Raw genomic sequence first — 144,179 nt, 5'->3', positions numbered from 1 at the left:
CCCAATATGCGATATAATATGAATGGCAAAGCATATGGTAGTACACCCTCATGAAACTGTCGCATAAGGCAAAGAAACACATAGTGTTAACATATCACACTAAATTACGAACATAATACGCAAATAAAAGTCAAACCATGATACATGCTAGCAGTAATTGCATGAAAACATGGCATTTGATCAATGTCCCACTTGCAACAACTGCATGTACTCGCAACAATGTCAACTATCCCATCGCCTTCCTTTGCATGTTGCACGAGGTATTTGTTTCCTTGTATTATAGGAACTACACGACATCCTCAGTCTAATGTTTTGACATGCACCAAGTTGACATATGCCACTGCAGCGGAAGTCACAATGGTTTCGAGTCTGGCAGCTGCAGCACGCCTATCACTAAACCATTTCTGAAGCATATGTCTCAAAAATTCATGTGCACTTGTTATAGGCAACCGACGTACTTTCATCATGCATTTATTGAGAGACTCGGCAATGTTGGTGGTCATCATGGAATATCTTCTTCTTGGACAATATGCACGTGACCACTTTTCCGGTCTTGCTTCCATCAATGTCAGATGAGTCTGAGAATGCATCGACTATATTTCTGCCAAATATGTATCACACTCTATTGTGGTCTAGCTGTATGCTGCAGGGTAGAATGCAGTCATCATATCTTTTCATTGTCTATAACATTTCTTCAAGTTTTGCTTAAGGTGGAAGAAACAAAAAACATGTGGGACAGAAAGGAAGACATGACTCATCGCATTCGCAATGCTTTGGTGATGATCAGAAACAATGACTAAATCTTCTCACACTCCGATAGCCTCTCTCAATTTCGTCAAAAACCATATCCATGATCTGTCAGACGCACTATCTCCAAATCCAAAAGCGATGGGATAAATCATTTCCTCCCCATCTTTGCAAGTGGCAACGAATATCACCCATTTGTTTTCACCTTTCAAATGTGTGGCATCAACGGTAACAACCGGTCTTATGTAAGATCGGAAACCATGAAGGCAAGCTTCGAGTGCAAAAAATGAATATAAAAAATAATTATTTTCATCTGTCTCTATTGCCGCGATACTATCAGGATTTGTTTCTTTTAACATGTGAAAATATGAGGGTAGTTGTTGATATGATTCATCTGCATTACCATAAGTAAGTCTCTTTGCATGTTGTAAAGACCTCCAAACTTTACTGTACATAATCTGCACATCATGTTGCTCCAGCAACTCCCCCATTAGCATTCTAGGTGTATATTCACTACTCGCCACTCTTTCAGAGAATAAACTTTCAATGACAATAGCTTTCACATTTCGAAAATGTGAATCGTAGACGTCCGAAATACACGTGTGATTCGGCATGAATTTCACCACATGCCAAAACGAACAACCGGGTCTGCATCTTGCACGAAGCATAAATTTGCAGTTCACATCCTTGCAACTAGCCTCAAATCGAATTGTGCATGAACGTCTGACTTGATAGTCCATCTTCACATCAACACAATATTGTCCAAATGCCAAAATTAGTTCCTATTTACTTTTAAAGAGTACACCCATGTATAAAAGATCACCCTGGTATGGAATTGACACTTCGAGTCTTGTTTCCTCAATTGCATAATTTTTTACACCAGGAACGATCCAGTTTCTTTGTAAATGGTTGTCCTCAAATTGTGAACCTGAAAATCTTACTTCTGGGTACTCCGAACTCACTCCTCTTTCATCACCACCACCATCACTATTATCACCATCGTTATCGCCACTATTATCATCAGTTTCATTATCATAATCATCATCCGTGTCTGGAGCGTCATCTGATAAATCACCCATACCATATGTACCAAAATCATCATTTTGCAGTGGACTACGTGCGGGTGTAAATGGAACGGCACCTGAATCTTGATTACCACCACTACGTAGGTTACAAACTCCAACATCTTTACAAATCATATCAACATACATCACTTTATATTTTCTGTCATCGCACATAATAAACTTGACACCATAGTCGTCCTTGATAGGGAACTTGGTAACTGGAAGTTCGCTTGAGTGTTCCGTTACAAAATGAATGGTGATGTTGTACCTTGTTTTATCAATTCCCGTCACCGTGTACATAATCTCAACCAATTGAGTAAAAGTAGTATTTTTGTAGATTCCCGCACAGATCCTATTACCCCCAATATACTTATTATCATTCCATTCCTCGTTCCACACGATGACCATTGCTGCAAGATTGAAAGGAAGAAAAAATTAGTCTCACCATTACCATAGATGCAACGGACCCACACACACCCAAATCGGGTTCATTTCCTCATTAAACCAAGTCATAACTATAAGTAAGTAAGTTTATTTATTTTTTGAGATTTGTATTTTATTTTCTTTTTCTAAAAAGATGATTTGTACAATTAAACATGATTTTTGACTTATAAACCAACAACCAAGTCATGATAATTTTTCATATGTAGTTTAAGAAAAATATTTAAAAAATTTATAAAAGACATTGGAGGATTTTAACATAACACATTTAGGCACAAATGCTCAAGAAGTCAAATTTTGTTAAATAATATGATAAAAATAAATATATTATATTAAATTATATTATTTTACTCATATATAATATTAAATTATTTAACAAAATACTCATATTATTTTAAAAATAATATATATAAAAATCATATCGAATTTGTGGGCAACAAAAATCATAATTGGGCTTAGTGGGGGAACAAAGCCCGATCGGGTTTTGTTCCCCCACAAAGACCTATCGGGCTTTGTTCCCCCACTGAGCCCGATCAACTGTTATCGCCCACAAAACTCGTTAACGATGTGCAGTTTTGAATTTTTTTTTTTTTTTTACCCAAATTAGTGCAAATTTGGAATGATATATATCAAAATATGTTCTACTCACAATTACAATCATTCTACACAACCTTAATAAGCAATGTGAACACAAAAATTATTTTAAAAAAATAAAACAAATACAAATCGAATAGATACCTTAAGATTGGATGAAATTATTTGTTGGAGAGAAAGAAACTTGTTGAATGGGACTTCAATGAGGTCGCTACAATTGATAAAGAAGATTAAATGACCCAACAAGTAAAAAGATTGAATGTATGAAGAATGACTGAGTTTGGATAGTTTGACAATGGAGAGAAAGAAAATAACGTGAATGTGAGAAGAAGAGAGAAAAGAAAGGTTATATGAAAAAGATAAGGGTATTTTAGTAAATGAGACTAAGAATAGTAGGATTTTTTATTTTAAAATCTCATTAAGAGTATTTTTGGTATCTTATATAAAAATAGCTATAGAATGTAATTAGTTTGTTTGAATAGTTACAAATATATTTTTTTATAAAAAATACAAAAAAAAAATTATACATTTATTTGGTCAAATTTGAATTCAGCCCTTACATTGTATGGTCCTATTATGTTGCCTAACGTGAAATGCAAGGGAGTCCCACATCCCCTATGAGGCCTCCACCCCTGCCTTTCATTTTGCTTGTATCAGATAATATAAAAATTATTTGACGTTGACAACCGAACAAAATCGTACATTATATTACACACAATAAAACCAATCCCGATATTTAGTTAAGATGACTGATGAAGATTAATTTTATATTTTTTTCAAACATAGATGCTTATTAAAAGTTCCGGGACATGTGCGATGTGTCCTAGTTTTACATAACTAAATGGTGTGCCTAACGATGGTGTTATTTAGTTACATTAATGTTGAGTCGAATGGGATGAAATTTCCAATTGCGCCTTGCAGTATAGCGTATTAGGTGAAATGGGGTAAAATCCCATTTATCCCCTGCACGATGTGTAAATATGAGGGCCAAATGAGGATTCAGTTCAAAATGCTTGATCCGATTCAAATTAAATATTTATACCTAATTTTGTAATTTACTAACTATAATAAGTTTGTAGGCAGTAAAACAAAAACACAACCGAATCTAATTATACCTCTAACAAGAACAATTTTATTTTAACATTAATAAATATAACACAATACTCAATTAGCAACCACTCCTTTTAGCAACGCTCATTTATCGTCACTACACACACAACAAAGCATAACACGAGGCAGCACAACGAAGGTCAAGCCAAGCCAAGCAAAGCACTTGCCCTAATTATATCCTGTACGTAATTAATCATAACAACAATATAGGAATCAGGCAAACAAAAGAACCACAGCACAATCTAACACACTAATTTGTCCTCAAACGCTGGCGGGGTACAAATAAGCTGAGAAAATAAGGTGAATTTAACCTACCATCGGAAGCAGGCAAGCACCATAGGCGGCATTTTCATGCTTTTAGAGCATATAGATAATAAACATTAAACCATATGCATCATGTACAGAAAATTTACAAGAGAAGATTTTTCGCTGAAATGGGCATAAATTTTTTGCATATATAGGAAAACCGGCTAACTATGAAGACTCTACTAATAGCAAGTTTGGGCAAAAGGCAGGAATCTATGGCTAGCTACAGTCTCTAATGGAAGCAATTAAGAGCATCACCTACGGGTGGGGCGGGGCTTCATAAGCTCCTCCCCAGGCGGAAGCCCCACCAGCACCGGGTACGGTTGAACCACCGGCACCACCAGAAGCAGCTGCTCTGCTGCCACCAGCATATGGGATCATTCCCTCTGATGCAGCCCCAATACCCATCTGACCGTCTTGTCGTCGATAGCGATCGCTATATCCATAGGCACCGCTGTTTTGTATAGAAGGTGGATAAAGAGGACCGCCATGCTTGTATGTCATACCGTAGCGGTTTGGTGCTGCATATCCGGAATACCCATTGACAGCTCAAGTTAAAGGAAACATTTCAGACATGTTACAAATAAGCAAGAAAACTTACAGCGTGCTCTATTCTCAGCATCTGAAATTGCAGCACGCAACATTTCCACCTCTCTTGCCATGCCCACCAGTTTTTTCTCTGCAGCTCGCAGTTCCTCCACTTTCTCCATGTTGATGCGTTTTTCATGCTCAAATGTAGTCCTTTTTGCATGGAGAATAAACAAAAATAAGTTTCATGCAGATGAACTAAAGCATTTCAGGCCATCTGGAAACTGAAGTTCCAGAATATGTGTATATGTAACTACTAGTATACAAATTGTGCAGTAATGCAGAGCGCTCCAGGATTATTGGTATGGAAGGAAGGGGTGAAAGCAGAGCAACTACACTAAAAAGAAAGAGAGGCTTAGTATGGTGTTCAAAAACTACAGACACCAATTATTGTTTGCCACCCTTGAGGTTAGAGTTTCTAATTCAGGAAAGAGTTCCGCTTGCATCAGATGGTTACTTATTTTATATTATATTTTTTATTTTTAACAGCTCTAAGAAACGGAATAGACATATGTATATGGCTTGAGCATTACATCCCACAGTACATAGCATGAACATGACATACCTCAAAATTGTCTACGTCTATAATAAGTTTTTAGGCGGAAAAGGAAAAACACAATCGAGTCTAATTATTACTCAAAAGAAAATGGTTCCTTTTTTATATGTTATATGATGTTTAACTCAGCATTATTAGGATTTCAATGGAATTTTTATATGGGAGTAGTGCTTTTGCACATTATCATTACTGTAGATTGAATGATATCTTCTCACTGAACTAGTTTTACTTTCCCAGTTCTTTTAATGTTCTTTGGTTACTACAATCGTTGAACTAAATAAAGAAAACTACCACATATATATTATGCTCTTTGGTTACTACAATCGTTGACCACATTTCCCCACAACTTGATACAATAACCAGAAGTTGACCGGCTATCCTCACGAGACCCTACCCAATCTACATCAACAAAGCCTTCAATTCCCCTTTTCTTAATTTTCTGGAACATTAAACATTTTCCAGGTGTCCCTTTGAGATATCTTAGAACATGAAACACAGCATTCATATGCCTTTGAGTAGGAGAATGCATATACTGACTAATTACACTTACTGCATGGGCTATGTCTGGCTTAGTAAGTGACAAATAAATCAGCCTCCCAACCAACCTTGGTACCTCTCTTTTTCTACAGGAGTATCATCTTTTTCTTTAAACTTCCAGCCTTTTTCTAAGGGAGTCCTAGCAAGTCTACATCCTAACATTCCTGTATCTTTTAGTAGATTGAGTGTATAATCCCTTTGTCAAATGAATAGGCCTTCTTTGCTCTAAACCACCTCCATTCCTAGGAAGTATCTCATGCTCCCTAGGTCTTTAACTTCAAATTCAGCCTTCAATTGCTTCTTCAAGTTTTCAATTTCCTGCATATCATCCCCTATCACAATAATATCATCAATATAGACAATTAGTACAAATTTCTTTCCATTTGCTGTGGGTTTTATAAACAAGGTATGGTTTGTTTGTCCTTGTTTATACCTTAATCGGTTTAGGGTCATGTTGAATTTCTTGAAACAAACCCTTGGAGACTGCTTTAAACCATATAGAGACCTTTTAAGTTTACAAATATTTCCACCATCAACTTCATGCTCAAACCCTGGGAGGACCTTCATATATATTTCCTCATCCAAATCCCCATTAAGAAAGGCATTTTTAATGTCAAATTGGAATAGGGGGCCACTCTAAATTAATAGCAATAGAAAGTAATACCCGAACGGAATTAAGCTTAGCAACGGAAGCAAAAGTCTCCTCATAGTCAATCCCATAGGTTTGTGTAAACCCTTGGGCCACCAATCTATCCTTATATCTTTCAACACTCTCATCTGCATTATGTTTCACGATAAATACCTACTTACATCCAACTACCTTCTTGTTCGGAGACAATTTCACAATATCCAAAGTATCATTTCCAACTAGGGCAGTCATTTCTTCCATAACAACAGACTTCCATTTAGGATCATTCATAGCACTTCGAATATTTTTCGGAATTTCAATGCTGTCAATTTTTGCAACAAATCCTCTGAATTGAGGAGACAATTTTGTATAAGTCAAATGGTTAGAAATAGAGTACTTGACGCATGATGTTATCCCTTTTCGTAGAGCTATAGGAACAGCCCAATCCATATCATCCCCCCTTTTAGTTTTGTTGTCAGTGTTGTGAACAACAATATCCTTTGATGGACCAGCCTCTGGAAGTGATAGCTATACTAAGGTTCCTGATGGCCTTTAGGTAGAGATGTCAAAAGGGTCGAGCAGCCAGGATGGCCCGACCTGTCACTATTCAAACGGGTCGGGCCAAAGAATTTGGGCCCACGGCCCGGCCCAGCCCGTTGGGACCTTATGGGCCCGGCCGGTTAGGCCCTATGGTTAACGAAAAATCATTTATTAAAACATTTCTATATTTTTCTGTAAATGGACTATCATTTCTATATTTACAAGGCATGTAGAATTTTGAAATATAAAATGATGAAATAATATTTAAAGCTTAAGATAGAAAATTGTTTTAAAAGGAAAAAAAGAAAAAAAATTGGTTTTTATATATGCATTATTTTGATATTTATATATGCATTATTTTTTTAAAAATTATTTAAAAAAGAAAAAAAGGGTTGGGCTCGATGGGCCCAGCTTACCAGGGCCTGTGGGCCAGGCCCACCGAGCCTGGCCCGTTAGGCCCTGTGGGCTAAGGGCCCGACTTGGCCCTCTAGCCCACCGGCTGGCCTGGCCCAGCCCTCCCTCTGGGCCAGGTCGGGCCCTACCCACGACAAAAAAGGTCGGACCAGGCCCGACCAGTCTAAAAAGCCCGTGGGCCAACCCAAGTCGGGCAGACCCTTTTGACATCTCTACCTTTAGGTCGTCTGGAGTAAACAAGCAGAGAATTGTTGCCTACTGAATTTGGGGAATAATGAGGGATAGAAACTGTCATCTTAGGTTTAGAGGTTATAGGAGAATCAAAAGGAGAATTAAGAGCATGAAGATCAGAGGAATTAGAACGAGGAGGGTAAGTCGGTGTGTTGTCAGGAATTGATGCTGAGGATGCTCCCCCTTGAGAACATACTGGCAATGTAGGATCAAGAGGGGGAAGTGAAATGAGAGGATCCCAATTTGGTTCATTACTTACCTCTCGAGAAGCATTAGATTGATAAAATGGAAGATCCTCATAGAATGTGACATCCGTGGACACAAAGAATTTTTTGTTTGTAGGACAATAGCACTTGTATCCTTTTTGGAACAAAGAATACCCAATAATGATACACTTGAGAGCCTTGGGGTCTAATTTGGTCCGAGAGAGACTATCGTTGTGAACGTACACAATGCATTCAAATACCTTAGGATCAATTGAAGAGAGAAAGGAAGCATTTGGATACATATCACAAAGGATGCTGAGAGGGGTTTGGAATTGCAAGGTTTTAATTGGGAGACGATTGATCAAATAGACAATTGTTAGAATAGCTTCCCCCCAATAGAAATGTGGAATATTAGTAGTAAACATCATAGCTCTAACCACCTCTAGGAGTTGTCTATTTTTCTTTTCAACCACCCCATTTTGTTGGGATGTGTATGGATATGATCTTTGATGAAAAATACCATATTCAGACAAGTAGTTAGTGAAGTCATGAGAAAAATACTTTCGGTCATTATCAGTTCAAAAGATATGAATAGAAGTTTGGAACATATTCAAAATGAATTTGTGAAATCTTTTGAAAATGCCACTAGCTTCTAATTTTTCCTCCATTAGGTACACCCAACAAGCTCTGGAATGGTCATCAATGAATGTTAGGGCTTATAGGGCTGAATAGAGTGGTGAGATCTAGGTTGTTTTGCAAGAGTGCACTGTTCACATGAAAAAACTTGTTCTTTATTGATGAAAATTTCATGATACAAGGATTTTAGGTAAGGAAAACTAGGGTATCCTAAACGTTTATGCCATAACAAGACTTTGGCATTAGTTGTTACATTTAGAATAGTTTTATTTGTAGAAGAATTGGGAAGATCCCCTACCATATAGTAAAGACCATCCCTAGACTTAGCACTACCAATCATCCTCCTCGATGCTTAATCTTGAAACAAACAATAGGATGGGAAAAATGTTACACTGCAATTCATATCCTTAGTTACCCTACTAACTGATAGTAGATTGCATTGTTATCTCAGCACATGTAGGACAAATTTTAGCCTTAGTTGTGAAACACATACTGTTCCAAGTCCCAAGGCAGGAGAGGTTGTGCCATCAGCCATAGAGATATCAATAAAGGAGTCACAAGGTGTATATTCAATCATTAGATTTGCAAAACTTGACATATGATCCAATGCACCAGTATCCACTATCCACACATTCTTAGGAAGCCTTTTTGAAATTAGGGAGTAGTATTGAGAATTACCTTGCAAGGCCATGGATGTTATGGGCTGAGGATTAGGAGAACTTGATGGAGTGATACCTTGATTAAGCAACCTATATAAGGCTTGGATCGGCTCTTTGGAGAGGTTCAGGTTTGTGTTATTTTTGGTTTCAGTAGAAACTTCGGCAGCATAGGCTGATCTCAAGATTTCATTTCTAATTCAAGGCTTCCAATTAGCTAGTTTGCAATGAATCTTCCTACATGTCTCTTTTGTACGGTAGGGTTTCTTACAATGCTCACACCACAATTTTTCCTTTCCTTGATTCTTTGATAAGATCTCCCCTGTTTGACAGTAGTAAGAGCCGAATTCTGATGGTTTAGGATAGGATCATTTAGTTGTTGAAGCATTACCTTACATCTACTTTCTTCTCTCCTTACTTTTGCAAATACTTCTCTACGAGATGGTAAGGGCTTTGTACCCAAAATCCTTCCCCAAACTTAATCCAAATCAATGTTGAGGCCATGTAGAAAATCAAAAATATGATCCTTTTCCATCATCTTATTGTATTTGTTACTATTAGCTGGGGATTCCCAACTAACCATATGAAACAGGTCCATTTCAAGCCATAATTCCACCAAAATGTTAAAATATTAGTAACACTGAGATTACCTTGTTTGGTTGTTCTAATGGCTGACCTGATTTCAAAACATTGGGAGGAGTTTTCCAAGTCTGAGTACATCTCTTGGACTGAATCTCATATCTCCTTTTGTTGTCTTATAGAAAAGGTATGTTCTGTCAATTCTTGGCTCCATAGAATTTATTAAACATGCCATGATAGTTGAGTTTTCCGCCTCCCAAATGCCATAAGTGGCTGCAGTTGTTGGTGGAGTGGGGACAGAACCAATTAGGTACCCTGCTTTGCCTTTTCCTTTAATCACCAGCATCACCGATTGAAACCACTCTCTAAAATTACTCCTATTCAACTTGTGTTGAGTAATTTGTTGAGGATGATTATCAATAGAATTTGTGGAAAAATTTGGAGGAGGATGAGGAGGAATGGTGCTCAAAGAACTTGTGGCTAAGGATTTGATTAGGGTTGGATTTTGTTGGGCTTCGGCCATGATCTTGTAAACAGCCAATACTTCAATGCTGTTTAGGATCGGAACAGTGCACTGATACCGTGAAACAAGCTAAGAACCTCAAAAGCTTGATTGATTTCTATTGAACACAAGGGCAGAAATATATACAGCTTACATCCTACTTGTTCTCCTATAAAGTAGGAGAAAATTTAGGTTATTTATCTCTCAGAAACTAGGAAGATTTATCTCCTAAAAAATAGGAACAAGATCTAACTTTAAACTTTTAGAATTATCTATCTAATTTAAACTTCAAATCGTGCACTTCTTCCTTTATCCTTGGCCTCTATCCATCTGTTATGCTCACTTTGAATCTTCTAATCTCATCCGACATTATCATGTCCTATCCTAATTTTTTCCTGAGTTGTCTTATCTTGTGTCCATTTCTGTACCTAGGTCTCCATTGGAGCATCTTAGCCCTTAACACATAGAGAAGGCTAATCTATTCCACTAGGATTTGGAGAGGGACTTCTTGTTTCGATCCTATTAGATGCGTGTTTTTACAAGGCAGGCATATAAGCAGATTGTCTGTACCTATATTTGTTGTTCATCTACATAATTGTTGTGGCAGTTACAAGAATTCTAGAAAAGGGGAAAAAAAAAAAAAACTAAGAGCATGCAGGAAAAAAAAAAAAAAACAATCTAAGAATATAAACACTTTCATTTACTCACCGTAACCTCTGATGCTCTTCCCTACTACGATCAAGTTCAGCCTTCATTTCTGATAGAGTTTTAAGATCTGCATTGGCTTTATCCAATTCATCAGTGGCCTGTCGAATTTGAGCAGTTAAATCTTCTCTAGTTGTCGCTAGGCTCCGCGCCTCCATGTGCGCCTGCTGCAGATCTTTTTTACGACCATCCACAGCTCTCATCTTAGCTTCCATTTTTGCACTCTTTTCAAGCAAAACCCTAATTTGGATATCACTCTCAGTTTCAGTACTTCTTATATGTGCTTTAACTGCTTCAATTTCTTGCTGCACAGCAACAAGCTCTTGCCTCATGGCCGCGTGAGAGGCAGCTAGTATCTCGTTCCCCCTAGCAAGCTGTTCCATTTCTTCCTCCTGAATAGCCATGTCACTCTCCAAATGCTCACGAGGAAAAACTCCCAAAGGGTGATGACCAGCAGGACCCATCCCAGATAATGGACGCCGCATCATTCCTGGGGCCTGGGCATATCGTCTCTCAAATGTCGATGGTAGGTGTCCTCTTCCAGCCATTTGTTTGACAAACCACTAAGTAACTAGAGTTTACAAGCCACTTTAATTGTGCAGATACATGTCTTCCGAAAAATGAAAATCATAAATAAAAAAGCATTCATAGCTTAAAAAGAAAGAAAAAAAGGAATCTACAACCCTTGAATAGATATGCTTGAATAATATCATGACAGGATATATAGTATAAGAAACCATCCAATAAATAACAGTACCATTGGCAATTCAAACATGAGTTTGACTAGTGAAATCTGGAATTAAAAGAAATGAGAGAACCGCCTAAACATAAACTAATGCAATGAACCTCAGAAGTATTATGAGAAAATTACCATGCACATGCGGTCTACCAAACTTCAATTCCCACAAAGTATTGAGTCAATCGCACATACAAGTTCTTGAAACAACATTCTTTTTAATTTTTCTTATTCTACAAGATCAAATTGAACAGTCTCAAAATCCTTAATTGCACATGTAAACCAACACATCCTATTTACTGTTCCCTCAGCGCAGATACTCATGCAAGTAAGATTCATTTACAGATTTGAACATTATATTAACTATAAGCAATTCCATCAGAGTTTTAACTGAAGTCTCTCTTCAGACACAAGGAATCTATTATCAAGTTTTGCTTCCCCTACAAGTCAGAACTAACAGCCAGTTCTATCAAGTTTGACATGGGTACTTAATAATGTTATTGTCATGAAGAATGAAAACTATAGCCATAAAATCCAAACCAAACACAGAACTAAAACATCAAACTAGCAGCGGTGATTCACAGTTGATAACTAGGGGTTCAATCAATATTATATGATTAAAAGTAACATATTTGTATCCAGGTAAAACAAAAGCATAAGGAAAGCTGTAAACCAACAGCAGTAAAAACACTACAGCACACCAGCATAATTGGATCAAGCCTCCATAGAGGGAGCAATTGTTTTTAAAATGTTCAAGTTTGAATTAACAGTCAATATGTAACAATACTGATCTATTGAAGAATTTGACATTTGACAGGTTTTTTTGTTGGAGCATACAGATGATTGAATCAATGGCCAACAGCTAGTTCTCAACATAAACTAGTCCCTTCATATTTTGATTGCAACTTATGAAGATTAAGGTTAGTATTAAGGGTCAAGCTTGAATATAACTGGTTGAACTTCATTTAAACTCAATTTAATCATAAGCTAAAGAATTATGTTTAATTCCTATATATCAAGATAAACATGAGCTGACCCTGTAGTCACTCCATCACTGTCTTTCAAGGTTTGATAAATATTCAGAATGTGGGTAATATTGGTTATACATTGGCTTTCAAAGGTCCCCTTTCATATCATTTAACATTTTCTTTTGTTTAGTTCTATTTTTCTTTTTCCTAACATGCATCATTGTTTTGTCAAACAGTTCCTTTTATCTATAAGGATGCCAAGAAAATGGAACGTGTTGCAGGAAAGGTGACTGAAAAATATCATATGCTTGTGAAGCATTAATACGAGAATCATTAATTAATTTACACACACTATAACACCGCGCTCCTTATAGATCATCAATTTTTTTCATAAGATATTTCGCAAATTGATGCCATGGGTGCCATGTTTTATTTTGAGTTACATGAAATTAATAGGAGTATATATAAATGTGTAACTGTATACTGTTAGGACCCTTACCCAGATAACATGAAGGATGATCTTAATATTGCTAAAATAAGTTGTTAAAATTAAATTAGAACAGTGGTTAGAGTAAGCTAAAGGTGTGGCAGTCCTTGCCTTTGGGAAATAAAAGCAATGCATAAAGAAAAATTAGAAGTTAACTCATAGCCACACGGGTAAGGGTTAAAGAGATCGAGATAGATAGATAAGTATGGAGACAATCTAATAGCTACAGAAAAATAGCATAGCAAGGATGCATGCCATCGGTTGGATGATGTTTACACCATATTCCATTCATGTTTGCCATCTTCATTAGAGCGGCAAGTATGCAAAGCAGAGATGGGAACATATCAAATCACCCCACATGTCAAAGTTAAAGGAAATGCAACCCAAAAACTCTCCACTACAGTAAAGAGAAGATGCATGACTGAAATAATAAAAGGCACCTTTGATTAACTATATATCATCATCATGACTGCTTCTTGTCCTAACCAAGTTAGGGTCAGTGTCATGACATTCATAATGTTAATTGACTTCTAAACACATTGACAATAGTCACAGTTGATATTAGGACTTTCAAACCAGGACCAAACCGAAGAGAACTCCCACTCAAATCCTTACACACTCACGGAATTAGAAACCAATTAAGTAATCAGACAAAATAGAATGAAAAATGAAATTACAAAAAGATAAATCAAACCAACAAGAGACGAGATTTATCCTAGTTCGGAATGCCCTTAAGCAAACCTACATCCAACAATCCAACACCCACACAAAGCAATCTTTATTTAGATTAAACCGATCAGTACATCAGTTTCTAACCCTCATCTATATCCCCGAGTACAAAACATTTCTTCTCTCAAGAATACACGAGACTAAATTCTGATCACTCAGCCTTTCTTTCTTAAGAATGAAATCAATACTTGATCATAGATGAAATAGAAACTCTCTCCTTAGGTTGCCTCTCGACTGCATCCCATGCCCTCTTATTTATAGAAAGGGCAGACACCCAATGTAACCAACTATCATTGGGATATTACAATTAGACCCCCAAAATACTAAGTATATTACACTTGGTATTTTAAGCCTAATGATCTAATCTTCTAGCCGATGCATCTCTAGTATTTACTGATCTTCTATTGAACAAACTCGAGGCAAACACAACAGTCACAATACAAATCCATACAAAAGAACAATATGGAAAAGTTTTACACTTGGATGCCTTTCCCAACGCAACCCTCTAGCAAAGGAATGATGAGATAATGTTCCAACACCATTTTCATAGGGAAAAGTTTCATGTGATGGTCATAAATGAAGATAACTGATTGTCAAGCCTCGAATCTGAGACGGCCAATTCTGGAATTATAGAAGGGATGTAGAATTTGGAGGGAGAATTTGAAAGAGGGAGAGAGACAAAGACAGAGGGAAAAGAAGTTAGAGGGAAAGAATCAATATTCTCATTAATGATTCCCATCCTCTTGCACATGGCCTTTTATAGGCTACTTCCCTCGGTTTGAAATATCAAAACTAAATAGGTACAATCAAGTAAAGTTGTAACCACCTAATACAATAGGCTTATTCACTCCACAGTTACAATAGTACTATCATTACAATAATACTCTCAGGGTCATGACACTGATGTTGTCATGGTCCATGGATGGAGATGATACCAATCCTTTACTGTTTTTATCCTCTCACAAATTTTAAGTTGGGTGGCCCTTACCTCCAAAGCTTGGGGTGGCCATAAACTGCTACATCCACCATATGCAAGGCCTTTCATTTGCATGTCTTGCCATGTAGAAAGAGAGAAAGAATTGTGCACTTAAGTCCCTACCTTGGTTTAGCTTGCACGTGTGTATATATATAGGTGCATATCTACACACGAGTCAAGATGCAGCAGCAAAGACCAGCAGAAAAGTGGTATTTCTAGCAGAGGATGCTGCTGTTCAGGGAGTGATCTTTATTGAAGAGGACCCTTTCAGAAACCAGAACAGCGAGGGAGCCTCTGTTCGTAAACTGAATGTGCAAGATGGCAGTGCTCCGCTGCACTATTAGTTTGTTTGAATTCCATAAAAGTTGGCAAACTAGCTGGACCAGAAGTTTCAGGAAGACCCTATCATTATGAGAAAGGGGAAAAAAATAATAAAACTAGAGGAAACCTTTGAGGGAGCAGGAAGAAAATAGGAAAGAGATGAGCAGTTGAAGTTACTAGATATGGGTTCCAGGGAAGGGGGGGGGGGGAGGGGGGGGGGGGGGGGGCTGCGTGAATTGTTGGTGATGAGAGAGATGAAGGTGCTTGCTGAGAATGGAGGACTGTGGGAATTGGGAAATAATAGCAGGATAGAATCCTAATCACCTGCTACAAAAGGAAATGTTCTGTCCATGGCGTTAGAGAGCTCTATGAAGAAATTTCTCCATTTTCCTGCAGAGGAACTGGGCCATACTATAGAAATGAGCTAATGTGGTGTGATGGATGAAATGGGATGCTGGTAGGCAAAGATTATATATATGTATATATACACAGTGGGCCACTCAATTGAGCAAAATCAAAAACAAAGGAAAGCTAAGGGGTGGGACAAAGCAAGTAGAAGAAAAATCTGAGAAAGTAAGAATTCTCACTCTGTTGGTCAAGAATTTTCTTGAATATTATATTGAATTATGAATTGGTTTAGAATTTCCTTTAATATTATATTGAGTGGGATATTATTTCTTTGGAGTTTCTTTTGGATATTATATTGAATTGAATCACTTCCAATTGCCATCAACACATGATCTTGGATATTATATTGGACTGAGGGATGAAAAGCTCACTTGGAAATTCCATGCATATTATATTTGAATTGAGAGCTGAAGGAGCTAATAATATTATAGGCCACCGGTGTACCGGACCTACCAAAGACGCCACAAACACAGCAGCATGCATGAAGGTTAGAATAGGGAATTAACACATGCAGGTTGTTACAACCAGCATGTGTGCATGGGGGGTAGTTTTGTAATCCACATGCTGAGGGGATAATCTGCATGTATAAGGGAATTCGGTTAGAAAGGGGGCAGAGGAGAGGTATAAATAGCTGAGAAGAAGAGGGAGAGGGTAGCTGGTTTTTGATAGAAGAATTGGGAGAGTAAGGGCCTCTCGAATGCCCTGGATTGTTCTTGTTTTCTTGCTGAAAAGTATTGATAGCTATTGATATTTGATTGTTGTTTGGATTTCTATCAGGGTTCCTATCATAATAGAAATATAAGTGAGTATGCAGTTGCATAGAAAATTAGTCTTTACATCAGCAACAAACCTTTATTATGGTAATTATGTTTCAGTCTTTCGTTATTTGAATGCTAACTATTTTATATATATATATATACATGCACACATATATATATATTTAAACAGAGAATTTAGAAAAGGGCATTAGTGTTAATATTTAGGAGATGTCTTGTGTCAGTTTTCCATTTCAAGGTGAGGAGAGTAATGACGGAGTTGAAGGAAAGAGCTTGATAGAAATTACTTTTGACAAAAAAAAAAATCAGTTGAGACCATGGAATGGGGAAGATAATGCATGTAATGGTTGTTATATGCACGCATTAGATGTTGTCTCATTGCACCACAATTTTATAGTTACACTGTTTATTGCTGTATAAAGATTATATGCTAGCTACTATATTTGTGAAAATGCATGACAGCATTTATGATAGTGTTTCTCACATGCACATGGGTCATATCATATGTTGTGTGTTGCATAACATGCATGTCTTATTGTCCACAGCTCATGTGGTTATCATTACCACACACACGCAGATGGAGCATTAAGAGGCCTGGATTGAAGACTTTAAGACTGTATGTTATCCTAATTTAACATGCTACATTCGAAGCATCATGGTATTTATATAACTTACTTAGCACTAGCAGGCTCGTATGAGTTGAGCAGTTAGTGCTGTTTTTGCATAATCGTTGATGCAAATGATTGTAGGGAGCTAAATCTGTTGCCATATACATATGCAAGGATCTTTAATGGTCTAAAGATTTTTTAGTCTTAGATATATAATACACTTAGGCAAAAGATATTGTACTTCTATTGATATTTGGTTGGTTATGTAAATTTTCTTTTTTGCCAATAGTAGTAGAGATCTGTAAATTAGAGGAAAGCACGATTTATTATAAAATAAGAAAAATAGGTTGACGTGAATTAGCTTAACCATGGGTGGCTCAGATTAACCCAAATTTCATCAAGTTAACCTTGGTTGGGTTAATTAACTTTAGTTAGGTCTACGTGAGGTTAATGACAAGTAAATAAGAATAACCAAGATTATAATTAATTATCATGTGGTTTCAGGTTGATCCTAATTAAGATAAGGTCAAACTCTTGGTGGGTTATACGTGATTCTTAATTTAAAAAAATAAAAGAAAATCACTTAAATAAATAACCCAATAACATTCTAGAGAGGCGAGGCATTGCACACACTATAATGAGAATCACTAGTCAAATGCTAATAGAAAAAAAATGCAAGGACCATGGTCTCAAAGGAACAAATAGGATAAAAGAAAAAGGCTTTTGGTGAAAAGCAAGGAAAAGGTTGTTAACCAAGATAAAGGATTCATACAATCTAAAATTGCGAGATGAAAAGAAAAACTAACATAACATTACAAACTTCAGAAAATTTAGCTACCAGAAAAAACTTAAGGCATGGGTGACCATGGTTGCCAGGGGTTTTGATTCAATGTTCAATTCTAGAGACCAAAAAGCAAAGAAAATGTGATAGGCAAAGATTGCATACATTAAACATCACAACCCTGTGCCTTTTGTTTTTCCACGTAGTTGATACTTAGGACCATAAATAGTTTGATCCTTTTGGGATCTTTCCCTTTCTTTTTGTAGTGCACTATTATTTTTCAAAGCACAGACATGAGTTAAATTTTGCTAAAAGCATAAACGATTAGATCTTTCTTGATGCACATAATAGAATCTCAGTCGACAGCCTATTCTGAATGATACCAACTCACCAATAATGACAACAGCGTAAATGCAACGCATACCACCAATAGCGACAACAATTCAATATCAAGACAAGTTCAACTAACATGTAACAAACACGCAAGATACTGCACCATAAATGCTATCTTTAATCTAGATTTATAAAGCAATACTGATCAGAGCACTCTAACTATGGGAAGCTTAAGTTGAGTATTTTTGAACTTGGCAAAAGAAATTAAGAAGAAAGATTTTTGGATCACCCTTGCATTTTCTTTTCTTCTGAAATGAAAATAGTCATGTTTTAAACATCTGCCAAACGGGTAAAATAAAACCCATAAAATGGACTGATCCAGTTACTTCCAACTAATCAACCATGCAAGACAAATAATATTTCACTCGGACAAACTTATTTTTCTTGCCAAATTGACCACAACAGGACATTTGAAACCAAAATCAAAGCTTGCTTCTATCACCTTCTAACCCTATAATCCCTCCAAGCTAAAACTAGATCCCTACTGTCCTTGGTAATACCCAAACTGCTGAAGCATCAAAGTCAGCACCATAACTTAGGGTTACAAGAAGCGACAGAACATCAGAATCCGCCCACACTGATACAAATTCATATGCCTACCAGCACAACAACACTGGCAAAAACTTCATAAAAACACCGAAATCTATCTAAAGAAACGAAAAAATATATCAAAGTTTTAGGTCCATTGTGATGCTGAAACTGAAATAAATACATACAGAGAGAGAAGCTGGATGGACGCCGCCGGTCGCTAATCGAAGAGCCAACTCAGCCAAGAGTTGCAGTCGCCGGTCGTCACTGTCGAAGCTGGACAGAACGACAGACCGCGGACGAGAATCGGTACAAAAGTTCCAGTTCCATTCGCCGGACGGGGACGAGATCGATATTCGAGAAGAAGGAAGGAAGACGGCGGCGGCGGACTTTCGTTTTAGGGTTTTTGCAAGATGAGGGAAAGAGATTGAATTGAGGTTTAAAAATTTTGAGTTAGAGACGGAAACAATTCCGTCTCTAACCTATCGTGGACGCTTAGGAAACGACCCACAACGTTTTCAAAATTATAGAAATTGCCCAAACAATTTTTTTCTTTTGTGTTCCCTAGCGTTCCGCATGAGAGATAGGAAAATTCTATTTCGCAACCAACTTTTCACTCTTTGCAACTACTTTTTAATATATTTAAAATATTTTTAAAAAAAATTCAATTTTACCCTTATCTTCAATACTCAACCACCCACCTGACATGCCGTCTCTGGCAGCGAAATTCTATAATTTCTTCTTAACACAATAGCTCATATCCCAAGCAAACTTATTTTCTACTCAAATCTCCCATTCTTCTTATTTTAGACTTACACCCATACTAATCCATTTTCTCTCAAATCCATTTTCTCTGAAAATAATATCAGCGACTCAGCCATTTTATGATCGATCATGGATTACTACACTAAAATGTTGACGAAGAACTAGCAAGAGTTTGAGAAAAAACATAACAACTATTTAAAAAAAGAACATGACGCACAGGTAGGTAAATCTGTAAATGTGCATTCGTAAGAGTGTAATATGTGTTTGTGTTTATAACAATATGGTGGTATTGAGAATGGAATCCGTTGGAAAACGAATTAAGAAATTATTTCCCAAAACTTGCGATTCAAGAAAGCTAGTACTTCCCGAATCGCAAGCTTCGAGAAAAGCTAGCCTTCCTGAATGCTGGGGTTCGGGAAAGCTGTGGCTTCTCGAATGTCAGGGTTCGGGAAAAACCCCCAAACCCTCGCCTTCAGGACGTGTGTGTTTTTCTAATTAGGGTTTCGAATCTTAGTTTTATTTTATTAATTTTTTCTTATAGGAATCCAATTGTGCAATTCAGCAATTTGATGTTATTCAACAGTTTACTACTAATCAGGTATCATATATTTTTAATAATTTTTTTGAAATAATTAGTTTAATTAGAGACAAAATATATCTAAATGTTTTGTCTTGTATTAGCTATTTGATACTAGAAAAGCACTCATTGGATGGACTAAGAAAATTGAAAAAGAAAATGGAATTGTGATTGTAATCAAGAGTTTCAGAATGTGGGGGTCCTGAAAAAAAACCTAGAATTCGTCTTGCTTGTGAACGTAGTGGGAAGTATAGACCATCCAAAAGGAAAGAAGAAATAATAGGAGAATTAAAACACAAGTACACAGATTCAAAAAAGTGTGATTGTCCATTTGAATTACTTGATATGAAATTTGAGTAGTGGGAGTTGAAAGTTGTATGTGGACTGCACAACCATGCACCATTAGTTCAACAGAACGGACATTCATATGCACGGAGGCTTACAGAAAAAAGATAAAGTAATTTTAAAAATAATATCTGAGAATCTCGTGAAACCTATAAATATTTTGATGACCCTAAAAGTAGAGGATGAGAATAACGTGACTACTATCAAAACTATATATACTACGTGTCAAAGATACAAACTTATAGATAAAGGTGGTAGATCACAAATGCAACAGTTGATGAATAAATTAAGAGAATGTAATTGTGTGGAATGGCATAGAAGCGATGGATCAACAGATTGTATTGCAGACTTATTTTGGGTCCATTCGATATCTATAGATGTATTAAAAGTATTTCCACATGTCTTAATAATGAACTGTACATACAAAACTAATAGGTATAGGTATCCACTTCTTGAGATTGCTGGTGTGACATCCATTGAGTTAACTTTTCCTGTTGCATTTGCATTTATGAACCATGAATACGAGGATAACTACACATGGGCTATGAAGAGATTAAAGAATGTGATGAGATCTAATACATTTTCAGGAGTAGTTGTCACTGATAGAGAATTAGCATTGATGAATGTAATACATAAAGTATTTCCAATTACGACTACCTTATTGTGTAGGTGGCATATATCAAAAAATGTGTTTGCTAAGTGGAAGAAATTTTTTGATAGAAAGAAGACATGGGATAAGTTTATGTTACATTGGAATCTTCTTGTTTTTGCCTCCACTGAGATTGAATATGAACGCCTGCTTTGTGACTTAATGGTTGAGTATCTTGCATATGAGGACGCACTTGATTATGTGAGAAAGACATGGCTGAATGATTATAAAGAAAAATTTATTGCAGCGTGGACAAATAAAGTATTACATTTTGACAATGTTACTATTAACAGGTATTCTTTAGTAAACTCAAATGTTATTCTTATTATTTTTATTATAATATCTCTAATTAATCTCTTATTAATCTAATACATCAATATGCTTATGCTTTTATTCAAGGGTTGAGAGTGCACATGCGAAGCTGAAGAGATATCTGGGATCATCTCAAGGTGACTTTGAGTCATCATGAAAAATTATCAACTCTCTTATTGAGTTGCAACATACCAAGATTAAGGGGTCTTTTGAGAAAAGTTTAATGTTGGTACAACATAATTTCAAGCCATAAATTTTTAGAGAATTGAGAGGTATTATATCAAGAAATATAATGAATATGGTGTTAAAACAAACACAGATAGCTCAAAAAATTGGGGTGGATAAGGTTACATGTGGATGTGTGATAAGAAGCACACATGGTTTACCTTGTGCACGTGAAATTGCAAAATTAATGATGAAGGGATGACCAATTCCTTTATCATTTGTGCACCTTCATTTGACAAAATTAAATTTGATGCAGATTGTTGATTTGTCATTCGTGCTAACTATTGATCCATAGTTAGAAAATATATATAATATATTTCAGTCAGAACCAGCATGAGGTAAAATCGTACTGAAACAGAAGTTGAGAGAATTAATAGATCTAGCTACGACTTCATTGATGTCACCAAGCGTGAAAGTTCGGACAAAAGGTTAGCCATCATCAAAGAATAAAATTCAGATTGATACATCCACTCGATGCGATCCATCATATTTTGAAATAGTATAGTCTATTCATGACAGTACATCTCCAACAACACAGAGCTCAATTAAGACACCAAATGAATGTAAACTTTATCGTACTAGTGTCAAACACAGATTGCTAGTCTATGATGCTTAATTCCCATCAAATATACAGCATTTTATACATAATATTGTTATGTGGAGTCGGATAGACATTGTGGGTTTTGTGCTATTGTTGCGTTACTTGGAATAAGTGAGCACAACTGGAGGGATATTTGTATGAATCTGATTGGAGAGTTGCATACTTTTCGTGATGAGTATATAGAGTTATACGGATCTGCTATGCATGTAGATGAGTTAATGCACATACTTTCTTGCTTTGAGTGTGTTGCACCTCGCAAACATTTGATGACTTTACCTGACATGGGGCATTTGATTGCTTCAAAATATAATGTTGTCTTGGTTCATTTGTCTCGAATGCAATGTCTTACTTATCTTCCATTGAGATCAGTCACCCCTTCAATTATACAACATAGGATTATTACTATTGGTTTTGTGGATGATTGTCATTTTGTGCATGTATTATTATTTAATAATTTATTTATGTATTCTTATAATTATGTTAATATAAAATTGCAATTAACAATGTTGTCTTATCATTTTGTCAGGTGTTTCATAGATCAGGCTCACAAATTCCTCATGTTGCACGCAACTGGCATAAATATTGATATGATATTACACGTGAATGAGAAACATCATATATAACTCGAATTCAAGCCTTTCTGTCTCTTATTGACAAAAATGTTATTACAAATGATGTTTTTTATTTAACTGATGAATAATTACAATTTATAAATTTGTATGTTTTACATTATTTGTTTGTAATATTTCTTTGTTATATTGCTTTGTTAGAAGTCATAAGATTCCACAAAGTTATATTTCTTTGTTTCATTAATTTATTTCTTTAATTTTCGTGTAAATCGTATTAAAATTATATAAATCATAATAAAATTTAGCAGTAAATATTAAAATAAAATATTATTACAAGTTATACGTAATCCAAAATTATAATTTACGAATTACAACTATAAGCAATTATTAGTACTCAGTGGTATAATTAGTCTTGATGTCGAAGTGAATTTGATCTTGATTATCTTGGGGGAGATGTACTAGATGTCGATGCTCCAACATTATCAACATCAATAGGATTGAAGCCATACTGAGAGCCTAGAATAGTATTTACCCCAAGACATGTCTCTCCCCATGCATCAGCAGATATAGGCTATGTACTTGATATCGTCTAGTCGAGAGCATATAATGCTAATCGATTATGCTGGAAAAAAAAATAATTATATCAATTTTGTTTAATTTAAATAAACTAAATCCAATAATAACTTAAATATAACATAAAAATTTACTGCTTTAGCAAGACTGAGTATATCTTCTCCACCTCTATCAAATCTTGATCGTTGTATAGGATTTTGTACAAATGGATGTGTAATAAGCTATACCACGTTAAATATTCAGGTGTAAAATGCCATGGAAATTTAGAATGTCTACCACGTCGATGTGGTGGCAATAAATACATATCCCACCGATTCCAAGTATCATCAATAAATGTATAAATTACCGATATGATGTCATACCCGCACCCCACCTAGCTTCAACAGGTGATAATGGGGGTGGAGGAATAGTCTGCACATACCCAAATTGTCGTAAAAGCCTCTCAAGATGATATGATTCTATAATACTTTCACATTTTAGACAACCTGAGAAAAATGTAATTTTTGACAATGGGTGATGTGCATGAACCCTCCGGTACGGCGTCCAAATCACCTATAAATATTATTTATTTTGAAATTTAATTTTAAAATATATTAATTAACTTGCAAATGATAGTATATATAATAAATACCTCATCTGGTGATAAAGCATCAATCTGCTCCCTAATAGATTGTAAAGAATCAATATCACGAACATGCATCCAACGGAGAGCCCGTGACTACTTGTCACTATATAACAAGTTACATCTAATTCTAGTAAAAGGAAAATGTTCGTACACCCATGCCTGTAAATTTGATATAAACAATTATGTTAAATATATATAAATATATGATATAAAATTATGAAATTAAAATAATTACCTTTAGTAAGCTAAGATATCCAGCGATACTCTTCACCTCTCGTTTAGTAGCAATGCCGAGTTATCGATATAAATATGCGAGGTAAGAAGCTCCCCATGCATAATTACCAATCATACTTAAATCATCTAATAATGTCAAATACGTCACTGAAACTAATGTACCACTATTATCTACAAATAAAGTACAACATAATAAAAATAATAGATATGCTCTATTGATATGTTCAATATCTTCATTCTAAACCTCATTTGGTAGATGCATAAATGTTCTTTTCAATCAATCTAATTTTACAAATGGTTCTCGATTCTCTCTAATTTGTTGTGTTGCTACATCTAATGAAACCCCAAGTAACCTACATAATAAATCACTATCTTCACTAGCTGTCAAATGATAAGGCACAGATACTGATCTTCTAGTTATTGGAATCTTCAAAATAGCAGCAACATCATATAATGTTATACTTATATCTCCAAATGGTAAATAAATTGTATTAGTCTCAAGCTGTCATTTCTTTGTAAATGTTGAAACTATAGCATGATTTGTATATCGATAAGTACACTCTAGCAATGGTGCCAAACTAGACCCTATAACAATATCACGAACACGAGGCTGATTATCCAATGGCCATTCAGGAATTTTAAGACCATGACTTCTACATTTTAATATACCTATTTCCTGTTAAAAAATTCAAATACGTAATTATTTAAATTATAAAAAAATCAAGTAGGTAATTATTTAAATTATAAAGATAAATTTAAAAAAAATTAATATAACTCCTGCCCATATTGCAAATGTAACATGATTTTTAAAACTTTTTAGAATGGATGTATCACAAGGGCCCCCAGGTAGTGGTTCAGAAATATCATCATGATGAAAGGAAGATGGTTGATCAGTTGGTTGGTCTTGATCAGGGTCGAGATGCTCCTCAATTGGTGGGGCATAATCTGCTTCTACTGGCTCTGAAATAGGTGGTTGACTAGAACTCTCGAGCCTTCTCCTTCTCGTCGACGCAGTAGGATGCTCCCGAGACGAAGAAGGCTGGCGAGATGAAGAAGCTTTACCTTTTCTATCACGTACCACACCTACAGAATAACACAAAAATATTAAACAAAAATTATGAATATTACAATAAAAAAAAATTATTAACAGGAACACCACAACGGCCATTGACCCATCATGCCTCCGAAATCTAGGTTTCGGAGGCGATGCTGCCTCCGGTTCAATGGTGGTGATCGATCCGAACCCAAGGTTTAGAGGCTGCCACCACCGCCTCCGAACCCAGGCGGCCACCACCTTCGCTCATTGAACCTCTCCCCTTCTAGCCTCCAAGTTCAAATTTTCCAACCCAAAAAATGTAAAAATTACCTGTGTTATCACCAAGCGTAAAGCAGAGAAATGCGGTTGTAGGAAAGGCGACGACGGCAAGTGCGACTGTAGGAAAGGCGACTACGGTGAGTGTGGGTTGCAGAGAAGCAACAAATGTGTAGAGAAGGGGACGACACGATGTATGGTATATATGAGGGTAATTTTGGAATATAGGTGGTTGCAATAAGTAATAATAGTGGGTGTGAAGAGTAATTATTAAATTTATTTTAATTATGGCTACGAAGAGTAAAAAACTAGCTGTAAATAGAATTTCCCTAAGAAATAATTCAGGAATACCAAGACGTCACCCCTAAAGTATTTCCGTGCATTATAGTCAACATCCAAAAAAAACACTTACCACAACTATATATGTATGCATGAATTTATCATATTTTATAAAACACAAACACACGTGGGAGGAATGTATATTCACTTATATTCTCTTGAGACAATTTTTATTAAAATAAGATTGTAATGCTTTTCGAACCAAAATATTGAATGGTCAATATAAGGTTATGAATCATTTCAAGCTTTTATCAAACTGTTTGTTAAATTTTTTAGAATGTACTATAATACATATATGTTATTTTTTCTTATTTGTAAAGTCCAATATATGCCTATCTGAAGAGAGTGAAAGATAAAGCATGTCTGAAAAATACTAGATAAGAAGTCATGTGACTTATTTTTTAAGAGTTATCAGATAAATTTAATAAACACATTAGAAATTCATATCTTACATTTTTCGGTCTATATCTTAGTTAACAAATACTAACTGAGTAAACAATTAACCCTTCAAATCAATTGAAATAATTTTGTTGCTTAATGTTTGCTAAAAAAAAATAGACAAATCAGCCAATGCTAGCAATGAAAGGCCTCATTGTTGTGACTGAGCTTGATTTTTGGGAAAAGATAAAATTGAGAGTCTCTGTTTAAAAATAAATCAACTCTCAAGTTTTATATTTTAAGAATATTTATATTTTTAATTAATTATGTTTGTATTATTAATTTAACTCTAAATAATATTTCCTTAAAAAATTAACTAAGTAATATTTTAAATACAATACTTATTTAAATGCTCGTGCATCTCACAATTAATTTTTTATCTTTTAATTCTATAATTTTTAAAAAAAATAAATTGAGAGCCTCGAATATTGAGAGGTAAAAATATAAGTATAAAGTGAGCTTCATGCATCATATAATTCATTTTTATATTATTGGGAGAAAATAATATTGAAAACTCTAAATGCTGAGAGGTAAAAATAAAAGTACGGGGCTTGTTTCACACAATTTTCAAGTATCGAGTCTTATATTCTAATAATATTTATTGTTGTCCAAAAAATATCCAAGAGGGGGTGAATTGGGTTTGTTAAAAATTAATAATTTTTACTCTTTTGAAAACTTTTAAATTTGTGATCGTAATATGTGATGATTGTAGTATGATTGATAACAGTAAATTACACAAACACACAAAACAAGATAAAATTTATAGAGGTTTGGCTCTAAAGAATCTAATTCTCTTTCTTAAGACTTACTTTGAGATTTCACTAGGGAGATCAACACTAGCTTTTAATTGGAGCTAGAACCAATATACAATCTCTTGTCTAAGCAAGAACTATTAGCACACTACTAGCAAATACAATCCCCTCACACAACAAGTGAGTAAAAATAACAAATTTACAACCAGAGACAATTACAAACAAGTCACCAACGGTTGAGAATTCCACCAACCAGCACACTTTCAACACTTTGAACATTTTCACTCTTATTTGAATACTCTATCAAGTTTGTTATACCTTGAGCCTCCATATTTACCCTATATATATACATATTTCAAACACACTAGCCATTAAAGAAAAAGTTAATATGAAATTTGAAATTCAAAAAATGTTGAAGCTTTCTCTAACAATTAGAAAACATGTCTCACATTTAATTGAAAATAAATTTACTTTTTTCTGAATGAGAAATCAAGATTTGAAAATTCAAATATAAGCTTCTGAGACATAAATGATTAAAACAATAAAACATGTCTAAAAACAATTCTCCTTTAATTCAAAATAAAATTACTTTTTGCATAAGTAAGAGAAAATATGTCTAAAACTAATTCTCTTGATAGAAAATTAGAAATGTTTTCTCTTACTTAAAGAACAGACATTATCTCTTGATAGAGCTGGTATATATAAAAATATGAGAGGTCATCCTGCATGTATGCTTGCATCGGGCTTTGCAAGGAGATGTGACTGGATATCTAGCGCCAACGGAGCTCCCTAACTGAATCTGGCGCCGACCAGGCTCCCGCCCCTGTCTGATCCCAATGATGGTAGACAGCACGACAAAAGAGAGAGAATCAAGGCCTCGTGGCCCGTTAGCATAGATAGACTCGACTGCTTGAATACGGATTGACCTCGTTGGTTTGATACCCCGAGCACAACTGAGACCGAGGTGATTTGAGGTCTAGTTGTGCCAAACTAACCCTTGCCCCTGTCTGATCCCAATGATAGTAGACGGCATAACAAAAGAGAAAGGCAATGGCTCATGGTCCGCCCACCGGGATATATCCAGTCGCTTGGGGGCGGACTGACGTTGTCAATCTAATACCCAAAGCACGGCTGGGACTGAGGTGACTCGAGGTTCGACCATGCCGAACTGACCCCCACCCTTATCTGATCCCAACGACGGTAGATGGCATGGCAAAAGAGAAAGGCAAGACCTCATGGTTTGTCCTCCGGGATAGACCCGAGCACGACTGGGACCAAGATGACTTGAGGTCTGCGATGGGCTAGGAGTAGCCGTGTCGTTTCTTGTGATGAAAGATAATTCGAGTTGAATAATTTAAGATAGAAGATAGTCTTCAAGATAAACAATGTCCAAGATGAAAGATGAATCTTCAATATGAAAGATGTTTCAACTGAATGACTTCCAACTTTATTGATGACAAGTAATCACATAACATATAGGCGAAGGCCCGAAGAGAATACCAAGATGCTGGGAAAGCATAAGATGAATTTTGGGCTTTGGACCCATTACGAGGTCATAATAAATAATGAATAAATAGAATTGATTTATTTGACAAAGCAAAGTTAATCAATTGAATGATACAACAAAAATACTTTGAACAGTTATTACTTAGCTATAATATATTTGCAAGCTAGTTGCATTCCCCTTCTTGAAAACTCCAGGGTGTGACCCTTATGTTGTACTTTCAGGTTGCCCTCCGTTAGGCTGTTTACTCCTGAATGTGTGCCATATCTCAATCCACAAGTAGCAGGTCGAGGTCAGTTCTTCATTCTTCTTTGTTGGTATTCTCTTGGGAACGTTGTCTTTGGGGGCTTGGCTTTCCAATTTCCACAAGGATCATGGCCTCAGCTCCGTATGTTGGCTTGGATGGGGTTTTCATTGTTAAAGACTGGGTTGTAATGTGGTAGGACCATAACACCATTGGAAGTTCTTCTGCCCAGGCTCTATTTGCTTGGTCGAGTCGTTTTTGGAGGCCGGATATGATGACTTTGTTGGTGGCCTTGGCTTGCCCATTTGTCTAGGGATGCTCAACCAAAGTGAAAGTTTGATGGAAGTTGAGTTCCTTACAAAATTCTTTCAACTTTTTGTTGGTGAATTGGGTACCGTTGTTTGACATAAGTACCCCGAGTAGGCCATATTGGCAAGCGATATTTTTCCATATAAACTTTTTGAACCTTTTTATAATGATGATGGAAAGGGGCTCAGCTTCAATCCATATGGTGAAGTAGTCGATGGCCACAACAATGTACTTGAGTTGGCTTGGGGCAACAGGGAAGGTCCCGAGCATATCTATTACCCACTTGTAGAAAGGCTATGAGGTGACGAGGCTGTGTAGCTCCTTCAGGGAGGAATGGTGTATACTTGCAAACTTTTTGCATCTTTTTACATGCTTTAGGCAATCGCTCCTTATTGTCGGCCAGTAATGGCCGGTTTTTAAGATTTTTGTTACTAAGGATCGTCCTCCTATGTGACTGTCGCAGACTCTTTCATGTAACTCATGTAATACCCGAAAAACTTTCGGGTAAGAAATATGATGTTTCAAAGGAAATCGATATCAGAATAACCCGAGAAAATGTTCGAATCGACTAGAGGGAATGCCCAGGGGCTCATATACCTAAGGAAATAGGTATATACATATTTAGAATATCAGAAAATAAGTTTTAACATCGAGAGAAATTGGATCAATAATGATTTTCGATACAGTTAAAATATAACTATGATTCTGGCTAAAAAATTGAATTATTGCATGAGACTTTTGAGAGGTCAACGGAACCCCAAGAAAGTTCATATTTAGTATGTAGAACAACCCTTCAGTGGTTTCAGGAATAAACAAAAAGATTTACGACCAAAATGAAGATTCAGGCCTAAGTGTAATTTCTTGAATTTGCCCGAGGGAGGTCAAAATGACATTTTTTTGGAATCTTAGAGGAAGAAATGAAGAGTTCAAAGCTTGAGGGACTCAATGGAAGTTATAGAAAGCTCGGGGCCTTTATGGAAAGGCCAAAATGTAAAGAAGTCAAAATGAAGGGGCAAAAGTGCAATTTTCAAAATTTGGAAGCTGCCATAGCAGACCAAGCTTTGTCCACCCTTCCCATCACAGAATTCGATGGCGGAAGACCCAAGAAAATGGTAAGGGACATCGCGAAAAGGCCCTAGAATCGATCTTGGCCGACAATCAACTATGGCTTGGTTGAAAATGGCTAAATTTTTGGTCGAAAATAACCATAATTTACTTTATGTAAATCGGTTTTTGGGTAATTTTCAGTGCGTTTTGGACCAATCTAAGGCACGAAAAGGCCTTAGTGGCTTTGGGTGAAGCAAGATCCGTCGTTTTGGAGTTCAAATTTGGCTATAAATAGATGATATAGTGACCAAGGATTTTGCAAGATTTGAGCTTCAAATCGACCTCAGTTTTCAGCAAATTGAGGCACCAAACCATAGAATTTTTGTTGCCCATGAGGTGAGGATCATTTTTGAAAATTTTGAGGAATTTTGAAGTTCATTTGAGGGGTGATCGGAGCTTCACCAAAAAAATTGAATTTCGCGCGGAGTCGAATTAATTTTTGCTCGGAGAGGGGTTTTCTAGGTGTTGTTTCAAGCTAAATTTGGCCAGGGTAATCGAATCAAGGTAAGCTATCTTTTGGTATAATCCGTTTAATTTTTCGGTGTGCCGGCGCTGGAGAAGACTATCGGAGGTAATTTTTATTATTTTTAAATATTAAAAATAAAGAAAAATAGAGTAAAAATAGAAATAAGAGGGATAAAATTCTTAAAAAATGTCCAGAAATACAGGAAAAATGAATAGTTTACTTTTATGAATTTTTATTTTGTAAATTTCATGATAAAATAATTATTTTGAATTTTTGAATGGAAACTCAATTAGAAAAAAATAGGAAGAGGTTTTAGAAAATTCCCATAAAATTTATGGAAATTATAAACGTTATTTTAGGAATTTTCATGAAAACAAAATTGAAGAAATTACTTTATTAGGAATTTTGGAAGAATTTATGGCTATGAAAAATAGGAAAATTTTTGGAAAAATTAGATTATTGATTTTAGTTGGAAATCATTGGCCAGGAAGTGATTTGGCCAAGGAGTTTGAGGATTTTCACAATTTTTTAGGTTGACACGTATTTTGAGATAAGTCAAATTTTTGTTCAAGGTGAGTAATTTTATCCTAAACATGGTTTTGTGAGTGGTTTTATTCCAAAAGTTTATACATGTTATGTATTGTCTATGTTGAGTATGATAGTCACGATAATGGCTAAGTTATATGTATTATATGAGCATTTTGTCATATTTATACATGTATTGTTGCATTGATGGAGTATGATTTTTGCATGGCACTATATTATTGGCATATTGATACTCGTGCATGGGATTGGGATGTCACCTTAATAGTGTAGTCGTAATTCCCTAAGAGCAAATGATGGGACAACGTTAGGATTATCCTGAAAGTAGGTCGGGATTCTGCCTAGGGTTCTGTGTCGGGCGAGTGGGCCAGAGAAATTACACTGGGGCATGTATTCATTTACATTATTGCATCATGCATTCATGTAATTGTCATTTTAACCCTCACTTAGAAGATTTATCTTATAATGTTGGACGTATATGTTCCTGGAATATTCCACATTCCAGACGAGTTGAGCAGCTGGAAGGGCAATGGTGTGGTTGAAGCATGATCGTGATAGAAGTTACTGTGGGCACTATGCAGGGCAAAGTCCTAGTTGTATCATTTCATTATGTTATGAGGTTAAAATGGTCACTGTAACAATGTGATAGGCAGACAATATGTACGAAACCATGCGTGTTATGTTTTTTTTAGGTTTCGATCTTATTCCGCTAGTAATTATGAATTTCATTTCCTTATTATTAATTTTGGGAATTGTTATTATCATGCGAATGTGTTGAGAATTTTAGTTTGTTTCATGTATATATAAAAAAAAAAATCATAGCATATGATATAATACCATGAAGAGGCTGAGGTGTTACACCTCGGGCATGATGTATGTGGATTGATTAATGTCAACACATTTAAGGAGCGACATGGTGAAGCCTCGATGGTATAGTTGGTCCTGGATTAGGACGTAAAAGCAAGCCAATCTTCTTAGCTTTGTAGCTTCCTTGGCGTCGGTGGGAAACATTCCCTCTTTGAGAAACTAGATTATGGGGAACCCCTAGAATTCAACACTTGCTCTAATTACTTGGACGTCGATTAAGTCAATAGTGGGCGAGTCCAAAACTTCATGTATTATGAATTAATTATTCCCCGCCCTTTTTGTACTAACTAGTTTTGATAAGATATTGGCCCTCGAGTTTTGCTCTTTGGGGATATATTCAATGCTGGACAATGTTTTAAAAATCGGATCGGACCAGCCGGTTCAATCGGTTAAACCGGGAACTGGTCTGTCATCTGGTCTGGTTATATATATTGTTGACTTTCATTTAAACCAGTAAAAACTGGGATAACCCGGTGAACTGGATCAGAGCCAAAAATTTGGTTGACCCCGATTTTTTAATTGCTACTTGGGCTAGCTAGGGCTTACTTTACCTTTCTCATTTATTTTGCTGCTTTGGCCTTCTGCAATAGTTTTTCTTAATCTTTTTCTTCTTGGTTCCATTGCTTTGGCCTTGGCGAATACGATGACAGCAACTAGAAACAGGACGGTGGAGAGCTCAGAGCATGAGGGGTCAAAAATAGGCAAGAACATCGAGGACGCGCGAGGCGACGTAGATGAGGGAGCCGATCGCAAGAGAGAAAGCTGAATGCGACGGCAATCGAGATGTGGAATTTGAACTTTAAGAGCTTCTCGGAGATGTCCATGGTTAAGTTTGGGGGGAGGACTGACCAGTGTGGATCGCTCTTTCCGGGTTCCTTTCCTTCTTTCTTTTGTTGTTTGGCTGTAGAAGAGAGAGATTATCAAAAGAATTAAAGAATTTTGTCTCACTGTTCTGTTCAGAGATTCTTCGAGGACCATGAAAGTGGAAATTTTCATAGTTTGGTCCATTTTTTTAAATTTTTTATTCTAGTCATACTGTTAATTTCCCAAAATGTCTCTGTCCTTTTTTTAAATGACGAATGCTTTGGTTTCATTTATCTATTGTAGAGTATAAATTATCTTTAATAACAATGAAATTTTATATACGTGTTTATATATATATGACATCATCCGGACAGACTACTCAAGTTTAACCGGTCGGACCAACTGACCTATGACCTAAGTAATAGACTGGTTCACTGTCCGGTTCGATTTTTAAAATATTGATGCTGAAGGATTCGAATGACTTGACTAAGGCTTTGACTTTGTTGAGCTATCGGCCAAGTTGAGGGTCTCTTGCTTGGAAGTCCCCATTTACTTAATTGGTCACTAACTGGGAATCGCTTCTTGCAGCCACTCGAGCTACTCCCATTTCCCTTGTCATACTCAACCCGGCTATGAGGGCCTCGTATTCCGCCTGGTTGTTACTTGCCTTGAAGTTGAAACGGATGTACTACTCGATGATCAGCCTAGTAGGCCATTCTAAAATTATGCAAGCCTTGTTTCCCTTGATGTTGGAAGCTCCGTCAACAAATAATAACTAGGGATTAGATTACGTGCTTTGGTCAGAAGAAGATAATTCAATGCAGAAATCAGACAGTACCTGAGATTTGATGTGTTTGCGGGGCTAGTGCTGTATGCTGAATTCAGAGAGTTCAATTGACCATGCAATCATCCTTCCTGAGAGTTCGGGCTTCTAGAGCACTTGCTAAATTGGTTGATCTGTCTGGGCTGTTTGGAAGTATGACCTGAGTTTTCGAGCGACTGTTACCAACGCAAGTGTTAGCTTTTCGGTCTTTTGGTAATGTAGCTCGAGTCCCTGTAAGACCTTACTGACGAAGTACATTGGCCGTTATGAGTTGCTTTCCTCTCTAACCAGTATCACACTAAGGGCATTTTCAGTGACAGAAAGGTAGAGCAAGAGTTCTTCCCTGGGCTTTGGTCTTGAGATAATGGGATGAGCTGTTAAGAAGCCCTTGAGCTCCTGAAAGGCAGTTTCGCATTGCTCCGTCCATTGGAATTTCGCCAACTTCTTCAGAAATTAGAAGAATGGCAGACCTCGATCTGCCAACCTTGAGAGGAAATGGGTTAGAGCTATTATCCTGCCGGTTAGTCGCCAGACTTCCTTCACATTGATAGGGCTATGCATCTCGAGGATGTCTCTTCATTTATCGGGGTTGGCTTTAATTCCCCAACTAGTCAACATGAAATCGAGGAATTTGTTAGCTTGCACGCCAAACGCGTATTTCTTTGGATTGAGTCTCATGTTATGCCATTGGAGTTAGCTGAAAATCTTAGATAGGTCTGAGCTATGGTGCTAGTTTTTTGGCGTCTTAGCCACCATGTTGTCTATGTAGATTTCGATGTTTCAACCAATTTTGTTTTGCTAACACCTTGTTCATTAATCGCTAATGTGGTGTGTTCGTGTTCTTCAGTCCAAATGGCATAACCTGATAACAGAAGTTAGCATTCTCTATGATCAACGTCGTCTTCTCTTCATTGTCGGGGTGGATTCGGATCTAGTTATAACTGGAATAGGCATCCATGAAGCTCAAATATCTGTAGCTGAAGGTCGCATCTATGAGTCGGTCGATGTTGGTTAGCGGATATGAATCATTTGGGCATATTTTGTTTAGATCGGTGAAGTCGGTGCACATTCTCCACTTGCCCAAAGATTTTTTTACTATGACCACGTTGGCCAGCCATGTGGTATATGACACATCTCTGATGAATTTGGCCTTGAGGTGTTTCGCTGTCTCTTCGGTCATCGCGTGCTGCATTTCTTTTCCTAGCTTCCTCTTCTTCTGGGTAACTGGTCTAGCACTTGGATCTAATGCCAATCTGTGGCAGATGAAGGATTGATCAATTTTGGGCATATCAACAAGTGTCAAGGCAAAGAGGTCGGCATTTTGTTAGAGCAAACTGACTAGTCTTTCTCTCAGCTTGTCTGGCAAGTTGAAGCCAATGTGGGTAACCTGCTCTGAGATAGGACCTATACTTACATGATGAACTTCCTCTGTGAGCTGGGGGCGATTGTTAAAGAGCAACTTCATGGGTCTAGCTAGGTTATGTGCACATTGTGGTGTGGAGCCTGATTGTTGGTGCCCGCAGCTTGACTACTACTTCTAGTAACCTAGTTTCCCTCATTATCTTTGCTAGGTTCGGGGCTGTAAGCCTGAGGTTGTCGTGGTAACACTACTGAGCTTATTTTTTGTCAGCGTGAACGACTTCGACCTCAGTGGCTGATATAGGAACTTTATAGCCAAGTGGGGGGTTGACATAACTACACCCAAAGTGTTGAGATATGGGTTGCCAAGGAGTCCATTATATGGCGTTTGACAATTGACAACCATGTACCAGATGCTGATAGTTTTGACAAGTGGGGTTATCCCAAACGTGGTCAGTAGATCAAGGTGCCCCCTGATGCATACATGTTCTCTTGAAAAGCTGACCAAGTTTCCGTGGAACGGCTTCAACCCCTCTTCTGGGATTCCCATCATTTTCAAAGTTGACATATATAGTAAGTCAGCCAAGCTTCCTTGGTCAAGAAGTACCTTCTTTACCAAGAAATTGATAGTGACGATTGAGACTACTATGGGATCGTCAAGGTTTTGATCAATCCTCTCAAAGTCCTTGTTGGTAAAGGAGATCACTGAGTGTCGGACCATTATTTTTTGCTTCCTCTTATCATTACTTATCGACATTACCGTCAAGAAGTCTCTTTTTCTTGCTGAGCTCGAGTTTCTCTTGCTTGCGAATCCTCTAGAGATAGTGTTGATGACCCCGACTGTCTGATGGTTTTGGGGGCGTTCTAGCATCCTGCCTTTCATCCACTCGTGGTCGTTTCTGGGGGTTGCGACTCCTTTGCGTGTTCGAATTACCTAGTAGGGATCGCCTTTGATCTGTCCTGTAAGTGTACTGGCAAATATGACCTTCCCTGACCAAGTGCTCAATCTGGTCTTTTAAGGCGACACATTCTTTGGTTGTGTGCCTGAACATGTGGTGATAGTCACGTCACTTGTTGGTATCGGTGTTGCCATTGGGAGGTCGTTGCTCACTGGTGTCCGAGAGTGGAATAACCCTTGAGTTGTAAACCTCCTAGAGAATCTGATCTATATTAGTTGTGAGATGAGTGTAAGTATCGTAGCATAACCAATGTGGCTTAAGGATCCAGACCAGTTCCTTTCATTCTCTGTTGCAGTCTCTGTTTTCCTGTCTTCAGTCAGAGTCTTTTTTGAGATTGCACTGGTGTCCAGTAGGAGATCTTGACTAGTGGACTGGTTGTGGGCGAGCTTATGGCTGGGAGTCATTATGTTAGGTAGCTGAATCCTCATTCGTGTTTATGTAACTTGCAGCCCGTATCCTAAGATTATCCAGACTGGTGGGGGGTTTCCGGATTAGCGAGTCGACATAGGAGTTTGGTTTTAGCTCGACCATAATTGCATGTAAGGGAATCGCCGGGTTAATATCTCTAATTTGAGTGGCCTTTTGATTGAATTTGTTTAGGAATGCCCGGAGTGGCTCGTGGTCTCTTCGTTTCAAGTTGATGAGGCTGATCAATGTCTTGCAGTGAGCTTAGCTTGTAGAAAAATGAGTGAGGAAGTGGGGGGCCATCTTAGATAAGTCATGGATGGAGTTTGGCTCCAGGGAGGAGAACCACAACATGGTCTACTTTTTTAACGTGTTAGGAAATGATCAACACATGATCGAGCCTATACCTCCGCTCAATAACATCGTAACATTGAACATAGTGAGATGAGATGCTCATAAGGGTTAGTGGTGCCATCATATGGATCCAAGGTGTTGGGAAGGTGGAAACCATTCGGCAAAGGGACAACCATAATGAACTATTGAAAAGGATGGCTCGAATAGTACAAGGATGTAGAAGGTGGATGAACAGGGGTAAGGGCAGCTTGGTGGTGTTGGTGGCGGCTACCCTCTGTGTCATTGTCAACTCATTCGTTGCGCTGGTCACACTGTTGATTTTGGGTTAACTTAGCAATTTGGTTTTGAAGCTATTGGATGGTTTGGAGGAGAACCTCCATGGTTGTTGGGCTTTTTGGAAGGCAATTAGTGTTTGGGTTTTCTAGGTTAAGGACACTTCTGGTTCTGGTCATGGGAAAACAATTAAGATATATATGGAATGTTTTGGCAAGACTTATGGGGTATGTAAGTTTTATCGGGTCTCATGATGGGCGCCCAAATGTTCATTTCGGCCCGAAAAGAGTGGTTAGACGTGGGTTTGCAGCAGCAAGGAATGGGCTCTGGCAATCGGTCCATCATGGGGTGGTTGGTATCTACAAGCATTCCGATGCTCAAGTAAGTAAGAGAGTAAACTATAAGAGTATTGATACTAGAAAAGAACGTACATTGGCTCTTAATAGAGTTGGTCTATATAGAATGAGGAGAGATTCTCCTGTATGCATGTTTGCATTGGGTATTGCAGGGTGATGAGATTAGATATTTAGCGCTGACGGGACTTTTATTAAATGCGAATGAAATCTGCCATTAATGAGGATCCTGAGAATGAGATCCTCATTAATAATGATGGAATCTAGAGCGGACACAGGGTACCCATTATGTGGCGGTAATGATGTTGCTACAAACTGACACAGAATCAAGATCGGGTTAGAGTCGGGGCGAGGGTCGAGATTGGTCGGTAATCCATTAACTTTTATACTTTTAACATTTGAAAATGTTTTGAATTTTTTTAAGAAAAGTTAAATTAAAAATAGAAAACAAAACAATATTTTACAAGTCTAAATAGCCCTTTAATAAATCTTAAAAATAAAAAAAAGTTATAAATCAGTAAAAAAGAGACTATCAAATAAAAAAAAGGCCGTAAAAAAAAGGGGAATTCTGAGCCAGCGAGCAGCAACCAACCGCCATCTAGCCGTTCATACGTCCGTACACATACTAGTTATTATGTGTGTATATATATTCGTCTGCTCAAAATGGCGGGTCCCTTCATTTTCAGCGCTTCAATTTTTGTTGCCGATATCGCGGCTTCCCCCAGCAGCAAAACCCTAACCCAACGCTCTGAAAACTTTCACCGATGATCGATCCAATGCCGAGCAGCTGAAACCTCTTCGCTCTCTTCCATGGCCCTCCGTCGCAGGCTTCTTCCTCTATGCTCTTCCTTTCTCCTCGTACGTCTCTCCGCCTCTCTCCCTCCCTCTCTAAACACACACATACACATGTACATATGCATATTTACACATTGTCGATATGAGTCCCTCCTTATGGATACGCTCCTGAATATATGTGCATATATAGTTATATGGATACAGTTCAATGTGATATGGTTTAATGGCATTGGTTACAATCATGAGTTTTGTCACAGGGCACGAATTTCCCTACCTCCGCTGTTGGCCAAGGTCACGCACTCTCTCTCTCTCTCTCTCTATTCTTTGTTTTTCTTGGTCGTTCTCGTTATGTTATCGGAGATGAGAGAGCATTGATTAACATTCAGATGCCTGTTTTGGATTTAGGGTTTAGAGTAGGCTTTCGAGGCTACAAAGGGAGCTTTTCGCCTGATGAACGGATATTGAAGTTGGAAGAAGATGACCGGCTGGCTGAAGACCAGATAGTTAAGATTCGAAGCGAATTTGATGCTGCCAAGCAGAGTTTTCTCCACATTCCAGATGCTCTGAAGGGAATGCGTAAAATGAATCCCAAAGGTATTAATGTTTGTTTGTCTATATACACTTATTTGTTTTTTCTGTTAGTGCATTTCTATTGTATTCCTGATTTCTGGATTTATTTTCTCATTTGTTTTGCAATTAGGTATATATGTGAATAAAAATCTGAAATTGGAGAACATAGAAGTTTATGGCTTTGACTACGACTACACATTGGCCCATTATTCTGCCAACTTACAGAGTTTGATATATGATCTTGCAAAGGAACATTTGGTTAATGAGGTCTGGCTTTAGAGTATTGACATATGCTTTTTACTTAATGTTGCTTTATGGGGCACGTGTGTACTTGGACTCATTTTGTATTTTTTTGTGCCATGGTACTTGCAGTTTAGATATCCAGACAGTTGCTTGGAATTCAAATATGACCACACCTTTCCCATTAGAGGTTTGTACTATGACAAGCTAAAAGGATGTCTCTTGAAGTTGGATTTTTTTGGGTCAATTGAGCCCAGTGGGTGCTACTTTGGTCGACGCAAGGTACCCTACAATAAACTTTCTGATATAAATTTTCTGCCTTTTTGTGTTGATGATTTGTGCAACCTATATTGGTCGGTAGCTATAACGATTTTTGTGTGGGAAAGAACTCTGACTTCAAGGAAGTCAAGTGCATACAAATTCTGTACTCTAGATGGATTGAATACTTATTATGAGGCCCCTAATTTAAGCTATAATAGCACAGGTAAGGAGATTTGGAAACTTATCCATCATAGAGTGATTAGGAGGGTTGGAAACTGGGATAAAACTTTTTTGCATGTTTCTAGTTCCAGTGGTGGACCCAGGAAATTAGTTCAATGGGGGCAAAAATATACTGATATATATATATATATTTTTTACAAAAACGAATAGGAAAAGAACAGAAATTAGTATATATCTATAATATTCTTCTACAAGATCTCATGTTTTGGAAGCATTGTATAATAACTTAATTAATTTTTTTTCTTGCTAGATATAACTTCATTTTCAGTGCTATCAAATGTATCTCTTTCTATACGTGTGACTAGGCAATATATAAAACTAAAGGCAAAAATATCTAAAATTTGTCTTAGCACTACAGGATAAAATTTCACTTTGTAAAGGGTAAATATTCAAGATTGAAGCTTGAAAGAGATGAAGAAAATAAGGGGACGAACAGTGAAAAATAAAAAATTGTGACAAAACAACCATAGTTGTTAATAGGGTACTGGACAAGGTACCAGATTTGCTATTGGTATGGTACTAGCAGTACCCTGATATTTCTTGATTTCGGCCTGTACCTCCAGTATTGGTTGGTAACTTGGCTGAGATGGTAATGAGCTCCTAAAATACTGGATTTTGTCTAAAACAGTAAGTATCAACTGAGATGGTACTGTATGACAATGCAAAACACTAACCCCAGAAAGCCATCTCTTGATAGATCAAATATTTTTTATGCAGAACCCCAAATAAGAATGCAAGAACAAAGTGAAAACTCAATCAAAATAAAATAAAATCAACATCAATAATTAGAATCTTCCTTAAATCACATCTTAACAACTATATATAGACAACTAATAGATGTAATCTTACTTTAATTATGATAGACATAATCTCTATCTAATTAGAATTCGAACCTGATAACTAAAGGATTAACAAAGTAAATTAAGAAACAAAAGTATAATACTAATTTCTAATTTTCCAATATAACTTCCTATTTTTCAAAATAATATTGCGTGGGATTCAAACCATGGCATATGAGTTGAAAGACCAAATCTAGCAAACAGCAAGTAGGATTTGAACCCAGGCCATATTAAAGCAAAACCTGAATCTTATACCTTTAGACCACCTGGCCAAATGACCATTGTTTACCAACAACCATATAATATATTTAATAGAAAACATTAATAATTTGTAAGTTAACATTGTCATTAAATTAATTAATTTTTATTTTTCAGTGGGGTGATTGCCCTCTCCTGTCTCTTGGTTGGTGCACCCCTATATAGTTCTCTCTTGGCTCTTGGTTGGTGCACCCCTGTATAGCACAAAATAGTGTATTAAATGCATTATGGAAGTGGAAAAAAATGATTTGTACTAATCAATGTCAAAATAATCAACTGGCCTTTTCTTAGTAGCTTGGGGTCAACTAGGCGGATCGTCCTTTTTCATTGTGCTCCATCAAGGGTCATAATTTCATTGAAGCCATAATATATAATTTATTTTTGTTATATTATCTCAACATTTAAGTTAATTTTTGGCATTCCTCTTCTCCTAACACTACCCCAATGCAAATATTATGAGTTTTGCTAGTTGTAAGCGTATTATCTTTTTTTTTTCCCCTTTGAGCATGCTTGAACGATCTCAATTGATTTTCTCGCATTTTAGTATCTGCCATATTTTATTTCTATCATCTCGTGGATTATTTTTTTTATAACCTCTCCTAGTTTTACCATGTGTTATTAGAAAAAAAAAAGTAATACCATATGGAATTGCAAAAATCGTTCTATACATTCTTTAATGTGTCACACTTTTGTTGTAAAACAATGAATTTAATATTTTTCTTAAATATTTTCTTGTGAGGGGAAAAAATCAAATATGACAATATATTGATTGTAAAGTTTTAGGAGGACAAAAAGCAATCGTTATTCAAGAAATTGCTTTTTTAGGTAACTAATTTGAAGAAATGATATTCTTAATTGTACTATTTCATCAGCCATCTAATTGTTGAAGGGAAATTGACCCTTGAAATGTATGGCATACTATGATCTATGTTCTGTCACGACCCCAAGGGCATATTAGTAATAATAGATTACAAGTATTTTTTCCTCTGTGTACTTGCTGTTTTGTATCTTAACCTAGAAAGCCTATAAATAGGTTGTAACCTAGAGAATTACATATTGTGGAATGATAAACTGAATTTATCTCTCAAATTGTCTCTCTAATTTCCCTCTCAATTCTCTGGTCTCCCTCTTGATCTCCTATGTTCTGCCTCTACTCTTGTTGGTCTTCCTCCATTTCTATCTAATTCTCCCTTAGATTCTTCCAATTTCCCATCCAAACCCTAGGTTGTGACATTTGGTATCAAAGCAAGGCTATCCTTGGAAGCTGATTGAAGGCGATTTTCAAGAACCTACAATAGAGGTGATCAATTGTAGGAGGTCCTATCAGAGTCAAGCCTATTTCAAGAGATTTTTTCTATAAATTTTGGCAGTTTTAGCAAGATAGATCATTTGAGTTAGGAAGCAGATAGTGATTGAGATCATCGACGATGGGTCAAAATAGATCATCAACGATTGCTATTTCTTGGCGAATTCAATTAGTAGGTTCAAATGTGAAGGAAGGCAATGTTCCTCAGCAAGGAATCTAGTGCAATCAATCTTGATCCTAGCTGCAATCTGGAAGCGGGGATAAACTCAAGCCTCTCTGATCGCATTACTAGATTAGATCGATTTCTTTAAAGCAATTGAGGCATAATTAGGTTCGCTGAACTTCAAGTCACTAAGGAGGCGGATTAGGTTTATCGGACCAAATTCAGGTTTCTGAGGAGACCCTTGGAAGCTGATCGAAGCTGTTCAGATAAGTGATTTTTGGAAGTTTAACAGGCTAGTGATTTTTGAAGGCTGGTTTCAAAGTTGCATAGTGGAACTAATTGCACAACAGGTTTCCAAAGCACAAATTAAAATTGTACAGAACAACAACTTCTAGAAGATTGATTTTCTAAGGCTGATCATTTTAAGAGGCAAAATTCTAAAGCTATCTAGATCATGTATCAGGAAGAATTCTCTAGTTCCAACGAAAGTGCAGCTAGATTCGATCAAACTATGTCTAGTTGCAACCACTGGATGAATTTTTGATATTAATCTCCAAACGGTTACAGGTTAGACTTCTGATAGGCTATTGAACAATATTTCTAATTTGAATTGCAGATATTGAAAGGGATTACTGTAGAACATGTGAAGAAGACAATTAAGAATATACTTTGGGAATGAATTTCTCTAATTAATATGCTTAGAAACAGAATGAAATTGAAATGAGTTCGTAACTAATTTGTCTAGGGAATTACAATGCTGAAAATAACGAGATGAATGAAGATAAAATGGACATTCGAGAGGTCCACACTCCTTTAAAACGTTTCCATAATTCTCATGCCTTCAACAAAACTTGTTTCCTCCATTTATAGGTTGTTAGCTCTTCTCATTTTGCTCCTTAACAGAATTTGTTGCTTGCTCATGCACCAATTGACCTCCTCTAAATTCAATTTCCCTATTTTTCCCTTGTTGCTCCTTGTGTCTTTGGTATGTGAAATGTATTGGATGCGTATCAATACTTCCCCCCATGAAACTCACCTTGTCCTCAAGGTGAAAAGCAGGGAACTGTTGTTGTAGCTTGTTGTAGGGTTCCCAGGTGGCTTCCAAAGATGGCATCCCTTTCCACTATATGAGTACATCCATGCCACGAAGGTTATTACTAGTTCCCGATCTTACTCCAAGAACTGCCTTTGGCTCCACTAACATCTCCACTTCCACATTGAGTTGGCTAGGTATATCAGTGAGTGCTTGCAGCGCCGTGTTGGCCTTGTGTAATTGGGACACATGGAAGATTGGATGGATGTTGCAAGTCACGGGGAGGGCAAGCTTGTAAGCGACTTGTCCAATCTTCTTCTTGTAGAGATATATGGAGGAACAAGAAGAGGAGAAGAAACCCACTCATTCTTCTTTTTTCATTCTTACTTAAACAATGTTACAAAGCTGTCAGATTATGAATCTGACAAGGGTCGTTTCCTCGCAATTCAGCAAGGCTTGCGTGGGAAACCCGTGTATGAGGGAGAGAGAGAATAGTAAGGGAGAGAATTTGAGAGAAGAGAGTGAAAGAGAGCGCGAGAGAGAATTGAGAGGGAAATATTGAATCGATTATATTCTCCAAGTTACTTTCTCTGGACGCGAAGGCTGGTTATATAATACCCATACATTGGCGCCACTATTTGATTACATTTGAAAATCGGCCCATGTGCTGTAACGGCCAGCTTACTCCTTATTACACTAATATCCTATAATCTTCCCTTATTTACATACTGATCCCGTGACAATCCCCCCCATAAATAGGAAGAGAAGAACAAAAAGTCAAATCCTAGAATCACATAAAATTAGGGATTGATTTATTCTCCCCTTAATCCTAGGAAATCTGACTTCCTAAATTATTTAGAATTCTAACACCCAAATCTTAGCTTTCCTAATTTATCGACACTCCCCCTCAAGCTGGTGCAAAGATATCTTTCATGCCCAACTTGCTAACTTGAAGTTCAAATGGCTGTTTCAATAGTCCCTTAGTTAAAACATCTGCCACTTGCTGTGTAGTTGGAATAAACGGAGTGCAAATTATTCCCTCTTCAAGTTTTTCCTTTATGAAATGTCTGTCAATCTCAACATGTTTTATCTTGTCATGAAGAACCAGGTTATGAGCAATGCTGATAGTTGCCTTGTTATCGCAGTACAACTTCATAGGAAAACTCACTAGCCTCTTAAGTTCTTCTAGAACTCTTTTTAGCCAAAGAACTTCGCAAACTCCTCGAGCCATTGATCTGAATTCAGCCTCAACACTACTTCTAGCAACGACACTTTGCTTCTTACTCCTCCAAGTGACCAAATTACCCCATAGAAATGTGCAGTACCCAGAAGTTAACCTTCTGTCAGTAACTGATCCTGCCCAATCAACATTGGTATACACCTCAACCCCTCTCTTCTCGTTTTTCTTGAAGAAGAGTCCCTTTCTTGGTGTGCCTTTTAGATACCGAAGAATTTGATGCACAGCTTCCAGATGTACTTCATACGGGGAATGCATAAATTGACTCACCATGCTCACAGCGAAAGCAATGTCAGAACGAGTGTGTGATAAGTAAATCAATCTCCCAATTAGCCTTTGGTATCTACCCGTGTCAACTGGCACACCATCTTTGACTTCTCTGAGCTTAGTATTGACTTATATTGGAGTGTCTGAAGGTTTGCAACCACTCATCCCAGTTTCTTTCAAAAGATCCAGAATGTACACCACGATGCCCTTTTTTGATCTTGCCACTTCCATTCCGAGGAAGTACCTTAGTTGGCCTAAGTCTTTAATGTCGAATTCCTTGGCTAGGCTCTGGTTCAGTCTGCTCATCTCTTCTATATCATCCCCAGTTAAGATTATGTCATCCACATAGACAATCAAAATCGAAACTTCTCCCTCGGTGGATCTCTTTGTGAAAAGAGTATGATCGGATTGTCCTTGACTGTATCCTTGGCCTTTAACAAATCTTGTGAATCTTTCAAACCATGTTTTAGGAGACTGTTTGAGACCGTATAGAGATCTTTTTAGCAAACTTCTCAGAGAAACCGGGTGGAGGCTCCATATATACTTCTTCCTCCAAGTCTCCATTAAAAAAAACATTCTTCACATCTAACTGATTCAGAGGCCAATCAAGATTAGCTGCAACTGATAAGAGCACCCGAATTGTATTTAGCTTTGCCACTGGGGAAAATGTCTCAGAGTAGTTTACTCCATATGTCTGAGTAAAGCCTTTAGCTACTAGGCGAGCTTTGTATCTTTCCAAGGATCCATTTGAGTTGTACTTTACAGTGAATACCCATTTACAACCAACAATTGTTTTCCCAATCGGTAGATCCACTTTCTCCCAAGTAGCATTCTTCTCTAGGGCTCTCATCTCCTCAAAAACAACTTCTCTCCACTCAAAAACATTTAGAGCCTCCTGGATACTGTTAGGAATAGCTACACTAGACACTTGAGAGATAAAGGCACAATATGAAGATGAAAGATTATTGTAAGATATAAAATTTGACAAAGGATGTTTTGTACAATACCTAACACCTTTCCTAAGAGTGATGGGAAGATCAATTCGACTTGAAGAACCTAACTCAGAAATACCTGGAGCATTATTTTCAGGAGGAGTCTTTGAAGAATTATCATGAATTTCATAATCCAACCTCTGATTAGATTCTTGGTGATGCTGCGGAATGGTTCCTCTCCTTTTCTGTGCTTGATACTCCTTTGAATAAACAAGACCTTTATACTGTTTCGCACACATCTCTGTAGTTTCAGCATTTCCATTTTGAGATGGCATTTGTTTATTAGAAGATTCATCATTTCCAACATTTAATTCATTTGTTTCCATTAATTCCGGTGACCCTTTGTGAGGAACATCATTATAAAACTCGAAAGTTAAATCAAAACCATCTAGAAAACCATCTTCACTAGTGTTGCTCTCCCCCTGAAGATGGGAGTTGCTGTAGTATGAGGTTCCTTCAAAGAAAGTGACATCCATAGAGACAAACATCTTTTTCAAAACTGGATCAAAGCATTTGTAACCTCTCTGATTAGTAGGATAACCTACAAAAATACATTTATGTGCCTTTGGATCAAGTTTTGAGCGTTTTGGGTCATGATTATGAACAAAGGACACACTGCCAAAAACTTTTAAGGGAATGTATGTTGTTAGCTGAGTGTTTTGAAAACAATTAATGAAGATCTGTAAAGGGGTTTTAAAGTCCAAAATTCATGTAGGAAGTCTATTAATCAAGTAAGTGGTTGTTAAAACAGCTTCTCCCCATAGATACTTCGGAACCTTAGTTTTAAAACATAGAGCTCTCGTGACTTCTAAGAGATGTTTGTTTTTTCTTTCAGCCACCCTGTTTTGTTGAGGTGTATTATTACACGAACTTTGGTGAACAATTCCTTTCTCAGCAAAAAAATTCTCTAACACACTGTTAAAAAATTCTTTTCCATTATCACTTCGAAAAATTTTAATCCGAGTCTGAAATTGTGTTTGAACCATATGATAAAAATTTTGGAACACATTCTCAGCATCAGATTTATCTTTCAAAAGAAAAATCCAAGTGACCCTAGTATGATCATCAATAAAAGTAATGAACTAACGTTTTCCAGAAAAGGTTGCCACTCTAGAGGGACCCCAAACATCACTGTGAATCATGGTAAATGGTTTGATTTTTTATATGGTTGAGATGGAAAAACAGCACGATGGTGTTTTGCTAATTCACAAGATTCACACCGAAAAAATAGATGATTTTTATTCATGAATAACTTTGGAAACAAATGCGTTAAATATAGAAAGTTGGGATGTTCTAATCGATCATGCTATAACATAATTTTACTGTCACTAGGCACATAAATAGAATTGAAACAAGTCTGCTCGTCTTGCCTTTCAAAGGTTGATCCTTGATTGAGGAAGTAGAGGCCACCATCTTGTTTAGCACCCCCAATCATCTTCCCCGAGGTTAAATCCTGAAATTCACAATGGGAGGACTAAAATTTAAGTCGACAATTATGATCAAAGGTTAATTTACTGACAGACAATAGATTGTATGATAGATTAGGAACATGCAGAACATCATTAAGGATTAGAGAAGGAGAAATAGACACAGTTCCTTTTCCAGCAACAATAGCAAAGGAACCATATGCAATTTTGACCTTTTGATTCCCTGCGCAAGGTGTATATGAAGAAAAAATTTGCGAAGTGCCAGTCATATGAGTGGCACCTGAATCTAATATCCAAGAGCCATAAGACTTTGTACAAGCAATGGCTGCAGTGAAAAAATTACCTGACTGGGCTAGAGAACAAGATGGATTAGAGTTTTCTAAAGATTGAGATTGAAACATTTTATATAAATGCTCTATTTGTTCCTTCATGAAAGGAAGAGATTTTGAGGATGATTTTAGCCCTGGTTCTGAATTGCTCACTTGAAATGCGCGGACATCTCCCCCTGACTTGTTATCACCACTCAGTTTTTTCTTAAGATTTGTTGGTTTCCCATGTAGCTTCCAATAGGTTTCCCGGGTATGCCGCAGCCTTCTACAATGATCACACCAAGGCCTTTGCTTTCCTCCTCGCCTTTCTCCTTCTGAGTCTGCATCTTGGACCACAAGAGTTGATCCTTCATTATCTATTTTTGTTTCATTTGTATTCTTCAGCTTCACTTGCCTCCGTGCTTCTTCTCTACGCACCTCCGAGAAGACTTCTCTGATAGTCGGCAAAGGTTTTCGCCCTAAGATGCGACCTCTAACCTCATCGAGATCTTTTTTCAATCCTGTCAAGAAGACAAATACCCGGCTTCTCTCTATCTTCTTTTTGTACCGAGCACTGTCGTTTGAACTTTCCCATGCTTCGTCTTCAAATAAATCCAACTCCTACCAAACAACCATCATCTCATTATAATATGCTGTTCCTTCACGTTCTCCTTGCTGCATCTTCCACATTCGAGTGTTCAGTTCAAACAATTGCGAGTGATTGTCTAGATCAAAATAGGTTTCCCTTACTGCTTCCCACAAGTCGCGAGCCGTCGGCAGGAACATGAAAGGTTTTCCGACCACTGGGTCCATAGAGTTGATCAACCAAGCAGTAACCATTGAGTTTTCGGAACGCCACTGCCTATATTTCGGATTTGTGGTGGCTGGTGGTTTCACTTCGCCATTCAAATAGCCGAGTTTCTCCTTGCCGTCGATCACCAAACGCACAGACTTAGACCACTCAAGGTAATTCTTTCCATTCAATTTATGAACGGTAATCTGCAGAGAGTTCTTAGACATAGAAAATGCCGCCGATTGATTTCCTCCCTCCGAAGTCGTCGCGCCTCTGCTAGCATCCGAAGAGATCGAACCGGAGCCAACCATGGCGGCCTTAAAATTCATGATCAGAACCGTAGAGCTCTGATACCATGTAGAGATATATAGAGGAACAAGAAGAGGAGAAGAAACCCATTCATTCTTCTTTATTCATTCTTACTTAAACAATTTTATAGAGCCCACATAAATAGGAAGAGAAGAACAAAAAGTCAAATCCTAGAATCACATAAAATCAGGGATTGATTTATTCTACCCTTAATCTTAGGAAATTTGACTTCCTAAATTATTTAGAATTCTAACACCCAAATCTTAGCTTTCCTAATTTATCGACACTTCTCAATAGCAAACGGTCTGTAAAATTGCGTTGCCAACTTTTCATTAGGACGTGAAGCTAATGTCTTGCAGCGATAAGGCCTGATTTTCAAGTAAACTATGTCACCAATTTCAAATTGAACATCCCTCTATTTTAAATCAACCCTCTCCTTCATCTAAGCATGTGCCCGCAACAATTGGGCCTTTAGTTCTTCCAGTACCTGGTCCCTTTCCACTAGCTGCTGTTTAACCACTGATACTAGGGTAGAACCCTTTTCAAATCTCAATAACACCGGGGGTTTGTGCCCATAAACCACTTGGAATGGAGTGATCTTGGATGCCGTATGGTAAGACGTATTATACCACAGCTTAGCCCACGACAACTAGTTGAACCAGGCTTTCAGTTTTGTAGACACAAAACAACGTTGATACGTTTCCAATGTTCGATTAAGTACATCAGACTGCCCGTCTGATTGGAGGTGGTAGGCCGTACTTCGGTAAAGCTTCGGGCCTTGGAGGCGGAATAGTTCTTCCCAAAAGTGACTTAGGAAGATCTTGTCTCTGTTTGACACAATGGACTGGGGCACCCCATGAAGGTGTATCACTTCCTTCACAAAAAAGTGCGACTACACTTCTGGCATTAAAAAGGATGCTTGAGCCCTACGAAATGGCCATACTTGCTCAATCTGTCAACCATGACCAATATAGTGTCCATATTTATGGATTTGGGAAAACCTTCAATAAAATCCATGGCTACATCTTTCCACACTTGATCTAGGATTGAAAGTGGCTGCAAAAGGCCCCCCAACGACAAGGCTTGATATTTATGCTGTTGGCAAATGGCACATGGACTAACATAGCAATGAATATCCTTCTTCCTTCCGACCCAATACACATTTGCTGCTATTCACTTGTATGTTTTTAGGAACCCCTAATGACCACCGAAGCTCTCGTCGTGTTCCTCTTGGAGTAATAAAGGGATCAAAGTGGATCCTTGAGATAAATATAGTTTGCCCTTGAACGGGAATTGATTGTTGACCCATTGATAGTCGGGTTTGGCAGATCCGTCGGATTTCTTGGATTATTTTTTGCAATTCCAAGTCAGCCTCAACTTCTTTAGCTAGCTGCTTTAGCTGAATCACTCTAGGGATAGTCATAGCTAAGAGGGCAGCTGAGTGGTTGACCCTAGAAAGGGCATCCACTGCCTTGTTTTCCAACCTCGACGGATATTGGATTTCGAATTGGTAGCCCATTGTCACGGTTCTTCTGTGAATTTGGTACATTCTTAGTCCAGAATGGATTAGGAGATGATTTTGGTAGGAATAGAATAGAACAAAGCAAGGGAGAAAGAGAGTGAGAAGGAAGAAAGTGAGTGAGAAAGGTAAGAGAAGGAAGAAGAAGTTTCTGATATTAAATTCAACAATAATCCCTCTTGTTGATATTAATATTAGGACTTTTAAACCAGGACCAAACTAAAGAGAATTTCCACTCGAATCTTTACACACTCATGAAATTAGAAACCAATTAAGTAATCAGATAAAACAAAATGAAAAATGAAATGACAAAAAGATAAATCAAATCAGCAAGAGACGAGATTTATCCTGATTTGGAATGCCCTTAGGCAAACCTACATCCAACAGTCCAACACCCATACAGAGTAGTCTTTATTTAGATGAAATAAGATCAGTACAACAGCTTTTAACCCTCATCTATATCCCTGAGTACACACAACTCATTCTCTCAAGAATACACAAGAGTAAATATTAATCACTCAGCCTTTCTTTCTCAAGAATGAAAACAATACCCGATCATAGATGTATAGAAACTCACTCTCTTGAATTGCCTCTTGACTGCCTCCCATGCCCTCTTATTTATAGAAAGGGCGGACACCCTAATATAACTAACTATCATTGGAATATTACAATTAGACCCCTGAAATACTAAGTATATTACCCTTGATATTTTAAAGCTAATCGATCTAATCTTCCAGCTAATGCATCTCCAATATTTTATCGATCTTCTATTGCGCAAACTCGAGGCAAACCCAACAATTTTCCACCATTTGCCTTGAGTTCTTCACTCGATAGCCTGAACCTGTTCTTATCTGGAATGTAAGACATAAAAGAAAACTGATCATATACAAAGCTCATTAAGAATGGATAAATAGTGCTGTAATTTAGACATAGGGATAGCTTTGGTAAACATGTTAGCTGTATTTTCTTCTCTTGCAACTTTTATTAGGGTTATCTCCTTCTTCTCAAGAATTTTCCTAATGAAATGACACCTAATATCTATGTGTTTGGTTCTTTCATGGTGTGAAGGATTTTTAGCCAAGTGAATAGCACTGATACTATCACACATTAGCCTAACCTTAACATCTATTCCCAGTAGTTCACTAATGATTCCCTTAAGCCAAAGGCCTTCTTTTATTGCTTCAGTTACATCAATATATTTTGCCTCGGTTGTGGATAATGTCACTACCGATTGCAGGTTTATTTTCCAGCTAATGGAAGATCCCCATAGCTAGAATACATAACCTGTTGAAGACCTTCACTTGTCAATGTCTGCAGCAAAATCTGCATTTGTGAACCCTAAGATGTAAGGTTTTCCTTCTAGCTTGCCTCCACCATAAACCAAAGCCATACCTAAAGTCCCTTTAACATACTTGAAGGTCCATTTTACAGCATCCCAATGGGCCTTACTCAGATTGACCATAAACCTACTAGATACACTCATAGAATGGGCCAAATCCGGTCTTGTATAGACCATGCTGTACATTAGGCTCCCAACCACATTAGAGTAAGGAATCTTACTCATGTCCTTAATGCCTTCTTCATTCTTAGGAGACTGCTCATGTGATAATTTAAAGTGTTGGGCAAAGGGAACAGATACATCCTTTGCATCACTCATATTGAATCTCTTGATCAACTTGCTAAGATAGGATTTTTGAGACAAAATTAACTATCTATGTTGCCTGTTCCTTTTAATCTCTATGCCCAATATCTTCCTAGCTTCTCCTAATTCTTTCATCTCAAAAACTGATTTCAAACTCAGTTTTAAATTCCTGATTTCTCTAGCTGATTGGCTTGCAATCAACATATTGTCTACATATAGGAGAAGATATATAGATACATCATTTGGCATATGCTTAAAGTAGACACAACTATCATATGAACTCCTCTTAAACCCTTGAGACAACATAAATGAGTCAAATTTCTTATACCATTGCCTAGGGGATTACTTTAAACCATAGAGAGATTTCTTAAGAAGGCACACTAATTCTTTTTTTCCTCTCACCTCAAATCCCTTTGGCTGTTCCATAAGAATATTTTCCTCTAAATCTCCATGTAGAAAAGCTGTGGTGACATCCATTTGTTCTAAAATTAAGTCTTGATGGGCTTTGATTGCAAGTAGAATCCTTATTGAGGTGTGCCTCACTACGGGTGAGAATGCCTCATTGAAATCTACATTGGCCACTTGAGTAAACCTCTAGCCACTAGCCTAGCTTTATACTTAGGCTTATCTTCCTTCCCATCACCTTCCTTAATTTTATATATCCACTTACAACTAACAACCCTCTTTCCTAAAGGGTTTTTCTACAAGGACCCAAGTATTATTTCGTTTAAGAGAGTCCATTTCAGATTGCATGGTTTCCTGCCATTTCTGAGAATCTCTGGACCTGATAGCTGCTTCATATGAAAGGGGTTCCTCCCCCATTTCTGTTGCTGCACTTGACAGGGCATAGGAAACTAAATCAGAATAGCCATATCTTACTAGAGGTTTGGAAACCCTCATTTGCCCATCCCTAGCAACATTGTACCTCTCTGGATCAGGAGGATTTTCTGAGCAGGAGGATTCTTCATAATCCTTTTGCTGCCCAGAAGAGGATGCTTCATAGTCATCCTGCTGACTTGGAGAAGATTCTCCATACCCTTCATTTTCTTCTTGAAGGTTTAAGTCCTGATCTTGAGGATTATCTTGGCCTCTATCTAATGGTTTTTCAGGTAGATCTACATTTATTGTTTTTCCTTTCTCGACATCCTTTGATTCTTCCTTTCCATCAAAGTCATTTATGTTAGATCCCCCATCAAAGGTGACATCTCTACTCATAAAGGTCTTAGGCATATTTGGATCTAAACTCCACAATTTATAACCTTCAACTTCTTCTGGGTATCCTATAAACAAGCACCTAATTGCTCTAGGGTCCAGCTTGCCTTGCTTAGAGTGAGCATAGTCTATACACCCAAACACCCTAATATGATCTATATTAGGCTTGTGACCGGTCCACATTTCATTGGGGGTTCTTAAACCCTATGGCTGCGGATGGTGACCTGTTAATAACATAGGTTATCGTAGATAAGGCTTCTCCCCAAAAAGATTTGGAAAGTCTAGCATGAATAATCATGCACCTAACTCTCTCTAAGAGAGTTCTGTTCATTCTCTCGGCCAAAATGTTCTGCTTGGGATTTCCTAGAACTGATAGGTGTCTTAGGATACCATCTTGTTTACATAGGTGGGCAAATTCCTTATTGCAAAATTCCAATCTATTATTAGTCCTAATGATCTTAATTTTGCTTCCTTTATGATTTTCTATCATAGTTTTCCAAGGTTTGAAAGTATCAAAAGTTTTATCTTTTGATTTTAATATATAAACCCAAAGCATTCTAGAATAACCATCAATTATGGATAAGAAATACCTAGCTCCACCATGAGATAAGGTTTGGGAAAGGTCTCGAAGATCAGAATGAATATATTCTAGAGGGGCCTTAGTGGAGTGAATAGCCCTTTTAGGGAATTTAACTTTTACAGATTTTCCAAATATGCATGTTTCACATTTGTCTATAGCTGTAACCTTTCCAGCACTTAAAATCCCTTGCTTAGCCAATTCCTTTAGTCCTTGCTCACTAATGTGAGCCATCCTATAGTACCATAACCTGGACTGCTCATTGGATTTTCCCTCTCCTAATGCCGACTCACCACACATTGTGGATGCTTGCAGCATATATATGCCATTTTGAAGGATAGTCTTCATGCATATGAGGGACCCCTTTGCTATCGTAAGGACTCCACCAACTCCTCTATAGAAGTACTTGTTTTTGTCTAGTTCTCCAAGGGATATCAGATTTCTCTTCAAACCTGGTACATATCTTATAGTATACAATATCCTAATTATTCCATTATGCATTTTGATTTTAACATCCCCAATCCCCTTGATTTTACATTCCTGGTTGTTTCCTAGAACAACTTAGGAACCAATCCCCATATCTTACTTTACCCCCATCTATGTCCCTAAAACTTAGGAACCAATCCCTACGAGGTGTCATGTGGAATGAACAACCAGAATCTAATACCCAGGCCTGCTTATCCTCGGTATTTGACACAATAAGTGCATCTGCATTGTCATAATCAAATTTACAGATTGAGGATGAAATCTCAACATTCCCTTTATTATGAAATTCCCTCTTTTTCTTAGGGGAATTCCTTTTAATGTGACCTTCTTCGTGACATAAGAAACATCTTACAGTTTTCCTACCTTTTTTAGACTTTGATCTAAACCTTCCCTTAGTTCTTTGATCCTTCTTTTCTGACCTTGACCTAGTTGTAAGAGCATCTCCTATAGATTTCCTGACTTTTACCTTTTGTTGAAGTTCTTTGGAGTTTAAAGCTCCAATAACATCATCTAGAGACATGTTTTCTCTTCCATGTTTTAATATGTCAACAAAAGTTTCATAAGATCTTGGTAAAGAATGTAAAAGGACAAGAGCTTTATCCTCATCATCATACTTTATATCAATGTTTTCAAGATCTAAACATAGCTTCATAAAGTCATCTATATGGTCTTGCAGCTTCTGGCCTTCTCCCATTCTAAATGAGAAAAATCTGATTTTCAAGAACAATCGGGTGGAAAGGGTTTTGGTCAAGTATAGGGTCTCTAACCTATTCCATAGTGAAAGAGCGGTGGTCATCTTGGAGACCTCCCGTAGGACCTTATCACCAAGACTAAGAATCAAAGTGTTATAGGCTTTTTCATCTATTTCTTCCCTCTGTTTACTATATTCTTGTTTCTGTTCAGCAGTGCTAGATTCGGGTAATTTCTTTTCTTCTTCTAGAGCCCCTTTCAGTCCTAGGTTCCCTACAAGCGCTTTCATTTTAATCCTCCAAAGGCCAAAATCATTTTGGCCAGTGAATTTTTCTATATCGTATCTTGTTGCAGCCATAATTAGAACTAATGACTAACAAAATCAACAAGAAATTATGAAGAAAAAATAGCAAGAAAGCTTATCTTGGTTTGAAAGGAAGGCTCTGATACTAGGTTGTTGATATTAGGACTTTCAAACCAGGACCAAACCGAAGAGAACTTCCACTTGAATCCTTACACACTCACAGAATTAGAAACCAATTAGGTAATCAGATAAAAGACAATGAAAAATGAAATGACAAAAAGATAAATCAAATCAGCAAGAGACGAGATTTATCATGGTTCGGAATGCCCTTAGGCAAACCTACATCCAATAGTCCAACACTCACACAGAGCAGTCTTTATTCAGATGAAATAAGATCAGTACAACAGCTTCTAACCCTGATCTATATCCCTGAGTACACACATTATCCACTTTTAATTGTGAGTCATTTCAGTGTGGTAAACACGCTTGTAGTTATTTTCCTAGTCGTGTCCATAATAAGGCTGAGGCTTCCTTTTCCCTTGTGCACTCTGATGTATGGGGGCCTAGTCGAGTCAACTCTACTATAGGTTTTTCATATTTCGTTACTTTTATTGATGACTTTTCTCGTTGCACTTGGTTGTTTCTCATGAAAAGTCGGTTCGAATTGTTTTCTGTCTTTCAAACATTTACTACTGAAATAAAAACATAGTTTGGAGTTTCTATACATGCTTTCCGTAGTGGTAGTGCTCCTGAGTACTTTTCCTCTTAGTTTACTACCTTCATGACTACTAATGGCATCTTACATCAAATTTCCTGTCCTTGCACACCTCAAGAAAATAGTGTAGCTGAGCGTAAAAATCGCCATCTCATTAAAACTACATGAACACTACTTTTACATGTCAATCTTCCTACCAAATTTTGGGGTCATGCTGTTCTTACTACTTGTTATCTGATCAATTGCATGCCATCTTCCGTGCTACACGACCAAATTCCTTGTTCTGTTTTGTTCCTTACACAACCACTTTATTATGTTCACCTTAGTGTATTTGGATGTATTTGTTTTGTGCATTCTTTTTCACTTGGACAAGATAAACTTGCTACCAAATCTCTCAAGTGTATCTTTCTAGGCTATTCTCGATTGCAAAAGGCTATAAATGTTACTCTTCTAACAACTATCTTATATCTGCTGATGTCACCTTCTTTGAACAACAGCCCTTTTCGGTTGCTCAGCTCGATTTACAGAGTCTTGACCAAGTGTTGCCTATTCCTTTTTCTTCTCTTTCGTTGCCGTCTTCGGGTCCGTTTGTCTCCTCCTTTGTAGACCCCTCACTGCTATCTTTAGGTCCACACTCTACGGATCCTCCATTTCTTACATATAATCGTCGTCCTCAGCCTATTGCTGGCGCTAGCATTCCTCCAGAACATGACTCTCTTAACTCACTCTCTCCGTCAATGGTTTCTCTTGCCACAGATCTTGCGCTAGCTAGCCTTCCCGTTGCTCTCCGCAAAGGTACACCGTCCACTCATAATCGACTCATTTTTTATAATTTTTTGTGCTATGAGCGTTTGTCACCTGCTTTTAGTGCCTTTGTTTTGAGTCTTTCATCTGTTTCTGTTTCTAAAACCACAGGTGAAGCCCTATCGCATCCAGGTTGGCGCTAGGCTATGTTCAATGAGATTGAAGCCTTATACTCAAATGATACTTGGAATTTGGTGCCTTTACCACTAGGAAAGACTCTCATTGGTTGTCGGTGGGTGTTCGCCCAAAAAGTGGGCCCCGATGGACAGGCGGATCGTTTTAAGGCTCGCTTGGTTGGCAAATACTTTACACAGATTTATTGGCTGGGTTATAGTGATACATTCTCTCCTATTGCTAAAATGGCTTCTATTCGCCTATTTCTCTTTGTGATTGCTATACTTCATTGGCCGCTCTATCAATTGGATATTGAAAACGCCTTCCTACATGGTCATTTAGAGGAGGAGGTTTATATGGAGCAATCGCTTGGTTTTGTTGCTTAGGGGGAGTTCAATGTAGTCTGCAAACTCAAGAAGTCTCTTCATGGTCTAAAACAATCTCCACGAGCGTGGTTTGGAAAGTTCAACACTGTGGTTGAAGCCTTTGGTCTCACCCGGAGTGAAGTTGATCGTTCGGTTTTCTATCGACACTTCTCTTTTTTATGCATCTACCTTCTTTATGTGGATGACATTGTTATCACAGGGAGTGATCAAGTTGGCATACAAAAGCTAAAGGAACATCTACATCAACACTTTTAGACCAAAGACCTAAGCGGACTCTAGTATTTCTTGGGTATTGAGGTTGCACAATCAAGAGATGATATCTCAATTTTTTAGAGGAAGTATGCCCTTGACATCTTAGAAGAAACTGACATAGTGAATTGCAAATTGGATGACACTCCAATGGACCCGAATATCAAACTCTTGCCGGGACAAGGGGGAACCCTTTTTAGATCCTGAAAGGTATTGAAGATTGGTAAGTATACCATTGACATCTTAGAAGAAACTGGTATGGTGAAATGCGCAAACTGGCTGACACTTTAATGGACTTGAATATCAAACTCTTGTCGGGACAAGGTGGAGCCCTTTTCAGATCCTGAAAGGTATCGAAGACTGGTAGGCAAGTTGAACTATCTCACTTCACTCGTCTTGACATTGTTTTTGTTGTGAGTGTAGTTAGTTAGTTCCTCAGTTCTCCATGTGATTCTCATTGGGATGTTGTTATCCGGATTTTGGATATATCAAAAGAGCACCAGGTAAAAGGCTACTCTATGAGGATAAGGGACACACAAATATTTGTTGTTATGTAGGCCCAGATTGGGCAAAATCTCATTTTGATTGTAGGTCAACCTCTCGGTATTGTGTTCTTATGGGAGGAAATCTAGTTTCTTGGAAAAGTAAAAAACAAAATGTAGTAGCTAGATCAAGTGTAGAGGCAGAGTATCGGGTTATGGCTAATGCAACTTGTGAGCTCGTCTGGCTTAAACAACTCTTGCAGAAACTTAAGTTTTGTGAAGTGTCCCCTATGAAGTTTGTTTGTGATAATCAGGCTGCCTTGTACATTGCTTCCAATCCAATGTTCCATGAACAGATCAAGCATATTGAAATCGATTGTCACTTTATTAGAGAAAAGTTGGTTGGAGATGTTATGGTTACAGAGTTCATTAACTTCAATGATCAACTTGCAAATGTTTTCGCCAAGTCTCTAAAGGTTCCTCGGGTAAAATATATGAGATACTGGCCCAATCAATTTCAAAAACTAGCAGTGTTGAGATGAATTTTGCTGTAGTGATTGAGAAATTAGAAGAAGAAATAATACCTCACATCGCCTACTGAAAGGTTGTAGGAGTAAAATGAGAGTATTTGATGAAGTGACAGAGGAAGCCAAGGCTAACACGTTAACCCTAGTGACTAGTCCACGGATTGAAGGATGGGCTAGTGTCCAGGATTGGAATCTTGTGAGGAATGGAATTGATATTAGAGTTCTTAAGAATACTGTTCCATTACCTTTGATTTTGGAGAAGGCTGAGGATTCATTAACTTTGGTCAAAACAGGCAACGTGAAAGTGAAGATAACACTAGCAGGAAAATATTTTACTGCTGTTATGAAAGATTTTGACTTTGAATAGTATGACAGTATTGCTGTCATTTCAGAAGATGCAAGCTAGATTGCAGAAGGTTCAAACCAATTTTTTATGCTGGTTGTAATAGAGGTAAATATAGCAGGTGTTTCAAGAGAGCAGAACATACTCGCTGAAAAGAGAGATGCTGATTTCTCTTTCAATCATACGATGGAGACAAGAAGAGAGTTGGACATCATGCTTGTTTCGCATGATATGATTTGGAATATAAGAACTTTGATTGCTCAAGCTCCAGAATTACAATTAATCAAGGCATGTCCTAGTAGTAGCCTTGGGAAGTCTCCTGAGAGTTATGATCCTAACAAGAATTCTCTCATTAAAGAGCAGATTCAAAGTTGTAAGGAATTTTGGAGACAATTTGTAGCTGGAGGAAAGCTAAGGAAGATAGCTGAATAAGTCAAAAGTTTTGTTGTGGAGAATAAAGCTCTTGCTGCTTGGTTTGTTCTTCCTCCAGTTGGCCAGTTAGGATTTCTGTCACTGTCACCTATATTGAAGGGTGGGGTGATGATTGGAATTGGTGTTGCAGCAACTCCTAGTTCTGCTGCTCTTAGACAATTTTTGTTTGGGTATTTGAAGCGAGTCTACATTATTCAATTAGCGCATCTAAAGGTTATTGCAGATATTTTTGCACTAGAGAATGGTAGTTGGCCTGTCCGAAATCCATTAACTGCAGCTAAGGATACATGTTTGACATCCTCAATTTCACTAGATGGTGATGAAATATTCAAGGAGGTCATTGTCACAGTTAGTCAATCCTTTGGACTTAAAACAACCAACATTGAAGGAGTTGTGATGGGAAAAATTTGTGTGAACAGCGGTTTGCAGTTTTTAGTTGCTACCTCTGACAAATAGAGAGTGATTGATTCTGGTTTTTCTCTAGTCGATGAGTATATGAGAGGTATTGACAATTTGTTATGCTTACAGAGGTTTTTCAAAATGTGTCCATCAAAGTTGTGGAAGAGAAGGAAAAAAAAAGCTAAGATTGGGAAGCTGTAGTGTTCTTAAGCTATTTATAGCATTGCTACTTCATCTTCCTGAGAGTTGTCTTGTGAGGTCTTGCATTTCTTGAGGACAAGAAATATTTCAAGGCTAGGGGAAATGTATAGTAGTTTATAATAGGGTTGAGTGTAGAATATTATCCCTCAAGAGTAGTTAATTCTGTTAAGTTGTTAGCAATAGTTATTTTGCTTTTTGTATTTTTTGTTAAGCTGTTGAAGTAGCTATATAGAGCTAGGGCTGTGGTAGATTCATTACTAGAATATAACAATTGAATCTATTGATTTTCTCTCTCCAAACTCTCTCTCCCACTCGTATTTGTCTCTTTCTCCCTCCCGATTCTCTCTGATTCTCCCGTTATTCTCCCTCTCGATCTCCTTGTTTCTTCCGTCGCCCTCCTGTTTTTTTCCCTCTCTTTCCCTAGTTTCTACCCTATTTCTTCCTCAAATATGCCCTAATTCTTTGCTTAAACCCTAGGCGAACCCTAGGATCCTAACATACTGCTAACAGCAGCATCAATGCCACGCCATTAAGTAGGATCGGTTACATAGATTTTAGCTTAGCAATCATCAATATCCATGACCGTATCTTCTATAAAACGATTTTACCCACCATTCTATCTTTACATTTTTGGTACATTTCATTTTTAGTAGATGCTACCCCAACATTATTAAAAATAATACAACAACAACAACATATCCAGCCTTTATCCCACTATGTGGGGTCGGCTACATGAATTCTAGACTTCTAGACTTCTATGTATTTCTGTCTTTTGTTATATCTTCATTGAGGTCCATACACTTCATATCAAACTTTAATGTCTCTCCCAAAGTCTTCTTAGCTCTGCCTCTACCTCTTTTTTTGACTAATTGTTCCATTTCATCAACTCTCCTCACAGGAGCATCTCTTGGTCTCCTATTCACATGACCAAACCATCTTAGTCTAGTCTCTCTCATCTTCTCCTCTATTGGCACTACTCTTACCTTATTACGAATAACTTCATTTCTAATTTTATCTTTTCTTGTATGGCCGCACATCCATCTTAACATTCTTATTTCCGCTACGCTCGTCTTTTGCTCATGCTGGTATTTGACTGCTCAACATTCTGAACCGTACAACAAATCTGGTCTTATAGCTGTCCTATAGAATTTTCCTTTCAATTTTAATAGGATTTTACCATCACATAATACCTCTGATGCATTTCTCCATTTTAGCCAACCTGCCTTAATTCTATGTGTGACATCCTCGTGAATTTCTCCATCTTTTTGAATCACTGATCCCAAATATCGAAAATGATCTTTTCTTTGTAAGATTTGGTCTTCCAATTTTATTATAGCATCCTCCACTCTTGCAAAACAACAACATATCCAGCCTTTATCCCATTATGTGGGGTCGGCTACATGAATTCTAGACTTCCATGTATTTCTGTCTTTTGTCATATTCTCATTTAGATCCATATATTTCATATCAAATTTTAATGTCTCTCCCAAAGTCTTCTTGGGTCTACCTCTACCTCTTTTTGTGACTAATTGTTCCATTTCATCAACTCTCATCACAAGAGCGTCTCTTAGTCTCCTTCTCACATGACCAAACCATCTTAGTCTAGTCTCTCTCATCTTCTCCTCGATTGACACTACTCCTACCTTATTACGAATAACTTCATTTCTAATTTTATCCTTTCTTGTATGTCCGCACATCCATCTTAACATCCTCATCTCCGCCACACTCGTCTTTTGCTCATGCTGGTATTTGACTGTCCAATATTCTGAGCCATACAACAAGACTGGTCTTATAGCTGTCCTATAAAATTTTTCTTTCAATTTTAATGGGATTTTACCATCACATAACACCCCCGATGTATTTCTCCATTTTAGCTAACCTGCCTTAATTCTATGTGCGACATCCTCGTGGACATCCTCGTGGATTTCTCCATCTTTTTGAATCACTGATCCCAAATATCGAAAATGGTATTTTCTTTGTAAGATTTGGTCTTCTAATTTTATTATAACATCATTCACTCTTGCATTTTTACTAAATTTGCATTCCATATATTCTGTTTTCTTTCTACTTAATTTAAATCCCTTAGATTCTAAATTGTTTCTCCACAACTCAAGCTTAGTGTTACTCATTCTTTTGTTTCATCTACTAATACTATGTCGTCTGCAAATAACATACACCATGGCACATCTGTCTGAATATCTTTAGTGAGTTCATCCATTACTAGGACAAATAAATATGGACTTAGTGCAGAACCTTGATGCAGTCCTATTGTAGTTGTAAATGGTTCAGTATCCCCTCCGCATGTTCTGACCCTTGTCTCTACACCATGATACATGTCCTTAAGGGCTTGTATATAGGCTATTTTGACTCCTTTCTTCTCTAAAACCCTTCATAATACTTCTCTAGGGACCCTATCATAGGCCTTTTCTAGATCTATAAACACCATATGTAGGTCCTTCTGATGATCTCAATACCTTTCCATTAGACGCCTCAGTAAATATATAGCTTCTATTGTTGACCTACCAGGCATGAAACCAAACTGATTTTCTGACACCTTTGTTTCCTTTCTGAGTCTCTGCTCTATTACTCTCTCCCAGAGTTTCATAGTATGACTCATTAACTTAATTCCTCTATAATTTAGTTACTCATCTTTTATGTACATTGTTATTTAATTGTCTAGCATTTTGTGCCATGCAACAAGTAGGTTTATAGTCATGCGATGATTATTTTAAGCTTTAAAGGTATTTCATAATTGCATAAAATGCTAGAATAACTTATCTAGTTTGACCATTTTATCTTGATTCATTGAGTAATATTCTCAATACTCTTCCTATGTTTTTGAAGAAAATTGACCTGAGATGTCTAAACAAATTTTTTCTTACAAGTCCATACAATCATAAAAAATGCATAAGAAAAGAAAATCATCTCTAATTTACACCTACCCCTAGTCAATCAACTCCTAATTTAAAACAATCCCCATACAATCAGTCACTAATTTACAATTAGTCAACAACCGTAATTTACAATATTTAGGAATCAATTATTAATCCTTAATTTACAACATTAAGAATATATTAACAATCCCTAATTAACACCTAATTACATATTTTCATCAATATTTTTTGCTTAATAAATGCAGTCGATTCTTCCTTTTTTTGTTTAAATGAATATACGATTTATTAGATCTTAAACAACTTCTTTTTGGATAAGGTTTTCATTCAAGCAGCCACATCATTGCAAAAATTTAAACAAATCCACCCAATCATATTGTCTAATCCAAGAAAATAACAAAAACAAACATATTTTTGAAGCGTGCATTTTTATGCTTCAAAGCTTAGGTAAAAACACAACTTAAACATGTTATAATTGTGCTCAACTAAAGTCACTGAGCTTCACACGCACAAAAAGCCCTAAGCATGTTGCGCTTTGCGCTTAAATCGTGCTCTTTTAAACACTGAGTGCATATAAATGAAATAAATAGTATAATATAAACATAAAAAATATAAGCTTTTAAAAAGCAATCATTAGAAAAAATAAATAAAAATGAGAGTTGCAAATTTAACAAATGATGTGATACCATTGTTTAAATTTACACCTATCCCTAATTAGTTTAATGACAATATAATTAGTTTCTTAGTACATACATGTAAACATTGATAGCTTGCACATAATTCTACGCAAGGTAATGTAAGAGAATCTTTTAGTTAATCAAACCTTTTTATAAAAGCTTGACACAATATTTTATTTATTTATTTATTTTGTTGAACCCAGATGAATAGTTTTAATTGTAATAATGATTTATGCGAATTTACAGCTTACCAGAAAGGAAATCGAAGAGATCTATGGCACAAGGCATATTGGTCGTGATCAAGCACGTGGACTTGTCAGTTTGATGGATTTCTTCTGCTTTAGTGAGGTTAAGTTTATTAGAATGGTCTCAAAACTCATGTGGCCTCAAGAATTTCACTTTCATTGGGTCTTTATTCTTTCTTTCCTATATTGATTTGAAAAACTATTTTGATTGTTAATCACTTAAAGAACAGATTAATTCTGATTTTGTGGATTGGATGGCTGCTGATTGGACACTCTTTAGCTTGTTCTCTATAAACAAATTTGGGCCTTGATTGCTTACCTTTTCACATATTGTGTGTTATTACGTTTGTGAGAAAATAATTATGAGAGAAAACCTAAGAGACTAACCTCTCTTACCTTGTTATTTATAATAAGTATAATGAGTCTTAAATCTATGGGTTTAATCTCATTACAAATAAAACACACATATAATAATTATAATATATATTAATAATTCTAACACTCCCTCTCAAGGTAGAGCATAGATATCATATGCACCAAGTTTGTTACAGATATATTCCACTCGAGCACCCTTTAGAGACTTGGTGAAGACATCTACAAATTGATAATTGGAGTTAACAAACTCTGTAACAATAACACCTTCAACCAACTTTTTTTCTAACAAAGTGACAGTCGATTTCAATATGCTTAGTCCGTTCATGGAACACTGGATTGGAAGTAATGTGTCAGGTAGCCTAATTATCACAAATAAGCTTCATAGGAGACATTTCATAAAACTTGAGTTCCTGCAGGAGCTGTTTAAGCCAGATGAACTCACAAGTTGCATTAGCCATAGCCCGATACTCTGTCTCTGCACTAGATCTAGCTATTATATTTTATTTCTTACTTTTCCAAGAAACCAGATTTCCTTCCACAAGAACACAATACCTAGAAGTTGATCGACAATTAGAAGGAGATCCTGCCCAATTTGCATCTGCATAACAACAAATATCTGTGTGTCCCTTATCCTCATAGAGTAATCCTTTACCCGACACTCTTTTGATATATCTCAGAATTCGAATAACAGCATTCCAGTGAGAATCACATGGAGAACTGAAGAACTGGCTAACTACACTCACAACAAAAACAATGTCAGGATGACTGACTGTGAGATAGTTCAACTTGCCTACCAGTCTCCTATATTTTCTAGGGTTTGAATAAAGCTCCTCCTGACTCGGCAAGAGTCGGACATTCAGATCCATTGGGGTGTCAACTGGTTTGCAATTCACCATACCAGTTTCTTCTAAGATGTCAAGTGCATATTTCCTATTAGAAATTGAGATACCATCTCCTGATTGAGTAACTTTAATACCCAAGAAATACCGAAGTCGGCCTAGGTCTTTGGTCTAAAAGTGCTGATGTAGAGGTTCCTTCAACTTCTGTATTCTAACCTGATCACTCTCTGTGATAACAATGTCATCTATATAAACAACTAGGTAGATACATAAGGAAGAAGAATGGTGATAGAAAACTGAATGATCAGCCTCACTTCGAGTGAGACCAAAGGCTTGAACCACACTGCTGAACCTACCAAACCATGCCCGTGGAGATTGTTTCAGACCATAGAGAGACTTCTTAAGTTTGCAGACTACATTGGACTCCCCCTAAGCAACAAAACTAGGTGGTTGCTCCATATATACCTCTTCTTACAAATCATCATGAAGAAATGCATTTTTAATATCAAGTTGATAGAGTGGCCAATGACGCGTAGCAGCCAAAGAGAGAAAGAGGCGAACAGAGGCTATTTTTGCAACAAGAGAGAAAGTATCGCTGTAATCCAGCCCATAGATCTGTGTAAAGCCTTTGGCAACCAAGCGGGCATTAAGACGTTCCACTCGGCCATTTGGACCCACTTTAGGAGTGAATACCCAACGGCAACCAACGAGAGTCTTTCCTGGTGGTAAAGACACCAAATTCCAAGTACCATTTGAATGTAAGGCGTTAATCTCATCTAACATAGTCTGGCGCTAACTAGGATGGGACAGAGCTTCACTTGTGGTTTTAGGAATAAAAACAGAGGAAAGACTCGAAACAAATGCACTATAAGAAGGAGACAAACGATCATAGCATAAAAAGTTATAAATAGGATGAGGATTATGAGTAGACCGTGTACCTTTGCGAAGAGCAATGGGGAGATTGTTGGGCTCAGGATTCGGGGCAGGAGGGACCACAGACAGAGAGAGCGAGTCAGGAGAGTCCTAAGCTGGAGGAATGCTGGTGTCGGTAGCGGGATGAGGACAATAGTGATATGTAAGAAGTGGAGGAGCCGTGGTAGATGGACTGAAAAACGGTAGGGGAGGCGCCACAAAGGAGACAGACGGACTCGAGGAGGATAGTGGAAGAAAAGAAAAAGGAACAAGCAAAACTTGGTGAAGATTCTGTGAATCAGGCTGAGCAACTGAAAAAAAAAAGATTGATGTTCAAAGAATGTGACATCAACAGACAAAAAATAGCGATTCAACTCAGAAGAGTAACACTTATAGCCTTTTTACAACCGAGAATAGTTGAGGAAGATACACTTGAGAGATTTTGCAATAAGCTTATCCTGCCCAGGTGAAAAAGAATGCACAAAACAGATACATCCAAAAACACGAAGAGGAACAAAATAAAGTGGCTGTGTAGGGAACAAAAGGGAATGAGGAATTTGCTCCTGTAACACTAAAGATGGCATGCGATTGATTAGATAACATGCAGTTAGAACAACATTGTCCCAAATTTGGTGGGAAGATTGACATGTAAAGGGAGCGTCCGTGCAGTCTCAATAAGATGTCAATTCTTACGCTCAGCAACACCATTTTGTTGAGGTGTGTAAGGACAAGAGGATTGATGCAGGATGCCATTAACAGTCATAAAGGTAGTAAGTGGAGAAGAAAAATACTCAGGGGCATTATCACTATGTAAGGCACGCATAGAAACTTCAAACTGTGTTTTTATTTTAGCAGTAAATGTTTGAAAAATAGAAAACAAATCGGACCGACTCTTCATAAGAAACAACCAAGTGCAACGAGAAAAGTCATCAATAAAAGTAACGAAATATGAAAAACCAACAGTAGAATTAAGCGTGTTTACCACGCTGACACGACTCGCAATGAAACATGGACAATGACAACAAATTAGGAACTAATTTCTTTAGTTTGGAGAGGCTGGGATGACGGAGACGATAAGGGAGAAGATCTGGGGAAGCGGCACTAGTGCAAGCTACTGGTGAACTAGGCACATCAAGATGATAGTGACCCAGTGACTCACGCCTGGCGCCAATCGTCCACCCCGTACCCTAGTCCTGAACACAAACAGAGGTAGGAGTAAAGATAACAGAACTGTTAAGGGTTTTGGTGAGTTGGGTAACTGAAATCAAATTAAAAGAACTATCAGGAACATATAAAACATAATTTAATGAGAAATAAGAGATGGGTGTGATTTGGCGGATCCCTTTAACTACAGTTTTGGTACCATCAGCTAGGGTAACAATAGGTAAGTGAGGAAAAAAGAAGTTCATTACCACACATATGGTCAGTGGCACCATAATCTATAATTCGAGGACTAACAGATGAGCCTTAAGCAACACAAGCAACGAGATTACCAGGATGAGATTGTTGGGTGGCCTGGAACTTCAGGAAGGCATCATACACAGTTGCAGACATAGGTACCAATTGTGAACCTGGTGGAGATTGAGCAAGACTAGGATCACTCTGAAATACATAAGTTGCACTAATAGATGATGCAAGTGGAGTAGCTGGCCAACCATGTTTCTTCCAGCATTTGTCCTTAAGATGACATGAGCAATTATTATTGCATCATTTATTTCCTCTGATGGTGGAAGCCTGAGATACAAGAGTTAAAGATTCGGCTGGAAGAACAACATGAGAAGAAGAAAACATACCATATGCACCTGTCATATTCAACAACTTTTTAAAAGAGTCCTTCATGGTAGGGCTAGCGGAGCTGGTTAAGATTTGATGTCTGATGGCGTCAAACTCTGGTTTTAGACCAAAGAAAGCAATAATCATAAAAAACTTCTCTCGTTGAGCAATTTATTTGGTGCGGGTCGTAGTAATAGGAAGAAGAGCATCAAATTCTTGCATGAGAGCCCGACTGCCCCAGATAAGATTCCATGAATGACTCCTGCTTAAGATTCTTGATATTAGAGACCACAATGTACAAACGTTGGATGTCGTTTGTATAATACTCTTCAGCTTCTTTCCACACATCATCACAAGTTTCAAAGGGGCAAAAGAGCTGCATGATGGATGAATCAATAGACTGCCATAGGAGGCTACATAACTGGGCATCAAGTTGTTCCCATCTCGCCCGATTAGCTTCTGGCACACTTTCAGCCTTTGTGGTAAGATGATCTGCTTAACCTTGCCATTTGAACCACATTTTGACAGAGACTGCCATGAGAAATAATTGGCCGATCCTATCAATTTGACAGTGGTAATATTGGCTGTCCCAAGATTGGAGACAGTAAAGGATTGAGAGGCAGCAGGGACAACAGGTGTTGGAGCGTGAATAGCACCGGTAGAAATGACATCACTAAAATCAGACATGACGAGGGTTTCGACACCGGAAGTGTCTTGAGGGGTCGTCAGCGATCAGATTTGGAGAAGTTGAAAAATATTGGCTGGCAGACACGTTGTCATGCGCCGGTGCGTGGAGATGGAGGCAGCAAGCGGCGGTGGCGCGTGGGGGCTCGTGGGTGGTCCGGCAGCGGTGAGTCTTCAGCGATCAGCCGATCTAGTGGCGGTGAACCCAATGGTGGTGGCGGTGTTATCCAATGGTAGCCGAACAATGGGGTTCTGGTATTGGGCAGTGACGGTTAGGGTTTGACGGTTGTTGGAAAAAGATACATGGCGACGGCTAGGGTTTTTTTTTCTTACGGATGGCTTTGATACCATGTGAGAAAATAATTATGAGAGAAAATCTAAGAGACTAGCCTCTCTTAGTTTGTTATTTATAATAAGTATAATGGGTCTTGAACCTATGGGCTTAATCTAATTACAAATAAAACACACATATATAATAATTATAATATATACTAATAATTCTAACAACGTTTTTGTCTAAAAGTTAATGTAAAACCGTCAATTTGAAACACATTCTGAAATTTCTTAAAAAAATGCGATCAAGGAAAAGAGAATCACTGAACTAGTAACATTTTAAATAAAGCTTCAATCCTCTATCATGTTAGTATTGGTCATTTTCTTCTTCTTTTGCAGTCATCTGGTGGCAGAATTTCACAAACGACTGTTTCTACTGAGGGATTTCCCTCAATAGAAGTTTGTGACATATGTGACATTTCTCTTCTGAGAGATTTCTCTGATGATTTCGTTAATAGATGATTTCTAGATGTTACTTTCTTTGTTTACTTGTGGAATATCTATATATGATATTTTGTTGTATTCTAATACTTTCTAATCCACTGGATGAAAATAGTCATTGTTAGGTTCAATGTTGTTTTGCAGGGTAGAATAGCTTTCCATCCTATGTATTTCTCCTTTGTTAGAGACTTTGAAAATGAGTGTAGCAAAGCTCTCCTGCTACCTTTCCCTAAGAGATATTGTAGGTCAGACTGGCAGGACTATTTAGTGCTGACTGGTTGTAGATTGTGAAGTTGAATGGCCTGAAAACTTACAAAAATTATTTCGTTTCATGAAGTGACAAAAGGGTAGGGGGTTTAGATATGAAAAAACGGACTTGGCGACTATTCAAGACTGGTGGGTGCTGTTTACTGTTCCCAATAACAATAATGAGCAGTGATTTCTTTTAGCCTTATAGGTGAATGGTTGTTGTAGTGCCCCGTCCCAGTAGGATGCCACCCTGCAACCTGCCTTGCAAAGTTGCAAGTTTATTAGATAACTGTCAGGAATCAGAGAGATAATTAGGAGTAATTGGGTTGGGTAACAGAGATTGGGAGCAGTTGTTGCATTTAATTTACAGTTATGGGTTAGTGGGGAGGTAGTAGATTAGTGGAAACTGGTGTAAAAAGAAACTGGATAGCTTTTATATATTAAGCTATGCCAGACTATGGGAATTATCAAGTAAATTGTGGAAGTTATTCTCTCATTTTCTCCCTACAGCTTTCTCTCTCTCACTCTCTCCAAAGTTCTCTCCTCTCTCTTCCTCTCTTCTTCTTTCTGTTTGTCACTCGATTCCTAGATTAAAACCCTAGGATCCTGACAATAACTATAAGACTAGGGCTCCATTTGGAGAATCACTTTTGAGGGCTCTCCTTATGTATTCAAAAGAAGACAACCCATTGATGATCCTCAGCTGGCATCATGATTAGCTCCTAACCCTGATCTGGAATTAACATCTCAAACAGATTCCATTCCAGCCCTGTCTAACCCTGAACCCACTGATCTGGACCTACCCATTGCTCTAAGGAAAGGGGTCAGAAACTATGCCAAACATCCCTTAACCAATTATCTCTTCTATCTTTGCCTTTCCCAAAGCCATAAAAGCTTCCTCACATTCTTGGATGCTATTGTTATTCCAAAGTTAGTGGAGGAAGCTCTAAAAGACCAGAAATGGAAGGAGGCTATGTTGGAGGAGATGAGAGCCCTAACTAAAAATCAGACATGGGAGTTAGTGTCTAGACCCAAGGGAGTTAAACCAGCGAGTTGCAGATGGATCTTCAATTTAAAATACAAGGCTAATGGCACCCTAGAGAGGTATAAAGCACGGTTGGTGGCCAAGGGCTATACTCAGTCCTATGGCATAGACTATCTTGAGACCTTTGGCCCTGTGGCCAAGATGACCACAATCTGAACCTTATGTCCCTAGCGGCTACTTTTGGGTAGAAGCTGCAGCAACTAGATGTCAAAAACACCTTCTTACATGGAGATTTGGAGGAGGAGGTATTCATGGAGTTACCTCCAGGATTTCAGCAAGGAGGGGCAGGAAAAATCTGCAGGCTGAAGAAGGCTTTGTATGGGTTCAAGTAGTCCCCACGAGCCTGGTTTGGCCAGTTCTCTAAGGCTATGAAATTTATGGGGTAATGAAGAAGAAGAACAACAACTGCTCAAGCAGAATTTAGCCAAGGAATTTGAAATTAAGGACCTTAGTGTGCTGAAATATTTTTTGGGCATTGAAGTGACATACTCTAAGGTAGGGATTTTCTTGTCTTAATGTAAGTATGTCCTTGATTTGCTTGCTGAAACAGGTCTGATAGGGGGAAAAGGTGCTAGCATACCAGTGGATCCTAACACCAAATTGTAGGAGAATCCTACTGGAGAGGCAACGGATAAGGGAAGGTTCCAACGGTTAGTGGGTAGGTTAATATATCTCTCTCACACTAGGCTTGACATAGCCTTTGCTGTCAACCTAGGGAGTCAATTCATGCACGGTTCCACCGAGGAACACATGCATGCCGTGAGGAGGATCTTGAACTACCTAAAGGCTACACCGGGCAAAGGCATTCTATTTGTTTCAGGGATTGATTTACAGATGCAGATTATAGAGGGTCCTTAGTTGGCAGAAGATACACAACTGGCTATTATGTGTTCTTAGGAGGGAACTTAGTGTCTTGGAGAAGCAAGAAACAAGAAGTTGTGGCACAATTAAGTGTTGAGGCAGAATTCAGGGCTATGGCCCTTGGTTTGTGTGAGTTGTTATGGCTACAAATCATCCTAGAAGATTTCAAGGTCAATGTGCAAAGACCTATTGAACTTTTGTATGATAATCAATCAGCTATTAATATTATCCATAATCCTGTTCAACATGACTGAACGAAGCATATAGCAATTGATCGACATTTCATTAAGGAAAAGTTAGATTTCGGCCTCATCCAGCTTTCCTATGTGCCATCTGCCAATCAAGTGGCAGATGTTATTACCAAAGGGGTGCCGATCAAACGGTTTGAAGATCTAATATGCAAGCTGAGAATGATAAACATTCATTCTCCAGCTTGAGGGGAAGTATTGAAGCACGAAGGAATATATATGTGTATGGTAATATGTGTAATGCAGTAGCAGTAGATATCTTTAGATCTTTAGCTTGATTCCTTCCTAATCTAGAATAAGAAGTTTCCTAAGTCAGACTTAGGAAATTTTCCTAATAGTGTGAATATGTATCCATTATGTATCTTTTCCTTTTGCTGTATTTCTTGTAGAAGGTAGGTTTCTATATGTGGTGTGGTTCCTCTTCTTCTCTATATAGAGGACCTTATCGTGTACATTGTGACATAAGTGAATTATCATTATTCAGTTTTACAACAATTTTGTCCATTAATAACATAATTTTCTGCTTCTGCTTCCGCTTTTGCTGCACTGGAAAAGCTCCAAATGTCTGCTTCTGCTTTACAACAGAAAACTGCTTTTGCTGTTATCAAAAAGCACTTTTAAATTTTGGCCAAACAGTACAAAAAATAGACAAAAAGCGCTTTTACTGATGAGAAAAAATAGATTATTAATTCCAGTAAAAATTGAATAAGTGTATTGGTGTTAGTTGAATAACTGCAACCTGTTCTTGTGCACCTTTGACCAAATATTAGTTTTGAAGGGATAATATGCAATCACAATGTTCGGATACTTTGTAAGGGTTTGTTGAGGTCTAGTTTATTTTAAGAATCTTGTCCTTTAGTTTAGATGAACATGGCATTCAGTGACGTTGTGATGCACCACAAAACTCTTTTCCTTTTGATTATAGTAAACTTTGTCACCTGGTCACAATGGTGGAGTAACTGGAAAAGGAAGACAAGTCAATAACAATGACTTGCACCATTTATTAGAAATGCATGGGTACTATAGTTATTTTATGTTAGACCACTTGTTTGGTAATGGGTATTGTTCCTTATTTTGTTATACTTATTTGTTTATTTAAGATAAAATGGTGCTTACAAAGTACCAAGCTTTTTTGTTCATTTTTTGGTTGCATACGTGATGACTTGTCCCTTGGGTGCACCACACATTTAAAATTATTGTAATTTTTTTATTATTTGTTGTATGGCACAAAATGTTGGACAATAAAGCACTACTATGCAAAATAGGGATGTAATTGAGAAAAGAATATTATTGCGGATGTGCAACCAGAAAAGGAAAAATAGAATTAGAATGAGCTTATCGATAATAGGGTTAGAGTGGCTCATATTGAAGAAGAAAATGTGTGGAACACAAGTAACATGGTTTGGTCATGCAAGAAGAAGACCAATAGATGTTTGTGTGAAGTGAGTACATGAAATGGAAGAAGTTGGTAGCAAAAAGGTAGAGGAAGACCAACAAATACTTGGTGGGAAACTCTTAGGCTCAACTTGGTTATAATGGATTTACGAAAGATATGGTATGGATAGAAATGATTAGCAAGTTATAACCCATGTAGTTGACCCCACCTAATGGGAATAAGGCTTCGTTTATTGTTTGTTTGTTTTTCTTGGTAATTTCCCTCCCTTCTTATCTGAAGTTGTTTCTTACTTTGTAGGCCTGCCTTATTGCTGATATTGTTCAACATTTTGTTGATGCTAAGCTGGAATTTGATCCATCCTATGTCTATCAAGATGTAAATCGTGCAATTCAGCATGTTCACCGAAGTGGGTTGGCTCACAGAGGAATTCTTTCAGATCCACAGAGATACCTAGTTAAAAATGTGTGTTACCATGGACTCTGTTTTGTTACTAGTAGTGTGTGTATATATATATTTTAGATCCATTTTTACGTCTTCTGAGGTCAGTGGTCCATTGTAAAATGGGACAAAACTTGAATTTATTATAGTTGATATCTCAAAGTTTATGCTTATGTGGGCAACACTTGCAGAGCCAGCTGCTGAGCTTTCTCAAAATGCTGAAGGAGAATGGGAAGAAGCTTTTCTTGTTGACCAACTCTCCATACTATTTTGTGGATGGAGGGATGCGTTTTATGTTAGAGGTGATAATCTCATAGCATATACTGTGATTACCTTTACTATTATATAACTTTTGTATTTCATACTTCTTCATATTGATGAAATCTTGGAGAACTTGTACTTGTTAATTTGGAACTCTTTGATTGTTTACTGTTTTAAAATCTAAAGTATTTGATGGTGATTATTTATTACACAAATGGAACCACATGACCTGAATGATTAAATCTTCCTCGTGATAAACCATAATTGAAAGCTCAATAGAATTAAAAACATCTATATATGCGATGGAGGAATAGTTTTCAAAATTTCAAATACTGCACGGATTTTCTTATGGGTGTTAGTTTTTCTGTTGGGTGAATTTAGATTTCTTCTCCCAAGGGTCAACGTTGGGGCTGATAGCAAGATAATACTCCTGGGCTGGAAAACATTTGACTTGGATGAACAAAGGGATGATTTATCTTGAGCAGAATGTGACAAAAGGATTCTCAAATCCAAGATATTTCTTCATTAGTGGTAGATGGATGAAGTCTGTGATCCATTTCACTTCTAGGTTCCAAGGCCCAATCAATAATTTAGAGGATATTTGAGGCTTCATAGAGAGGGAGAAGAGATTGGTTTATGAAGACATTGTTGGGGATGGGAGAACTTTGAAGGATGAGTTTTTGGTGTGGGTGGGTGTCTTTCACTAAAGTGCTGAAAGGTTTGGCCTAGGAGGTGAAGGAAGAAGGTTGATAGTGATTCTAGCAAAGCTGACCACACAAGGTTATGAAGTGGTCTAAAAAGATGCCCATGGGAATTGCAATATGGAGGTTTTTCCATCATATATCAAGGAGATATAGTAGTTTCCACTTCCAGGCAAATGTTTGACATAACACATGGTGGTATTTAAGTTCCTCCTATGGAGGTGTGCTTGATCAGGCATCAAGTATGCGGTGCTCTTGGTAGAACTGCTTTTGGTCTATTTATTTATGTATGGTCTAAAGAGGAAGCAAGATGGATTTTGTAGATGGACTGATATTTTGGGAATCAGCCATCATGTGTGAACTGGTGTTTGTTAGTTGGGGTGCCATCCCCATGCTTCTTAACTTTGGTTTCTTTAGGTCAAGGTGTGTGGGCTTTGTCATGTACCTACTGTTACTAAGGGTTGTACCTTGTAGGGGTAGTTATAGCAATGATTGATTGTACTTGGATAACAGCTTAAGGCAGTTGTACTCTCTTGAATTTTGGCATCCTTTGGCGCCTTCCTGGGTTGCTAGATCAATATATAACAGACTGATCCCACCCATTTGAGATCATCAAAAAACATAATTGAGATCTCTGTTTTCCTGCCTAACTTTCTCTTCTCTTTATCTCTCTCAATCTTTCCCTTTCTCATTCTTTGTTCTTCTATTTCTCCCTACGATTTTGTTCCCCCCAAATTCTTCCCAATTTCTTGTCGCAATTGGTGAGAGAACCTTGTCAGATTCTCGAATCTAACAAATTAGTATTAGAGCAGTTCCTCAGCCTGTGATTCTTCTTGCAACCAATACTTCGATGGCAGACGACACCCGAATGAAGAACTTCAAAGCACAGTTGCAACAATACAGCTCCATAGGCTCTAATCTACAAACCAAGGTTGAATCATTGGAGATTGGATCAAATCAGAACCATGAAGTGATCATTGCTATGGATCAGAGGTTGGAAACCATGGATCAGTAAATGGAGAATTCGATGGATGGATTGGTGAAGAGATTGGATGGGTTCATGCGGATGTTCTCAAAATTACCCCAGGTAAGCCTACCCCTTGAATTCCCTCTGAGAGAGAGATCATATCCACTCCTCCTTGGGAATGAAACGATCCAAGGGGCTGTCGGTTCCTCAGAATTTGAGGTAGAACTGGCTGTTGTTGGGGAGAATGTGATTGAAAGGAGGCTAGGAGTACAAGTTGCATCTAACCAGCCCTGCCATGTTTTCCCATCTCTAAATTAGAGATCCCTTTGTTTGATGGGTAGAACCAAGGTGGTGGGTGAGACAGTGTGAAAGGATGTTTAGCCTATATAATGTGCCCGATCAGCACGTCACTCTGGCCTCTACTTATCTCAACGATGTGGGGGACGTATGGTTCCAAGGGTGGATCCAGGTTAGGGATGGTTGCTAGTGGGTAGATTTTGTAGAAGACTTGTGTGAGAGGTTTGGAGATAAGAGTGTGATGGATGTTGTGGAGGAGTTTAGCGAACTCAGATAGGAAGGGTTAGTACAGGTCTATCACCTCAAGTTTGAGGAGTTGAAATCACTTATGTTGATCCTCAATCCACACTTGACCAAAGGATACTTCGTCTCAAGTTTCATCAGTGGCTTGAGCGAAGAATTGAGACCCATGGTGAAGATCCTACAACCCAGGACCATCGAGCAAACAGCTGAAAATGCTAGGTTGTAAGATATGTCAGTGGAGAGGCTTTAATGAAGAAACTAAGATTGCAAGTAAGGGGGTTAAGCTCTAATGTTTTGCAACAAGGAAGCAAGGGACTCTATAGGGAGACAATGAAGAGTGACTAAAGCTCAAAGGGATTACTAATTTCACCCATGACCACCCTTGTTCAGTCATAAAGAGAGAAGGTTATTGAGCAAAGTAGGGCTGTGTTTTTGATGTGGAGACAAATACACACTGGGGCACCAATGCAAGAGGCAACTACTCTTACTAGAAGGAGAAGAAGAAGTAGAATTGGAGGAGGAGCAAACAAACCCATTGGAGACCGAAGGAGAGGATAATGGAGAGATCTCCCTACACACCTAAAGGGGTTAGCCAACCAATCATCAAGGTGGAAGGGAAGGTACAAAATTACAAGCTAATGGTTCTTATTGACAGTGGGAGTACCCAAAGCTTCCTAGATGAAGGTACAACCAAGAGGTTGAATTGCAAGTTCACTAGCACATACCCCCTATCGGTGATTCTGGCTAATGGCAACCAAGTCATGAGCAAATCAGCCTGGGTGGGGTTTTGTTGGGAGATGCATGGAGAGGAGTTTGAGGCTGATTAAATTAGGAAGATGTGACATAGTGTTGGGGGTGGATTGGATGAAGGAGGTGAGCCCTATCAGTTTTGATTTCAACAGAATGGAAGTAACATTTGAGAAGGATGGCAAGAAGAAGACCCACCCCTTACAAGCAACCTAGAGTCAAGGGTATGTAAGATGATCACAAGGACGAAATTACAGAAAATGTTCAACAAGCAGTTGTCCCAAGTGGCGCAACTGTTTTCCATTCATGCTGTGGACTAATCGGGAGAAATTTAGGAGTAAGAAGGGGAGCTTATGCTAACAGTAAGCAACCAATTACAACATCAATGGGAGGCAAACGAAATTGACTCTTTTAACATACTCTTGGTTGAATTTGAGGACCTATTTGTTGAGCTTGACTCCCTACCCCCTAAAAGACCTTATGACTATTCCATTTCTCATTAACATAAGGTCCTATTGATATCCTCCAAAACAAAAGACTGAGATTGAGGAATTGGTGAAAGACACGCTACAAAAAGTTATCATCAGACGAAGCCACAACCCCTTTGCCTCAATTGTGCTACTTATAAAAAAAAAAAGATGGAACATGGTGGTTTTGTGTTGACTACCGTTAACTAAACGCCATCACCATTAAAGACAAGTTCTCTATACCCATCATTGAAGACCTGCTTGATGAATTAAAACATGCAATAGTCTTCACTAAATTAGATCTTAGATCTAGTTACCATCAAATAAAAATGAAGTCGAAAGATATACCCAAAACAACTTTCAAAACCCACTAGGGGCACTACGAATTTCCAGTGATGCCCTTTGGACTCACTAATAGGGTCGCAAATGAGCCGAGTTGTTCATGAGTGGCTCAGTGTTCAGTTTGATAAAAGCTTGTTTGAGTTCGTTCATTAAGATAAATGAGTCGAGTTTGAGTCTAACTTTGAAGTTTGATTTGTAAATGAGCTGAACTTGAGCTCAATAAAGTTCAGCTCATTAGCTCGCGAGCTGCCTCTATTAGAGACTCATGACAGGCCCGATTAGAAGTTCACAATTAACTTGTTTATAAATGCATTAATAAATTTATTCATAATTTTATAAATGTATTATTTTATAGTAGATAATATATGTATATATTAAATATATATTTTATAAATATATTATTTAAACATAAGTACATACATATACATATCATCATTATATCTCATATATATTTATTAGATTTGATTGATTTAGGGGGCTGTCTCTCCATCTCCAAGAAACCCATTCTTTCTTTGCCCTCCCCTTCCCTTCCCTTTGAATGTTCCTTCCTCTTCTTCTCCAACAGAGAGGCACCTGTCTGTGCTTGTTCTATTCCTCTTCTTCTCCTTCCAGCACTGGGTAGGGAGACGATCGACAGCTTCTTCTCCTCCTCACTAGTTGCAAGTTGCGACCAACACCTGTTGTCCATCTTCTTCGGCTAACCAGCGTGCAACCTCCATGCCTGTGATTGTTCGCCTTCTCCGATGAAGGCAATTGCCAGCCATTTTCCTTCTCTCCAACCGATTCGCCTTCTCCGATCGGATGCCTGTAACACCAACCCATTCGCCGCCTACGCTTGCAACTCTGAGCCCTTGCCAAGCTTCTTGATGAGCCGAGCTTGAGCCAGGCTTTAAGGCTCGAGCTCTAGCCCATACACTTATTCATCGAGGCTTGGCTCGATTGCAACCCTACTCACTAATGCCCCAGCCACATTTCAGGCCTTGATGAACCAAATTTTTGAACCTTATCTAAGGAAATTTATCCTTGTATTCTTTGATGATATCCTTGTGTATAGCCCTTCGTTTGCACAACACCTTGAGCACTTGAAGGCCACATTTAAGTTCCTTAGGTTCAACAAATTGTATGCCAAGAGGTCAAAATGTGCCTTTGCACAAAGACAAGTAGAGTACCTTGGGTACATCATTTTGAGTGCTAGAGTGAGCACAAACCCAAGGAAGGTGGCTGCCACCATGATTTCCTAGTCGAGACCTAACACTGTTAAAGCCTTAAGGGGTTTTCTGAGGTTGACAGGCTAATATAGAAGATTTGTAAGAGATTATGGGGTGATTAGTAGACCTCTCATTGAATTATTGAAGGAAGAAGGGTTCTATTGGGGCCCTAAGGCTGAGGAGGCCTTAGAGAAATTAAAAAGGGCAATGAGTGAGGTACTCGTGCTAGGCTTACCAAACTTCAGTAAGCCCTTTACTTTGGAAACCGATGCTAGCAACACGAGGATTGGGGTGGTTTTAATGCATGAGGGAAGACCCTTGGCATTTATTAGCCAAGCCTTAGCTCCCATACACTTGGTCTTAAGTATCTATGAAAAAGAGTTGCCAGCAGTGTTGGTGGCAATAGAAAAATGGAGACATTTCTTTGAAGGAAGTCAGTTTATAATTAAGATTGACCATGAAAGTTTGAAGTTCTTGCTGCAACAGAAACTACACACACATTTGCAGAAGAAGGGGATGGCCTAGCTTATGGGATTGGACTATGTTATTCAATACAGAAAGGGGAAGGAAAATGTAGCTACAGATGCCTTCTCTTGACATTTTGAAGAAGGAACATCTGCTGTTATTACATCCATTGTTCCTGATTGGTATCAGGAAGTAACAACAAGCTATGACAAGGATGAGAGTACAAAAGAGCTGCTGGAACAGCTAGTCATGGACCCCTCAAGCAGGCAGGGTTTCACTCTAACTAATGGGCTGATCTTGTATCAGGGTAGGCTAGTAATTGGAGAGTGTGATCAGCTCAAGAAGATATTGTAGTCCGTACATGAGTCTCCGATAGGTGGGCATTTAGGTATACAAAACACATTCCGCAAGGTAAAACAACTCTTTTATTGGCATCGGTTAAAACAAATTGTGATAGAGTTTGTTATGGGTTGTGATATTTGTAAGAGGTGCAAACACGAAACAGTAGCCACCCCAGGCCTATTGCAACCTTTGGCTACACCGGGGCAAGTGTGTCCATGGACTTTATAGAGGGCTGCCAAAATCGGAAGGAAAGGATTGTATACTAGTTGTGGTGGATCGATTTAAAATATGCCCACTTTCTGAGCCTATCACACCCCTACACTGCACAAGAAATGGCTCGAATCTTCCTAAATCAAGTAGTGAAATTCCATGGCACTCCATAGTCAATAGCGTCAGATAGGGACAAAGTCTTCACAAACTTGCTATGGTAAGAACTGTTGAAGTCACTAGGGGACCAAACTACATGTCCACTGCCTACCACCCCAATATAGATGGACAAATGGAGAGGGTGAACCAATGCTTAGAGACTTACCTTTGTTGCCTTTGCTTCCTGTAGCCTAAGAGGTGGCACAAGCGGCTGTCCCTGGCTCAGTGGTGGTACAACTCCAAACACCACAACTCCATCAAGATGTCCCCCTTCAAGGCTTTATACAGGTATAAGCCCCCTCTCTTACCGGGTATCAAGGACTCAACTACGGTGGTAGTCTTGGATACATATTTACAACAAAGACAACATGTCTTGCAATTGCTAAGGAAAGAGTTAGCAACTGCCAAAAAATGCATGAAGCAGTTTGTAGACAGAAGGAGGAGTGAGAGAGAGTTTGTTGAAGGAGATGAGGCATACCTAAAGCTGAAACACTCCCACCTCGAGACTTTATCACAAGGGCAGGTCTCTAAATTTAGCCCAAGGTTCTGCGGTCCCTTCCCTATTACTGCAAAATTTGGGAATGTTGCCTATAAACTTCAACTGCTTGAGGATTCCAAAATCAACCCGGTATTTCATGTCTCATTACTAAAGAAGTCAGTTGGGATGCATCAAGTGAGTTCCTCTCTTACCCCACTCCTTAGAGAGACTACTGCTATCGTGGAACCAGCTGCCATCATGGAGAGGAGGATCATCTATAAACAGGGAGCCCCTATAACTCAAGTGTTGGTCAAATGGTCCCACCTTCACTCGAACAGCAGCACATGGGAGTATCTTCCTGACCTGCTCAAGCAATTTTCCCAAGCTGCTAACCTTCTTTATATTTCTTGAGGACAAGAAAATTTTTAAAGGGGGGAAATTTGTCATGTACCTATTGTTAATAAGGGTTGTACCTTGTAGGGGTAGTTATAGCAGTGATTCATTGTACTCGGTAACAACTTAAGGCGGTTGTAATCTCTTGAATTTTGGCGGCCTTTGGCGCCTTCTTGGGTTGCTGGATCAGTATATAACAGACTGATCCCATCCGTTTGAGATCATCAAAAAACATAAGATCTCTGTTTTCCCGCCTAACTTTCTCTCTCTCTCTCTCTCTATCTATCTTTTCCCTCTCTCATTCTCTGTTCTTCTATTTCTCCCTATGATTCTGTTTAATTTCCCCCCTATTTTTTCCCAATTTCTCATCACAATTGATGAGTGAATGCTGTCAGATTCCTGGATCTGACAGGCTTCTGGTTGGCTATTGCAGAAGTGCAAACTGGGTGGTCTATGTTGAGTCTGGATAGTGATTGTAGGGAGGGATGGTATTGCAGTTTGAGACTCTCTGCGCCTGAGCTTAGATGTGGTGATTTACCCTTAGCACATAGACTTGGCCAAATAAATTGAATGGGCTGTGGCACTTTGAATTTGGTGCTTTCAGATTCCAATGAGGAGGCAGTGCCTATTGGAGCCTCTTTTTTTTGGGGGGGGGGGGGGGGGGGGGGGTGTTATCGTTAGATGTACAATGTACAAGTTATTTTATTTGGGTTTTAACTTTTTAGCTATTCCTGTTTCACTCTTTCTTTCATTATTGTAGCACCCTTTTGTTGCCCCAAGAGGGATTGGCATTGAATCTGATAGACTTACCCCATAAATTGGACACATTCTTTTTCTTTTTTCCCCTTCTGATTCTGGGTCAAGTCTCAACCCAGTAGACACCAAGTGTTTATTGACAATCTGAAAAAAAGATTGAAAAGAAATGCCCATCCTAATGGAGCAATAGATCCTTTCACAAAATGGCTGATGCTTATAGGAGGTGATGTCTCGTAAGCAGTTTTGTTTATAGGAGCTATTTTGTCGGTCCAAAATGGTGCCTAGGTTCTGTGGATCAGTCTTGAGTTGTCCTCAGGCTGATGGCTTGCAATAGAGTGAAGCTTATGTGGATGACACAATTGCAAATTAAAGTAATGCAATGGGGATAAGGAGTAAGGGAATGACAGCATCAAATTTGCATTTACCCATTTCTAGAACAGTGTTGGGATGCAGTTAGGTTAGGGATGGTATTATGTGGAACGTTCTCTTTCTTTTTCAAGACTGTCTAGCTTGAGAAGACTTATGACTTTTCTGTAGCTGTAATCCCAAAATTGTCTTCCTAAGGTGACTGTCAAATTCTGCATTTTCTTTCAAGTTACAATTTTACCTCTTTCTTGGTGATTGCTGTTAACTTGTTGGGAATTGTGAATGTGACCATTGCATGACCAATAGTGCTTTGACTTGAAGTTTGTCTGAAGAATCACATTACCAATCTTTAACTCATATTCTCATGGTTTGGTTCCATTCATTTCTAGACATAAGTTGACAAGGAGTTGAAATTGAGCTTTGAGGGAAGCCCAATGGTAAACAACACTTACAACGCATTAGGTGAGATGATCAACTTACAGATCCTCATTTCCACAGGATTTGGCCTACTTTGTACCAAAAAAGGAAAAAAGGAACACAAATTTGACTAGGATTACAGGTTTTGGAGTCTATTGACTGTCATAATAAGAGTACAAAGGCTAAATTGAAATTTGAGGTGTAGCATAAGGTGTGAAAAGATACCTTATATCATTTTGGCATTAGGTACCTACGGTGAAACACCCTTCTCTTTAGAGTGTGTTTCCACGTTATAATTTGGGGATTTTTTTTTTTTTTTTTTTAAAAATTTCTCATAAAATCTCTTTGCTAACCCTTACGATTTACATCTTGCTTTCAAAGTCTTCATTCACTTTACCTTCTATTTTTATTATTTATTTTTTCCAAATTCACTAGAGATTATTCTCTTAAGCGTTTATCTCTAGTGGTCTCGTCTTTCCACCTAAACTCTTGTGTTCGATTTAGTTTATCACGGAGTAGTCTTGGCGTGTGTGCTCTTTTTCACATATCGAATCTAGTTTGATTTATAACTTGCATTAAGAAGTCCAAATTTCCAAATCATTCCAAAATATTGAGTTTAAAGGAAAAAAGGACTTTTGGGGTGTCCTGACCTAAAATCTTTAAAAACCCTTGGAATAAATTTCTCAGTCACTACAACTTAAGATATGAATGTTAAAGTAGTCTATTTTCGCCAAAATAAAATAACGTGTTTTAAATAAGAACTGAGTTAGTACACTAAGTTTGAGATATTTAATACACTTGATATCATCAAAGTAAAGCCTATGCATGCTTCTAATGTGTCACATAAAAAAATGTATAGCATCTACCAAACATGATATGCTGCAAAAATATAGTGAAGCTTTGAAGACCTACGCTTCAAGGACTTCCTTCCCTTTCAAACTGCTTACTTTGCCTAGAATGTTTGAATATTCTAGGAAATAATCCCAAATTAGAAAATGAACCTTCTAAGTACCCTCCAAAAATAAAAAATTCATATAAAATGCATGCATGAAGGAAAATGCAAGTTTTGACTCCGTAGTGTCACCTGTGATTGTGTCGGTCTCCTTTCAAAAGCTTTCTCAATTGGTGCCCTAAGCACTTCTTGAAATATCCCTAACCATGTCACCTCGGGCCTAAGTGGTGCAGAGCAAAATAGCGTGGCCTTGCATGATTAATGATCATGGATGCAAATGAAAAGCCTAACAGAGTATGTTTCCTAAATCGATTTCTCATGCAACATGACAAAGCCTTGAAATAAGAGTTTGTGGGTTGGGAGAACTCACCTTGGGGTCTCTTTGGAGAAGTTCTTGCTTGCTCCTCCTAGATTCCCAACCTCTCCTTGGTCACCTTAATGGAAGCTTCTTCTTCCCGTCACTAGTTTTCTCTCTTCTTTCCTTCCTTCTCTATTTTCTCTCCTCTTGTGCACTCGTTTGAAATCTGTCAAGTGGGAGACCCTCCCTTAGTTTGTAGGACCCCTAATTTTTCCCATAAAGAAGCCAATTAATACAAGGGATTTTGTGTTTTATTTCTAATTTTTGAACCTACCATTCTTGTGAAATACACCTATATATACATGCAAGGAAGGAGGCAGAGGAAAGGGGTTAATGGGATCCATGGGGGATGGCTTCCAAGCCATCCCCAAGGGTGCAAAGGGGGGCAGCTGCTTGCTGCCCCTTCCCCAGCTGTGCGGTCCCTTTGGATGAAAGGGACCCCATGCAATTTGGGGGGCCTGGTGGGCTGGCAATTCAGCCAGACCGCTGGGCTCCCTATGTATATATAATTATATATATATCTCATACTTTATTAATATATATATATATATATGTAAATACGTATATTTGAACCAATTGACCCACTCGCTTAGCCAAATAAATTTTCTAGACATTAAGTCCAAATTTATTTTCCTATGCCTCTTAAGTATTCTAAATAATTTGGGGTGTTCCAAATGGAGTTTTATTTTTATTTTCTTCTTCCTTTAATCTGTGTGTAAGAATTTGCTTTGCTCTTTTCATTTTTGGCTGTCTCCCTTTTCTGAATGGCTTCTACTGTTTTATAATCACTGAATTAAGTTTCTTAAGCTTCAAACACTGAATTTAGTTTGTTAAATCTCCTTGGATGTTCAAATTAGGACTCTTTGGGTCACAGCGACTCTTGGAGGGAGCTTTTTGATGTTGTGATTGCAAAGGCGAATAAACCAGAATTTTACACATCTGAGCATCTGTTCCGGTATTTTCTTGTTCTCTTTAGCTATTTTCTTTCCTCACATTTTTTACATGACAAAAAGATAAATCTTGCTTTCTTTGTTTCCTGCATTGACAATTTTCTGTATAACTTTTGGTCAAGCTCTTTAGAGTATGTATTTCGGGTTTTTGTATTCACATGAACAGTAGAGCAATCCAAAAATATAGAAAGAATATGGTCATTCAGTTCTGCTTCTGTAATTTGTGTGATTCACTTTTTTGAATTCTGAATTAGTTTTGCATTTCAATTTTGTGTTTTGGTGTTGTGTACTAAATGCTCTTTGGCCATTTTCATGTGTTTATAAGGGTTTATCATCATTATCCCAGAACAAATGTCTCTCTCTTTCCATCTTGAAACACACAGATGCCTTGAGGTTGGGTAACTGGCTAACAGCTATGAGTCCTAAAAGTTGGATCTTACCTCTCAAGGTTCTTCGTGTTGCCATTCTCTAATTAAAAATATAATAGATGGAGTTAGGCATGTGTATAAGTTGTGGATGCATGTATCCAATTGTTAGAACAATTTCATACCATCACCGAAGGATTTAGGGTTTCAGAAAAATATTTTCATTTTTCTTACTTTGTTTCTTTTGTTACATTCAATATTCCCCTAATTTGTGTATAAATCAACCATGGTGATTTCGCTTGAAATGTTATGTAAGAGAACTAACACAGGCAGAGAATTTTGAGTCTTTTTATACATCTATAGAGTACATGCTTGCTAGTTATAACCTGATGAGAAATAGTGGAGATATGCATTCCTAGATCCACTATCATGTAGAACAACATAGAAACAACATGAGGTGGAAACACAAAATTTAAAGTTTTATAAAGTGGATCATGAATTTGACAGAGCCGTAAAATATTTCTTCACATATTGAACTGGACATAGTTATAGAAGGATGGTTACATATAAAACTAGACAGAAGTCTTATACACTGTTAATTCTTGACAACTCTTTTCTTCATTTCATCAAATGCACATATTCTACAATGTAATCTTTGCACCGCCTGGAAGGTGTTTGCTAGATGCATAAATTGTGGTGGCTATACATATATGTGCCATATTTCTCTCATAGTTGAGTTGGCCTTAAAAGGCCAGAGCTTATAATCAAGAAACTTGTGGTTTGCGATGAAATTTCATTTTTTTTTTGTAGAAAGGTTGTATGTTAAGGCATGCTTTGATCCTATTTTTAGGAGTGTCTGATGATGCTCCTCAACTACACAATCTAAACATCAGAGAGGTGAAGTTTTTGGACAAAGAAGTGACAGACTTGTGCAATAAGTGCCCAATAATTGCCCTGTTCAGGAAGGGATTCAGCACCTGCATAAAAAATCTTTGAGATTCTTTGTACTTCTTCCTGTTTTAATATTTGTAACTCCTTCCAGTTATGTGCGGGTCAATGTCCAAACAAGTCATTGTAACCCCCCACCCCAGGCGCTCTTCCCCAACCCACCCAAAAAAAAAAGGAAAGTAGAAAGACAATCACACCCTACAATAACCAGAGAGGAAGAAATTGGTGTTATTAAAGGCACACCTTTGGCACCTAGAATGCTCCCAGGTAGGCATAGACCAGCTAGGCATGCCTAGGCTCACCAAGCCCTTAGGCGCATCCTTGGACTTAGGCGCGCCTAGCTTTTTTTTAACTGTTTTTAGGATTTATATTTATTATTTATTACTTTATTTAATTTTTTACTATTTAGGGTTTATATTTATTGCTTTAACTTTTTTAAAAATTAACTATATCTAATAGAATCCTAATGGGAAAAAAAACTTTTGAGATTCCAATTCTTACAAAGTTTTTAGGGTTTATATTGGCATTTTTTATTGTTCTTTTCATTATATATGTGTGTGTGTGTGTGTGTGCCAACAATAGATTTTAAATTTTTTTACAAAGTTTTTAACTTTTGTGATGCTTATATGTGGGTTGCTAAAATATGATGGTATGCGCTTTGTTGAAGTTTATCGGTATATAATTTGTTTTAATATTTTGTTTAGTTAGTATATGTTGAATTTTTTAATTTTCTTGATAACGTGCTTTTGAATATGTTATTAGGAGTTATAACCTATTTTATACTTTATTTTTCAACTAGGACATTTTTTTGTTTAGTCATCATGCGTCTAGTATCCACCAGGCTTGCGCCTCGCTTTGCACATTACGGCTTTGGCTCCAACACCCTTTGCGCCTTAGTGCACTTTGTGTCTTTAATAACACTAGAAGAAATATATGTAGAGAGAGAGAGAGAGAGAGAGAGAGAGGGGGGGGGGGGGGGAGGGGGGGAAGGAAGACTTGAAAAAAAGATGGGAAATGCTCAAAGCGAGACATGATAGAGCCAGCTGGCTTACTTCTCTATATCTTTTGCAGTGAAAGATCAAACCTTTTCTCTTTCAACCTTAATTGCTTACCTGCTCCTTGGATAACGATCAAAACCAATTGAAGTCATAAAATGTTTCTTCATATGTTAATTTCTTCTACTTGGTTCATTTCTCTTTGGTTTATGCTAATTAGTTGGCCTTGTTCATTGTTTTTCTATGGACTTTGAGTAGTTGTTATGACGAAGAGAAGGATACGTTAGCCTTCTCAAAAGTGGATTCATTTCTTCCCCATAGAATATACTACCATGGATGCCTTAAGTCCTTCCTCCAAATTACAAAGTGGAATGGTCCCCAGGTAATTCACTTCCACACGCTCCTTGTATGAGATGATACTTGAAATGTTCAACCATTTTTATAAATGTACCTGCGAGTTAAAATTAGTTAATGTGTTTACTTAATTGCTAATGTTTGCTGCTACACAATAATTAGGTGATTTACTTTGGAGATCACCTCTTTAGCGATCTACGAGGTCCTTCAAAAGCTGGGTGGCGTACTGCTGCCATCATCCATGAATTAGAAGTATGTCTCCAATCCCCCAACTTCAACTTGTTTTTTTCCATTGCTTGGAATAACTTTTGGAAAAAGCCTAATTAATTTTTTGATGGCTTAGAACAAGAAATGTTGAATCAATAGGAATTGATCTTGAAATCTAGGTTATTTGTTATGTTCATTTCAAGCATAATATGTCCAGCATCAAAACCTTAGTTTAGTAAAAGTTGGAGCCCAAAAAAAAAAAAAAAATTGTCTACAAAAAAATTACTTATGCAAAAAAATGGATTATTAATTCCAGAAAAATTGAAAGTGTGTTGGTGTTACTTGAATAATTGCAACCTGTTCTTATGTACCTTTTGTTGGAGATGTGGAGCCTGATTCGATTTATGACACTTATGTCGAGCTGGCACTAACTGCGGGTCAAGGGGGCAATGCCCCTTAAAGGGGCTCAAAGGTGGAGCCCCTGAACCCTAAACTGGAAATTGTTTCTAAAACCTAAAGCCCATGAACCCTAAACAGGAAATTGTTTCTAAAACCTAAAGCCCATGAACCCTAAACAGGAAATTGTTTCTGAAACCTAAATAGATTAGGAATCCTATTCGAATTAGGAGTTCTATTTTCCCTAGTTCTCGTCTATAAATATGTTGGCATAATTCTTGTAATTGTAGCCTTCTCAAATAGTGAAAAACACCGAGTGTGACCATGGAAGTAAGCATTCTTTTCCGAACCACATAAATTTTGTCTTGTGTGTGTGTGTGAGATTTTGTTCCAAGTTTTTTTTATTGCTTGATTCATTCCCTAACACCTTGACCAAATCTTAGTTTTGAAGATGGACTGTATGCAATCACAACTTCAGATACTTTGTAAGAGTTTGTTGAGATCCAGTTTATTCTAAGAATCTTGTCCTTCTAGTTTAGATGAATGTGGTATTCGGCCAAGTTTGATGCACTGGAAAACTCTTTCCTTTAGCTTTCCTTTTTATTATAGTAGACTTGTGACCTAGTAACGATGGTTGAGGAGCAAGTGGAAAAAGAAGACAAGTCCATAACAATGGCCAACACCATTGAGTAGGAGCACATGGGTACTATAGTTATTTTATATTAGGTCACTTGCTTGGTAATGAGTCCTGCTCCTTAATTTTTGTATTTCGTTGTTTATTTAAGAAAAATGGTGTTCACAAAGTACCAAATGTTATTTGCTTTTTTTTTGGTCTTTTTGTCTGTTTTTTGTTGTATATGTGATGACCCTTCCCCTTGGGTGCATTATTGATTTAAGTTAGAGTAATTTTTTATGATTTAGTTATTGTTATTTTTATTTTAGTATTACTTTATTCATTTTTTATTTAATCATTATTAAATTTATCCATTTAGCATAATTCCATTCATCAAGACCATTAATCCAACTATAGTTCATTAACCCATCCAAGATTAACCTAAACACCCTAGTGTTCCCCACTTAGCGACCTTGGCTTAAGATTAACCTTCATGTTTGGTTACTTCCCAACTTTGGATTACTCATTTGTGTTAACTTACTTGGGCCTCACTTGTTCCTTTGAGTCGAATACTCTTATATTTAGTAGGGTCTAAGTTAGGTCTTATTGTGCCTTAATTTATTTTTTAAGTTGGACCTTAGGTTTATTTAAATTTTTAAGGTTTGATTTACCTCCACTTCGGCCTAACCCTTAAATCACACACTCACCACGTAAGTCCATATCTGGGGCCCAAACGAATCCTGAGTGATTTTTTTGCATGAGCCTCACCTTAAACCAAAATTTATACCAATCTAAATTCCAGTTTGAGCCTAAATCTAAGCTCGTGCTTTAAGAAAATAAGACCAACCTCTTATTTTAGTATTATTTTAAACACTTGGACCCCCAAAACAGCGCACTACCCAAACCGAAAGGATGGAGGAACCCATCTCCCTTTGTTTGGCATTGCTGTGAAATTTCTACTGTTGTGAGAATCACTTTTGCAAGAAGCACTTTTACAAGAATTACTTTTTATAAAAAGTAATTTTGCGTTTGGCCAAATTATTTAAAAATGCTTTTAATGTTGTTATATGTGTTTGGCCAATGAATGAAAAAAGTGCTTTTAATAATGAAATTACCAAAAGGATATTGAGAAAAATGATTTTATAGTTAATAGTGCTTGTATATTAAAATGCTTTTGATATTTTTTAATTTTATGAGTAAACATTTTTTAATTGATAAAAAAATTATTACATTTTTTACATAAAAATATTTTATAGGATAATGCTAACCTTAGGGCAGTGGTTAAGTGGCAATAAATGCACCTTCTTTCCAGATAAGGTGTATTTATTGCACCTTGTTTTTAATCACCAAACAATTTTATTGGCTGATAATAAATGCATTGTATTTGAACTATTTAATCAACCAATAGAATTGTTTAGAAACTAAAAACAAGATGCAATAAATGCACCTTGTTTGAAACGCAATGTGCATTTATTGCTGCTTAACCGTTGCCCCTAAGGCAATGGTTAGAATTACCCTATTTTATATTCTATACATACTATATATATATATATATTAAGAAAATAGTAAAGCAGTGGTGGCTGGCAACGAGGCTGGCCACCACTCGTTGTAAATTTATATATAAGGACAATAGTTGTAAATTTAAATGTTCATTAAGATTAAGTTTGTCTATTAACAATTTATTTTTCTGCTTCTGCTTTTGCTGTACAGCAAAAGGTCCAAATTTCTGCTTCTGCTAAATTGCAGAAAAAAATGCTTTTGTTGTCATTAAAAGCACTTTTAAATTATGGCCAAACAGTATAGAAAATAGATAAAAGTGCTTATGCCCCAAAAATTAACTTTTCCCTTCACCATACCACTACCAAACAGGTTCTTAACCCTTTTGCCTTCTAATCATCCCCAAATCTCTCTAAAACCCTTTTGGGAACTTTTTCGCACATTTCATGGCTGATTTCAGGCCCTTAAAACAGCTTGTTACAACTATGATTGGCTGCCATGCCAGCCCCCTAAATTGAGCATCTCTAGCTATCATAGTTCTCATCTTTTAGCTTATTTATGGTCCAAAAGCATTTTTTGACCCTCGGTATATCGGAAACATCAATCATCTAACTGTCTTAAACTAAATGAAGTATGGTCCTTTTAAGCCTTCTCCAATCTTTTAGTTGGTTTAAGGTTACTAGTCTTATTTTAAGCCTCATTTGGCATGTGCTCTTTAATCCTTATATCACACTACAAATAAGGAAACGTTAAACTATAAAGGCCTCAATAAGTTGAGCTTCTAGGGCCAGTTTGGTATTTCTGTGTTCTGCTGTGTAGTGACTGCTGTGCTGTGCTTTATTGTGTTGTGCCGTGAAAACAATGTTGATTAAGCAGTGTTTGGTAACTGAATGTGATGTTGTGCTTCTTAATATTAAAAACATGTAATAATTGTTTAGTTAATATTTTATTGGCAATGCTGTAGATATGTAAAATGACTTAAAAGGGACAGTATGTTAAATAGCTATTATGAAAAGTGGTATAATTATGAATAGAGAGACTGGATATAAAAGTAAATAGAGTTCTAATGATTGTGGATCCTTGTGAAAGCTTCTGTGCATTTGATAAAAAGTAGGGGGTCTCTTGCTTTTGCTTAAAGCAACTTAACCTGCTTTTTTGAAAGAAACAGTTGTGCTTTAAAAGCAAGGTTTCACTTCACTGAACACTACTTTTCCAAAAAAGCTGATTAAAAGCTGTTGTGCCTAAAAAGCACAGCAATACCAAGCAGGCTTCTAGTCTCACTTTAAAATCATTGAACTGTTTGGCAATATGGATAAATTGTAAGAAACCTTTTAAATCTAGATGTACAACATCACCCTGAAACATCACCTTACCCAGTGTTTTTAAAGTCTTATGCGCATTCAAGTGCAAAGGCCTTCTAGAGCTTGACCGCCAGTGCACACTCAATTGAAACGAAATGCAAATTATAGAAAAAAAGTAAAGAGATGATGAAATAATTGCAACTAGATGACTAGATAATACCGTCAAGACAAAAATTGATGCTAAAAGAGAATAAAAGAGGGTCTTATAATTAATTGTCAATGATTTAATCATAGATTAAGAAAGTCATTTTGATCATTGGAGTTATTGTTCTTATCATCTTCCTCATTTGTGCCATCTAATTGATTTCTTCAACCAACATTGGCTGTGAACTAGAAGTTGAAGCTAGTATTCCAGTAGTTGCATTGTCTCCTTTGCTTCAAATATTAAATCTAGACTCTTGAACTCTAGCTATATTAGCAACACTCCATGTCAAAAAATCTTGACCAAATACTGAACCAATCTCTTCTACAGCACTCCAAGCTATTTATAAAATAGATGGATGTTGTAGTACACATTGAACTAGAAGTGATGCAAGCTAAGCACGTTACATCCAGAACGTCTTGCTCTATATAGATTTCTTTATAAGCATCTAGCATCTCTGTGTTCTAATGGTGTTCTGTCTACCACAAACACCAAATAGTCCTGGAATTTATTGCATATTGTTCCAGAAAAACATGTTTTTTATTATGCAACACATGCTGGTGTTTTATCATAAGAGAAACCTCAAATAAGCCTAATAATAAAGCCAGCTCTGCATGGCTGGCAGTTTTTGTTTCCCATGTCACATATGGAAAATGATTGCATGACCCCAAGGTTTCACCTTATGTGTCGTTGCCCAAAGCCAATTTCACTTTGTCCATCCCCAATTGAAAAAAAATGCTGAGTCCCATGGCTAAGTTCTCCTTCTTGGATATCTTTTTATTGGTCTAATTCCACATGATGTACTGCCTTATTCATTTGGTTATCATTTTTTTTTTTATACTTAGATTAGCACAGGTTGAAAACTTAATGTTGGTGGCAGTAAACTATTGTCAGGTTTCCTAAAATCATGGGTGATACAGGATAGTTGATGTGATTCTATGCATTATCTAGATTTGTTCACTCTTAAACCTCATGCGGGCAAATATCAGGTGACGAAACATATTTATCTAATGTAGGGGTGATTTAAGACAGTGCTGAAGTAATGGATTGCGTGCACAAGCTGTTTATATGGGCTGCATGGTCTTCTGTTGCCGAGAGAAGGAAATAAATGCAAAAAGAACAAAGCAAAATTAAAAATGAAACAGAAAACAGAAAGAAATTCAGTCCAGCTACTTATATACACTTCAATTTCCAGCAAGAAACATTTCAAAATCCATAAATAAATTTTATTGGTAACACGAGTTTAAAGAATGAATCTGGATGTCATCCTCATCTAAAAGAGTGGGAGATTGTCTTTGGTCGCTAGAAATTGCTCAAAGGTCTACGGGGAAGGGAGATTCTTCTTTTGAGTTGGTATAAATCATTAAGTGACTGGACAGAAGGAATGCCCAAGGGCACAGAAGGAATCACTAAAAGGGAAGGAGAGCAATCTAAATACTTAAAAGGATGGAAGTTTTGTGTGCTCACTGGATTCAATGAAACCAAATTGATTTGATTTGCTAATATAAGCTTTATCATGCATCCATAGTCCAGAGGATATGTATTAATTATCATAGTGTCTCCAGGTCAATTGGGTTCTTGGAGATGTTTGACCTAACAACTGCCAAACAAACTGGAAATGTGTGTTGATGAGAAGACACAATATACCATTCACCCCATGATCTTGTGTGCTACTGTCAAAACTACAATTGTTTCAAGAAGTGTAAGTTGAGGAAACGGGCCAAACATTTACACAACTGTCCATTGTGGTAGGATTAAAGCTTGCTGTTGTTTTACTAGATGTGCAAGAATGGTCCATTATAGGTGTAGATCGATGGTAAATGGGATTCATTAGGAGGAAAACTGATGACAGAAGCTGGTTTTATGGTTGGAATTGAACCAAAACCTATATCTAGGTGACCTTAGAAAGATTAGTGATCAATGAAATTTTTGCCAATGCTGGGGCAATGCAATTATTAACAGTAAAAGTGTATTTCCGATTTCTAATTTGTTGATTTGATATTCAATCATTTCCTCTTTCCAATTATTATATTTAAAGACTGACCTTTCACGTGTTCATCTTGGTGATTATTCAGAATGAGATACGGATACAAAATGAGGATTGTTACCGTTTTGAACAGGTAAGGTCGTACTCATTCATTGGACTTGAGATTGGCTTTGTCATGCTTGTAATATGCTAGAAAGGATTATGTACATGTTTTGATGGTTCCTCCATGTATTTTCTGAAAATTGTAGAAAAACTTATTGTTAACTTGATTAGTATCGTACAGCATGGTCTTTCTCATGCATGTGCTACCATGTGCAAGCTAGAATAGATGTTTTACAGGACTTTTGGTTTAATGAGATCCATAAACTTCTCTGCACAAATTTGACTGTAGTAAGTTGACATATAGACATGATTTGGAGAAAACTATATATGAAACCGTGTAGTATTGTATTTCTACCACTGTGAAAACAATCAAAAGAAATATTAGATATGCTAAATAAGCTGTATGATGATATTTGGAACATATAGAATAAGATAAAAACCCACTGAGTTGATAAGGTCTGCTTCTGCTGAAGCAGCATGATAGAAACTTTAAACTTATTTGCTGTCTATCTTCTTACAGTCCTTCAGGTTTCTAAGTCTAAGGCTGAAGGGGTATGATGATTTAGAAGTACTAGAAAAAATCTAGACTCTGGAAAGAGGCAGTATATCTAAAGAGGGTGGTATCTAGTTACTACACTAATCAATGCCCCTTGCTCTCTGGGTGTTTCTCCATTGGACTTTTACAATGTAAAATCTAGTGCTCAATGAAAGACCTTAAGAGTAAATGTTGTAAGCTTGATAACCTCTTACTTTAGTTACACACCTGCCAGAACCCGACACAACTGAATCCAAGGATTCATATGGCAAAAGTTCTGGTTTATTGTCCTAATTTGGCTTTGCCTTTTCCACATGATAAAATTCAGATAAGGCACAGATATTTATTGTCTCAGTTGAGAATAAAGTTTTTTATTGACTTCATTCATTTTTTATTTTTGTGAATTCTTAAATCTACCTTGTTTTGATATTTCTTGCGGATACAGGCAAAATTTCATATAATGCAAGAGCTTCTTGGTAAATTGCATGCAACTGTTGCCAATAGTCAAAGAAGTGAAGCTTTCCAATCTCTTTTGTGGGATATAAATGTGGAGAGGCAGAAGGCACGCTGTGCAATGAAAAACATGTTTAATAAGTCCTTTGGGGCTACCTTCCTCACTGACACGGGTCAAGAATCTGCCTTTTCTTATAACATCCATCATTATGCTGACGTGTATACCAGTACGCCGGAGAATTTTCTATTGTATTCATCCGATGCATGGCTCCATGCTCCTTTTGATATAAAGATAATGCCTCACCATTTGAAGGTATAAAGTTTTCTTCTGTTTTTGTTATCACTTTCTCTCTATTCAGCCCCTAGATGTTGAAGCGAGAGCTTCAAGGTAGTAATGAAGAAAGAAAATAGAATAAAGATTGAGAGAAAACATGGGAGGAAAAGAGAGGAGTGTTCCTGAAAGAATAATGCCTTTCTCAATAATAGAAATAAGAATTAGCTGAGTATTTATATTCAGCTAATCCTTGTTGACAAACAACTTGCAAGTTGAGCAACTTGATTATAACAAACTAACTGAAAGCAACGGCATTTAAACAGTCTAACAACATCCTAACCATGGCAGACAAGTGGCATTCTAACAAGAATTTACAGCAACTGTAAAACAAATAAAAATTATCTCTTCTACAGATGTATACTTATAGACAAATAAAGCATTTTGGTTGTTCGTATAGTTAATGCCTTTGTTTGCCTCTCTATGGTTGGTCTTGTATGTAAATCCATCATTTGAAGAGAATTGTTGATTTGTAACAGTGCAGTCTGTATCATCATTATAATTCTAGTCTCTGATGCCACTACCCATATGGTTGCCGGGAGTGCTTGTTATTATTTTATTTTAGTCTGTTATGGTAGTATTTGTTAACCAATATATAGATCGGAAAAAGTGGAATATGAAAAATATTTCAGACAAAAGTGTTTTACATTGTGTTTAAATTTATCTGGCGACCATTGAAAAAGAAGTCACGTGACTTCTTATTTAGGTTTTTTTAAATAAATTTCTCTCCCCCCCCTTTCTGGATAAATTTATTTTGGTCTTTACAGATAAGAAAAAATAACACATGTGTCCTCTAGTGCACTCCAAAAAAAATTAACTAACAGTTTAATAAAAAATTTGGAATGATTTTCAGATTTATCTTGATCATTTTATATCTTAGTTTGGAAAACATTACAAGTTTATATTGATGTAACTTTATTTTATTTAGTTTAACAAATGCTATCTATGTATGTAGTGAGTCCATAGCTTGTTCAGGTTTTATGTTTCATGACCTTTCTTCTCCTAGGTTTTTTTGGCAGCTTTGCTGACAAGTATAAAATTTGTTTTTCAGGTTCCTTCGAGCTTGTTCGAGACCCCCATAAACTAAACAAATAGTTGATAACATCAAATTTTGGCAGCTTGGCCGTTGGATGCTTGCAGTCATTATTGCTCTTTTTTTTGGGGGGGGGGGGGGTAAAAATAGGTGAAGGTAATGCTTGTAAATCAAAACAAAAATAATAATAAGAGGAAGTCAGCCAAATAAAAGCTATTATTACGTTGCAAGTAGATTTATGATTTTCACCTTCTTTAGTTCTCTCATGTACACAAAATTTTGAATGTAAACATTTCTTGGGACACAAATTAAACATGGTTGTCACGAGGAAGGACGCAAAAGTTTACTTATCATGATCAAATTTTGGATATTCGTTTTAGCTTACAGTCGTTGGTTGCCATCACGGCTAATTTCATGTTGTACCTGATCTTCCAATTCGGGGATGTCAATTCATTCGACACCGAAACATATATTGGCGAGTGTTGGATATGCAAAGAGACCATAAGGAAGCAAAGCTGTGCTAGCTAGGATCTTCGTAAAAATCTTTTCATGTTTCCTTTTCAATGCACTCACACATAAATAGCCACATTCCGGGCAGGTAATATAGTTTTGGATTGTAAGCCAAATGCTATGTTTTTACACGTGGGATATCTCTAAATTTCGTGTCAATTTTGAATGATTTTGGGAATTCTATGAATGTGGCCTGGGACAATCTCTTGTTATTTTCAGTTGGAGGATCCTTCAAAGAACCTTTTGATGGCTACGTTACATTGCCGCTCTCTCATCTCTATGTCATTTATAATAATACTGAACTGAGGTGAGCTCACATTTGCTGACCGTGTTATTAGAAACAAGCGATAAGCAAATGATCATATTATTAGTGCTCAATTTCCGTCTAAATTACATGCTTCATCGATTGGCTGAGTTCTCATAAAATTGCTTAAAATCTTGTGCCAAAATTAACCATCCAACTGCACTTTTTTGATGGGGCAAATCTTTAGCTGTTGGGGGTCTAGGTGCCAAAATTTTTGCTGTAATAGAATTTTACTAACATGCCTATTTTTCTTTTTTTAAGTTAAAATAGGCTGGACGAGACTCTAAAGAGTCAAGATTACGAGTGCGATTTTGTTCACCCCTTTAATGGGAGTGAACATCACCCTCATAAAATTGTGAGGGTGATATGTAACGGAACGACATTTTGTTTTGAATGAAATGCCGTTCCGTTACACATCACCCTCACAAAAATTGTGAGGGTGATGTTCACCCCGTTAAAGGGGGTGAACAAAATTGCACTCCAAGATTACCCTGTAAGGGCTTATTTTATTTTAATTGTTGAGATATTTTAATTATCTTTTAACATCTTATTAGACTTTATTTTTAAAAATACTAATAACCTTTTAAAAATGCTATTAGTACTTCATGAGTTATACCATAGACTACCTAATATAGTTAAAATGTTCAAAATATCTCTCACTCAAGGTGATGAAGTGAGGCGGTGAGACGACGTAAAATGATAAGACGCATGATTAAAATACCCTTCACCTAAAACGCGAGAGATATTTTTATCATGTATGATATATTATGTACCATATGAAATACTTATATAGCATGGCCCTAATCTCTTCATCGGCCATAGGTTCACTTAAATAATAATAAGACTTAAAAATGATTGAAATTCTAGATTTACAAATTAGGAATATGATGCCTTCATAAAAATAGCAATATTGTTAAGAGTAGAATTGGACTGGAAAGTTCAATTGGGGAGCAATCCGCGAGCTGATCCAGCTCATGGATCACAACTAGATGAAGGAACGATTAGCCAAGCGATTGTGCAATGAATTTACATTCAAATTGATGATCGTAAGAATTAAATTGGTTCAATTGCAGATATTTTCCTCTCTTTTTTACCTTGATCCCTTTTATTTTAATGTCATCCATCTTTTTTCTTCACATTGACCACGTGACTTGATTCACACTAACATTTTATTTATTTATTTATTTTTTTTAATATAGGAATCGGAGGAAGCCCCGATACATAAGTCTTTGGCAGAGATCGTCACTTTCTTCCATATAACCTATGGGCCCGACCCAAACCGGGCAATCGAATCTGTCCAAGGTAAGTCCAGGTCGAGACTCGTACCCGTGGTCCCCCGTGTAGATAGGCGATACCTACCGCATTGCCCAGGATTCGAACACACAACCTCGACATACCCAGCACTCGAAAACCACGCGATTGACCACTTGAGCTACTCAGGGGGTTAACACCAACATTAAGGGGGCGTTAAATTGTAAATATGGAATTTGTATGAAAAAAAAAATATTTTTTAAGTAATTGAATTGTTTAGAATTAAATTTTAGCAAAAATATCAATTAAAAGTGTTTAATTAGCTTAATTTTCTATCTAAAAATTATAATATTTTTTTAACTTTTGGTATTTGATTGTCATTGAATTACAAAGAATTATATAAAAATAAATCAAATATATTATATAAAATATTCAAAAAAATCAAATATATATACACAAATACACATACAACTTGAGGATGAAGGAGTCGTCGTTGCCACCATCGTCATCGTCACTAGCCACTCACCGTCGCTTTTGCTTGCCCTCTCGTTGTGCTTTTGCTCTCCTTCTTCTTCTTTTTCTTTTTTAATTCCTTAGAATTTTTTTTTCGAGCCCCTTTCAGAATTGGTTTTCCAACAAAAGCGAGAATTGGCCATCACGTAACTAAAAGTGAGAATTTGAATTACTTGAAAAGTATAGCTAATCAAACACTACCAAAATTAAAATTTATATAAAAAATTATCATTTTTCATAAAAAAATATAAACAATCAAAATGCCCTTAGTCAATGATCTTCCAACCTCTCTTGAGTCATATTACAAGACATTCTCGTTGACAGTGCAACCACATAAAGCTGAGAGTCGCTGTTTAAGTTTCTAAAAATTATATTTAGGGCATAATTTTTTAATCCTTTTTCAAAATTGCCCTGCTCAAATATATGAAATTTGGGTAAATTTGAAAAAAAAAAGGAAAATGAGAAGTCATAAAATAACTAAAAATAGATAATGTTTAATTATTTTGTGATTTTTTAAATTGTTTAGGTTTACAATAGAATAAAACTAAGTATACTTTGTAGCTTTAAAATTTGATAGGTCAAAAGAAGACGAAATGGATACTTTCCATAAATGAAAACATTTTAAAGATGTTATATTAAAGAGTTTAAAATTATTATTGATAGTCTTTTTTGACTAATTATTAATAGAAATTTGTTATCACCTTTAGGGCTACGTATCATTATTCTTAGTGGACATGTCTTTCACATATCTTTTTATTTTTATATAATTTTATAAGTTTTAAAGGGTATTTTCATGTACAAAACTCCTCACTCAAGGAACACTAGGAAGGGTAATTCATTTTTTGATATATGGAATTGCATTCTTGAAAGGCCATAATGTCTTGCAAATGATTATTGTGATGATTCATGCTAGGGACCATTGCTGCTGATGGGAACAAATCAGCTGCTTTTTATTTATTTGTACAGCACTAAAAACTGTTTGCTACAATTGCTGAATGAGATTAGAACCTTGCAAGCTGATAAATTACATTTTATTCAGCTCAAGAATTCAGCTTCTATTGTATCCATTTGGTGTCAAAACCACCACCAAGAAAGCAGCCAAAACTCATAATAAGCGGCATCTACTAGTCTTACAGACAACACTACTCTTCTGAACATGCACTTCCGAGTATCCTCTGTTTGTTAATTGCTTGTCAACTGTGTTCTCGTTCCCCTGCTAACATGGCAGCATGCATCTCCAAGTACTGTCTGCTATTCATCTCTGTTAACCTGCAATACAATAGAACATGGGTCACCATCATCAAAAGAAAATAATTAGAGCAGTACATACAGGCGGGTGAGTTCTCCACTTTTGGGAGAGACAATAGCAATTGAACGGAACGGGTCCCATCCAATGCCCTACTTTTTGTCTCCCGCAAATTGGGGAAGAATGGATAGAAACCTTGCTTTTGTGGTTTGACAACATTAACCTTAATAGTGTTTTAGAGGTTCAAAGTTGTCCTTAACCTTAATGGTCATTTGTTGTTTAATATCCATCCATTTCATCTATTTCCATTGCTCTTCTAAACAAGGAGACAGATCTCCAATTATACTCCCCTCAAATGAGGAGAAAATATTTTACATTCCATTCCATTACTAAATCTCTCATAGTCTCAAACAAAGTTTTAGGATAACCTAAAATATGCTGCCCATACTATATAACGTTGAAGTTAAAAGGAATGAACTAATGCTACCCAAACACTTTCGTTTTTTTTACTTTCCCATAACAATGAGAATTCACTCCTATCATTTGGGTGTACATTGGGCAAACGCAAGGGTACCCTCAACTAACCCAAAAACAAGCACACAAAAGTCTGTATTGTGAGTTTGCTTTAAAGATGGTTTGAATCCTGGTCACTGAAGAGACAACTATAATCTCTCACTACCAAAGCCAATCCTTGGGAGTCAATTTCAGTCCAAGAATGCATGTTCTTAACAAAATTCCAGCTGTGGGCGAATAGAGCAGATGGCATAAAGTAGAATTCACAAAACACAGAGAAACAAATTCTTTCCTAAAACAAACTACTAAGGATATCAGAAAGCAAGAATTTGGCCAAACACTGTACCTACTAATGGTGCGATCTTTAGCAAACCCCAACTCATTGTCCACACAAAGGTCCATATCATCATTTCTCCTTGACCTTGAAGAGGTTCTGGGTGCCATTTGTTGAGCATCAGATACTGTCACAATTCTATGGAAAAGATCAAAAGGACTCCCCTCAGCAGTACAAATCAATCTGGCTTTGTTCTCATACATCACCTGTTGTGATAATGAAAAAGCATCAGTTTCTCGTCTAACTTCCAACAAGAAGAAAAATCACAAGCATTCATCTTGTTAGGCAGGTTGGCTACATAATTGTAGCTCTCCAACCATCTCTATCCGTGATTGTGCATTTTGTAAGACCATAATATCTCAATGTCATGACTAAGAAGCTAGGTCAATCATCTTTCCAATCATGCCATGGCCCTTCCAAGATGGGTAGGGTACAATTTTCTGCATTTCATGTCAGACATGGAGCCAAATAACTAGGTAACGGTAGATTGCTCCTTTGTGACCGGAAGGTCAAGAGTTAAATTTAGAAAAACAGTCTCTTTGCAAAAAGTAAGGGGGAGGTTGTGTAAAACGGCCCTCCCCCAACCCTCACAAAGTGAGGGACATTGACGCCCTTTTTCTAAATTAAAACAAAAACAATTTGGAAAGGGAACTAACGTCAATTAGAGTGACAAAGCGGTATGCTGCTGTCTTATTATGGAGTCCAAAAACTGGCACCCCTTCCAACGACAGGGTATGGAAGCTCTCTGCCAGAAAGGAATAATAAAACTAACACGTTAGTCTGAAAGGAAATACGCTATACAATTGATAGATCACAGTTTTATCTCAAGCATTACTTACTGAACAGTCCAAAATAGTCTGCAGCACCAAGTGGTTTATCACAGAGCTCTTCAAAGGGAAAGTACGCACATCCTTTAGCACCCAGTGGAACCTAAATAATGAGAGATCAAAGTAAGACGATCACTATGTAAACTGCCTTTTATGCCACAGAAAAGCATTAAAAGAATTTACATCACATACAAATAATTTCCTCCCCATAACGACTTCAACTTCTTGTGGTGAAGCCGTGTGTTTTCCAATTATCTGTTCTAACTTTTCCTTAAGAAGGGAAGATGACTCTTTCCCGACAAAGTAAAAGCCTTGCTGGGCCTGCAGTTTAGGGTTATGGGTTTAAGTGATGAAGATTTTGACCAGCTAAAGCAAAAGGAGAGAAGATCATCTTATTACCGAAGTCATTTTTCGATAGTCTACTGAGGACCCAATTTGATGAGCTATACACCTTTCCTACATAAAAGTAAGTTAACAAAAGAATAAACGCAACTGTAAAGAAGTTCAACTGTTCAAGCCTCTGTAAACTCAACATCAACTGTAAAGAAGCTCAACAAGGAACCCTCATTTGCATACCTTCAAAGTGGAAATAAATGGGAGAAAAAGATCTCTCTGCAGTCCACCTTCATAAAGGTTATCTGGAGCACGATTTGAAGTAGCAACAAGAACCTATTCTTGCAGAAATACGTGTTGATTTGTTGCTGCAGAAACCATCCAGGAAGATGGACAACTAAGGATGTTTAACAACTTACCACACCATTATTGAATAAATGTCTGAATAAACGGTTTAGAATCAGGGCATCGGCAACATCAGTCACCTATGAAAGGTAAAAAAAAAGAGAATAAAAAATCGATGATGAAAAGAAAATAGAAAGCTAGCAGATGTCAATCCATCATCAAAGAATAAGATTCTATTCCACACACCAACATACCATAAATTCATCGAGACATAATAAGATTGATTCATCGGATATCTCCGCTGCAACCACTTCAAGGGGATCGGCCACACCCTTGTGCTTCTGGGGATTATAGACAATATTTCAGTACTAAAGTTTAAACCCTATACTCAGTTTTGCAATGCAAAATGGATTATTCTTACCCGTAAGCGGCTGTGGACATCCAACATGAGGTCATGGAAATGAATTCTCTTCTTTCTCCAGCTGTTAGGCCTGAGAAAGTATTTGTATTCAGAGAGAAAACCAGTGAATGCTTGATAATGAGCAGATAGGTCTCAATTCTCCAAGCAAGGAAAATCAAATTATATAACATCAAGTAAAAGAAGCAAAGTACAGTTGATCGTAAAATAAGTCCATCAGCATAGTTTTTCCTGTTCCTACTCCTCCATAGAGATAGAGTCCTTTCACCGGTGAGTATGAAGGCTGGGGAATGATGCGCGACCAGAACCATCTACTCCTGCAAACAAAGTACACAGAGAATCGACAGTGATGAGCAATTAAAACAAGAAGATGATTACTGCCATTTAAATAGAAACTAAATACTGGAAAGGGTATAAACATCTTACCTGCTTGCTTTATCAGAGGCAGCATAGCGGTCTAACCGGCAAGCATCAGCCGAGTCAACAAGCTCATCATAGAGTCTCTGCAGTTCTCTCAAGGTGCCCACCTAAAGAATGCTGTCAATGTATCAACTCATAAAGGAAAACCAAAAACAGATACACGGGCAATAAATCCTTCAAACACTCCCTTAGGGCCCGCTTAATTTTGCTCTCAGTTTTTATGTGTTTGTTCTCAGTGTCAGTTAACAGGTTGAATGTACTATGGTTAGCCATTAATTTGAAGAGGCTAAATATCCACCCAGTTATGGTTGAAATCTCCTTTTTCCTTGCAAAACTTACAAATAAGTATGAAGAATTGCATCGATCACTATACCTGATAACTATCGCCATCAACAAGTTCGCCTGCAGCAATTCTGCGCTCATACTCAACTAGAGGTCCTCCTCTGCTCAATTCTGTAGTATAATCAAATGAAACCCAAAAGATGCCTTTTAAAACTGTGCCAAATATTACTAAACCAGTTTGAGAAAAAGTAGGAAGATCACCGAGAAGCCAACCTCCAGTGGTTACTTTAGCAGCATCAGCAAATAGAGCTCTTGAGTTCACATAAGAGGGATGATTATGTTTACAATTTTTGGCATTGAAGAAGCACTTGTTGGCAGAACCAAGCCTTGTATTGGCTAAATAATTGTGCTTTCTAGATAAAACACTTGAGAAATTGCCTCCTTGATGCCGAAAAGCTGACTGAAATTGTCGAACAGGGCGGAGAACAGTTCTCATCTCCAATCCAGGAGTCCAATCAGAATCGCAAAGATGAACGGGAACAACGAAAAGGAGATGTAGGAATTGTTTTGCAGGGTTCTGATACAACAATGCTGAAAGAAATAGCTGCAAAATATTATATACTGCTTTCAGAATAACAGAATATCATATTTGCAACTAGACATTATAAGTAAATTTACACAGCTATGTGACCCAAAAAGGGAATCAAAACAATTCATGTGAAAGGGCAAGTAGGAATAGCTTATGCTTATCAGAATACAGGAATTTACATTCCTAATTACACAATTTTGATCTTTACAACGTTACGCAACTCTGAGAAGATTCAATATAAAGCTTTGTCACAGGACAATGATAATGGCAGTGGGGAAAGAATGGTTCACGGGATCCATATACACTAAATGCAGTAACAAGTAGAATAATACACACGCACGCACAGATATATTTGCCATTAGAAGTATTCAGAACATAGAGAAGCATATTCTTAGATAAAAGCGAAACACAATAGAAAACATATGACAGTGAAAATAAACAATAGATAAAAGCAGAGAATCAGAAACAGGGAAAAAAAATCATATATTTGAAGTTTGTAAAAAAGTAAATATAAACATAACATTATTCATCATCAGAATCAGGAAAGCTGTTATCTTAATGGAAGATTACAAACCCCAGCACAAATTTCAAAAAGTGAAAAATTTTCAATAGCATGATCAAAATAATGATTTCTCTCTTACTTTTCTTGCAATGAAAAACCCAATCAATTTTTTCCCAGAAAAAAATTGAAAAATTCAAGGAGAAACTAATAATGCAATCAACAGAACGCAGACGGAGAGAAATTGAGAGGCAACGACATACCTACCTCCCGTTTTGGCCGATTGATTAGAAGAAAGCGCAGAATTTCAACGGCCTGTGTTGATTCTTGAAGAACCAAACAGAAGACAAAGGAAGAAAAATTAAAATATTGATTTACTATTTGTTCGCGTGTGTGTGCCTGTGTACATATACATATATATATATATATAGGTGCATACAATTTAGAGCACAAATTTTTGTTGGAGTTGGAGAAGACCCAAAACACAGAACCCCATATTTTGGGAAACCTTGAAGGGAGAGGAAAAGCAGAGAGAAGATGCCATCTGGTTCTCCCATGCCTTTATTTTATCCTTTTTGAGTAGTTGGAGTCTGACTCCTCCTCGTGATTCAACAAGCTAATCACTAATCAGAGATTGGTTACAATTCTATCATATCACATTAAACTTTTGGAACATGCAGTTTCGTAATCAGAGAAATAAATATACATTAATATATATATATATACACACACACATTCATAATTTCATATTCAGGAATGAGTCACAAATCACAAAGTGACGATCATGAGGCAACGAAGGTGACGTACACACCCACGCCCGTCTACTTAATGAATGCGTCAGTTGAAACTTTGAAAGTTCTATTACCAGGCCGGTGATCCATTGACCGTCAACCTAAATATAGAAATATAGCTTTTAATTTTTAAATTATATCAGATTTTAATGCATAATTGAATATAATGATAAAAATTAATTAATTTTATTTAAAAATTAAACTTATCTCACTATCAATCTCCACATCCAATAAATATTTATTTAAAAGTTTTAATTTTTTTAGTTACACCTTTAGTTGAAAAAAAATAATTTTTTTATTGACTAACCCATAGAGGGGGTTTTAGTGCGTGCTGGCGGCAGAAACTTCAGCCCTGGAAATAGCAAGAATTGGGGCATTCAGCAGCCCGCCTATAACCTTGTGGTCCCATCGTTGAAAAAGGTTTTAGCTTTTAACGGTGGGGAAATTGGAAACTGGGAATCTTTTTAAAACGGGAAGTATGAAAGATTTTGACAGTCTAATAAATGTTATTTTAACATATTTTATATTAATATTATTATGTTATAGATAAAAATTTATTAAAAGACTAAAAATATCCAAAAGTCTTCCCATAATTCTTTAGACTAGAAGATATAAATTTTCTCGTAATTGGGGTTCCATAAATTAAATAATTATGATATTTAAAAATTCTGTCAAATATTTGAAGAAATAAATAAATAATTATTCATAAAAAAATTTAATTCTAAAATAATTTTAAAATATTAGGATAAATATCATCCACAAAAATCATAATTTTAAGGGATTCTAAAATATAAGAATCTTAATTCTAATGGATTTCAAAAAGTTAAAATAGATGTTATCTATAAAAATTTTAATTCATGATTACTTAATATTAATCTATATCTTTCTATAAATAAACACATTCATTCCTAAAAATATATGTCTCTAATATTGGTTTCAATACAATTTTTATAATTTTCAGTGTTTGATTTAAGTGTCGAAGTATTTGTGTAAGGATCTTCACGTACCTTCTGGCTATGTTTTTGTTTACAAATTAAGTTAAGTTGACGATGACATTTACAATCAAATAAATTTATTAAAAATATTGATATAATATTATAATATAATATATTTATATAAAATATTATTAAATTTAAGTATTTAAATAATATTTAGGTTTAAAACAATTTTGTGTTTTACAACCTATGAATCCAAGGACAACTTTATGTTGAAAATGAATGTTATAATTTTTTAAAATATAAAATTTTAAAACCTCTCTCATTATAAAATTGGAATTGAAAATTAAAAAATATTTTCTAAAATTGATGATGGCTTAGGGTTTATCATTTAGGGTTTTAGAGCTAATCACCACATGTTACCTTGGGATCTTTATTCGACACCTTGGGAACTATACCAACAAGAGGAACACATTGACTTGGGATCTGCATCTACATAGAATGAGGAACATGCCATCTCATTTGAAATTGGAATAAAACAGTTTTGCCCATTTTATTCTTTCATAAAATGGGGGAGTGGGAGCAATCGAAGTAGTTTTTGAGGCCTCTTAGTAAATAATAACTGATATTGTTGTCGTTGTCATACACTGTAACAACAATTTTACCTTATTCGATCAGCTGTTCAATTTGGATTTCAGACCACTTTAGTTCCAACCAAATTATTATTTTAGAAAAGATAAATTTTGCACACTATTTGTGACGATGCTTTATTTTTTTTATTTTTATAATAACTAAGTTCGTATAGTAGGTATTTACTTAGATAGTTTTTGTTAACTAAGATATGAGGTAGAAAAGATAAAATATGAAAAGCATTCGAGATATTTTAACTTTCCAAAGTATTTGTTAAATTTATTTGATAATTCTTGAAAAAACTTCACGTGACTTTTTATCTAACTTTTTATGGATAATCGTGAATTACCTATAGGCCCCTTTTAGAATAATTAATATTATTTAATATATTTTAAAATTTAAATTTATTAAGTCTTATTTTTATAATAAGGTTGGATTTAAAAGAACTTATTTATTAAATCTTATGATTAATGTCATTTAATATATTTTTAAATTGTCATATGTTTTGACAATTTTTAAAATTTAAATGACATTATTTCTTTCACTAATTTTTAAAATTTAAATTTATATATATATACATATATTTTATTATCTAATACAAATTCCTTTCACCGATTTTTTAAATTATATTATTTAATTTTATATTTTATTATCTAATATGAAAATATGTTTTGACAATTTTTAATTATCTAAGTAAAATTATTGTAATTCCACCAATAATTATTTCTATTTTCTGAGTTTTTTTAGAATCTATTTTTGAACATAGATTAAAAAAATAAAACACTATTTTTATTTTTATTTTTTGATAATTCACATTAATCATAAAACGCTATTTTAATCATAAATTTGTTGTTGATATTAACATACAATTTTGAATGAATTTGGTAATAGGGATATTTTAATAAATAAAAAAAACTCTTATCTCGGTATTTATCATATAAATTTAACAAACATATGAAAAAGAAAAGTACAATTTTCAATGGATTACAAAAAATTTAACAAATAATTTGATAGAAATCTTTAAATATTTTTCAATCTTATCTTAGTTATTCTATATCTTGATGCAGAAAATATTCCAATATTATCTTAATACAATATTATTTTATTCATTTTAACAAACGCTACCTTCTCAAATAGTTGCCCAATTACCCGACTTGCATTTGAGACAAAATTGGTGCATTGGTTTAGGATAGTTATTTAATTTTCATTTTGTCTTATTTCTTGATATTCCATTATTCGAATTCTCCAACTTTATTCCTTTGTAATCTCAAGCATGCTTCGTTCTTAGTTGGATTTCGTAGGACTAGGTTGTGGTTTGGGTGACTTAAAAGTTGTCTTGTAAGCTTTTGTACTTTTTTGGTTGACCAAAAATCTATTTGATCAGAAGCTCATTGTCGCACTTTAGTCAACTAGCGTGCAAGTGGTCGATTGGAATTTTCATTTTGTTGACCAAAGTTGTATACTGCGCCCCACTTATTGCCACAACTTTAGTTGATTAAAGTCAACTAACGTGCATGTTTAATGTCCAAATGACATCAAATTTCAAAGAAACTTTGACGTATCACAACCCTTCTCGTGGGCTCACCCTCGACGTGTTTTGGATGCAAAACCAAGCTTATTTAGTCTATTGTCTTTCTTAGTCATGAAAAATATTTAATTGTTGTCAAAATTCTAACTTACTCCCAAATCGCTTCTCCTCCTTAAAACCTTGCTTCCCAAAAACCTTGATGGTCATAGTAAATATTGACTTGGACCTCAATGTTGATTTAAAGTGACTTTTTGTTAAACTCAACATTTTAGATAAAACTCATTTTACCTACAAAAATAATTACTCTTAGCATAGACATTCTTCTAATCACAATAAAAGTTTAATCAAAGCTACATTCATTAAATCAAGACTCCATCTATGCAACATTAAGTACAACCTAACAAACTAAATGTTTATCCTATCAAAACATGCTACATTATATAGGATAGCATACTCTCGTAACCACCTCGAATTAGGAACTGCTCTAAAATGGTCTCTACTAATGGTAGTTGCCTTTAAAATATCTAAGAATATAAAAAATGTAAGTCATGAGTCTGTATAGCTCAATAAGAATTTCATGTGTATCATGAATACACCTTAATTTCCTATTATCCCATTTTCAAAGCCCTTCAACCAAAACAAGACTCTCTATTTACCAAAAAAGTGACCTCCATAATTATTGTCTTTGAAGTAACATCCATTGCCTCAGTAGTGAGAGTCTTCCATGGACGACTTTGTTGTTCCATAACCCATATTCTCTAAGTGCCTATAATAATTATATAGCACAAAATAAAATGTATCACACACAAAAATAACATGCCATGGATGCCGCATCATTATGTTTTATGCACCCAAAATGGGTTAAGGACGACTTAGTGTGGTCTCCAAACATTAAGATCTTTTTCTTCCTTGGTAAGTTGTTTATGGAAGAATTGCTCCCCTAAAGCTCTCAAAACCTCTCCACATTCTCCTCCTATTCCATTACATGTTCCTTTTAACTCACATGCATGAAAATAAGAAGAAAACTCTATTTTCCAAGCCTTAGATAATTCCATACAGTTTTTCCAATCACTTCATTCTCTCATTTTTTATCTGTCTTATTTTACACAACCTTTTCAAAATTAAATATTGAAAAATTTTATTGTCCCATTTCCTTGATTGCCCTATAATTTCTCATTAATTTAACCTAATCATGGATCACCATAATTGACCAAATTTAACCTTTAAAATTGTCCCATTAATTGGTTGTTAATGCCCAAAATTGCGTCTTAAAATCCCTAAGATCATATCCCACAACTCAACTTTAATTTGAATTGTTTGTAAAAAAAAAACTCATCAATTTAGTCAACTATTATGCCTAGTCTAGTCGATTAAATTAGTCCAGTATATTGAGCTGAATTTTTCTTTCTTAATTTAAGTCAACTAAAGGATTCAATTTGGTCAACCAAACTAATCCAATGAGTTGGACCAATTTCAATTTCTTATTCTAGTTGATTAAACCTCTTAGTTTGGTTAGCCAAAGTAGTCAAGTAAGTTGGACTAATTATTTTTTTTTTTCAATTTAGTGTAAGGCTCTTAGGCTTTTATCTTTGGTTAATCGAAGGTGTCTCCCACGATATTTTTGCCCTCTTTTCATTTTCATTTGCATCTTTACTCTTTTAATCATCTTTCATGTCTATTTTAGGCATGAATTTACTTCATAATTACCCCGTTTAAAACCTTATTGGTTTCATCTAGTTTGATAATGTCCTGCTCAATTAGGTTTGAATATCCAATTTCTTTCAAAAATTTTCACTAATAAATTTAATTAATTAGAACAAAAATATCGATAGTTACACTACTCTTGAGTTTTGCCTAAAATACCAATTATCCCAATATTTTTGGAATTAACACACTTCTTATGTGTATTATGACTATGAATCATTTTCTCTACTGCTAAGAAGTTGTCAACTTTTTATAAATTTCCAAAAACATTTTCTTTTTACCTTTCAAGTCAATTACTAGGGACCTATTTTGAATTGTTGAATTGATCTAAATATTCAAACCTATTTTATTATACCCAAAAATAGGATTTCATATTCAAAATGGGATTTTTGGGTTCAATCAACCCAACCATTCGATTGAACTTAGAAATCAATTTGAACATTTAAGGGGATATGTATATATATATATATATATATTACTGAAAACAACAATCCATTATTATTTTTAACATCAACAATCCCCAAATTTACATTGATCGTGATGAGTTTTTGGTCGTCAATAAAAACACGTAAAAGAAAAAGAGCGAAAAAAGAAGATAATGATTAATGATGTAATGAATGAAAAAAAAAAAAAAAAAAAACTTGACCAGTAACATAAATATAAAAGAGAAAAAAATAATAAAAGACAATAATACCAGAAATATAAAAAAAATAAAGATGGGTTAATTTTAATCCATGGGCAAAATGGTCCATTTACATCATTAGTTAATTATATGGAAGATATACATGCTATTTTTAAAAATACAAAAATAATTAATACAATTTTATTAAACCTCACCGTAATGTGAGAAATTTACCCTGTCAGAAAATGGCGGGCTGGGAAGCAATTGTTGTGGTTTGTCAGGGCTCCTCTGTAAATAATATCGGCATACTGTATGTAGAATATTGTAAACCGCCACGCGGAGCTCATAATCCCGGATGGAGAATAGATGTCCTTGTATCCAAACAGACGTCCGATCAAGGGTTTCGTTCATTGATCGTTCGACGTAATGGTTTGCTCTTGAATCTAAATTGAATTGACCACTGCTTAATTCTTCTCGCAGGGAGATGGCGAATCAAGGCGCGAAGAAGCGGAGGGACGAGAACAGCCGCCACATGAAGAAACTCTTTCGCCTCATCATCTCTTGCAACGTACGGTTTCTCAGGGTTTTATCCTTTCCCCCAATTGTTATACTTGATTCATCAGTTGCCTCCACTATCGTTTTCATTATATAAGCGTGTATAATCTTCTTGCTTTTGTGGGGTTCGTAGTGCCAACAATCTTTCTCCCAAGCCCTAAAGAATCTGAACATCTTGTATATAGAGCCTTTACTGCCTTCAGTGCTTAACTTGAACTAGAACTGAACTACATGGTTGATTTTTTTATTTTTTATTTTCAAAAAATCCAATATTATTGAGAGCAGTAGGACTGCAGTTAACAATCTAATCGCTCTGATGTTTTGCCCTTACTTTTTTGTTGCTTGTGTCTCCCGAAAGTGGAGACGCTCTAATTCTACCGAGATGAAAACTTTCCCCCCTGCACTTTCTCAGCTACACATAACAACCCCCGCATATCAAATCTTAATCCACTTATGTGATGTTGACTACATGAATTTTAGATTTTCGTCAATAGCCTTATAATTCTTATCATTCCGAAGAGTCTTCCAACAAGTTTTTCTTAGTCTTTCTCTAACGCTTTTGCTAAAAGCTTGTTCTATTCTATCCACTCTCCTCATAGGAGTCTTTATTGGTCTTCTTCTTATATAATGAAACAATAATCAGGTCTCATGTACCTTTTCTTCATTGAGAGCCACTATGACCTTCCTATGAATAACCTCATTCTTAATTTTTTTTTTCTTTTCTTTCTTTTTTTTCTATAACTTCACATCTTCCAATTTTTGAAACAGAGACAAAGTGGATAACTAATTGATTTGATAGTGTCTTTGGATGATTTTTCCTAGTGTTATTTGTGGGTTTATTATTTTCTTCAAAAATTGGAAAATCAAATTGTATTTGATCTATGATTAAAGAGCTTAAAAGAGGTTTGCTTTTCTTGCTTGTTTTCTCAATCCAAATAGGGATCTAAGTCTGTAGTTACCTTATACTCTTGTCTTACTACAATTGCGCAAAGCAAGAGATAGCTATAAGGATCTTATGGAGAACATTATGATATAATTGCAAGTTATTGGTACTAAGTTGATGTGATGCTCTGTGATTCAACTTATAACCATTGTTATTGAGTTGTTTAATGATTTCCTTTTTCAAAGTTTGGAGGTTGTTACTCCTTGGCTTTCTAAGTAAATAATTATTATGCTTGGTATTGGCTCATTCTTTTTGTTCCATTAAATACTTCAATGTAGCATAATTGATTCTACTCTAAAATTATCACACTTTGTTCTCAGTTACAAGTTGTACTTATCTAGGTTATATATCTTGTGGTGAGGGCGGGGATCTTTCATTCTACTTTCAAGTGGAAGCATTGGGTCGGGTTCATCTTAACCTTTTTTTCCTATGCTGTTCCCTATCAACAACTTGCCGTGATGGCAAAGCCGACATATGCAGATGATGGGGAGCTTTTAGACGGTGGTTTTGATATGAGCTCTGATGGAATTTGTGGGTATGTCTCACTAATGTCGTTGTTCAGTTGTTCCTTTTGTTTTCATGTTTAATCTGCTTTGCTATTTGCATTGTAAATGTCATTTTGTTTTATTTGAATAAATGTCACGTAAAAGCTTGTATGTTGTGAACAAATGTCACATGTTTTGCAACTCCACAAAATAATATGCTTGTAACATAAAGCTTCTAGAAAGAACCATGAGTTTGTATGTCAATAATTTGATTACTTAAGAAACGTGTTTTGTAATGTCATAATATACAATCATGTGCTTTTAAAATGAAACTATGGAAAGAGCTATGAATCTGCATGTCAATAATTATTTGAATACTGAAGAATTTGACACCATAGAATAGGTGTGATATAAATTTAACCTCTCCTGGATTCTTTAATTGATGATACAAGAAGAGAATGAGGAATGGGAAATGAAAAAAAAAGAAAAGGGGATAAATGAAGTAGGAGAGCCTATAAAAGGGTATAGGGGAGAGGGGGAGAGAATATGAGAGAGCAAAAGAGAGAGTTAGGGTGGTCAAGACAACAGAAAGCATATGTGTGCACCCTATGTGGGCATACAAAGGAAAATTCTTCCATATCTTTAGCTTCAGTAGTTCAGTTTCTTTACTAATAGATGACTTTTTTACCCTTAATGCTTTTAATTACCCAAGAACTTAAAGGACTGCTCAAGCTTCTGCATGGTTGAATGCTACATTCTCCCTTCTCCATTTTGATCCTTCAGGAGCAACTTGTTTGATCTTAACCTGACAGATCATATCATGATATCATCAATTTGTATGGTCATTAGTGACACTGTGTGAGAAAATTATCCTATTGCACCATGTGAGTTGTTCTTAAGCATATCGTGATGATGCTAGTTTCAACCATTCATTAATTGGTTTTTGTGAAGCCAAATTAGATTAGAACCACAAGTGTAGTATCTAGTGGAGCAGGGTGGGGACTAAGGGTGAAATTCTCCAAGAATCGTGAGCTTGACTTGTGACCTTATATTCCACTCTCGAAGGGTTGCATGTTAAACCTTTCTTGCTATAGTAGTTCCATGTTAGATACTTAACAGGGATAAGAATCATGTAGACCACATCTTGGCAAAGAGCTACATTGGTCTCCCTCAACTTACCCTGTCAGTTAGCCTAAAGAAAGAAAGCATACTAAATTAAAACACTTTTTCCTACAATTATTTCAAGAACACTGTTTTTCATGGGATTAATGCAGCAACAGGAGGTATCTCATTTTTCTGAAATTTATTTGGAAGTTGAGATAATGTAGTGGAGTAAACCAATGACTTCTTAAGGTTGTTACCTATGAACTGCATAGCACGGTTAACTAAAATTCTCACGTATTTAATTAGACCAATTTCCAGGCTAAGACATAATATTTTTCTTTGTTCTTCAAGCCTGTGAGTTATTGTTTAATTGATCGGTCAAATTGCATTTATATGTTCCTTATATGTCAAAATTTAGAAAACCGTAAAACAATTCCATATGATTGATCCTTAGAAATGAATTGTTTCAATTATGAGAACTGATGCTGTGTAGGATCAATTTACAAAACTTGGAAGAGAGTGAATATAAGTCCACCTGAACATCCTCCACTTCTCCAAACCACCTGTTGTAAATTGTTTTAATTATTTTTCTTGTCATCTTTATAAGTTGCCTAGCCGTAACATATGATACTTAGTTTTCATTGGTTTGACCATGAGGCTTACATTTATGGTGATACTCTTGCAGATATTTACATGATGTCATCTATGTTACAGCCTTTGTGCAGATCACAACTATCATCTCTGAAAAATTTGTGTATGTTTATTTACTGGTAAGATGCAATTCCTGGATCAATTGGGCACCTGCATTTACCCATGCACTTCATGGAGTTGTCATAAGCAATAGAACTCTAAAAGAAAAAAAGAAAAGAAAAGAAAAGAAAGAAAGAAGAAGAAAAAGAAACAAAGAAAGGAAAAAATGTGTTGCCATGTTTAATGGCAAGATCTATTTCCTGAATTTGGTTAGGTGCCTGCATTTTTACCCATGCATTTCTTCTTACTGTTTGTTTGTAAAATAAATCGATGATCTATAGTATCCTTTCATAACTCATAGAGTTGAGTGAAGATCATTGCATTACTGGATTGACTTGCAAGAAAATTTTGCTAGGTTTCATCTACTTGATATGTTGGCTTTCTGATGGTAGGGTACCCTAATAAAGTTAACTTTCATCGGCAATCTTAGCCATCAATTATGGGTTATTATCATTGTTGTCAAAATTTTTTAATAAAGAAACCCTCTAGAAGGAAATTTTTATAGGATCCTATAAGGCTAGCTATGTTATATGGAACATCATTTTGAGCAGTAAAGCATCGATATGTGCAAAATATGAACGTAATAGAGAAGATGTTACACGCGGGGGGTGGGGGCGTGTTGCAGCAATACAGGAAAAGATAAAACTAAAAATGAGGTCATTCATTTATAACAAGGTTGGAGTAGCTCCTATTGAAAATAAAATATGTGAAATATAATTAAAATGGTTTAGTTATGTGAGAAGAAGACCATTAGAGGTTCTTGTGATGATAGTGGATGAAATGAAACAAGTCATTGGCAAAAGAGGTAGAGGATGACTAAGAAAAATTTGGAGGGAGACTCTTAGGTATGATATGAGTTATAAAGATCCTATAAAAAAATAAAGCTATAGATAAAAATTGATTGGCCAATGGAGAATTAGATTTCTTGTTTTAATCCCACTAGGTGGATTAAGGCTGGATATCTTCTTGTTAATAAGTAAACCTAAATGCAAGATGGAGAGGAACAGCTCGATGCAGAAAATGTTGGAGGGCAACAAAAGATGGATGCGGCAGGTTTCTTGCAAGTCAATTTGGTTTAAAAAGAAAAAATAAAAACTATCTGCACATACAACTAGAGCAGGTTTGGAAATCTGCCATGCTTGGATTATTTGATTTTATGCACTAATGCTACAACATCAAGAACATGGTCAGTGTGTTATTTGGCCAAGGCTTGGTTAACATTCAACATGGTCAAGTTGGATATTGGATTTACTGTTGGATTGTTAGGACTTATGTTGCAAGAGCATGATGCATTTTATTGCAGAAGACATTAGTGATGGGCATGGATTGGATTGGTTATGATTTTTGGGATAATTGTAACCATGGTGCATGTCAATAACCATATCTGTAACTGCAACCACACAATTATGGATTTTTATTAACCATGCCAGTAACTGATGGATAATGTAATCACTGGACTTTATCTGTAACCATACTAAATAAATAAAATTCAAGCAATAAATAAAAATAATACCAAAAAGAAACTTAAATATCAACAATGCAAACACCTTAAATGGATAAATAAAAATAATTCAAACAAAAAATAACGAATAATAGAATTATAGAACAAAAGTTCTACAACAATCTATGTGCTACAACATTATTACAAACAACAAATAAATAAAATTATAATAACTAATATTATTTAGGTTACGGTTTTTGGCTATGGGTATGGTTACAAATAAAATATTTATAACCGTCAATTTTTCTAATTTTGTAACCACAACCATGTCCGTATGCATTTCTTTGGTTTTTAGTGGTGTCCATTGGACACGGTTATGAATCTTTTATCAGATTAACCTAACCACACTCATCCCTAGATGACATGCTCTTTCACCCATTTGTGAAGAAAAATGCAGATTGCCTGTTTTCAAGTGAGGGTAGATAAAATTATGGTGAATTCTGCATTTACTGTAGTTCAAGTTAAGTTTGGATTGCTTTGGTGAAACTCTCCTGTCAAGTATGAACATGTAACTAACAACATACCAAGAATCTCACAATGTGGAAAGTATGAAGATGTAAAGTTGCTGATCCTGTTATCTCACCATCTATTCTCTCATTGTAGTTCTATTAGTTTTTTAGTTAGTATTTGCTATGTGCAGCAGTGGAGTTATGATGGAAATGTGGTATTTCATATTGAATAAATGAATCATGCTGTTGTTTATATGGCTCAGCAGTAATTGGGTTCTGTATTTCGTGAAAAGAGAGTAGGTTTTCAAAAGAAAACTGTAAACTAAATGATTTCAACCTTTTGCTTTCCAGATACCAGCATTTGTAGGAATCAAACTCTTTGGTTTCATTAAAGGGTTTTTTCCACATGGATCACAGGTACCTCTCTTACCTAGATATTTGTTAATATCCTTGTAAGCAACACAAAGCACTGCCATGATTAGCTGGTCTAACTATCCTCCAAATGATGTTTGACAGCCAGTTGAAGAGGATGAAAAGACGCGAAAGAAGCGTGAAAAGATGGAGAGAAAAGCTTCAAGACCCAAGTTGATGCGGACTAGAAATAAGTGATACGGATTGGAGATAAAAAGAGAATATGGCTCTATGGTTATAACCCGCTTCTCTGGTATCTTGAATCAGACTGCTTGCATATGTATGAGTCCTGCAAATGCAAGTCTAATATGCGTATTTAAGTCTCTGTTTATTTCAAATTTATGAAAAATGAAAATTAGTCTTAATGCCCACGCTTATCTCGGGAGTGACTTAATGTTGTTGTGGATGAATATATCTAATTTGCTCTGCAGCCATTTCAAAAATTTATGCCTAAATTTCTGAACTTAGGCTTGGCATGTTGTTGAAAAGGCTTTCTTCTTGCTGCTTTCTGCTGGCTACACCTTTGATGAGAGCATGTTAAATGTTCTCTAGTGAGATTCGAAAATGGCGAATTTTTAGCTTCTCGACCGTTCTTTCTCTCATCTGAAAAACAAAAAACACTTACTCTTAGGATTTGTATGTAATGGATCTGAATTTAAAGAAATTAAATATATGTATTTGAAATTTTAGGAGTGGAGGTTTATTTAGACAAACTATCAAAATTTGCCATCGTACTTTAAAAAATTAGTTTTTGTATGATTTATTTATTGATGAAGTTTCACTTGTTGCTATATATTATTGAGTAGTTAGTTAAAATTGTAAGTAGCATTTAACAAATTTTCTGTTATTACTTGTGAAAGATAGTGGAGTTGGTATTGTAGTTCAGCCCATATACACGAGACTAAAAGTTGTATACCCCATGCTTATTTCGTACTAATAATGTGAAATTTCTATTTCATAAGAATTATTCTTGTAAAAAAACCACTTTTGGGAAACAATTTTAATCAATTTAAATAATTTTATTTTTTTTTATCCTGACGTAGAAACTCTAAATTCTTTTTTTTTTCTTCACGGCCAAAATAAAAATTACCATCATTAAAAAAAAAAAAAAATGCTTTCTACCATTGGCCATACCATCTCGTGTTGGTACACATGTTTTATATAAATTCAAACTTTAACTAATCATTGAAAAGTCTAGAATTTTAAAGCTAAAACTCACTTAATTTTTGAACAAGTTCAATTATCAAGTTACTCAAACTCATCAACACCCATATTCACCACTTTAACTTCTTAATTGGAAAAGAAATCATTGTTGAATTTACATTTACTACCAATTTCATAACCCTAGGTCAACCAACACAAACACTTCGAAGCCGTGTCCTTGAACCTTCATTCTCCATAAAGTCTGATTGCGGCAGACCATATAATACACACACACATACGTATCTATGTACAAGTGAACAGGTCACCACATAATGTACTTATTAACATGGCTTCCCTTTCTGTGATAGCTTCTCTGTCAGCAATGGTTGAGAATGAAAAATCATGGTATTCATGAATTGATGGCGTGCCCACTTATTGCTGCTAAAAGATTGAATTCACGTTCCAAAATCCACGAGGACTCGTTCTGATGGTTGATGCTCAACCTATACTCCAGGAAGCACCCACTGTAGGTGATGATGGATATGCTGGCCCTGAAACATTATTACCGACACAAATTTAATACCAAAGTAGATTCTCATAGTTGTACCTCAATAAGATGGATCAGATGGAAGCAACCATGTCCTCCTTATTTCCCACTTATTTTATTTTCTTTAGTTTTTTTATAGTATTTACAAAATCAGAATTGTCATATCTTTACGGCATCAAAGCCTCTCTCTCATATAAACTCTAAGCCACCAGCACCAGGCATCATAATCATATACGATAAAATCTACAAGCAATTTACTCTTAATATATGTCACTACCCAATCCCAGATTGGCAGTCAATCTTGCTTGGGTCATAAGTCATCTTTAGCTAGCTCTTTTGAGAGAAGGCCTGTGGTGTTCAATAATATAATCATTCTGACCTTCCTAATCATCAAACCACATCTAATTTTTCAAGACAGATGGGCACAACAGATCTATTAGAATACTTTAGACCTGGACTGATCAAGAAGCCTTTGAGGCTGTAAGGGCAATAGGCTGAAATTTTGATCTACCAGGCTGAAATTTTGATCTACCGGGTAGCCTTCAGGTATATGAATCGATACATATTGTTACATAGTTGATGATTTTCAATAGACATTTTGGAATTCAACCAAGTTGAAGACAGGCAAAATACAAGACAGAAGCAAACAGTACAAACTATATAATTTTATATAATTATAGATGTATACACACCATATCCATGAGCTTACCTAAATGCCACAGACTCGGACACAGATGAGTCAGCAACCTTATTGATGCAGCGAACCACAGCACAGCTGCATCAGAGGCACCTCATTTTGTAAATACATTTAAGGAAAATATAAAGCAAGTTAGTTCTTTGTGCAAAAGTTAATTATATATTGATGGTGAAAACATTACATAGTCTACTTCTTTTTTCTTTATCCATATATCCTCCTCAAAAAGATAGGAGTTTTAATGTTGCTGACAGTGGCAGGTGCAGGTCCCATAACAAACAAAGCATTTTTTCGTTTGTGTTCTTAACATACCCGGTGGTCTACTATTATATTCCTTCCAATGTTAACTTCCACATGCCTCTGAAAAGTAAAGTATTTCATTTAAGCGAAGGGCAAAGTATCCAATTTCTTGTTTCAATATACATTGTTTTGATTAGCATGGAAACATAAACATAGAGGGAACACTTTCAGAAAGAGAAAAAGCCTTTTAGAAAGCATTTTAACATACGACACATTCATAAGTGATATATGTAGTTGTCCATATAAAAGAATTATATTAAAACAAAAAATTTACCCAAATTTTTCTTAAGTATTTTGAAGTAACATTTATAAAAGAGGGGCTATAAAAAAAATAAGTTTCAAATACACAAAAGATGACACTATTCTATGCATGTGTAAAGACTCCAAATTGAAACAGAGAGACTTAAGGCTGAATCTTGCTATCTGTCCAAAAAAAGAAAAACAAGTCTTTGTTGGGGTGTCCAAGATCACTTTCAAAGTATCACTGACATCATTCTTTGTGTAAAGATGATCTGTAAAATGCTTCACCTTTTGACTCCTGCTGGAACAGCATTATGGAGTACATGGTGATCAGCAGGATCCAGCACATCAGTCACAGATTCTGGTATTATCGATCCGAGGAAACTACTTGATCTTCTTCTTCTGATAAGGATTACAATTTATGAAAAAGGGATGAGTTGAGTTTATGAATCCTTTAAATGAAATACATCTGCAAGTTAAATGTGGTATATCATGTGCTGAGTGCCACTATTTGGAATACACAATTCTATAGAATTGGAAACAGAAAGCAATATGAAGAAAAGAAATCCAAAAAGAAAGATATTAAGTGCCTCTTTAGTTGTAGAGAACATTTTCTAATTTTTCAACTCCAATTATGCAATTAAACAGGCCCTAACATTTTATGTTTCAAAAACCAATAGCAACTAAACAGGACTAAAGATTTTAGAGAAAATTGGAGATAGAAAACTAGAAAACATTTTCCACAACTAAACAGCTCCTAAACTTGTTAGAGAGAATGAGAACTACTTAGGCAAGTTTCAACAAAAAAAGGAAAGCATGAAAGAGAGAATGTAAAAGACAATCAGTCGATAATATCTACAATAACCTAGTCACAAGGTTTACCAGAAATAACACAAGCTGAAGTAAGAAAGTCGGCGCTTATGTAGGAGACAAACAAAGTAGAAAAGTTTTAATACTTAGACAAGATCTAGGTGAACGTTAATATTTGGGGAAAAAATTCATGCATATAATTTATAAAGTATCACACAAAAAAAAATAATAATAGCTTATGATGTAGAAAATTATGCTAGCTGACAATTTTCGGGCAGTATATATCATAAGATAGACAGTGCTTCAGTGTGTCTTAACAATGAGGCAATTATGGAGGAAAAGCTCCAAAAAGTCCAGAACTTAGAAGCACTACCATCGGATGGGTCACTACCAAGAAGCACTGCTTCCAACGACTATATGCACACATGCATGCACTCAAATGTGATAGCAGCATCAATTGACATCCTTGGAAGAGGTTTAAACTGCATCTCTCACCTTTGATTTATAGCAAATCCTAGGGAAAAAGCATGAATAGAACCCGAAGAACTTGTCGCTACAAGAATGTTTGGAAGTTCCTTTGATGGACCGAACGATAATGAATATATAGTTGACGGGTAGGTCCCCCTACGGAAGCTGTATGACTGGTAAAGATTGAATAGTTAGTTTTCATAACTTTGTATAACACAATTAAAGTTCTGAGATGGAAATGGATACAAAACATTGAAGCATTGGGCAACAACATGAAGGTTTTGAAAGGCTTAACCAGCCACTTATGAACCTGCTCATGAAATTTATTCCAGATTACTCATTAAATAAGCTAAAACTGGGACAATCTTTGTCCTGGGAGCTTCAAACTGAGCATCAGCAAGACCACTGTCCTCTACCTTTCTGCACCACAAGCTGTGGCAGAATGTGGATACCTGAATGCACTAATTCATAGACGTCCTACCAAAGATATCATGCATTACCTTAGTTGCTTCTGAGACGAGGTGAACTCGGATTATGGTTCCCTGTTCAGATGCTGTTGCAATATACACCCCATTTGAAGAAAGTACCATTGCAGCCAGTGGTGACTGATGAGCATCTATCTGTAAGTTGATTAGAATTGAATGCAGAAACATCAATAACTAGCCACAATCTTCAATAGTGAAAATGTCTAACACCAAAACAAAATTCTTAGAAGTATGCACACATTGAGGCCAAAGCAATATCTCTACATAGTGCGGACACGATTGTTTAATCTCTTGTATGACTCTTGTCATTTAACTGTTTTAAGATGATAATGACTCACAAGAGAGACAGATCCTCTATGTTAAAACAATTACAGCTTCTATTTGAACTTTCGAGAAGTTTCCAGCCTTTTTGGTAAGTCTATTCTAGATTTTGCTATGGCATATGGGCTCATCATAACTAATACTAGGTTCAAAAAACGGGACGAACACTTAATCACATATAAAAATATCACATCAAACACCCAAATAGATTACTTCCTCATGAGATAAGAGGATCGGTTATGCTGTAGGGATTGTAAGGTGATACCGAGAGAGTGTTTGACTACTCAACATAAACTTCTAGTACTTGACGTCCAGGTAAGAAATTGGAAGAGAAAAAATCACATAAAATAAAATCCAAGAATCAGGTGGTGGGATTTAAAAGAGAGAAACAACTAATCTTCAAAGAAAAATTAAGGAGTAGAAGAGAATGGAATGGAGAATGACAGACAAACCAAATGTGGAAAGAAATGGCTAACGCCCTGAGAAGCACGGCAAATGTAGTCCTTGGAGAGACAAATAGTAGAGCCCCTAACCTTAAAGAGTCTTGGTGGTGGAATGAAGAGGTACAATTGAAAATTAAAAATAAGAAAACTTGCTATAAGGCTATATATCAATGCAACAATGAAGAAAATCAAAAAAATTATAAAGAAGCAAAAAAGGCAACAAAAAGAGCTGTTAGTGAAGTAAGGTTAAAAGCATATGAGAATCTATATAAACGACTTGATACAAAAGATGGAGAAAGGGATATATATAAATTAGCTAAAGTAAGAGAAAGAAAAACACGGGATTTAAATCAAGTGAAATGCATAAAAGATGAAAATCAAAATGTATTAGTGAATGAGGGAGCGATTAAGGAGAGATGAAAGGAGTATTTCACAAAATTATTCAATGATAGTGGCGACACAAGAGTTAGGTTAGGACATCTTAATAACTCCGAAGGAAACGTGAGCTATACATTTTATCGACGCATAAGTTCAAATGAAATAAGGCAAGCATTAAAAAAGATGAAAAATCATAAGACGGTGGGACTAGATAATATACCAATAGAAGCATGAAAATGCAAGGGAGAAGAGGGCATCTCCTGGCTAACGCAATTATTTAACGCGATCTTTAAATCAAAAAAGATGCTAGATGAGTGGAGGAAGTGTACTTTGGTTCCTATATACAAGAACAAAGGAGATGTTCAAACTGTGAAAACATACCATGAAACTCTGGGAGAGAGTAATAGAGCAGAGGCTCAGAAAAGAAACAAATATCTCGAAAAATCAGTTTGGTTTCATGCCTAGTAGGTCAACAATGGAAGCTATATACCTACTGAGGCGCCTAATGAAAAGGTATCAGGATCATTAGAAGGACCTACATATGGTGTTTACAGATCTAGAAAAGGCCTATGATAGGGTCCCTAGAGAAGTATTATGGAGGGTTTTAGAGAAAAAAGGAGTTAGAATAGCCTATATACAAGCCCTTAAGGACATGTATCACGGTGTAGAGACAAGGGTCAGAACATGCGGAGGGGATACTGAATCGTTTACGACTACAATAGGATTGCATCAAGATTTTGCACTAAGTCCATACTTATTTGCCCTAGTAATGGATGAACTCACTAAAGATATTCAGACAGAGGTGCCATGGTGTATGCTATTTGCAGACGACATTGTGTTGGTGGATGAAACAAAAGAAGGAGTGAACACTAAACTTGAGTTGTGGAGAAACAATTTAGAATGTAAGGGATTTAAATTAAGTAGAAAGAAAACAGAATATATGGAATGTAAATTTAGTAAGAATGCAAGAGTGGCTGATGTTATAATAAAATTAGAAGACCAAATCTTACAAAGAAAAGACCATTTTCGATATTTGGGATCAGTGATTCAAAAAGATGGAGAAATTCACGAGGATGTCGCACATAGAATTAAGGTAGGTTGGCTAAAATGAAGAAATGCATCGGGAGTGTTATGTGATGGTAAAATCCCATTAAAACTGAAAAGAAAATTTTATAGGGTAGCTATAAGACCAGTCTTGCTGTATGGCTCAGAATGTTGGGCAGTCAAATACCAGCATGAGCAAAAGACGAGTGTAGCGGAGATGAGGATGTTAAGATGGATGTGCGGCCATACAAGAAAAGATAAAATTAGAAATGAAGTTATTCGTAATAAGGTAGGAGTAGTGCCAATCGAGGAGAAGATGAGAGAGACTAGACTAAGATGGTTTGATCATGTGAGAAGGAGACCAAGAGACGCTCCTATGAGAAGAGTTGATGAAATGGAACAATTAGTCAAAAAAAGAGGTAGAGGCAGGCCCAAAAAGACTTTGGGAAAGACATTAAAGTTTGATATGAAGTGTATGGATCTAAATGAAGATATGTCAAAAGACAGAAATACATGGAAGTCTAGAATTCATGTAGTCAACCCCACATAGTGGGATAAAGGCTGGATATGTTGTTGTTTTTGTTATATACACATGTTCATTTGTAGTTCATAGAACTGGAGTGTTTAACTATGTGTTCAACAAAAAATAGAAAGAAAGGTTGATAGGTTACAACTTGGGCAGACAAACTAGTTAAAACAGACCCAAAGTAATAGTTCTCCAGGAAACTCAACATAAAGTTTTGGATGCCCTATAGTGTTAAATAAAAAGGTTTTACTTTCTGGAACTAGAAGCAGTGGTTCTTTATAAGTACTCTCACGGGAAAAAAGAGAAAAAAAACATTAAATCGTGCTGAAAATTGTTTGAAATTCCTTGCAAGCCACAAAAAAGTACAACACTATACCAGGAAATAGTCCTGTTACCAAATCATGGAACATTGTAAAGCTAATGAGAAATAATATAATAACCTCACAGTGAGATTGGAGTTCCATGACATTGTAGACTAACATAGATCCTTTTGTTGTACTTGCTGGAAGAGCCAAAAAGCAGCCATCTAAACATGGGGAAAATGCAGAGAGTCCTGAGGAGAAAAAAATCAATTGACAAAGTGCCACAACATGTTATGGTAATAGAAGTCAATGTAGCAATCTGATTTATTCAGCTGATGAGGTTTCAAAAAGTAAATTAAAACTTAGGACCCTAGCATTATCATAAAGAGAAAAATAGGATGAAGCATTTCAAAACTAAAATTTCTTCAATTTCACTTGAGAAAATATATTTTTACCCTGGCCAAGTGATCCACAATACCAGTCCTTGCTTGTCAAGACCTTCGAGAATAAAAGAAACACTCATTCAACTTGCATATTTTCTTCACAGCTTACCATTTACCTGCCAAATCCCCTACCTCATAACCGCAAATATCTTCGCCCCAGGCCTTCCACAATGGTCTTCTCTGTAATGTTATGGAAACCTCAGGTTGATAAACTTTTAGAGGGCTGCCCTATGCATTTGTAGATACATGGAAGTGCCTCAGTTTTGACAGTCTTGTTTGATATACAATATAAGTGCCTCATCTTTTTTAGTCAACTGTTGTTTGAGAAATTGGCTGCGGATAGAGATGATGGAAAGTTAGAATTAATGTAACCAACCCCACCTAGTGGGATTAAGGCTTGCAATTGTTGTTGTTTTTGTTTTGTTTAAAACATCATTGCAACATAATATCTGAATATTGAAGGGAATCAAACAAATAAGCAACCTTTCTTACTACTTTTTAGTTTCTTCTGCAGTTCTGCTTTGGGTTGGAGAAATACTCCTTCAGTCATTTATGCCAGTTACAGATTGCATTCTCCAATAGCAATCAACAACAATCACAAACCTTTATCTCACTAGAAAGGGTTGGCTACATGAATTCTAAATCTCCAACAATCACTATTTATGGCCGTATTCTCTAATGGCCATTATATTTTATTATCATGTCTAAGGGTTTCCCACCAAATTTACTTTGGTCTTTTCCTCCCTCTTTTGCTACAAAATTTCTCCATTTCATCCACTCACCTCACAAATGCTTCTATTGGTCTTCTTCTCACATGTTCAAACCATCTTAATTATGACTCTCATTTCATCCTCAATAGGCACCACTCAAACCTTATTGCATACTTCTTGTTTCTTATTCCGTCATTTCTTGAATGGCCACACATTGTAACAATCTTATCTCAACTACACATATTTTTGCACATGTTGGCAATTAACTGCCCAACATTTTAGGCCATACAAAAAAGATGGTCTTCTACTCGTCCAATAAAACTTCTTTCTTATCTTTAAAGGAATTTATGATTGCATAAAATGTTGGATGCATTTCTCCATTTTAATCATCCCACATTAGTTCTATCGGTAACATCCCCCATATCCCATTCTTTTGAACAATTGATCCAAGATACCAAAGTTGATCATTTTGGGGGGATAACTTGGATCTCTATGTTTCACAATAATATTATCAACACTTATATTCCGCATATGCAGTTTTCGACCTACTTAATTAAAAACCTATGGATTCTAAGGTATTTCATAATTCAAGTTTTAAACTAAGCACTCCTCCTTGGATTACAGATGGCATTCTCATCCTTCTCTATATGCAAATAACATACACTAAGGCCCTTTTTCTTGTGTGCTTAGTGTAATAGAATAGTGGTTTCGCTTATAATTTTCTAGAAACAAGAAAACTCTTCATTACAAACACAGAAATTTATATAGCTGTTGATTGGACAATTGTCAATTCAGTTAAAAGTCACAAAAGAATTTCCAACCTCACCTTTCAAATTTGGCACAGTGTCGATTGTATCCAAGATGTTGAGGTTGTTCACATCATATATGAATGTTTTTTCTTGCAAAACAACAATCAATCTGCACATGCAGAAACATCTCAAGATAAACTGGAAGAAAAACTAGAACCACAAAAGTAGGGAGTAGAAACTTTTTGAATGAGAAACTGCCGGCCAAAAGATTCAATCAAATTCCTAGAATTAGGTGAGGTGAACAGTGTCAAAATCAGAAATATTATTCCAATATTAAGAATTACCACATTCTTTTCAGATTCTTTTTCTCCTTTTCATTAGTTTAAATGTGAGGGCAAGTCTTTATAGCAACAGCAAGATTGCTCTTTTATGACTGGGAATTCATGGGTTTGGGTTGTGGGAAAACCTCTTCACAAAGCAAGGGTAAATTAATATACAAAGATGACCCTCGCAAAGCTAGAAGCATTGTGCACTAGAGATGCCCTTTCTATTAGTTTCAATATGATCATAACAATAAAGAAACTGTGCATCTTTGTGCTCCTTTAGTTTGCTATAGTTCGATCAAATAACACAATCACACGAGAGAGAGAGAGAGAGAGAGAGAGAGAGAGAGAGAGAGAGTTATTGATGGTTAAATTTCCAAAGATATTCAAAACCCAAAAGAAATATGTACCCATGTACACGAGGCTAAGAAATATGATATTCACAACTGTAAGTGATTATAGATAACCAAAAAGATTTCTTATGGTTATTCACAAGGCTAAGAATGGAAAGAATAATTACTTAATGAACCCATGTACACACCTGTAGGTTATAAGTGAAGGATTGCTGATTCATTTGAAAAACTGCAACATGGTTATGAGGAATGAGGATTAATAAAACTGAATCTTGGTTTGGTTGCCGATCTCAAACCTACAACTGGATGGCAAGTCCTTTTACATTTACAAACAGTAATCTCTTACTCGTAAAAGGTGCCCCCTTTGGACTTGTCACATCCAAACATCAAAAATACAGGATAAAAATTTCCTGAGAACTTCACACAATTGCACTTGACTTAAACTACAAGAGGCACCTGGTTATGAAAAAGTTGAGCTACAAAATACCTTCTTTTGCATCTTTGTGCAAAAGAAGAACCACTAGAGGTAATAGTTACATTACAGTGATGCAAAGTAATTGTTCCTGATGCTTCTAGTAACCAACTCTCTGCAAGACCACAATTGTTCCCAACAATTTGACAATTCAATATATAGAGCCAATTACAGCCTTTGTCCCATCTGACAACCTTACAATCTTTCAAACTAAATACAATAACTTAATTTGACACTGCTAAATAGAAATCCAATTGTGGGCACCACAATATGTAATTCTAAGTTTTCTATGGTATACAACTCAAAAGGCCTAAACCCATTGGATTACAATGTAATGCGATATCAACTAGGGAGAAAAAAGGAGAAAAAAGATAAACTTCTTATGATACTGCATATACTGCTAGGTAAAAACTTGATGCACTAAGTCTTTTCTTTGGATTATTGGAAAAACAGAACATGTTCCCCAAACAGTAGTCACATTTAACATTCGACAATTATCATTTATGCCACAATGAAACTGCCAATCCCCTTTTTTTTTTTCTTTTTTGCCAGTAGTCCATAATAGGCATTTTAACAACAAAAGGCAAACAGGAATAATCAAAATTATCAACTATCCACAACAGAGCAAGTCCATGATGAATGTTTACCTTTTCCTGTTTAGACGAACAACAAGGACTGAGGTTAAGAAAGTTAGCTCTTGAAGAGCATTTCTAGTAGTTGTATTGAATAAACATAGGCGTCTTGGAGACAAAGCTGGCTGTTGGAGTTGGGAAACGACAAAAAATAATCAGAACTTATAAAATCCAAAACAAGGTGTTGTTTACTAGAAGTGCATAAATGAATAACCTGTTCACCAGCTCCAACAATAGCAAGAAGATTTGAGGAATAAAGCATTTCCACAATGATAAAAGCTCCAATAGCTGACAAAAAAATACCAGATTTGATGAGAAATTACCTTCAAATGTGAAACTGAATATGTTCACCCCATCTAAAATCCCGCTACATGCATTGAACTTGTAAGTGCTTGAGGGAAAAAGCAACAAAAAGAAGGCAAAACGGCTACAAGGAAGCAGAGCCGGTCCTGAGTTTTCTGAGGCCCGGGCAAATTTTTTCAAGTGTGCCCCTTTATACAAATTAAATAAAAAAAATAAAAATTATCAACTAATTAATTTTATTAAAATTATAAGAATTTACAAAAGATAAGGAAGAATAATTTGGGGTCTCATTAAAACCTTGTTTGGGGAAAACCCAATGGGACAAAACCCCAAACTAAGGAAAAAGAGTACCCTGCATTGTAAATATTGCATTAAAAAACGAAAACTACATATTTGAGTCTACATGCTTCCTCCTGAATCTCCGTAAGCATTTCTTGATTTGATCAATCTTCCTTTCATCTAGGGTTGTCAAAAAATATCTGAAAACCAATGAATCGAACCGAACCGTGCCTTTTGGATTGGTTCAATGGTTAGGTTCTAGTTCTAAAAAATTAAAAACCGATATATTTGGTTTGGTTACTGATTTTTTTTTTTTCAAACCATGGTTCGAACCAAACCGGAACCGATATTATACTTATATATATTATAATTTTTTTGGTATATATATATATATATACATATGCATAAATAGTATCACTTCTTAGGAAACTTTTGAAGAGATAGTTTATGAATTATTTTGTTTTTCTTTTACTTCAAGACTTGAAGCATTAATAAAGTTATGGGTTTATTTTAATTAACAAATTTGTTTATAATTTCATATTTTGCGAAAATGTTTAGAAACTAAATGTTAATTGGATAGAACCGAAATCGAACCGAAACCGATCTGGTGTGACGGATTGGTCATGGTTTGGTTTTATATATGTAATGGTTCGGTTACAATTCTTATTTTTTCGGAACCATTAAAAATGGTTCGGTTACTGGATTCTTATAGAATCGAACCAATCCAAACCGTTAACACCCCTACTTTCATCCCTCACAATTAATCGAAGCAAAAACAATCATCACATGTACCAACAAAATAAAAATAGCAATGAAATCTTCTTTTGATAGAGTACAAGCGGCAACTTCTTTTGTTAAATTTTTTTTTTAAAATTTTTATACACATATATACATAAGTTTAAAAAAAAAAAATTGGGCCCTCCTCAGCTGTGGGCCCTAGGCTGTAGCCCTGGCCCAGGGCCGGCTCTGCAAGGAAGCACTTTGTGAATGATAAATATCATACCCTCTTTTATTGTTTTTCATTCCTCAAAAGTGAATTTATCCTTTTTCTTTCCCAGAGTGAAGAACAACCACAACAACAATAACAACATATCCAGCCTTTATCCCAAAGTGAAGATGATGTTGAAATAAATGAGAATTCAGAATTAGTTTAATGATAGCAAATCTAAAAGAAAAGTATGATGTCACTCCATTTATGACTAAATTTTGTTATAGTTCTGAACTTGTTCTGTAGCCAGAGACCTTTACAAAAACATGTTCACATAGGAAATATCACTCCTTGAAAAGACTCTTACAGATACCAACACAATTTTAACATGAGAATGAACTTAAAACTTTTCTCTTAAACCTCAGTCAACAAAAGAACACAGAATCAGATTTATAATTCCAATGTGTTTAGAATTTGTATCTAGTTCCAGGTCTTGTGATGGAGAGAGAGATGTATAAACTAGCTAAAGCAAGAGAAAGACAAATAAGGTATTTAGGCAAAGTGAAATGCAATTAAGACAAGCACCAAAAAGCACTAGTAAATGAGGGTTGGATCAAGGAGAAATGGAAGGTGTATTTCTTGAAGTTATTCAAAGAAAGTGGAGAAACAGTGTCATCGTTCATCAAATAAAGTATTTGTCTTCACTGTCAATGTTATCATTTTGGATTTGCAATATCAACAACCATACATCAAGCATGAACCACAATGATGAGATGGGTATAATCTAGAGCAACAATGCTTGACTAAATCATATCACTCTTGAGGAAAATAAATTAAAAGTGTATCAAAAGACATATTTTATTAACAGGGTAGGGACAACATTCCCTCCATAAAGCAGTACATCTTGAAAATGATGTTTCTAACGTACACAGGGACGGGGGGGGGGATGCATTATTTATCTTTTCAACCAGATAAGGGGCAACATTTGCACCCAGTTAGAAAAGGTCAAAAAAGGAATAAAAAGCCATAAAATTGTTAAGGCCTCCCAATCATTCTCTTTATGACTTCAGAATATGTTATTATCCTTTTTATCTAGCACTACCAGCCTCATAATCAAAAAATAATTTCTCTTTTCAATATTCTCACCCTGGTTATGCGATGTCAAAGGTGTCCATACAACCTGAATGATATTAGAATAACACAAAGTTAAGCTGAAAAGGTCCAGCATAATTACAGAGTTCACGAATGGAATCCTAAGAATGATATAGCAATACAGCATACTTGGAACGGATTCACTAGGGGAAACCCATGAACTTACAAGTGAAATAAAGTTTTTACATTTATTTCAGAACTTATCTTCTTGCTCCTAACACATTGTTAAGACATCACTAGTCATAAAAGCTTAAACTGTTAGGACAAAGGCCCAACAATGTATATAAAGTTTTTCGACACTCCCCCTCATATTCAACCTTGTCCTTGCAATTAAACTAAAGAGACAAATAGATGAAACCAAGTTATATCAACACATACAAAACAAGAATGCAAAACAAACATGAATATCGAGAAACAAATGCATATGACCATATTGAACCTAGGACCTCCTAAAACTAGACCTCGAGTACTATGTTAAAAGACAGCTAGTTTCAAAAGTTTAAATTGTAACAAAAAATGGCACAACAATGTATATCCACCTTTCCAACAGTCTGTAATAATCCTCCACTAGCAAGCAGTTTAAGCTAGAGATCTAGCACATCATATTCCCATTATATTGATTTTGTAAGACATTGATAAATTGATCCACTTGAAATTAAGCACTTTCATGGTGCCTTCTTTAATGCAGATTAACTTCCAAAGTCTTCGTGGAAGCACCTAGAACCTACATATGTATGTCTTCTTGGGAATATTAAATCATCATTCATTCTTACCATGCTTATGAACCTTTTTTTAGAAAGAACCTTGTTCCATGGACCATCAAGAAGCAAGCTGGACAGCTGGAGCACTAATTTACACATATCAGAGTACTAAATTATGAAGTAAACTCATCCAACAAATGTACCACAAATACTTCAGTAGAAGAGACAGTTTTTCAAGATTAAGGTAATGATGTAGACTCCAATAGCATGTATACTGAATTGAGTGCATTATGTAGAGCAATGAACTTGTGAATGAAGAAAAAGGCATTATGCTTATTAAGTAATTGGATCGGGTAATCAGAACATCACCATATAAAATCAACTGAATCCTGATTAGGGATAGTCCATGTTCATGAAAAACCAATTTTACTAATGATTTGAATATCAAATAGACTTTCAGAAACACAACAAAGTCTAGTCCCAGATACTGGTAGGACACAGGAATCCTGTTCAGTCATTTTAGTTCTATGTTGAGCCGTGACTTTAGTTGAATAAATTTAAGCTAATCCTCCTTGTTGATGTACAACAAGAATTTTCTCCATCACTGGTTTTCTGAAAAGTGGGCTTCCTATTAACACTTCCATGCGCACTCTCCACTCTCCCACATCTTAAAAATTCATCTGTACGAAATACCCTCTCTCTCTCTCTCTGCCAAGAACCAATTATTGTTGTTTTTTTTCCTTGTTTCTGAGACGTCTTACCCAAACCCTGCCTCCCCACACCCCCCCAACCCCCACTCTCTCTCTCTGTGTCTATGTGCCAAGGACCAATTATTGTTGTTTTTTCATTTTTTTTCTGAGACGTCTTACCCAATCTTTTTCCCTTTAACAAGTCCAAAACAATTTATATGGGTAGAATCCACGTCAAATACACTAATAAAACAACTGGAGAATGGAGGCCATAGAAACAAAAATGAAGTTAACAATCAAGTAAGCAAAAGGATCAAACTTTAAAACTTGCCTCGTTCGTATAAGAGCCTCCCCGTACTGGAATCAAATATTCTGAATCCATGCCTCGTCCCAATAGCAACGCAACTACAAAAACCAGAATCCAATAACTCATCACTCGAAGCAAGCAAAGCAAACTTCAAAGTTAAATCCCAATTTCTTAAAAAATAAATAAATAAAAGGTACTGAAGCGTTAATTCTCAAAATCAACAGAGAGAACTGCACCATACATACGTTTATAAAAGCCATAGATTACCTATTATCCTGATTGAAGGAAGCACAGAGGATTGGGTACGACGAGAACTGGTTTGCCATAGCGAGATTTGCTGTTCCCCTTCTTTATTATACTTAGTTTTTCATCAAGAAATTGGGGGAGAATAGATGCTTCGCTTTCTCTCTGTCGATGACTAGAAGAAAACAACGCATATCATCGCTTCTTTCAGAGGCTTCTCGCCTCCCTTGCACTCCACGATACTCCTCCTCCTCCTCTTTCATGCTCCCTTTTTCTGTTTTCCTTTCTTGGGCTGACCGTGTCCGTGCTCGGGCCTTCGATTATAGGGGAAATAAATCACTGTGAGGTTCGCCGTAAAAATTAAATTCACGATCTATTAAAATAATATTGATATATTACTTGCTTGATCTATATATTTAAAATTTTATTTTATTTATCTTAAAGATAATAAATAAGGCTTTTTTTAAGCCTATCCTGTACTATATATATATATGTGTGTGTGTTTTTTAATTTATAAAAATATATTCAAAATAAAATACACTAAATATGCTATCTATAAATAAATAATATTTATCACTCCTTAACTAACAAAGTTACCCAAATAATAATTATAGTATTAACCCTTTTAACTTAGATTTAATAATGCTCAGTTTAAAAAATCAAAAATGATATATATATATATATATGAGTACCATATTTATTATTTCCATTAAAGACACTTTAATTACATATATTACTTATCATGTGCTTGATAAAAGACCCAATAATAAGCTTTTACACCTCTTAATTTTTTTAGAAATAGAAGTTATTAGTGTTTAAAATATAAAATATTAAAACATATTGTTAATTACAAAATTAAAAATTAGAAGTCAATGGGGGAGAGAACATCTTCTTAGTGTTATTAGTTCAAAATTTTTGAAAAGGAAAACACCTGGTTTGGTAATATTAAAGGCCCAATTATTTCTCAAATTTTAAAGAGGTACAGAGTCTCGTCAATTAAAGGCCTTATAATTGTCAAACAAAATGGCCCATATATATCCCTAAAATAGGCTTATAACAAAATCTAATACTTGGCCTTTAATCCACACAAAGAATGAAACCCGGAAACCCAACAATGAATTAGGTGAAGTGAGGAGATAAGGTGAATCGCCAAAAGATAAAATGAGCAATAGAGGAAGCAGCGCATGCTCCTCCAAAGGCATCCAAGCTGAAAATGACTCTCCAACTGCTCAGAGTTGTTGCCCTACTACCCCACTTCACTTAACACACTGAAGAAGACAGCCATGACCATGCGAGCAGCTTTTAGTCAAAAACTGCCAAACACCCTTTTGCTTTCTCTTTCACTCACTGTCGCTCTACTTTAGGGCAGAGTACCCGATGATGTTCCCACCTCCTCTCATCATATGCGTGTGTGTGTGTGTGTATAGAGAGAGAAAGTTCTACAACCCCCATTGGAGACTTGTAAATGCATTTACATTACAGTTCAGTATAGACAAAAATAGTAAACAAAAGGCAACAAAGACATGGAGACTAAGCTTTGTTTTACACTGCAACTAAACCTAGCCATCAAGAAGAGTAAATATAGCAAAGAAAGGGGACAAATATTTACATGACAAATGCAAAATACTAGGAGGATATAAGAAAGAGACGCTGCCTGTTTCTCCTTTTTTTTTGTTGTTTTCTCAAGAACAAAGTTCGTTCGGACTGCCAATAAAGAATCTGAAAGAATCCACTTCCTTTTTGTGTGTGTGTCTCCTGCTACCTTATCTAGGACCAGAGAGCTCCATGGCATGGGCACCATGATCATCATCAGACATCAAGCCAAACATGCTAGAGTGATCATTATCGTTGTCATCATGCATTGGGAACATGGCAGGGTAAGAGTGAAATTTGTTGTCTTTGCTGCCCGGGAAGAAGTTCGTGCAGGGGTTGACGTGGTTGTGAGAGGCAGCCCATTTTTCAGCAACGCCATCCCCCTCAAGCATGTGCACCACTTCGGACATCCTGGGGCGGTGGGCAGGCAAGTATTGGGTGCAAAGAAGAGCCACTTGCAGCATCTCTCCAACCTCAATCCGATCATAGTTGCTTCCAAGCTCTCGGTCCACCAGCAGCTCGACTTTCTTTTCCTGCTGCACTTTCCTCACCTAAAGCAAAGCAGAAATAAAGTTGTGAATTTAAGCAGGCAAGTTTATGTCATTTGGCTAGCAAGATTATAGACAAGGTTAGTTTGTAGGCCAAAAACAAAAAATTCCGTTCAACAGTGACCAACCACTTTTGTGTAACATGCCAAGTGGGGTGCCTAGGTGACTGAAAATTAGTAGTCTTCTTTAGCCTTCAGAGAATGGATTGGATGCAATCATATGCCATGCACAATCTTCTATCCTCTTACAAGTTACAATGATATATATGGCCAAAGAAACTCAGTTAAAGGTTCAACTTTTTAACGAGGATCTAGCAAACATGAGTTTCTTAATTTTACATATTAAGGACTTGACCAGGACTGTGACACAAAATCGAGTAGACATCTTTCAGATGAAAGGTTAAGAACAAAGACTCACTCCAGTGTTCAGAGTGCATTACTACAAAATATTAGCTGATCTGAACATAATGAAAGTACATGTAAAACATTTTTTACCTGGCATTTAACCTTCTACATGCCTGCAGTGTTTGAGAATTTATTTGTATAACTTGTACTATTTCATGAATTATGACAACAAAATAAAATATTTTCTACTAATAGGTTTTACCAACTTCCCTTCAAAGTTCGAATTTGACATGGCTTGAGTGTTGTGACTACAGTGAAACATTGTAGTGAGGTTATCGCAATTGGGACAGGATCCAATCAGCTTACATATCATGCTGTTAATGTAGGGAACACGTCAATTGCAGTTTTGTCAAAACTGAATTTACGTTTATAGAGTTAGGTTTGGTTATAGGTTTGACCATCATATAGACAAACAGGATGATACGGTTGCAGGTGACATTAGAGCCAGACAAAGTGAAGGGCAAGTCCTCCCTTAAAAAAAAAAAAAAGAAAAGAAAAGAAAAGAAAGCATTCAAAGTAATACCTTCAGGATCTCTATAAGTCACGTTAATCTTCTATAACAACTTGAGGATGTGCTAAAGAAGGTTGAGGGGTGATCCATTTTGTTCAGGTGGGGTGACCTGTTTAATAATAGGACAATGTGCCCTCAGGTGACTGGGTGCATGGAAAGGATGTCACAACCAATAGGAAGGTGGCTATTGATGGTCTATATCTAGACCCCGATCAAACCTTTTCCTTTCTTCCAGGTAACCTTCCCACTGCTGTTAGAGTGAGATAAGATGGGGCATCTACAAATCTGGTGGCACCTAGGTCCTAAATTAGAAGCGACAAGTCACTTAACTAATAAATATTCTTGGACTTGATTGTGCAACTATGATACAGTTCAAATCTTTTACTTCTATTATTATATAATTTATGGGTTTTCAAACATTACGAGTAACTAAACAGGAGGCCCTACAAGAAATTAAAAAAAAAAATTATTAACTCTCAGCTTTTCATTTGTTTCTTTACAAGAGGGCTTCTATGCAGTATAAGCTCTTTAACTACTGAATTTGAATACTCTGGCAGACAGTCATGAGTTAGTCGGATCATCTACAGTGAAAAAACTTTAATTAAAGGACATAATTCAATCCAACCCGCCTAGGCTGCCCCCCAAACACCCCAAAAAAACAAAAAATTAAAATTAAAATATATTGTTTTGATTATATATAATAGTGATTAATGGTAACTAAAATTGGATTTTTAATAACTAACAAAGGATTAACAGGAGGACTGCTGAGAAGAAATGGCAAGGCACTTTGGAATTTTGACAGTTATTATCTGATTTCAGTCCACAAAATTAAGCAGGCAGAATATAGTGGCACTCAAGAATGAAAGAGAAGGAAGAGAAACAAATAATACAAAACAAGATGGAAAATCACAGATTATCTAGTCATGTTAAAGTTACAATAGTAAGAAAATAAGGAGGGGTCATACAAAGTCCTAACTTGAATGTGATAATCTCATGCAAAGGAGGTGCCAAGGTGGTATCTCTACTGGTACCAGATTGCTGATACAATAATAAGCAGAAATTTGTCATAAAATAGTCTTGGAAGAAACTTACCCATTCAAGCATGGCTCCTTTCTGATTAACTGTTTTTCCAAATTCAAGAGCTCTCATCCCAGTGATGAGCTCTATCAAGAGAATCCCAAAGCCAAAAACATCCGTCTTCTCAGATGATTGGCCAGTGGAGAGATACTCTGGTGCAATATGTCCAACAGTACCACGAACAGCTGTGGTGACATGGGAGTCAGCATGGTCAAGGAGCTTTGCAAGGCCAAAATCACCAACAATGGCTTCACAGTAATCATCTAACAGTATGTTAGCTGCCTTCACATCTCTATGGATTATCTTTGGATCACATTGCTCGTGTAAATATAGAAGACCCCGAGCAGCTCCAATTGCAATTCTCTTTCTAGTGTTCCAATCTAATGCTGGTTTCTCTGTTATAAAGAACAAAGACAAAATGGATTTTTAAACTGCCTGCTCTAATTAAGATTGATTTTTTTTTTTTTTTTTGGGTCTGATGAATTAAGGTTAATTTATGATGAAGTAACGCCACAAAATTTTCATTTCCTTGCAGTCATGAACTAGAAGAAAATAAATATGTATACATAGTTTCCCTCAAGAACAGGAATTCATCTGTTTTACAAGTTCTTTTTCCCCAAAAAAAATTAAAAAAAAAAAATAACACGGAGCTAAAAGAACAACCAACGGTAATGAAAGTCAACATGACCATACTGCAGTAATCATTCAAACGTGAAAGATCTACCTCAGTTACCTTCAGAATTTATAATTTGGCTTCAAGTTTGATGCCTCAAAATATGGCCTTTGAGAAAAACGATGAGTCAAATTCAAATCATCAAAATTTGATGGATGTAAATATTAAATTTTTTGCAAATGCTTTGAAATTGAAATCTGATCAAAATTAAGAACTTTAAATTAAATTGAAATAAAACAGTGGAATAAAGCTTAGCCACATTCCGCTGACTTGATTAATACCATAGCAACGAAGAAGCTCAGGAAATGGGGCAGAGCAGATAAAGTCAAAAATTCCGAGTTGATAGTTTTGGTAAAGTAGGTTCAGTCAGAACAGGGGAAACAATTCCCCAAACCCATAGCATAAAATTGGCAAGATCACCATCCGCATTATCTCAGATGGTACAAAGATGTGGTGGTATTAAAAACTGGTTAAGGCAACTTTGTTATTTCTTTAAAATCCATTCAAATCAAGTAGTCCAAAAATCAATTTCCTAGTTAAAATGATTGTCCAGAAAATGACAATTAGTTTCCTTAAACCCGAAACAGCAAATGTTCCTAAGTAGCTAAGTGTGGTCCCAGCTCCCTCTCCATGGTTCAGAAGCTTGAATCCAAAACATCTGAGGCCATGGTGGTCCACAACAGGTTAAAATTTGAGTACCAGAATTCAAAGTTAATGTAGTACTCTAATGCAAAGGTCAAAGGAATCATGGCTATGTCCTGCGAGCATGAGTGTTATCAACACAACAGACATCAGGAGTTACAGTAATTGCAGACTTGCAGGAAGGAAGACAAGTACCAACCTCTAAGCCTTGAGGCCACACTGCCATTAGACATGTAAGGATACACCAGGAGCCTTTCATTTGGGGTAGCACAATATCCGATTAAGCGCAACAAATTCCGGTGAATTGCAAGACTAATCATCTCCAGTTCTGTCTTAAATTGTGATTCCCCAGCTGTTCCAATGACATCCTTTAACCTTTTCACTGCCACCATTGTGCCATCCCCAAACTTTCCCTTGTACACATTTCCAAAACCCCCAGCACCCAGTATGTTTTTGGAGCTAAAATTGTCCGTTGCAACTTGGAGTTCTCTAAATGTAAAATTCCTGAGGTTGCCTAGGTTCATTAGACCCTCTTCTTGCATATCTACAACCAAATTAACGAGCTGTTAAAGGTGTCACAAAAATAGGAAATACAAAAATAGATTTTTGAGTCACAGACCATTGATATTAAGAATAATTTGCTTTTTCCTTCTATTTTTTCTCCAAAACAGGAACCCCACTGCTAGGAGGATGAGTATGACGAATCCCAGACCGACTCCAAGTGCAATGGCTAGTGTCTTGGAGCTACCTTTTCCTTTTCAATGGAAGAAACATAGTTCAGTAAGGATAAATTGCTGTATATATATATGGGGAGAGAGAGAGAGAGAGAGAGAGTGAGAGACTTGTACCAGGTGATGAGGTAAGAGAGAAGGAAAGAGGAATAGGAAAGGGCGATCCGGAGCAACCATCATTGGAGTGACTTCCACAAATCAGAGGATTGCCTACAAAACTGTATGAACCAGGAGAGAGAAGCATTATCAAAGGTGTGCGTGTGCGTGTGCGTGCGCGTGTTTGTGTGTGTGTTTGAGAGAGAGAGAGAGAGAGAGAGTTTTATACAGAAGCCATACTTGAACGTTCTGGCAGGAAACTTTGGCACAGCTCCACTGAGATTGTTGTAAGACAAGTCCCTGAATGTTCAAGCAGAGTTTTCATAAATGCAGACCGATCGTTCGTATTTTCAATAAAAAAAACTCTGATTCAGAAAAGCACCAAGAAAATATTTGCAGGCGGTTCGATTTTCAAGAAACTGGAACACAAATAAAACATACAGAGAAAGAAAGCGGGAAGAGAAAATGTATACTCACAAGAAAGCAAGTTGAGGAAGTTTGGCTAAAGACAAAGGAATCGACCCAGACAAGCTATTGTTGTTCAGCCTCCTACTCATATTACACGACAAAAGCAACACAGTCAACGAATATGACAACAAGACAAAAGAAAGAGAGTAATCAACAGAGAAAGAAAGAAGAAAACCCATTACAAATCTTTTTGCAGGGAGAGAGAGAGAGAGAGATTACAGATACAGAAGATTAGTCAGCCGACCCAGGGACTCTGGCACGTGACCGTAGAACCGATTATTGGATAAATCCAGCGTCTGAAGGCTCGGAAGACTACTAATCTCCGGTGGGATTTCACCGGAAATGTTGTTGTTCTGCAACAATCTACACACACACACAAATCATGTAAGAAAAACCAACAGCTTAGCGGCCTCTTCTACTACTAGAGTTAAAACCTGGTGTGTGATCTGTGAATTATTGCGGGTCTTTGATGACTTTGTCTAATGCACCTTCAAAAGGTAATGATCACATGATCTCATTGATAGCAACATATATACATATATATCTTACACTTGGCGGAGATTTGTGAGGTTTGCTATCGTCGCAGACAAGTCTCCTGATAAGCCTTGGCTTGGCGCTCCTCTGTAAAACGCGAAAATTTTGAAGGTTCACTTCCACTTTTTATTCACATAACATTCGCGATATTCACAACGTAGAAGAAGAAGAAGATATTCAAAATACTGACAGGCCAATAACAAGATTATCAGGCGAACAAGTGATCATGGCCCAGCTACACGGGTCTACAGAGTCCTCGTCCCAGTTGTTGAGAGCTCCCCAAGGGTCGTGCAGCGCATCTCTGATAGCAATCAACGCTTCAACTTCATATTCAAATCACCATCAACGAAAAACCGCAGATTAACATATAATCCATAAAGCGAGCAACAACAACAAAAAAACAAGTAATCCATGAAAGAAGATAAAAACAGAAAAAACCCAAAGCAAGTAGTTCGTTTGTTCCATGAAGTAGCAGCGAGAGAGTACCTTCGTGATTCCGAGGCTCGTAGGAGAGGGAGGGAGTTGCAGAGGAGAGAAGCAAGAGTAGAAGGCAGAGGCGGTGGAGAAGAATGAGCTGGGAAGGAGGAGGAGACATTCTTTGCGGGAGTTGGTTGAATTATGCTTCACAAACAGTAATTTAACAGCGTGAATGTATTGATTTGGTAATGTCTTATGCTTTCTCTCAGCAATTGTTGCTCGCTCTGGAGGCTCTCTTCTCTCTCTTTCCTGAGAAAATACAGAGGAAAAGGAGAGAGAGAGAGAGAGAGAGAGGGTGTGTGGGTGAGTGAGTGAGTGAGTGAGGGGAGAATCAGGTGGATGATACGCTATGTCAGTTAGCGTGGAAACGCAGAATGACTCTGACAGTAGCTGATTCATGCCTTATGCGTCTCTCTATATTTGTACACATCATATATATCCATATATATAACAATTATACTTGACGTTTTCTAGTTTAAATTTGGCGGTTTGATTTATGCCTTCTGTACTAATTATTATTATTAAAATCAATAGAAGAGTACACTCATATTTATTAGAATATATATTAATAATAGTTTTTTTTTTATTTTATGCCCTGGTGACATGATAGTCTATGAGTAGACTCGACGAGACATGCTCGTCCACGTCCACTCTAATTATTATGGCCTCTGCCTGCCTTCCTGTGTTTATTTACGTTATTTCTTTTCGTATTAAAGATACATAAATAAATAAAAACACAGCCGTGGTCTAAAGCATGTTGGGGCCGTGGCCCATGCAAAGATAAAAAAAAAAAAAGCAAGTGCATGAGATGTTGAGAGAGGAGACAGTAAAGAAGGAAGAGTGGGGGCACGAGCGAGCGACTGAGCGAGAGCCGAGAGGCTTCTTTTCTCTTCTTTTCCCAGTTTTGAAGCCCAACAAAAGAAAGCGTTCCTCTTCCTCGGCAATTGTGTTGGGGCCACATCATAAATAATTATAAATCCATTGGATGCCGCAACGGACAACACGCAGGGCTATTTCGAGAGTTTATTTATTTGAATGGTCATTTTAGGAATTTGGTTTCATCATCTAATGGAGAGACAGAGAGAGCGCGCGCGCGAGAGAGAGAGAGAGTGGGATAATAATAATAATAATAATAATGAAAGGCAAAATCTTCGTTGGAGTGCGTTTATTCTTTCCTTCTTCTTCTTCTTCTTCCTTCTGATTCCAGGGAGCGGAATTGATTCTCCCACGTTGGCTTGGCTGCTTGCTTCCCCCCTTCCCAATTGATAAAACTGTGGTCTGTGGGGGTGGGGGTGGGGGTGGTGGCAAAAGCCATAAAGCTACTGGATTTTGACAAAATTAAATTCAAATAATTATTACATCTAAAGGTGTCGCCAATCCCCCACCATCTCTTTCTCTTAGTGTAATCCAACTTCTTTAAAATCAGATATATATATAAAGCACCTTATTATTTGGATAGAATCGACTTAGATAAAATTATTTTTTTTTGTTATTTCAATTATTAATGTTAGAATAAGAAAATCATTTAATATTTTATTTATCAACAATACCCTTTCTATTCACAAGTCAAAATTTCATTCTTTCTCTTCCTTGTTAAATTTAAATTTTAGTCTCTCACCTGAGTTAATTAATTTTTAGAATCTCAAGAGTCATAATGGCTTTAAATACAAATTATTATACTTTACTTGAATTGATTGACGCACGAGATCATTAAAGACATCAAATAACAAAAATATCAGTAATAAAACTCGTCCAATAAATTAAACAACCCCCAATTTCTGATAGGACTACATCTAAATGCAATCCGCCAAATACAATGCTGGCGGACTACATCTTAGATGCAACCCGCCAAGCACTGCATCTAACATGCAGCCCGATGCTACATCTAAGCAGCGGACTGCATGTCCGCTGCGCCTGCTACAAAAGTCCGCTGGATGCTGCATCTAAGCAGCGGACTGCATCTAACATGCAGTCCGCCCACATTGAGCGGACTTCAACACAGATGATTGTCATTATTTATTTTTATAATTAATTTTTTTTGCTTTGTCATTATTTATTTTCATAATTAATTTTTTTTGCTTTGAAAATGTGCAATTTTAATATGTTGGGTAGTAGTTTTAGGCGGAAGTTTTAGACGAGTGAAGAGTTAGAATTTTTATAAGGTTAAAATTATCTTTCTGTTTTGTTTAATATAATTAAAATAATATAAAACAAGCATTAAATGTCTTTCTATCCGGATAGATTATATCCAAATAGATTTATCGACATATATATACGATGAGATGTCAATGAAGTCAGATAAAACATTGGGAAGATTTTTATACGGGCGAGATTCATTTAAACTTGTCCGTATATAAAACTAAACTAAATATTTCAAATTAATATCAATTAGATGTATATCTTTGTAAATTCAGATCAAAATTAAACCTACAAATAATATTAAAAAAAAATGGATCCAACCAAATGGATTGTCAACCACAAACACCCCCTTTTTAACATCAAATTGGGTCGGGTCCGAATCCTCCCCAAATAATGCCAACATGATTACATGGGTATATTCTCTTTCTCTTTGTACATCTTGACGAGAATAAAGAAGGTAAGTAGTAGACAAGCACTAAGCACAAATTGCTAAAAAGTTAGTGGAATACTGTGATTAAAACAAAAAATAAATAAATAAAAGAATGCATTTTTGTAATTTTCTATTTTTATTTTCATTTTCTTCTCACCTTTAAGTTAACTTTAAATTTTTATAATATTTTAAAATGAAAAAAACCTGCAAAAGGCTTACGTAAAAGGAATCCTAAATTTCTCGGCAACATGTGTGACAAATTGCAGAGAATATTAGTCTGGGTTGACTTGCTTTTCTAAAGAAAGTTATTCTGGGGAACCAGCATTTTTATCCCAAGTGTCTTATTTATATTCAATAGAAGGAAATTAGGGACTTCTGTATGGTTATAATATTTCATCGTTTTGTTATTGTTTTTAATTATGTTTGATGTGTCATAGCTCGCTCGAGGTCCATAAAAGTGAAAAAACTCAAATCTAGAAAAATTGTCCAAATTTTCTAGGGAAATTTGAAAAAATAGGACGACCGATAAAGAACTTTACAAAAGTAAGACTCTTAATTTTTTTTTTGCAAAACTAGGACTTTTGAGAGTTGAATTGACTAAAATGCCCATGATTTAAATCAGCCTACGATCCCCTTCGTTTTCTTCTTTTTTAATAGATCATTTTCCTTCTCTCTCTATTATTCTATATATATAAGGTACATATATATATATATATTTATCTATCATTTTTTTGTTCTTTTACCATTATTTGTAACCTAAATATATGTGTATATATTATTTATGATTCAAGAGATGTGGGTCTCTCTCATTCTCTCTCCATTATGTATCATAATGATAATCTCAATAAAAATGCTAACAAGCACTAGGAGATGGTCTCCTGGAGACCTCCAATTCTCACAGGAAAATTCTAACTAATGCTCAAACATGATATAAAAAATTCTAACAGTGAATAAATCTTATCAATAAGAAGTCAAAATTCTGTTTGATCTTAGAATATTATGGAGACTTATCATCAAAGTCGAGATTCCTCTATAAATAAAATAATTATTATTTAACAAATATACGATTTCTCAACATATAAAATATATTAATGTATTCAAACAACAATAAAATTAATTACCTTAACATATTTGCATTTCAGTTGCGGTTGCACGTAGACATATTTTTCCCTGGAAGAAAATGTGATTAGATATTTGATTAAATATTTGTGATGTGATTGGAAAGTATATATCAATATTAAATGATCCCTTAAATAAATAAAAAAGATACATTCCTTAAGTTTAGCAGCAGTATGAGTATGTACTCCCAAGTAGGGCTAGTAATAAGCCGAGTTAATCATGAACTGGCTCAAGACTCGACTTGATAATTGGCTTAATAAGCTAGTTTGTGATATAAATAAACCAAGTTTGAGTTCAAATATTTGACTCATTTAGTAAATGAGTCGAACTTGAGCTACCATTAGCTTAACTCATTTGACTTACGAGCTAATTCGATATACTTATATATATTTAAATTTATAAATTTATTAAATAAAAAAATATTTATTACTTAATACTCAATAATATAAATATATACTTAATAATTTTATAAATATATTATTTATATATATATATAAAAGTAAGGTGATATTCAGTTTTGAGCTAAGCTGAGCCAGCTCGTAATCATCATCGAGCCGAGCTCGAGCTAAAAAAATCAGCTCATATCGAGCTCGAGCTGAGC

At 36.4% G+C, this 144,179-nt stretch overlaps 7 protein-coding genes across 17 annotated transcripts in view; 2 read left to right on the top strand and 5 right to left on the bottom strand.

Annotated features, from left to right (window-relative positions):
• LOC127794657 (uncharacterized) overlaps nucleotides 1-2,219 on the bottom strand; it is a 2,575-nt gene extending 356 nt beyond the window's left edge. Inside the window, exons 1-3 of the mRNA XM_052325905.1 lie at nucleotides 1,626-2,219; nucleotides 811-1,487; nucleotides 1-56 (exon numbers count right to left, since the gene is read on the bottom strand). The exon at nucleotides 1-56 is cut by the window's left edge and continues 356 nt beyond it. Of these exons, the coding sequence (XP_052181865.1) occupies nucleotides 1-56; nucleotides 811-1,487; nucleotides 1,626-2,219 (1,327 nt within the window). The remainder of the gene's footprint in view (nucleotides 57-810; nucleotides 1,488-1,625) is intronic.
• A 2,104-nt stretch (nucleotides 2,220-4,323) lies between these two features.
• LOC127794499 (protein FLX-like 4) lies at nucleotides 4,324-19,197 on the bottom strand. 3 transcript variants are annotated; one of them, XM_052325651.1, is made up of 4 exons: nucleotides 18,940-19,197; nucleotides 11,044-11,650; nucleotides 4,864-5,003; nucleotides 4,324-4,783 (listed from the first exon to the last, which is right to left on the bottom strand). In XM_052325651.1, exons 2-4 carry the CDS (start codon nucleotides 11,586-11,588, stop codon nucleotides 4,521-4,523), a joined length of 948 nt encoding a protein of 315 aa, XP_052181611.1. In that variant the 5' UTR covers nucleotides 11,589-11,650; nucleotides 18,940-19,197; the 3' UTR covers nucleotides 4,324-4,520. The 3 variants fall into 3 exon arrangements, with proteins under 3 accessions (XP_052181611.1, XP_052181610.1, XP_052181612.1); XM_052325650.1 differs by having other exon boundaries at nucleotides 11,044-11,611; nucleotides 18,940-19,196; XM_052325652.1 differs by having other exon boundaries at nucleotides 11,044-19,197.
• An 18,920-nt stretch (nucleotides 19,198-38,117) lies between these two features.
• On the top strand, nucleotides 38,118-96,079 carry LOC127793992 (uncharacterized). The gene is made up of 14 exons (XM_052324843.1): nucleotides 38,118-38,295; nucleotides 38,490-38,523; nucleotides 38,638-38,826; nucleotides 38,933-39,069; nucleotides 39,175-39,324; nucleotides 63,372-63,473; nucleotides 72,824-72,988; nucleotides 73,156-73,266; nucleotides 83,948-84,045; nucleotides 86,607-86,730; nucleotides 86,865-86,954; nucleotides 92,994-93,038; nucleotides 93,988-94,308; nucleotides 95,378-96,079. Exons 1-14 carry the CDS (start codon nucleotides 38,248-38,250, stop codon nucleotides 95,411-95,413), a joined length of 1,650 nt encoding a protein of 549 aa, XP_052180803.1. The 5' UTR covers nucleotides 38,118-38,247; the 3' UTR covers nucleotides 95,414-96,079.
• A 2,784-nt stretch (nucleotides 96,080-98,863) lies between these two features.
• Nucleotides 98,864-104,381, bottom strand: LOC127793991 (uncharacterized). Of its 4 annotated transcripts, none has more exons than XM_052324842.1 (16): nucleotides 104,183-104,381; nucleotides 104,007-104,069; nucleotides 102,929-103,246; nucleotides 102,747-102,826; nucleotides 102,380-102,480; nucleotides 102,148-102,270; nucleotides 101,957-102,026; nucleotides 101,790-101,876; nucleotides 101,610-101,675; nucleotides 101,434-101,526; nucleotides 101,257-101,313; nucleotides 101,050-101,178; nucleotides 100,870-100,960; nucleotides 100,687-100,775; nucleotides 100,043-100,236; nucleotides 98,864-99,206 (listed from the first exon to the last, which is right to left on the bottom strand). In XM_052324842.1, exons 3-16 carry the CDS (start codon nucleotides 103,149-103,151, stop codon nucleotides 99,131-99,133), a joined length of 1,479 nt encoding a protein of 492 aa, XP_052180802.1. In that variant the 5' UTR covers nucleotides 103,152-103,246; nucleotides 104,007-104,069; nucleotides 104,183-104,381; the 3' UTR covers nucleotides 98,864-99,130. The 4 variants fall into 4 exon arrangements, with proteins under 4 accessions (XP_052180802.1, XP_052180801.1, XP_052180800.1 ...); XM_052324841.1 differs by having other exon boundaries at nucleotides 104,011-104,069; XM_052324840.1 differs by having other exon boundaries at nucleotides 102,929-103,259; nucleotides 104,183-104,380.
• Nucleotides 104,382-110,340: 5,959 nt separating this feature from the next.
• On the top strand, nucleotides 110,341-116,627 carry LOC127793990 (uncharacterized). The gene is made up of 5 exons (XM_052324838.1): nucleotides 110,341-110,521; nucleotides 111,793-111,986; nucleotides 113,726-113,810; nucleotides 116,092-116,157; nucleotides 116,257-116,627. The coding sequence occupies exons 1-5, from the start codon at nucleotides 110,438-110,440 to the stop codon at nucleotides 116,347-116,349; spliced, it is 522 nt and encodes a 173-aa protein (XP_052180798.1). The 5' UTR covers nucleotides 110,341-110,437; the 3' UTR covers nucleotides 116,350-116,627.
• Nucleotides 116,628-117,424: 797 nt separating this feature from the next.
• LOC127793988 (autophagy-related protein 18b) lies at nucleotides 117,425-132,441 on the bottom strand. 4 transcript variants are annotated; one of them, XR_008021517.1, is made up of 12 exons: nucleotides 132,161-132,441; nucleotides 131,918-131,991; nucleotides 127,749-127,822; nucleotides 127,550-127,659; nucleotides 125,832-125,923; nucleotides 123,991-124,103; nucleotides 120,854-120,973; nucleotides 120,381-120,526; nucleotides 119,364-119,477; nucleotides 118,848-118,895; nucleotides 118,551-118,616; nucleotides 117,806-117,845 (listed from the first exon to the last, which is right to left on the bottom strand). XR_008021517.1 is itself a non-coding variant. In XM_052324833.1 (11 exons), the coding sequence occupies exons 1-11, from the start codon at nucleotides 132,217-132,219 to the stop codon at nucleotides 117,704-117,706; spliced, it is 1,110 nt and encodes a 369-aa protein (XP_052180793.1). In that variant the 5' UTR covers nucleotides 132,220-132,441; the 3' UTR covers nucleotides 117,425-117,703. The 4 variants fall into 4 exon arrangements, 3 of the variants coding, with proteins under 3 accessions (XP_052180793.1, XP_052180794.1, XP_052180795.1); XM_052324833.1 differs by lacking the exon at nucleotides 118,848-118,895 and having other exon boundaries at nucleotides 117,425-117,845; XM_052324834.1 differs by lacking the exons at nucleotides 118,848-118,895; nucleotides 119,364-119,477 and having other exon boundaries at nucleotides 117,425-117,845.
• A 1,132-nt stretch (nucleotides 132,442-133,573) lies between these two features.
• LOC127793986 (probable LRR receptor-like serine/threonine-protein kinase At4g30520) lies at nucleotides 133,574-140,307 on the bottom strand. Of its 3 annotated transcripts, none has more exons than XM_052324829.1 (11): nucleotides 139,900-140,307; nucleotides 139,604-139,736; nucleotides 139,429-139,500; nucleotides 139,099-139,242; nucleotides 138,889-138,960; nucleotides 138,652-138,711; nucleotides 138,433-138,533; nucleotides 138,204-138,338; nucleotides 137,784-138,116; nucleotides 136,285-136,664; nucleotides 133,574-134,280 (listed from the first exon to the last, which is right to left on the bottom strand). In XM_052324829.1, exons 1-11 carry the CDS (start codon nucleotides 140,006-140,008, stop codon nucleotides 133,900-133,902), a joined length of 1,920 nt encoding a protein of 639 aa, XP_052180789.1. In that variant the 5' UTR covers nucleotides 140,009-140,307; the 3' UTR covers nucleotides 133,574-133,899. The 3 variants fall into 3 exon arrangements, with proteins under 3 accessions (XP_052180789.1, XP_052180786.1, XP_052180790.1); XM_052324826.1 differs by having other exon boundaries at nucleotides 137,784-138,128; nucleotides 139,900-140,306; XM_052324830.1 differs by having other exon boundaries at nucleotides 137,784-138,128; nucleotides 139,604-139,714; nucleotides 139,900-140,306.
• Nucleotides 140,308-144,179: the final 3,872 nt, after the last annotated feature.

This window comes from Diospyros lotus, chromosome 2, assembly GCF_014633365.1.
Source record: "Diospyros lotus cultivar Yz01 chromosome 2, ASM1463336v1, whole genome shotgun sequence".
Taxonomy (NCBI): domain Eukaryota; kingdom Viridiplantae; phylum Streptophyta; class Magnoliopsida; order Ericales; family Ebenaceae; genus Diospyros; species Diospyros lotus.
The sequence above is the reverse complement of the archived record's forward strand: the minus strand, read 5'-3'. Positions and strand labels throughout refer to the sequence as shown.

Excerpts from the sequence above, each read along its gene's own strand:
- LOC127794499 (XM_052325652.1), bottom strand. The coding sequence starts at position 11,588 with ATGGCTGGAAGAGGACACCTACCATCGACATTTGAGAGACGATATGCC. Across the intron at positions 5,004-11,043 it reads GAAGAGCATCAGAGGTTACG|GACTACATTTGAGCATGAAA; the intron begins GTGAGTAAATGA and ends CCATGCAAAAAG. Across the intron at positions 4,784-4,863 it reads TGCTGAGAATAGAGCACGCT|CACCAAACCGCTACGGTATG; the intron begins GTAAGTTTTCTT and ends CCGGATATGCAG.
- LOC127793992 (XM_052324843.1), top strand. The coding sequence starts at position 38,248 with ATGGCCCTCCGTCGCAGGCTTCTTCCTCTATGCTCTTCCTTTCTCCTC. Across the intron at positions 84,046-86,606 it reads ACATCTGAGCATCTGTTCCG|TTGTTATGACGAAGAGAAGG; the intron begins GTATTTTCTTGT and ends GACTTTGAGTAG. Across the intron at positions 86,955-92,993 it reads CCATCATCCATGAATTAGAA|AATGAGATACGGATACAAAA; the intron begins GTATGTCTCCAA and ends GTGATTATTCAG.
- LOC127793991 (XM_052324842.1), bottom strand. The coding sequence starts at position 103,151 with ATGAGAACTGTTCTCCGCCCTGTTCGACAATTTCAGTCAGCTTTTCGG. Across the intron at positions 100,776-100,869 it reads AGACTATTTTGGACTGTTCA|AGAGCTTCCATACCCTGTCG; the intron begins GTAAGTAATGCT and ends CCTTTCTGGCAG. Across the intron at positions 99,207-100,042 it reads AAAGATCGCACCATTAGTAG|GTTAACAGAGATGAATAGCA; the intron begins GTACAGTGTTTG and ends ATTGTATTGCAG.
- LOC127793990 (XM_052324838.1), top strand. The coding sequence starts at position 110,438 with ATGGCGAATCAAGGCGCGAAGAAGCGGAGGGACGAGAACAGCCGCCAC. Across the intron at positions 110,522-111,792 it reads GCCTCATCATCTCTTGCAAC|GTTATATATCTTGTGGTGAG; the intron begins GTACGGTTTCTC and ends GTACTTATCTAG. Across the intron at positions 111,987-113,725 it reads AGCTCTGATGGAATTTGTGG|ATATTTACATGATGTCATCT; the intron begins GTATGTCTCACT and ends ATACTCTTGCAG.
- LOC127793988 (XM_052324833.1), bottom strand. The coding sequence starts at position 132,219 with ATGGCAAACCAGTTCTCGTCGTACCCAATCCTCTGTGCTTCCTTCAAT. Across the intron at positions 127,823-131,917 it reads GAGGCTCTTATACGAACGAG|CTATTGGAGCTTTTATCATT; the intron begins GCAAGTTTTAAA and ends TTTTTTTGTCAG. Across the intron at positions 125,924-127,549 it reads GTTCGTCTAAACAGGAAAAG|ATTGATTGTTGTTTTGCAAG; the intron begins GTAAACATTCAT and ends CTGCATGTGCAG.
- LOC127793986 (XM_052324826.1), bottom strand. The coding sequence starts at position 140,008 with ATGTCTCCTCCTCCTTCCCAGCTCATTCTTCTCCACCGCCTCTGCCTT. Across the intron at positions 138,712-138,888 it reads CTTCCTCAACTTGCTTTCTT|GGACTTGTCTTACAACAATC; the intron begins GTGAGTATACAT and ends TTGAACATTCAG. Across the intron at positions 134,281-136,284 it reads AAGGAGCCATGCTTGAATGG|GTGAGGAAAGTGCAGCAGGA; the intron begins GTAAGTTTCTTC and ends GCTTTGCTTTAG.